This window comes from Periplaneta americana, chromosome 11 (genome assembly GCF_040183065.1).
Source record: "Periplaneta americana isolate PAMFEO1 chromosome 11, P.americana_PAMFEO1_priV1, whole genome shotgun sequence".
Classification (NCBI taxonomy): domain Eukaryota; kingdom Metazoa; phylum Arthropoda; class Insecta; order Blattodea; family Blattidae; genus Periplaneta; species Periplaneta americana.
Window position 1 is genome coordinate 38,921,187 of NC_091127.1, and position 144,179 is coordinate 39,065,365.

Here is a 144,179-nt window from a genome sequence, read left to right on the forward strand (position 1 = left end):
CCTGTGTTTTCAATGAACACGGCTTTAGACGTAAATTTCTGTGTGGTATGAACGTCTGCGGTTATGCTGTAAATGGTGGCAGGAGGGATCTACAGCGATCGATAAGTGTCCCCCCTCCATATTTACTCAACGCTTCCAACAATATTGTATATTATTGTGCGAACCATGATGGTAGCTCAGTTGGAAGACTTACGACGACTGCGGACCCCAGTTCAAAACTCGACGATGGTGCAATTATATTTGTAGTGCAGAATGTCAAGGTTCCGAAAGGGTTTTTCTAAGTTCTCCCGCTTTTCTATCGTCGTCCCACCAATAACTTCCATAGTAATTCTTCTTTCATTATCATTTCCGTGTCCAAAAATAGGGTACCACTTGTATTTTCTCGGGGTTCTCTCGTTTTTCCCTCGTCAATCTCTAAAGCTCCTCGTTCGTTATAATTTGTATGTATGTATTTATTCACACTGCAATGGGTATATACCCGGTGGCAGTGGTAACTACTTACACTCAATAATGACAATAATAAACTTATTAATTAAAATACAATTAATAATAATACTAATAATTAATACTAACAATACTTTATGATAATAATAATAATAATAATAATAATAATAACAGGGAACATCCTAAAGTAAATGAAGCACGATCACTTAAAATGACATTTAAAGTAAATCTAATTTGTATCTTAAACCTAATTTCGAACTAAAACCCACGAGTATGACATGTTCATATCTGCACAAGTACCTTTCAAAACTACACTCATTTCGCTGTCAACTCACTCACTGCACTGGAACTACGACACATTTCACTGATTCTATCCTGATTTCACTAACACTTCAAAAACATTTCACTGTTCAAATACTTTGCACTGCCACTATAAACTATAAAGCTTCACTGACAGGAACACGTTTCACTTACACAACACACTTCACTGACACAACATAATTCTTCACTGATACAATACTTCAATAACAAAATATCATTTACACTCTTTAAATACTGTGTATAATTACTTCTATTAGTAAAGTCCTTAAGCGTCTTCAAATGTAGGACACCACATATGTTTGCGGTTTTCTCGAAGATCTCCCGTTTTTCCCTCGTCATTCCACCAACACTCTCCACGATTATCCTTTCACTATCTTCAGCTTAAAAAAATACTATACTTAAGGTATGTGTTCTCATGAGACCGAATCGATCATCCGCCATAGTGGGTGTTCATCGCAGTTTGTCCAAAGCCTTGCAGATAACAATGTTGGTGTTACATTCCAAACGACTCATTAGGTCTCAGTGAAAAAAAAAGGTATTCATTCATTCATTACCAGTGTTCTACCCAAAGTCAGATCTTTCACTGTAAACTTAACCTTCTCCAATCTGTCCTATTTTCTGCCTTTCTCTTTGTCTCTGCATATGATCCATATATCTTAATGTCATCTATCATCTGATATCTTCTACTGCCCGAACTCCTCTCTCGTTCACCATTCCTTCTAGTGCATCCTTCAATAGGCAGTTTCTTCTCAGCCAGTGACCCAACAAATTCCTTTTCCTCTTTCTGATCAGTTTCAGCATCATTCTTTCTTTACCCACTCTTTCCAACACAGCTTCATTTCTTATTCTGTCTGTCCACTTTACACGTTTCATTCTTCTCGATATCCACATTTCAAATGCTTCTAGTCACTTCTCTTCACTTTGTCATAATGTCCACGTTTCTGTCCAAAACAATGCCACACTCCACACAAAGCACTTTACTAATCTCCTCAGTTCTTTTTGTAGATATCCACTAAAAAGGTAGTAAATGCTATTATTGTTAGTTTTTAACTATAGTCCCGTCGCTCTAATTTCCGGCAGTCAATCGCGTTGCAGGTCGGCTACATTTAAACGTGTGCGTCTTGTGATTCGCTGATGAAGATGTTGAACAGTTCTTAAGGTTCGATAAATACTTAATATAATCGCCCGCCATTTTGGCTCTTTCGTTGGCGTTCGTAGAAAGTACACGAAGACGTTATTTGCCGCTCAATTATTTGCTGAATTACAGTGCGTTTGATTAATTATCATAGGAGCTACGACATGATCATGTTTAACGGTGTGGCAAATAGATTCCTCATATGGTAGCTCGGCAACGAAAGAACAAAAATGGCGAACGATACTACCTACTAGATTTTATAGAGCCTTCACTTCCTAAGACGTAAGCAAAGAGGAGGAGTCACGCCGGAAATAACAACGTCGCGACCATAATACTTGTGTTCTAGTAATAAAAATATTTCAGTATGTACTACTATTCACACTTTTAGCATCCCACCACAACCGTGATACACGTTCACAGCATAACCATGTTCTATCAATTCCATTCCATCAAACATCTCTCTACTCTGCTTCCTTCACAATACACACAGCCCGTTCCTGGAATTCCTTGTCACAGTAAATCAGGAGCAGTCGGAGTCTAAAATCTTTTAAGTACACTCTACTTAGAAATGTCTTTAATGAACAGAACTAGACTCTTGCGGAAGTTTCTAAATAGTCTTAAATGACCAAGTTATTTTTTTTCCTCTCTCTTCTTTTTTTTCTCGTTTCTTTTTTTATTATCTTCATATATTACTTAATCATTTGTGTTTGTATGCCATTTAGTAGGACTTTGCTAATCAACATTTTATGTCTTGTTACCCATATGTATTCTCCAATTAGTATATTAACTGAATAATATATCTCAAGTAAACTAATCGTCCAATTTGTCTCGGGCATTTTAGGTCTTATAAATTGTGTGTGTGTGTATGCGTGTGTGTGTGTGTGTGTGTGTGTGTATGTGTGTGTATTCCCCTTACGTTATGTAACTGATTTTGATTATGTGTAATTTTCTACTTTATTTTATATATTATGTAACTGACCTTGACTATTTGTAATTTTATATTACGCAACTGATCTTGTCTATTGTAATTTCCTACTATATTTTATGTAATTTCTAAGGTATTTTCTTATTGTCTTGTTTTGTAATCAAATTTTGTATCTCATGTATATTATTGAAACCTGGTTGAGTGGAAGAGAAGGCCTCATGGCCTTAACTCTGCCAGGCAAAATAAACCTACTACTACTACTACTACTACTACTACTACTACTACTACTACTACTACTACTACTTTTTATTAGTAAGTACTGTAACTTTAAGAAAATACTGCTAAAATTAGTGCTTACTTAAAATATGAGAATAAAGGTATTTACTTGTTTATTCCAGTAGTATTATGAAATTTACAAGCATGTATAGGTCATGCTTATATTTTTAATTAATTGTAATACCTTTTCCATTATTGTTTAGTCAACTGTTAGACATGTTTGAACCTCATAAGTGACACCAATAAAGCAACATCCATAACTAAGCCAGGAGATTATAATGTAGGGTGGCAGTTCCTTTCCCCCTCCATTGCATACATCGCTGACCAGTAACATATTTCACTAATCAGACTTCAGGTATATTAACAGTTCTTCCTTTGACACATATCGTCAAGTGAGATGTAGGCTACTGCCTGATAATAGATGTATATATCAGCCAGAATATATGGCTAAATTTCCCACAGATAATTACAACAATGCTGCTATCGGCAGGTTGGTTTTGGGGCATCATTATAACTTTATTGTGATTCGTGCTGTTGGTATCATCTGACTGCTCTCGTATTAAAAAGTGAAGCCATCTGAACATGGAGACATGGAGATAAGTACATCGATCGAAAGTTGGAAACAAGCACGCCGAAACACAATGCCCTTGCAACTTTATTGAAGGCAGAATTTTGTCTGAAGCCAATACATCCTGTAGAAATTTTTTCACAAGTTTTGGATCGTATTCTTTCCTTTCCGGTAGCCTTCCTATCAGTTTTTTTCTTCATCTTATTTTTAAAGTTGTTCATTTTCTTCTTCAACCGTTTCACAGTTACAGTTTTACCAAACATTTTTCCATATTCTATTACCAAACCACAACAAAACTTTTGTGCGAGATCGTGCGTATTTGCTTGTTTTCCGCACAGAACCAATACGCGGTAAGTGTGAAATACCACATTCAGTATTCCCAACGTAACACACATAACAATTTCCCTCTTCTTACCGTTTAAGCGCGATATTCATTTTACTGCTTTAGGCCTTTAACATATTTTTAGAGATGTTTAACATAGTAATATTTATAAATTGGAAACTTACCACTGCAATTTCACCTAAATTGCAATGTTAATTATTGTTTTTAAATATTTGCAAAAATTAAGTAAAGTCTACTACTCCACGAAACTTATTGCATTCTTGATACAAGTAACATTAAGGAAGCCGTGAAAAAATCAACGAGATTCCAGATGCCGATGTTATTACTGCAATATGTTATATAAATAATATTGTTAAAATATTAAAATCAAAAATAAATCATTACATAACCTTACCGTTTGTTTTAAGTTCGCATTTATAGACTGGGGGAAAAAAACAGACGTATATCACGGCCTGCTGGAGTATAGTAAACACAAAAAACATTTTACAGCAACAATGTTGAAGATAGATAGTTTGGTGTTCCGAAGTTGGCGTCATTAAACAGAAACCAACATGGAGATTTCATTGCAACTAATTAGAAATTCGTCTTTCAGTTATGTAATAAACGATCTTCGCACAAAATAATGTACGATACACGAGCGGTATGTTTGTTTCCATGTTCTCAGAAATTAAAAAAGCTCAACTACGTTTCGCTTTTTCAATCTTTTCCTCGACCATGAAAACGTCAACATACCGCTCTTGTAACGTATATTACTAATCTTCGGCGCTTTTAAAGCCAGGAAGCTGAGTTTTTTTTTAGTTTCTTTAGTATTTGAACATATCCAAGTTGAGTATAATTTCCATTACTTAGGCCTACACTCTTTTCTGAGTCAGAACTCATATTAAATAATTAGAATTCATTAACTTATAATTCTGGTACTAAATTATGTTACTATGTTAAAATATCTTACATGAAGCAAATCAAGCTTTCGGTATAACTTCCTGTAAAGTTGATTTGAATACACATGTACAAAATTTAAGTCACACAGAGTTAAGGCTGGTTCATAATAAACCGGGAACGAGAACCAGAATGAAAACGAGAAGCAGAGAACGTGAATATAAAATTTTTTGATTCACAATAAACCGAGAACGTAGACGACTATGCATATCGATATGGATGTCAATAACCATAATATAAAGTCGATATTACGCATTCTGATGTTATTTGTGTGTAATTGACCAATGGCGTTCTCTCATGAGTACAAGGCAGCCAACATAAACACAGGTTAACCAACTTCGAAATTTCAACTGAAACATTTCATTACGTAGGGTACTATAAATATACCCATGCATCATTATCATCAAAATCTGTTTTAAGTCTATCATAACGTAAAATAATTAGATAAGAAACATTTGTAATAGAAGAAAAATTAACACAACAGTAGTTATTGAATTGAAGCATGAATATGTAGTGTGTAATATAACCAATACAGTAATAAAATATGATTCGCTTCCGGTGTTCAAAGATGCAGCTATTGAAAGCCACGTATTCTCCTTCATTTTCTCATCTTTATACGAGGCGCGCGGCTCATCGTAAACGTGAGGAATTTCCTCAACACTCAATATTAGATTTTCATCAAATAAAACTTGCTCCATGATGCACAGCACGAAACAAAATAATGCATAGGTTATGTCACGGTCTTCTTGCTACAAAATATATGACGACAAAATAGCTTTTAAATGGCAATAGAATGAATCTAGTGGCCTGTGATCGGAAACGTGAACGCCAAAGTTGAAACTTGGGCAACTCTCCGTTGCCGATCCCGGGCTCCGGCAAGCTTTTCGTTAATTGTGAATGCTCACATTTAAATGTATACATTTTAACAATTTTACCGTTTTCGTTTTTGTTCCGATTCTCGTTTCCGGTTTATTGTGAACCAGCCTTTAATGTGCACTCAGTGTTGGTTGCTTGATGGTTGTCAGCCCAATTTGAGGTCTGTGGATGTAGAGGGAAAAATTGGACCGGTGTCTGGTAGAGTTCCTGGGTAGCTGTTGGTAGAGCGTTGGTACGTTTAACTAAAGGTCCCGGGTTCGATGGCCGGCCCCGGAACAATTTTTTCCTCGAAATTATTCATATTTTACATGAACATTGAGGTTATATAAATCTCAAATTGTATAATGTTGATTGTTTTAAAACATTATAGTCAATTTTAAATAATCAATGTTGATAATTGTAAAAAAAAAGCATGGCCTACTGTATGTAGTTTACATAATTGAATAGGAAGTAGTTATCGAATTTAACCAGTTTTGACGTGTTATAAATAGGGTCTAATAGTAAAAGATTATTACACAAAATTAAGAAAAACTTGTAAGTATGAACTAGCAGTAATTTCTAGTGCTAGTTCTTAATACTACTAGTACCTACTTAAACTTTATTCACTCTACCCACAGACCTGCATAATAGGTATTGGAACCCCCACAAGGATCTCACCCTGTAGGAGACATGACGACTCATGTAGATCTGTGAGGTACAGCAGACTACCGCCAGAGATACAGTAGACTGATTTAATGGCTGAAAGGAGTGCGTAGTGTGAAAGATCGTGAAGCCAGCTTAGCCTGACCATATGACCGGCATGCAACTTATTCCATCACGGGCGAACAAAAGCGTAAGTAAGCTTCAGTGCTTGAGACGCTGCATGTCCCAACCTATAATCACCTTTACAACCTCTATATAATAACTAAACTGTATCTGTGAAATCAATCAATATATTAATATTCACTTCTGTCGTTTCATAATATCACGTAACAATTAGGGACTCAGTTTTTGGTACCAAGGATAAACGTGAAAACATTCCAAATGTCGTTTTTAGAAGTATTCCGCCTATTAGACACCCACATATCGTCCATTTACAATCAAAACACATTAAATTAAAATTATTACTTCTGAGAAAAAGCCGTTTTTCTTCTCACAAAACGGAATCCTCAAAATAGTATTATTTTTAGTAAGTTCTTTCTGTTTAAGTGCATTTAATTTTCCATACTTAAATCTTCATTCCCGCTCTCACATAACCCCGCCATTGACCCTTATCCTGAGCAAGATTAATCCAGTGTCTACCATCATATCCCATCACATTCAAATCCATTTTAATATCACTCTCCCATCTACGTCTCCGCCTGCCAAAAGTTATTTTTCCCTGCGGCCTCCCAACTAACACTCTATGTTCATTTCCGGATCCCCCCATACGTGCTACATGCCCTGCTCAACTCAAACGTCTGGATTTAATGTTCCTAATTATGTTAGGTGAAGAATATAATGCATGCAGTTCTGCGTTGTGTAACTTTCTTCATTCTCCTGTAACTTCATCCCTCTCAGCTCCAAATATTTTCCAAAGCACTTTATTCTCAAACACCCTTAGCCTCTGTTTCTCTCTCAAAGTGAGAGTCTAAGTTTCACAACCATACAGAACAACCGGTAATATAACTGTTTTATAAATCTAACTTTCAGTTTATTTGATAGCAGGCTGGATCACAAAAGCTTCTCAACCAAATAATAACAGCCATTTCTCATATTTATTCTGCGTTTAATTTCCTCCCGAGTGTCATTTATATTTGTTACTGTTGGTCAAAGATATCTGAGTTTTCCACTTCTTTAAAGAATAAATTTCCAATATTTATATTCCCATTTCGTACAATATTCTGGTCACGAGACATAATCATATACTTTGTCTTTTCGGGATTTACTTCCAAACCTATCTATTTACTTGCTTCAAGTAAAATTCCCGTGTTTTTCCTAATAGTCTGTGGATTTTCTCTTAACATATTCACGTCATCCACAGAGACAAGCAGCTGATGTAACCCGTTCAATTCCAAACCCTCTCTGTTATCCTGAACTTTCCTAATGTAATATTCTAGAGCAAAGTTAAAAAGTAATGGTGATAGTGCATCTCCCTGCTTTAGCCCGCAGTGAATTGGAAAAGCATCCGACAGAATGTGGCCTATACGGACACTGCTGTACGTTTCACTGAGACGTATTTTACCTTGCTGATAAGTGAACCTTGGATTTATGTCGCTTGTAGTATGAGCACGTAATATTGGCATTTTGACATCCCTGTCCTAGATGCTATGTTTCAAATTTCCATTCATAATTCTTGTACTTCACGGATTCTGTGATAGTTAATTTTTGTACCTCTTGGTAGCCTTCGTACCTCTCGGTTTTCTCTGTGTTTCATATCCCCATTCTACAACCTGCTTATACTAAAATACTTACCGACTGTCACACAGCCCTTCGTGTAGATAATGTTGAAACCATAGGCCTATTAGATGTATGTTTTGGGGATATATCTGAATGATGAGAACGTTTCTTATATTCATTGTGTCTAAATTTTTAAGCAAATAAGCATAATAAATAAAATTGTATAGTGACTATTACACTTTTACTACGTCACACTACTTTTGACCAATACGAAAGGATGTCTTTCAACCAATCATGGCTGCTTATCGCACAATTTTATCGCGTCCCTGGCATTTGTTTAATTTTATCGCGTCCCTAGCATTTGTTTATTTTTATCACTACCCTAGCATTTGTTTCTTTCTTTGCCAACATTTCAAACTGCACTGGTCTGGACGTCAAAAAACAGAAAATTACAAACCACTCCAGTCGATGCACAGCACTTTCAAATATGACTCGGATTGGCATTCAAGAACAAGAATTAATGAAGATCACTAGCTATGCATCTTCCCTGAAACCCTATTTACAAATAAATGAAGAGCACCATTCGGAAATCCTGAATAAGTTGAGGAATACACCATGTACATCAACGAGTTAATTTTTTTACGCACACGTCCAATATAACATCAACTGAACCACCAACCACTGAAACATTCAAATTTGAAATTGTACTTTCAATAATTGTTTCTTTTAAAATTATTCATGTTTTTTTTTATTTCATCATCGTTAATTAAAACGTTTTTGTTTATTTCATCATCCCTAATTAAAACTTTTCTAACACTCGTTTATATTATTTAGGTTATGTTTGTTATAGCTTCTGCTATATGATATTATGAATAGTCACGTATCAGAGATTGTTTAATACTAAGATTTATTGAAAATCATCTGTCAAGTGACGTTGATTACTGGGAACGGCATAACTGAAGTAGAATGCAACTGTTTTAATAAAAATGAAACTGAATCAACAAAGCCTTCTTGATCAGTAACCTTCCACAGAGTTCACTGAAGATTCCATAGTTGGCACAACTGATAACAAGAAAATAACTAATAATAACACAATACTGCCATCAACTAGCGTAATATTTATAATGTTGAGATGGTACAAATTTCAAGACAGTTTTGTATTTTCGTAAGTCAATTAATATTTTATTGTATTGGAGTACTTAGTTACTCCTAGTCTTTATATACTTTCTTCTAATCGTGTAATAGTCAATTAAATCCCACTCGAGTTTTGATTTTCTCTAGATAAATCAAAATCTCTAGTGAGATTACTGTTGATAAATATGCGCTGAATGGTCATTTATTTGACGAAATACCCTCCGAAATAGAAGTGAAACACCGAAATCACGAATTTCATTTCACCAAAAATTTAGGTCCCTAGTAATAATGTGTGTAAATCACAGAGAATATATCGATGGTCTTGAACAGTAACCTTGTATGTCAAAATATTCAATTTTACACGATAGCAAAAAATGATATAGCAATAAGGAAGTATTAGTTTAATGACCAACAGTAAAGGAAACAGATGTGTTCAGAAGGAAGGTTTTCCAATGTAGCTGTTCCATATACTATACCATCTGCCCGAGTTAGAATGTAATTTTCAATTGTGAGAAACAGTTGACTGAAATGCAGTTGTTTCATAAATCTCTATTTTCCAACCTCTTTCCATTTGTTACTTCAGTACCTTTCATGTTTATGAAAGAGGATATCAACATGTTGGCAACAGCGTGAAGTGCGTCAGACATCTCATCATATTACATGATATATAACCGCTTTATGGATGGTTTTAGATAAGGGATACAATCCATGCGCACTGAAAAAATGAGAAAAACCATCTGCTGATGGTAACATAAACTGACAATATTTTAGAATCATTCAACTGATATGATAAAATCACTTGCACATAACACGTTACGAGTAATATGGAATCACACAAAATCGATAGCTTGGTGTCAAATAATAATAATAATAATAATAATAATAATAATAATAATACGAAGCTCAAGCTTAATCGCTTCTAGCAACAAATCCAGAGAACTAGGGGTCAATCCCTGGGAAAGAAGTGAAAATTTAACTTTTCATTAAGACTAGTAGTGTATTCCTCATCCTGTGTTATTTTTTTTCTTGTCTTTAACCAATGGCCTTGCGCAATACTGATCACATGACCAGAGTTTTCCAATACTTGTGACCATATAATTTCAGTTTAAAATTCTTACAAAAGTGAGAACCACATGGAAAAATGGAAGCTAATCCTCGATTTACTCATTCATAGTTTTGTGCCCAAGGGCAGGTCTTTCACTGCAAACCCAGCATTCTACAAACCTTCCTATTTTCTGCTTTCCTCCATATGATCTATGCAGTTCTCGATAAGGAAAGTAATACACGTATAATATTCCAAAGACATCAATAGTACTTAGCAATGACATCTCGAGTTAAACACATGAATTAATAATTAACTTGTATTACGCGCCGCCACGGTGGTCTAGTGGCTAGAACGCTGGACTTATAATACTGTGGACCCGGATCCAATCCCCGATTTACCCCCGATTCATAATTTGTGTTGTGCAAGCCCGTGGCCCAGATAACAGCGGTTTTCTCCGGGGACTCCGGTTCCCTTGTGACATCCTAACAAGTCTCTATCTTTATTTTCAACGTACCATGCGCCAAAATTGATCACTTACTTAAGCCATCGTTATGCATCTTTAGCACCTGTTCTAGCCACTGATTACTGCATAGAAACTTTCTGACGCTTTCAACTTCAGCGTCAGTTTCTTCAATTTCAGATTTAATGAAGTTAATCAGCTTACTTCTGAATACATCAAATGTGTTTGTAATATAAAGTTTGAAACTAACACACAGTTTTAAGCAATAACTTCTTGTTTTCCATAGCATGATGTTCCACTTTTCTTAGTGTCCTCTGTAGGACGCCGTATCTTAGAATCAACAGTAGTGAGGTCAAAGAGTCGTCTGTGAAGTTCAACAGAACCCTAATTACATAGAAAGCTTAGAATAGAATCGAGACCGCACTGTAAAGTTGTGACAGCACAGGCACAGTTATTGTTTCGACCCAACTTTCGTGATATTCCTTCCCTGAACTGAAGGAGGTTAGAGCTGCGAACACGTTGGCGTATGAAGTGCGCTCGTGTATGTTAGAGAAGGAAATAATTATGCACACGTTCACACATCCACGCATGTCAATTACTTGTCAATAAGTTTATTACGTACAATATATTTAACTTTATTTCAATCGGTAATTGAGGCGCTGACATGGGAAAGGTAGTAACTGCCAAAAACAAAATTTTTCAGGGGAAGCAAAAAACAAATTTATGAACATTTTCTCACTTACATTACTACAGAAACTGATTTAAATGAAAGGCATACACTCATGTTTGTGTTACATATGAAATTTGAAAAGTCTGGCAGAGATTTATCTGTGAAATCCTAGTTTATGAAAATACAACATTGAAATCACTCCTTAGCCAAACTGAGAATTAACGTTATTTTTACATTATGCACAATTTTCGGTAAAATGCATGATACTTTTCATCGAGGAAGTCTAACATAGATAACAAGTCTCTCTTTTTGCCATCAGGGACGACTGGTCTTCTTTGAAGGCGTTGCAAGCGCTGCAAGTTAGTGATTGACGTTAATGACTGTCCTTTCTTAAAAATCCTTTGCTCTGTCCACATTTCAAGGTCATTAAATGACTGTCTTGTTTTTATTAGAGGAAAATCAGCTCTTGAGAGTCTAATCTCGTTGAGGATGCTGATTTTGATAGGAGTTGTATTCAAAAACTTGTCACATTCTGCAGAAAAGTCGAAGAAATCCTCATCCTTCATCATTATTACATTATTAGGCCTTACCTCTGCTGGAACCATGGTCTTGCATCTTTTTTTTTTCTTCTTTTCTCTATGATGCCAAATTCCCTATCACATGGCATGTAGGAATGTTCTGAAACCAGGAATTTCAAGTCCACTGAATCAAAATGTTTCTTGGCAATAATGTAAATCAGCACCATTAGAATCATCCGATTCTTATTCTGCCCTGCACAGTTATCAGCCATATTTGTCTAGACACACTCTGATGTTGTAAAAGGAGTTACTACCTTCTCCGCGCCAACAGCTGTGCACATACAACTTACAACATCTAGTGACTACGTTTCCAACTTCGTTTCATTACATAAGGACATACTACCTACTCTGTGCCATTGGCATGGCCATTTACTACTTTCTCAATGAAAAACCTAAAAATTCGAATTTTTGGCAGTTACGACCTTTCCCATGTCAATGCCTCAATTATGTATGGAATTATAGGATGGGACAGTTCATTTAAATCCAATTTTAATCCACTTTATTTATTACAGAAGAAAATAATTAAAATATGTCTTCATAAACCTATTGATTTTCCATCTCAAAATTTGTTTATAGACTTTAATGTACTTAACGTAAGACAAATTTATTATATTGTATTAATAAAATTCATACATAAAAATCGAAATAATTTTGAATTGTATTCTCATAGTTATGAAACAAAAGGTAAGAATGCTTTGAACCAAAATGCAACACTGTTACAGTATTTAATCATAGTAGTAATTTAGGCCTAAGAATATATAACAAATTTATATTTAAATATCCTAATCTTGTCAATTCTAATAGTTCCAGTATTAAATTAAAAAAGTTATGTATGGATTTTATAAAAATTGAAAAATTGTAAATTTAAATTTATATACTATAATTGCAAATTGTATTGTATAATTATTAATTATAATCGTATCGTATAATTATTAATTTCAATTCAGGAATCCGCCCCTGAGCACGAGTTCTACTCTTTCAGGGGTGAGCTAAAGTTTCTCTGTATATTTAATAATTTATGTTACAATTATTAGCAAAATAATAAATAAATAAATAATTTGATAAAAATTCTCTGTTGCGATAGGCATCCACATTTACATTTATGTAAGAGGGTTTGCCTACATTGCAGGTACTATATGTTAATGGCAAATGCTGTATAATGGGTTTTAAATCGCAACGGGCGTGTTTCTGGGTATGAGTTACTAACTCAAATGTTTCTCATCACCTTCCACCAGCCATTAAAGTTTGTAGCATGATTGGAAATACTCTTTATAAATAGACTATAGGATAAGTTGTGTTTATATACCTATTATTTTCGCAGATTTTATCTGGAAAACCTAAATGTGTGCTCGACTTCACACTATATTTCCTCGACTGTATTAGATTGATAGAAAAGTTCGTAGGGTTTTTTTTTTTTTCGCTGTGAGAAAGGTTTTATTTGAGAGGAATATAATATAGAAATTAATCAGTAATATATTTTCCTACATTAACTCTGCCAACGGATCGTCTGAAAAAATCTTCTGGTTTGGAGTTAAAGAAGTCGTAAAGCCAAGTTTGTAAAGCATTTTTGTGCGAGATCGTGCGTATTTGCTTGTTTTCCGCACAGAACCAATACGCGGTAAGTGTGAAATACCACATTCAGTATTCCCAACGTAACACACATAACAATTTCCCTCTTCTTACCGCTTAAGCGCGACATTCATTTTACTGCTTTAGGCTTTTAACATATTATTTTTAGAGACGTTTAACATAGTAATAATTATAAATTGGAAACTTACCACTGCAATTTCATCTAAACTGCAATGTTAATTATTGTTTTTAAATATTTGCAAAAATTAAGTAAAGTCTACTACTCCACGAAACTTATTGCATTCCTGATACAAGTAACATTAATGAAGCCGTGAAAAAATCAACAAGATTCCAGATGCGGATGTTATTACTGCAATATGTTATATAAATAATATTGTTAAAATATTAAAATGAAAAATAAATCATTAAATAACCTTACAGTTTGTTTTAAGTTCGCATTTATAGACTGGGGAGGAAAAAGACAGACGTATATCACGGCCTGCTGGGGTATAGTAAACACAGAAAACATTTTATAGCAACAATGTTGAAGAAAGATATTTTGGTTTTCCGAAGTTGCCGTCATTAAACAGAAACCAACATGGAGATTCCATTGCAACTAATTAGAAATTCGTCTTTCAGGCATGTAATAAACGATCTTCGCACAAAATAATGTACGATACACGAGCGGTATGTTTGTTTTCATGTTCTCGGAAATTAAAAAAGCTCAACTACGTTTCGCTTTTTCAATCTTTTCCTCGACCATGAAAACGTCAACATACCGCTCTTGTAACGTATATTACTATTATTATCAAAAGAGATTCCTTTGAAGATTGTTGAATAGAGGACGGAAGAAGTAGAAATCTGAGGACGCAAGACCGGGAAAATATAGGGGATGTGGAAACATTTCCCGATCAAGCTCCTGGATAGCTGCTTTCATCGTGTTAGCGGAGTGCGGGCGTGAATTATCTTGTTGTAGCAGAACTTATGCAGTATTCCCGATCAATTCAATTGCGGCCGCAAGACGTCTTAATTGTTGGCAATGTATAGTGCCAGCAGTCTTGGTTACATCCCTGGGAAGCAATTCGTAGTACAAAGTGCCTTCTTTATTCCACCAGACGCAAAACACCACCTTCTGTGGATGGTCACTAACTTTTATATGTTGAAATTACGGAACCACCTTCTTGCAGTGCTTTCTCCGGCGGCATTCTTCCCGTACACGAAAATATTTTTCGAGCCGCCTCCGCTGCCTTTGCTTCTCTATTGAACACAATCGGAAGAATATGTCAGAAGTGCTGCTTTCTTTCCACTAGGCTCTACATCTTCTTTAACCCACAAATACCACAATTTGTTTAAATCTTCAAAATTCAAGGCGTACTCGTAAATGTAGAAACATAACACTCCAGATTTAATAATAAATCACAAACGATAAATAATGTCCTAACAACGGAGTTAACAAAGTAACAAATTTCTGTTACAGGGAAAGTTTCCTAGCAACCTAAAGAATGTGTGTCAAATATCATGTATGTAACATTAATAGTTCCGAAGATGGACCTATACAAATTTCTGTATAGACTACAGCAAAAAATTAAAGTTAAGGGAGATTGCAATCAAAGTTTAGAGTCATTTAAAAACCCTGTGCACCAGAGCTTTAAAAATGAAGTCACAATAGCTGATAAGGCCATAAATGCGCTTTAAATTTTATGCAATGTATTTTACACATATCGAAGAGTGTTTTAAAGACAAACAGGTTAAATTTATCATTCTGTCCCCTTAAGAAGGATGTGATATTATACGTAAATAACTTTCCTATCGTGAATTTCTTTTATCCCTCGCAGTATTTACCTCAAGCATAAATTTGGACTTTTTAAATACATTACAGCACTTCAGTAAAGCGTGGCCAACACAACACAAGACTCCATTTAAAATAATATCTTTTACGAATATAATAAACAAATAATTTTATTCTCATTTGTTTTCATATCTTTCAGCAGGCTATATTTACTTCTCAATACTTTACCAACACGTCATCTTATCCTACTGAGTCCTGAGAGTATAGTATACTATACTTCATACATGATTATGATATAAAAATGTGCAGAGGCCCGAAGTATACTATAATATACCTGTATTTGTTCCTAACTGTAACCTTCGGAATGTTTTCAGTATTTTTCTTCATGTCGGTGACTTTTTTTTGAAGTGTAGCATTATATTGAATTTGAAAAATAAAACAACAAATGTCTCAGGACTCGGGAGGTTATAAATTCTCTCATGGGTGAATAAGTGAAGAATCAGGTTCAGTGCGCAATGTAAAAAGAACTGGATCAATGAAAACTGTGCGCAATCTTGAAAATATTGAAAGGGTCAGAACTGCTTACAGCAAAGTCAAACACGTTCAGCACGAAGACACCTACTCACTCTAAACTTATCGAATTTCATCCTACGCCGCATACTGCATCTTGACTTTTCTGCAAAATGCAAGTTGTTCATCAACTAAATGCTAACGACAAATTGAATTGCTTACATTTTTGTCGACAAATGCAGGAATTAATACAACATGACCCGTTGCTACTGAACGTATTACTGATGTCTGATGAGGTTCATTTTCATGTTTCTAGATTGAAAATGATAATCCAAGAGTGAGAGCTGTCTTGTAATATGCATAATTAATGTTCTGTTCTTTTGAAAGAAAATTATTTGACTTTTAAAACAGATAGTCTCCCATGCTCCACTCTATATTTCATAGATATGTTTTGTGTTTGATATTTATTTATAACTACATATGTCCTTGGATATTAACTTGATTGGAATTACAATCATCACTAAATTCGTTTACTTACTTACTTACTTACTTACTTACTTACTTACTTACTTACTTACTTACTTACTTACTGGCTTTTAAGGAACCCGGAGGTTCATTGCCGCACTCACATAAGCCCGCCATTGGTCCCTATCCTGAGCAAGATTAATCCAGTCTCTATCATCATATCCCACCTCCTCAAATCCATTTTAATATTATCCTCCCATCTACGTCTCGGCTTCCCTAAAGGTCTTTTTCCTCCGGCCTCCCAACTAACACTCTATATGCATTTCTGGATTCGCCCATACGTGCTACATGTCCTGCCCATCTCAAACGTCTCGATTTAATGTTCCTAATTATGTCAGGTGAAGAATACAATGCGTGCAGATCTGTGTTGTGTAACGTTCTCCATTCTCCTGTAACTTCATCCCTCTTAGCCCTAAATATTTTCCTACGCACCTTATTCTCAAACACCCTTAACCTATGTTCCTTTCTCAAAGTGAGAGTCCAAGTTTCACAACCATACAGAACAATCGGTAATATAACTGTTTTATAATTTTTAACTTTCAGATTTTTTGACAGCAGACTAGATGATAAAAGCTTCTCAACAGAATAATAACAGGCATTTCCCATATTTATTCTGTGTTTAATTTCCTCCCGAGTATCATTTATATTTTTTAATATTGCTCCAAGATATTTGAACTTCTCCACCTCTTCAAAAGATAAATTTCCAAGTTTTATATTTCCATTTCGTACAATATTCTCGTCACTAAATTCGTTTAGCAGATATAAATATTTCAGTTGTCACTTCCATGTTATCCGCTTGTGAACTGCACGTATAGAGATTGGGCTTAGCCTACTCGACTTTAGCTGCAATGCTTAAAATCAAGAGGAAAAGAAATATCCTGGACGCCACTGCAACGTTTCTTACAGTCTACAGTGACAAGAAAATTACTTTTGGTAGGGAATGGTAGTAGATGGGATAGGAAAGAGAAACTTTCCTGCTGTCACATATGGTTTCGCAATAGCAAGAAAGTCACTGTGTGTTTCTGTGGCAGGATCTTGTAAGCATTTGTATAAGAATAAGACTGGTTGCAAGAACGCATTTATTCTTTCGTTAGCTGCTAACGGACCAATAAGTTCGAAAGACGCGTTGCAAGAAACATCTTTAGTGTTATTGATCCGTTAAAGTATTCACTATAATAAAATTTATTCCTCCGTTAGACAGCCATCTTACTATGTACATTTTGTGTATTGGCGAGTAGTTTATATAATTTGATCCCTCGTAATGTTACCTGTATGAGATTCAGATATGCGATATTTTGTATATAGGCCTATATACACGATAGTAAAATAATATTGCATATCGATGGCTAAAAAGTGATACCTCGTATCTGTACACTTCAGGTAAATATAAAAAAGTGTGTCCACACCTGTGGAGTAACGGTCAGCGCGTCTGGCCGCGAAACCAGGTTGCCCGGGTTCGATTCCCGGTCGGGACAAGTTACCTGGTTGAGGTTTTTTCTGGGGTTTTCCCTCAACCCAATACGAGAAAATGCTGGGTAACTTTCGGTGCTAGAACCCGGACTCATATATATATATATATATATATATATATATATATATATATATATATGTTTTCGCTTTGCAAGATCTTCTATTCGAGAACAAAATATTAGTACACTGTCCAATTTTGTGATAATAATAATAATAATAATAATAATAATAATAATAATAATAATGTAGTTAATCTGAATAGTAATAGTTTAGATAAACTGAATTACTAATTTTGTAGATACGAGGTATCTCTCCTTAGTCGCGATATACGGTAATTTGATTACTTATTTATTAATTAATTCTTCGAATATCGAATTTATTATTTATTTCTTTATTACAGACTCTAGTTCATCGTCTGATGACGAGGTTATGTGCTCTGTAGTCTGTCTTTTTAATTGCTATAAAACTAATGCATTCATGCGCTATTTCTAATTAAAAAAAGGCAATTTTATCTTTCTCACTGAAACTTCTGTTCCTGATTTCTTTCTGGTTCGTATTAGTCTAAATTTATTGCAAATTTTGACAACAATAAAAGTAATTTCTCACATCAGTCAAGCAGTCGATGTTCACTTTTTATTCATTCACGTCTTATTGCGTCACTTTTGAAATCCAAAGATGCTTAGTTAACGATCCAATAACTAGTGGTCGGTTAAATTGCTCTTCTGCAACCGGACAATCCACTAACTCTAAAAGTCCACTAACTAATGGAGGAACACATTATTTATAGGTATGTTTTCTTGCAACCCAACACTAAGTTATTTGGTTAACTTTGATTTAGAATAAATTATTATTTCACTTTCTCTGTGTTATATTCAGTGACAAAGTACGTGTCATTCAATCTCATTCATTTAATCATTTTCATTAAAATAGTGTTTTGTAGAAGGAGACCGTTAAAAATATTAAAGGGCGTTGTGAAACAAGCTTGCCAACAGTGACGTAATGTAAGAATGAAAGTCGATACTTAATTTATCATTAGATGTAACCGTACCTCTCTCATTCTGCTCTCTGTCTCAAGTCTTTATCCCTAGCAGAGAAAAGAGGAAAATAAAGACGAAGCTGGCGAGGAATTCTTCTTAAAGACAAAGTGATTTCCTTGATAGGGGGATTCTGCTCGAAATTTTACAAAAATACTGCAACGCCTGTTCTGGTTGTGTTCAATGGAACTCGTCGCTGTCTCTTACAGCAGGGGAAGGGACGTTTATAAATGAGCCATCAAGGATAAAGACAGAGTCGTTACTTTCTCTCGGATTAACAACTCTTTTCTCATTTGGGTTTAGAGCGGATTAAAGCGTTTTCTACTTAAATTAAAGAATTACAGCCTACCTGTTTCAACGAAAATTGAACACCAGAAATAACTGACCATTGTGTACGAAGCGGTTTATTTGCTAACTCGACGCGTGTCATTCACTGTCGTGTATTCGAATCTCGGCCACACAACACACAAATTCCACAATTTGGGACATCTGGCCGAAATCTACTGCTGACCACTGGGATCCAGAATACAAAGCAGAGGTTAAATTAAAAATACAATAAGATATACGGAACAATGATAAATTTAAAAATAAAGTACAATTTGATTTCGGAGAAACATGAGATGAAAATACATTGACGAGTAATGAAATGAAGTAAAAAAAAATTACATGGTATTATACAAGTGATTGTGTAAAATGGATAATGAATCTCTCAATACCATTAGACAAATTTTGTTAATGTCCTCATTAGAAAATTTAAGAGAAAGGAGAATGGTTTTGGTTAAATTAAATGAAGTTCCCCTAGCGCCAAAAAGAAGTCCTTTCACTTCCCATGTATTAATATTCATTTTGTATTTCTCACTGAAGTGAGGAATACATGGGGTGTAAATAGACTTCTTTTCATCGTTAACGTTATTGGCTTGTTGATCATTCTCAAAACGGACAGTGGGGTCAAGAATGAGGCTTCTTTGATTCCGGCGATCGATGCCTATAATGTCTGCTCTTCTCGTTGACCCATCCCCAGCCAAGCAGTGCACTTCTTCGTAAACTTCCCACTTTGCCTTCCGAAGAGTGGTTGCGATGGAGCTTCTCACTTTATGGTGGCGATTGTTCCTCAGTAGTTCTCCTTTAGGGCAATAACCCAAAACATGCCCAAGGGTTTCTACTTCGCTGCATCCTGGATGACGACAGTTTTGATCTTGAGAGGAACGACCTGGCACCGATCGTACTGGCTTGTTCACTCTCAATGACACTTATTGCATCTTGTCAGGTGAAAGTCCAGTACGTGCTGACCACACGAAGCGAGGGTCAAACAGTAGGGATGGATTTTTAGGTGCTAAAAATCGAGAAAACATTTATTTTTATGTGCTAAAAATGGGGAAAATATCACAAGTTCGTAATGGGAGTGATATGCTCAAGGATTATGATAAACAATCATAACTTTGTTATGACCATAAGCAATATATTTTCACTTTATTTTAAAGTAATAAAATCGTACTTATTAAAAGATTCAAACATGCCTTTGACATACGATAGAGATCGCTTCCTGTTTCGACAGATTAAAGAGCACAACTTAGCCAACTCAGCAGAGTCCAGTCCTTGAACATGCAGAAATGCGTACGCTTGCATTTTTTATCACGAACTCAGTCTTAGCAACAGCTGACGTATAACGAAAGAGACATATTTTATGCAGCGTCTCTCGCGAGACATCAATTTCTATTGGTTACTGGTAAATCAGAAACAGAGATACAGTCGTGAGAGTTCCTTAAATCTGTATTGTTCTAAGTGACGATCGGAAACGCCGATTTGAAAGAATGGTTAAGAATCAGAAGCGTGATGTTTAGTGAATGCAATACCGTCTTTTTAGAAGATTCGCGGGTAAAATAGCGTCATTCTGTTACGTCACAAAGGACGCGGTTCGAGAATTTATAAAAGGACATGAAACGTCTAACGCGCGGTCATTAGTTATTGGTCAAGACAGCGGTCATACAGTAGCGGTCGTAACTTCCCGACGTCCAGGAAGAAGTTCTGAAAATGGCATCACCCTTGAACAGCATCAGGGTTCACCCTACTATCTACTGTAAGTAAAATCATCAGTTCAATCTTTAGACTTTTCATTTAACTAGTTAATCTTGGTACTTCAGAATTAACAGAAAATTTCATACTTTCTAAATCATTCAATCTCAATATTTAATCATTTATTTGTAGTAACTTGGTATTTTATTAATAAACTTAGTAATAGTGAATTTCTACACTTGTGATTATTGCGAAAGCCTGCGATCACATTCTAAGTAGGAATCCCTCCTAGATCCATAAGCAAGAACAGTTTATAAAGTATAACGCAGTGTCTGATTCGTTTGTGTTATCTTGATAGAGATTATAACTCGCGATTATCTCAAAGATAAGCCATCCGCCCTTGTCGTGGCAAGTGGCACCACAAATTACTGGTGTCAGATATGATAGAGCTCAACAATAAGTTTTGGTGTCAGATATGGTATAATAAATACTGGTGTCAGAATTAATATAACAAAAATTGGTGTCAGAAATGGGCACAACAGGAGGAAAGAATGAAGTGGAAAGTTGGCATGAAATAAAAGTTTTAAAATTGAGAAATGTGAAAAAAAAAATCCCTTATTCATCCATATTGTATACCACAAGTATAATATCAGTCAACGCCAGGAACAGATCCCGAGTTAGCTAATCATCTCTATTTAGTAATGTTGCTGGACGATGGTGGTAGTAGTAGTAGTAATAATAATAATAATAATAATAATAATAATAATAATAATAATAATAATAAACTTTCAAGATTTTGAGCTCATACATCCTCACTACTATGGGAATTACAAAGCAACTTCAGACGTTTACCACAGTAGGTATTTTAGCGACGTAATCAGAATGGCTCAAGACTGCCGCTTAAGATAGCATACAATAAAAACTGCATGGAGGACACATCCTGCTCCTATGGGAGGAAGATAAATCTCCGCTTCTGACTTGAGAATGAAATCTTTGGCCACGGAATTTATAGTCGGTTACGCCGTCACTTCGGCCATTTCAGAAAACGGTTTAATAACGGAGAAAAACTTTCTATGCTCTCTTTATTAAATTTAATAAATGTAAGAAGTACTTTCGTTGTCTCTAAGATTTTGAAGGGAGAAATAATATTTTTTGCATTTTCTTTCATGAGATTTAAAGCAAGGACAGGTTCTGTACTGCCTTAATGCGAACTAAAAACTAATATGTAGACCTATATTTAATAATTTTATTCACTTTTCTTGCAAAATTTCAAAGCTGATGACATTTATAATGATGTTGTAATGAGATACTTTACCACATTAGTGCGATAAAATGAAGCATACGTTGAAATGGAAGAAATGTAATTTATTTATTATGCACAGTAACTAAAAATAGTTTGTCAAAGCGAGTCCCGATGTCGAAGCTGTATCGTTCATCGACATTTCAAATATTTTTATTTAGATTGATGCAAAAATTATGACAACAAACTGAAAATAATATTTTATGTCCCACTAATTTACTTTTATCTCTGAATGAGGAACTGGGCGATAATCTATTAACAGGTAGTAGCTACATATCACTTGATGATATGTGTCAGAGAAGGAACAAAATTGTTGCATACATTTTAAGTCCGATTAGTGAAGTATGTTGGAATGGAATGGAATTTCTGGAGGAAGGGAACTATGACCAAGGACTACGATCTTTCACGATCTACTGCGATAACCCTCAAGCTAGGCGCTTTTCCAAACCCACACCGGCTGACTACACTGTGATTTAGTAAATAAAAGCGCGAGCAGCCTTCGAAGTTTAGTTAGATAGTCAGCTGCGCGAAAGCTAGTTAGCGGAGACGTATTCAGTGGATCTGAGTTCGAGGTGCAGTGAACTTGAGTAACTGTGGCAGCGTCCAGGCGAGTGCGGCGTATCTGGAAGTCTTGGGTTCGAAGTGCAGTGAACAGTATCTGAAAGTCTTCGGTTCGAAGTGCAGTGAACTGTTAACTGGAAGGCTTCGAGTTCGACGTACCGTGAACTTGAGTGAGTGAGCTAGAAGAACTAGCCAAGGCGAGCGATCTGAGAACTGACAGTTTTGTTTTGTAAATAGTGCTTTGTGAACATTAGTTGAAATTAGAAGTGCATTGTTGTTCTTCTCAATAATACATGTGAATTGTCATTGTCGTGCTGTGGAGTGCAGTAACGACTACTGTGTTGCTATGTTGAGTGGAATACCCATTGTTGACGGGTGTGTGGTTGTTATTGAAATAAAAGTCACAACATTATTGTTGAATTAAAAGTTACAATACTTTAGTATCAATTTATTGTGAATTTTTAAGACTGCCTAGAAAACGAAAAAAATATGAGCAATTAATGTTGCACGTTACTTTTGAAAAACCCCATACTTGCAATAGGGAGAAAAATCATGTTGTTTTGATAAGTTAACACTACAATCTTGTCAACTCAGAATTATTTTAAGATAACTTCTTTCTCAAACTCTTGATTATGTATATTAATCTTAAATGCACTTTTCGCCGTTATTTTCAGTTTCCAGGATCTAGCTGATTCTCGATGTAATAGCAGAAGCGATTTAGCTTGTGTTATAATGCAACTCGAGTTATGGTTTCATATTTAATAGCCACATTAACCTCGTGAAGTAATTTATGTCAGAGTTAATGTTAGGGCGTTAGATGCGGCGCAGCGTTGTGGAGAGCGAGCGTTGTAGATTTATATCAGATTGCTGTTTCATCGGCAGTGGCGCAAAATAAATGTTTAACACATTAAACTTTAGGCGTATATACACATATATCTAGACCCTAGAGTGCGTTATCGATTGCAAGAACTTCATAATGTGTGCTGTGTAGAAATTAGCAAATTATTCACTCACTCACTCACTCAACTCATATTCTCAGGAAAATATAGACGTGGTGTATATTTTGATTAACTATTTGAATTGAAACCTAGATCATTATATACCCAGATTGCCCGGTCTTATAGACTTTGACGGTGACAACAGCGAATAGGGATTATAAAGAATGGACACTAAGCGAATTTTCATGTGTTTTGTTTCTCTGTGCGCCGGCGTTTAGTTCCATTTTCAAGCGCTAGAGGTTAGTGTAATCGAGCACACGCTAAGATAATAATTTAGTATAGAGTTGAGACACAGGATCCAAACATCGCCTACCTTATTGCATAATCCAGTAACGCTTTGCTTCAAATAAATTCAAGTTAACAGCTTTTCCTTATTTCTCAGTAACAAACTAGTTGTAATAATACTTTTTTATATTTCAGATATAATAAATTATATTATAAAATAATATAATACATTATAAAATTATGTATCAAATTCGTTGAATATTAGTATACAATATAATACAGGTATATGGTTTTACTACTCATAAGAGTTTTGTTTTTCCATTTTCAGTGCTCTCAAATCATTACATATTTTAATTGTTGTTGGGGTCAACGTCTCAACTCTCATTATAAAGGAACTCTAGAGTCTAGACATTACAGTTAATGACGGATTTATTATTTTATGGATCCAATTGATTTTATTTGAGTACATAATGTACCTAGATGTATTAATTATATGTGTTATATTTCCGCTGTGTCGACTGCTAGCTGGTGTGATGTCAGCGCCAACTCTAGGGAGAAAGCAGAATCTCACGCTCTAACTGGCTTGAAGGTCATTGAAATCAGTCCGGCTACATCAAAGGTACCGACGCGAAGTGTCCATACTTATAGTTACCTATACGCTGGTGACAACTTTTGTCAGGTTTACTATGCTGCCATCTAGTTGTTATAAGGAGTCACGTCATAACTCCCATTTAAATTGCATTAGCGACTGTACTGCCATCTCGTGTTCGTTTATGGCGGACAGGTGGCGATCCTGGTGGTTCTCTTCAAAGTTCTACCGATTTTAACATAGGGATGAGCTATCTGTTATATAATGATCTAGGATTGAACTCACGAATTAATCTGAGTTTGCATTGTTTTTTGTGGAGAAAGTCGCTTTGATGTGAGAGTGTTTTGGATTAAGGGCGCGTTTTCGAAACGAATTATGCTCGTAATCCAAGGTTTTACTGTATGTGCTTCTGCATATATGACATAGGCCTATATGTCTTAACTGCAGGTAGTAGGCCATTACGATACAAAAGGAGAAGAGTTCGGCCGGCGCTATGGATCGGGTTCCACCATAGCCCAGATGGGAAGAGCACTCAGCGCACCAAGCTGAGGTCCTGGGTTCGATTTCCGGTGCCGGAATGAATTTTTCTCCGCTAATAAGTAATAAGCATGAAAAGCTCTCTGAGGTTTCGATAGCGCCATTTTCTAATAATGACATTTCACAACAGTAGCCAGTGTATATGCTCGATAAATTAGGAGATATAAGTTGTCCAGTGAGACTAAATGCGTTCCCACAGCTTACACATTTTCCGAAATAAACCATATTAAAGTCGGAGTAACCAGTAACATATGAGTATCTTACCACATGGTCTTCTGCAGTACATCACATTTCCAACAATTTAGATTCTTACCCATTACTATGACTGTACACAATGTCAAATTTGCATTAGACATTAAGAACTGCTTTACTGAGTGGCTGGCTTAAACTTAATTTCTTGAATACGTTAAAATGTTTTGTTGATAATCTTACTGTGGTTGCATTTCGAGCTTCTATAGAGATTACTACTCTAGTGATTTGTGAGAGAAGTTATGCAATCATTCTTGCCGATTCAAGTTAATCAGTTTTCCAATCTAGTCAACGCGTTGCAATTGTCCTAGTTTTGGTTCAGAATTAATCTCTTTCGGCTTATCACAGGAAGGTCCCTTAAGAGGTTTCTATAATGTGTGACTTACACAACTGGGGTAAACAAATCCGAAAGTTTTCTTCATCTTTTTCCATCCCTGCTCTATCCTTTTCTTTCCATCTCCTCCTGTCTTTTCTCTCTTCTGTTCCTCTTCTTCCTACCTTTCCTCTCACCCACTCGCCTCCACCTACATACACATACACGTACATGGACTCTTCCTCACACAGAACCGTTGCTAGTATCGCCAGATTATAGTTCTGACTTCTATCTGAAAAAGCGACAGTTAAATAATGAATTTCCATGAATCCTCTCTCTCTCGTGATATGTAGAATAGCTGGATCTAGCCTACGAGTTACAACTGGTTCTCTGCCTCGGTTATCTCCAAATCGTCGTGGAAAAGACCGCTGCACATCCACCACACACTCATGTTTCGTGTAACTATCAACTGCAAACACACGATGTTGAATACTAAAATTAGCCAGAGAGAGAGAATATGAGAGGAGAAGATCATCGAAATTATAGCCGTCCAAATCTTGGATTTAAAATATCGGCATTCTAATCAATTCAAATGAACAAAAAAGAAATGTAAATTAATGTTAAAAAAATACATAATGCAAATTTTAAAAAAGAATATTCTGCGACAAGATGTGGTGGCTATCAAAACGATAAAAATTTATTGAAAATAAATAATATGCATTGCATATTATAAAGATGAATAGAGATGGTGTCTGATGAAGATTTTAAAATGGTTTATGCAATTGTCTAAAGAGTCTTATCAGGAACCTTTAATTTTCTGAGGATCTCCAATGTAAATTTGTGAATTGTTCCTCGTGCACCAAACATAAGTCCAATGACATTCCAATCTTGAATATTATATTTATAACTGAGATCATCACAGCATTTGTATATTAAATCCAAAGCATGTACCAATGCAACAATAACGATAACGTTATGTATACTGTTCTGGTTAACTTTGGCACCAACTTAAAAATAGGTAATATACCATGCCCCACATTATATATTTAATAATGAGATTAATGACTAAATAAACATAGAACTAATATGCAGGGCAATTACAAATGATTCATCAGATTTTAAGTCAAATATTTGCGAAAAATATATGTTTGTTCTAATCATGAATCGAAAGAAAAACTCTGCAGGGCCGTATTCATAGACATTCTTAGCGCGGGGTTCCGGTGGATGATCAGCGAACTAACGTTTTTCGTATTCATAAACCAGTGTTAGCGATATGATATGATATGAATCCCGTACAAGTAAGTCGATAGCCGGGGCTAGTTTAGCACGCTCATAGCGCGGACTAGCGAAATGTCTATGAATAGCACCCTGAAAGTTTACTTTTTTTACTTTTCCATCTCAATTGATGGTCTTTACTAAACGTTTTCCCAGGATTATAGACCAACTGAGTATTCAAAACCAAATAATACCTTTTACCACATCAGTTAAATATCTTGGAGTACTTTTAGACAAACGTTTATCTTACAGGCATCACATTCAAAACATAAGAGACAAAGCATTTCAAAGACACATGGCACTCTATCCACTTTTCAAAAGTCTGACTTCAAGGAAAGCAAAAGTCCTGCTGTATACATCAATCGTCAGATCATACATCCACTACTGCTGTGAGATATGGGGCCAAGCTCATCCTCGCCACCTGAAGAGTCTGGAAGGAATTCAAAGAGCTGTCTGCAGAACAATCACTGGTGCACACTACCTCACGAACAATGTCAAACTCTACAGTGAACTTCATATACCCTTCCTGGTTGCTCATATTCAAGACCTACAGACTACATACAGGAATAAGCTACTTCATCATGCCAACCCTTTACTAAGAGACATAACATAAATTCAAGCAAATACTTCCGTCTTTGACGGTCTTAGTAATCAATTTTCTTTAACAAAACCTATTTACATTTCAATTTATAAAATCATACTTTTGTAAAAGGCACGGGTTCAAGAGACCTGGTACTTTTAATAAAAACATCTAAAAAAATCCATTATTGTAACTCTGAAGCGTGTAGACAGACGGCAGCACAAGGATAGTTTTCAAAATGTTGTCTTCGCAACAGAAAGCGTTCGCAGTTTTGGAATACGAGAAGTCATTTTCCTTTGTTACCGTAGAGCGTGCGTTCCAGAGGCAATACCCTGGAATTTCACCGCCAGATCACCAAAGCATTCTGCGATGACATCGTCAATTTAAGGCAACTGATACCGTGAGTAAAGGTAAAAGCAGTGGACGCCCAAGCGTTTCTAATGAAACAGTGGAGCGAGTGAGGGCGAGTTTCATTCGCAGCCCTCAGAAATCAACATACCGCGCCAGTCGGCAATTTTATATTCCGCAGCCGACTGTATGGAAAATTTTACGAACCCGATTGCGAATGAAACCGTACCGCATACAGTTACTGCAATCCTACTTACCTCACAAACACCAGTTCCGGACAATTGGCCACAGAAATTTGGGAACTGGGACAATTGGCCACAAAAAATTGGTAACAGGGACAATTCGCCACAAATAGACAATTCGCCACAAATAGACAATTCGCCACAAATAGACAATTCGCCATAGATAGACAATTTGCCACAGATAGACAATTTGCCACACTGAGATACAAAGATAAATCTATGACTTACAGAAGCTCTATATTGTGCGAACGGATACAGAGATTAAGTATGTGAATTGCTATGTACATCTAAACTTGGCTTCAAAAATGTCCTGCTAGGTTGTGGCCTACAGCTCTGAAGTACCGGATGACGGTGCCTTCTCCTTGTACCGCGGGTATTCTTCAACTATACGTGATATTCGTCTATCCATGACGATGTACTTCCGCTTCTTTTTGGTATGAGAATGACCACCTTCCAATCTCTCTATGTATCTGTCGGCTATAACGTTCAGTTCGTGAATATTCCTTGGTTCAGGTGGTAGGTGCAGCTTCCTGGCACGGCGCACAGTTTTTTTAATAGATGTTTTCTTCGGTAGATTCACATTGGCTTCACTTGCAATACGCTGTAATTCATTTTGAATAATGACAGACGTTGGTTCTCGGGAAGTCCCCGCCCTTGCCTTCATGTTCTCCACACATTCCTTTGCCTTAATCCTTCCCCAGTCTGCAGAATGATTCTTGTGTTCAGACTGTTCTTTGACGACACTGCTTCCACCTTCTGATAACGTGACTGTTGCATTACACCGCCACGTATGTCACAGCGCCAAACAACTCCATTCTTATTTTCTCTAAGTCTCGTGTACATGTAAGTTTACCCAAGATATATTAATTTGTCAGAGCCTCTTTCTGATTTTGTGAAGCGAATTTCTTCCGCCATAGTTCCGAATTAGTTTACAGCTTCTGGATTTGTCTTGTGTTATCATAGAAATATATTATAAATTGTTGCGAATTTGAGTATTGCCTTGACTTTTATTGTGTGGCTGATTGTCTTTGATACGAATTTAAATTATGTGGCTAATTGTCTTTGATACGAATTTAAATTATGTAGCTAATTGTCTTTGATAGGAATTTCAATTATGTGGCGAGTTGCCTCTGTGGCCAATTTTCTGTGGCCAGTTGCCCCCAACCCCACAAACACGCATACATGCACACACGTATTTTTACATTTTTATATAGTAGGCTTCGCTGAGCCTTCTGGCTGTATTACAATGAATAATTAAATTCAATTCCGGTGCTGGATTGTCAACAAAGCACTCTTGCCACAATAATTGCTGTCTTCTATTGCACCCAAGTCAGTTTTACGCTGCATTTATGTTGCCAAACTTTTTCAATTTGCATAAAAGGTACAGCGAGGCACACTTAAGGAATATTTCATGTCGTTTCATAAACTGAATTGCATTGCTTGTCACATCACTATGCAACTGGGAACAGAGTTGACTAATTTTCAATTCAGATTAAACCTCGTTTATGGCGGTACACTAGTGAAAATTGTCGAATTTTAACAAATTTTATCATTTTTTTTTTATTTTCGAGCTGTCGTAGAAGTAACGCTAATTACGGGAAAGTAGTTATTGGCATCTCTAAACGAAAATTGTCTTTCCAGATAAGAAACAATTAAATACTGGACCTATGTTGTCACTTATACGAGCAAAAATGTTTTTCCTGGGAAGAAAATTCTCCCTGGGTTACCCTTGAATTGTTCACTGAAAGAAATATTTAGTTAAACCACGTAAGATTTAACGATTTTATCATTATCAACATAATCTTAAAATTATCCTAGTTATAAATCCAGTGTACTGGACATTCATCTTTCTCCCATTGACATTATTTTGTAGTGACTCTGTGATGTCTTAACAAGAGCTCCTCAGCCACATGATTTGAGCCGTTCAGAGCAGAAGTGGTGTAAGTCAAATTTGGGTAATGAGGTTTAAAGTAAAAATTCTGTAAAATAGAGCACAAAGTAGCAATTAATATGTCCTTCGTGCTATCCACTGACTACTAATAGTTTAAATAAATTCAATATTAATTGCTACTTTGCGCTGTATTTTACAGAATATTTAGTTTAACCCTCATTACCCATTTTTGACTTACACCACTTCTGCTCTCAACGGCTCATTTATTGCTGTGACAAGTATTGGTTGGACAATCCTAACAAGAGGCACTATACTGCCATTAGGGGTGAGATGATATTATCTAAATAACAGAAGTAATTTTGAAAGAAAGAAAAATTACCAGCGTCTAATGACAAAAGTGCTCTAGCCAAAAAAAAAAAAAAAAAAAAAACGTCACACAGCATAACGCTTAACTTTTATTTTCTTCCGCATGTAATGTATAAAATAATGAACCTTTCACATCCATTTCTACTCCTTAACAAAATAATGTAAGCTTTCAAGAAGAAATGGAAGAATTTCTTATTATACTTTTTCACTTTAAAGAATAGTGAAACAAAATAAGCCTCACGCTGCTTTGTGAACTCTTCTCAAAGAGTAACATTCCCTGCTTTTAAAATAAAAAATATTGAATTTCTTTTTCCCCATGTATGAAAAAGTTCTTAGCTTTACACGAGTATTAAACTTTCTTTCATCTACAAATACAATTCCAGAAGGCAAAAAAGCCCTTTTATTTAAGACATTTTAATTTTCATACTAACATTATATGTTTATTGCTACGAGACTACAACACAAAATTAATACACAGAATAAGCATAGCGCACACCCGCCTGAGGAAGCTCGAGTTATTCATTCAAATCTATATTATGTTCTTGATTTGATTATCTGGTTTTTAAGTTAATAATTCCTCCTTCGTAATTATTAGGCCTACATTAAATTTTGTAATTTTATTGTATTATTATATTATATTTTAGATAGAAACTACCCTCGAACTGTGGAATAACGACTAGCATGCCTGACCGTAAAACGAGCGGGCCCAGGTTGAAAGGCTGGTTGGGGTTTTTCCGGGGTTTTCCCTCAACCCAATAAGAGCAAATACTGGGTAATTTTACGCTTTGGACCTTGGACTCAATTCGCTGGCATTATCGCCTTCGTCTCATTCAGACACTATATAAGACTACTATGACTGTATATGCGGTCTTGGATCTGTGTGGAGGACGGTTGAGCTTCTTTAGTAGAAGGGGTGGGAGTGAAGTACATTCAAAAACTCAGGCACAATAAAAATTGAAGTAAAAATAAAATGATGTCCCTGTAGAAAATGTTAAAATTCCTAATATATCTAATTTTTTAATCCCTTTATGTTTATTGTAGTATAGAATTCTTTAGTTGGCAGAGAAATTTAGACAGAGAAAGATATAGTTCTTACCTCTCACTCACTCCGTGGCTGACCGGTCTTCTGCGGGGGGGATGGTGGCAAGAGACAGAAACCCTCCATGAAATTATCTGTATATGCAGTGGCGGATTCTTCTACTTTCATGTTGTCACTATCAGAGTCCAAACTTATTACGAAACGATCTACCGCCTTGTCAATCATTCCATCCCTTTCCCAATAAAAATTCTCTTCCCTTTTAACATGTTCACACGCATTTTTCCAATTCTCTGGCGTGATCTTGGACAACGCTTCTTAACTAATTTTAGAACTTCACTGGATTTGAAAGATACATTGTGTTTAGCGGCATCATTTTTCACTTGTGCCCAGATGAACTCAATGACACTAAAGTTGCAGTGGTATGATGGCAGTCGTACTACGGTATGCCGGTATGGTTCACTTTGAGCTAAGGTATCCAGTTCGTACCTTACCATTTAATTTTATTATGTCGTACAGTACGATTTTTGTCGCCTTTGGGTCATACTCTATGTTGTTCTGACGTAACCAAGACTGCATGTCTGATTTAGAAGATGCAGAAGTGGGAGCTTTATTTAACTGTACAGAATGGTAAGAGGCGTTGTCCATTACTATAATGCTGTTTTGTGGAATGTTCGCAAGGAGGTTGTTTTCGAACCAATGTTTGGAATTAACGGCGTTCATTTCCTCATAGGGATCGTTGGTAGATTTTGACTTAAAACTGTGATAGGCTCCTGGTATAAATTCAGAGGAAGATCCAGCACGCACAATAATAAGTAGTCCCCCTTTTCCTGAGGGCACGTTCACTATCGTCACATACCCCAAATTTTGCTCTTCGTGTAATTAATGTTTATCCATGTTTCGGCTAGGTAAACGATAGGGCGGCCGGTTATTCTTAAGTCGCGCATCCTCCTTAAGAAATGGAATCGCTTAGCAATTATGTTGGGTTTCTCTAGCAGAAGCTTCCATCCGAAGTTATTCTTAGCGTAACGGAAATTAAGTTTTTTTGTAATTCCCATACCGACCATTTGCTGCCAGAAAATAACCCAGACTTATCGAGAGCATCACGAATATCTTCCACACTCGGAATGAAATCAGCTTTATACAAGGAGTAAATCTGCCTCTTGATGGCGGCCGCAGTGAACGAGTCTGTATTGGTTTTCGTGGGAGTTCTTTGCGGCCACATTTTGCCCGGAGTTGACACTTTTCATTCTGATTCATCTGCTTCTCTCTTTTCAATTAGAATACGGTAAACAGTGCGTTCAGATACTCCACATGCAGCAGCAGTTCGCTTCGCTACTTCGACTATTCTTATTGTAGGATTTCCGACTTTCAAGGCATCGTACTCCTCTACGAAAAACTTATGTACATTGCACACTATATCCCTGGCGTCAGACTGCAGTTTCTTTCCTCTTATTCCTAAACCAAGAATCACGAACACTAGGACAAGTAGACCTAATATAAAGCACAACACTTCTAACATTTTAATAATTATAAAATGATTATAGGCACCTTCTCAAATTACACTGAAAAATGTCGCTAACGCATAGTTGTAATAACATCCACCACTGACAACCTTTCCAGATGTGCTGATGAGGGAGAGGGACGAAAGAAAGAGGAAGTGCTGTTATACAAGTGTTTGTGTCATAGGATTAGTTCAACTCACCCTCCCTGACCCTTCCCAAGACATCAGGTAGCTCTGCCAACATAGACCTTCTCAAGTATAGGTAATTCTTGATGAATAATTCAGTCATTAATATTTCTTTTATGTTTTTTATTTATATTTTCTATACCTGGTTTATTTTGTTGGGGTAATTTGAGTTACTTGTTTGGTAGAGATTTAATTTCCTTTGGTCTGATTTTGTTAAGATTATGAATTTGTGTATTAATAATTATAGCGAGAGAATCTATTTTTCGTTATAATTATTATAGAAACTTTTTTTTATTCCCCCGCCTCAACAGTTTAGCAGAAATATTTGTAGCCTCCACAAATGTATAGAGAGAAAAACTGCACTTCTACGTATCTAAGGTCCTGAAAACGTGTATTTCCTTGAAGATATCAATATCGATTTTTAAGCACGACAACACTCTCTCTTTATATTCCGTAAAATGAGAAAGTAAAAAAAGTTTGAGCGTATGAATCTCCTTGCTTCGCTCATGCGGGGTCAGAAAAGACAACTCGTGAGTTTCATAAAGTATTTAATTACAGAAACAATAATAAAATTGCTGAATCAAAGAATGAGCGGAAAGAGAAATTCTAAACAGATTCTTACATAAAGCCCAAACTGAAGAAACAAGAGCCTTTCAAAGAAGAGATAACTGGAAGAACTGGAGCTGCGATGAACTTCAGTGTTCAATGCTTAAAAAAAAAAAGCAAATTATGACACCTATAATGATAGCCACTACCATAAAAAAGGAGTTTGAGTAAAATATCATACATCTCAAGTCTCTCCATTTCACGGTTGTATCATGTCATTATAGCACTAAATCACTTTTATTGCATAGGAGGGTACTGGCATTAAATAAGATCCTCCTTCTCGCATGTAGAAATATGGTTATCACAAGTTTATGGCTCGATGCATATAGTCAGAATCCGGTCTCGGACCTCTCGAGATAAATCGCGTCTTTCTGACCTCTTGCTTCCTTTCCAGTGCCTTTGTGGTATTGGTGACTGAGGTCAATCGATTTTAAACTCCCACTTCAAACCTCACCCCACTTTACCCGCATTTATACGCACAGGGTATTTCGTAATCTCCAAACAGAACGAGACTGTTTTGGCAAGATAGAATATGTTCACGACATTTACGTAATACAAGGCTTTCAGTGTTTTCCATCGCCTCATTGGTGTAAAATCATTTCAAATCTACTATCAATAAATTATCAACAAGAAAGGCAAGGATATAAAATAACATATCCGTTAGGTCCTCCTCACTAGCACTCTAGATCATATATAACCAGATTAGTCCACACCTGTGGGGTAACGGTTAGCGCGTCTGGCCGCGAAACCAGATGGCCCGCGTTCGCTTACCGGTCGGGACAAGTTATCTGGTTCAGGTTTTTTCCGGGGTTTTTCCTCAACCCAATATGAGCAAATGCTGGACCCCGGACTCATTTCATCGTAATTATCACCATTTCATTCAGACGCTAAATAACGTAAGATGTTGATAAAGCGTCGTGAAATAACCTACTAAAATAATAATAATAATAATAATAATAATAATAATAATAATAATAATAATAATAATATATATATAGCCTTATAGTCTTTGTCGGTAACGACTTTTGTCATGTAGGGCTCTGAGTTCTGCAGTCACAACTGGTCTTAGTCTATGTTCATGATACAACGGAGTGGGCTATGGAAATTCAGCTCTCCTTGGCAACGGTTTTGTTGTTAATTAATTTGTATCTTTCTGACGAGAAATAAAACTGTTCTTGAGTTTCATTTACTCAGTATATTGTATTCTAGCTACAGTCAGGTTTACTATGCTGCCATCTAGTTGTTGCATAAGGAGTCCCGTCATAACTCCCATTTGAATTGCATTAGCGGCTGTACTGCCATCTCGTGTTAGGTTACGGCGGACGGGTGGCGATCCTGGCGGTTGTTCTCTTCAAAGTGCTACCTATCTTAACATAGGGATGAGCAATCGGGTAATTTGTGCTCCTGTCTTTGTCTTTCCTGCTGATTGAGACGACACTTAGCTCTATGTTAGGTTAGGTTAGATAACGGTGGCTAGGGGCGGGCCATACTGAGGTCTATTGTGCACTCCGAATTTATGGGATGAATGAGGATGAGGTGTACCATCCCACCGGCCGCATGTGACCTCTCACCCGCTCACCCAAAGGGGACCCTCTACCCCCAGCCTCAAGTTCATACCGCCAAGCTGACCAAGCAGCACAGGATCCATTCCGACAGCCCTTCTGAGGTGTCGAAGCGCCCTTGGAAGTGCTCTTAAGGAATGAATCCTGGCAGAGATATTGCGGAAGGTTGGGAACCCAGGAACAGTTGCAAAGTGGACGAAGACATGCGTCTTGACCTGAATATATCTATGGAATGAGATGAAGATGAATTATATGAAATATAAATTCTTTTTCTACACGGGAAGGGAATGGAAATAGATCGTGACAATGAAAATTCTAACCTGGCATTTGCCTTAAGTAACTGTGGAAAACCACGGAAAAACACAGTCAGGTTGGTCGGACCGGGAATAGAACCGCGGACCTCCTGAATGCGAGTTCCAAGCGGAACGCATGAATCACCTCGCTCGGTCAACATGTAGTTCTAACACGATGAATACTTCTCAACTATGATATAAAACAAAAATCCAAAAGTACAGCTCAGAAAATGACTTTTATCTTCTTAAACTTGCAGTTCTTTGGAATTTTAATTCTAATTTTTGTCGGTTTACAAGCAAATCACATTAACTCAAAAATATTACTTCTGAGAAAAGATATGTGTATAAATTTAGAATTGGAAAACGAGGTCTTTTGTTAGTGAAAAGCCTTTATTCTCGAAAATGGCTTATTATTATGTCGTTCAGTCGATTATATAAATAAATAAAGAGAACGATTATTGAATAAACCAATAGAATATAGACTTTGCTTTTTGGTGCCCGCGGACCGGCGTATAAATATATTAAGTCTACTGACATTTTACATCCATATGATATGACATTCAAAGATATTAAAAATATTTGTTTAAATATCTTGAAGATATCCATAGGCTTTTTACATAATCATTTATATAATGTTTAATTTTTAAACTCTGTAAATTGCGTATTGTACTATGATTACTACCTATTGTATTGATATATTTCTTATTTCTCTCTATCCCATATTATGTATTTTTCTGAAATTGTTTTCCGGACCTATATGGTCATCTGTTATGGCAGGCGGATGTATTAATAAACGAATAATATTATCCTACGAAATAAACACCTAAATAAATATACTAGTATATAATAAATAAGTACCCAACAAAGAATAAACATTAAGTAAATGTACAGGGACATCATTTTATTTTTACTAACATTTTTAATATTAACCTGGCTATACCTTTGGATTAATGGTTCATAGCCGGAAACACCGTTTGCTAATCCCTTCCAAGATTGAAGTTCGATGATAATAGTGTAAAATATAAACAAATCACTTTACTAAGTATAGGAGGGAAGAAAAGTAGTTCATCCATTTACGTAAACTAGGAGATATCGTAATTCTGAGTTTGATAATTTTCATTAGGTTTTTGTTTAATCAAAATACAGTACTGTATTAATAAGTGTTTTTACTCACGAACTGAGTTATCCATGCGAACGTATTCATTATGCAGTGTATATTATACTTTCTACAGCACATTAGTGTACAATATAGAGAATGAAGTTAAATTGAAAAATAATCATAATATGAATATTTAAACACATTTTTGAAAATGGTGGCCGTTTATTTAGATACAGGCTTCAGTTCTTTGTGCATATTATCGCACTATAGACTATTGCATCTAATTCCAATTACCAGTTTCGTCCTTGGTACTAGTAACTCATGTTGAAATAATTCTGTACCTACTCTATAAAAGAGTACCTTATGTACTGTAAATTCAATCTTCACTTCTGTCCGACCCGCACAGATAACATTACTCAGACATGCTATCTACTTTCCGTGGAAGTGGTTATGTAGCAGGATCGTAGAAAGGGGGGGAGAAATCACGTGACAGTTAATTACTTTTATTTAAGTTATTTTAAACAGTTGCGGGTGAGGGAAATCGGGATGCGACGTAGGCAAACGGACGACAGTACCTGTCCGAAAATATGGTTCAATATTGAAAACTTTTTCGCCACTGGAAAATGCGAACATATTTCTGGAACGTACTATAAGCCTACTCACTAACTCAATACTGTTCGTGTTTACTACGACCTTAAGGCGACTTTGACTGTATACGCTTGGTTCTGTGAGGAGAACAGTTGGAAGTTTACTAGTAGAGGGGGTGGGAGTGAAGTACATTCAAAAACTCAGGTACAATAAAAATTGAAGTAAAAATAAAATAATGTCCCTGTATAAAAATATATGAAGAGTCCACTGCAAGAATGATGGATGTCACTTTCTTTTCGAAAATGAACCAAGACTGTCAATGCATAGCTTAAGACATATAGAATGTACAGAGTTATATGGCATTAACACTGATAGTCATTGTCCAGTAATGATCGGAAAATCACAGTTAAGCTTTGAGCGCTAAGCATTTCAAACCTTCAATTGCTTCTCCTGCAAAATGTATTCCAAATGACATCCATCATTCTTGCAGTGGTCTCTTCATATACAACCAACAATAAAATACAATACAGCGGTGGGGATTAAGAAACTATGTCCTTTGGAAAAGTTCGCTTCTGAGCACATCTGCACGTTACGTCAGAGAGTTGACACAGTTTTGAAACTGCGTCTGCTTCAGATGAGAGGAAGGAATGGGACACGTTTTGGAGAAGAGACTTTAGTTCTTAAGTCCACACGAAAAGAAAAAGTGGGAGAGAGAACTGAAAGAAGAAAGTTATTAGGTTGTGACATCACATTTCACGGGAAAACAATCGTGGGACCTACATACTGACAGATCTTCCTGCATTAACAGCAGCAATTCTGCAACTTAATCATCGAGGAAATCTTTATCTGTGCGAGAAATTGTTTTCTTGATTCTTTAATTGGTTTTCACTCTAATGACGCGCTATTCGTGGAATCAATATTGTCTTCTCCAAAGATTTAAAATAGTCCATAAATTACTTCCGATTTCTAGAGACGCTTCACTCTTTCAATTACGAGAGGACTGTAATAGAACATTTCAACTTCAAGGAAGCTGCAGATAGAGAATAAGTAAAAAAGCAAATAATCAAAAAGAAGTAAGTAAAGAAATAACTTAATGGTTAAACATAACCTCAAAGAAACGGAGAAACGAACAATCAAAGAAACAAAGGAACCAAGAAAGAAAAGACACAAACGAGAAAATGCCTAAACTTAAATGTAAGAGTAAATAAGAGAATAAAAAATGTAAAATACACAACATAATAATGAATTAATTCTACAGGGACGTCATATTATTTTTACTAACATTTCTAATATTAACCTGGCTATACCTTTGGATTAACGGTTGAGAACCGGAAACACCGTTTGCTACCCCCTTCCACAACTGTAAATTCGATGATACTGGCGTAAAATACAAACAAATCACTTTACTATGTATAGGAGGGAAGAAAAATTTCTCGTCCATTTACGTAAACTAAGAAAGATCGCGATTTTCAGTTTGATAATTACCATCAGGTGTTTGTTTAATCAAAATACGGTACAGTATTAACAATAAGTATTTTTACTCACGAACTGAGCTATCCATTCGAACGTATTTACTATGCAGTGTATATTATACTGTCTACAGCAAATTAGTATACAATATAGAGAATGAAGTTAAATTGAAAAATAATCATAATATGGATATTTAAACACATTTTTTTTTAATGATGGCCGTTCATTTCGATACAGGCTTAAGTTCTTTTGTGCATATTATCGCACTATAGACTATTGTACCTAATTCCAATTACCAGTTTCGTCCTTCGTACTAGTAACTCATGTTGAAATAATTCTGTACCTACTGTATAAAAGAATACCTTATTTTATTTCAAGGAGTGCAGTTCGGTGTTCAAAGGAGCCACTGAACTGCACTCCTTGAAATAAAATAAGGTATACCTTACGTACTGTAAATTCAATCTTCACTTCTGACCGATCCGAAAAGATAAAATTACTCAAACATGCTATCTACTGTCCGTCCAAGTGGTTTTGTCGCAGGGTCGTAGAAAGCGGGGAAATCACGTGACAGTTAATTACTTAACGAGGCCCTTTTATTTCAGTTATTTTAAACAGTAGTAACTCATGTTGAAATAATTCTGTACCTACTGTAAAAAAGAGTAGGTTACCTTACGTACTGTAAATTCAATCTTCACTTCTGCCCTATCTGAAAAGATAAAATTACTCAAACATGCTATCTACTGTCCGTCCAATTGGTTTTGTCGCAGGGTCGTAGAAAGCGGGGAAATCACGTGACAGTTAATTACCTAACGAGGACCTTTTATTTCAGTTATTTTAAACAGTTGTATAATATTACGTAGACGTCCAATTCCTAACAGAAGTTAATGGTTTCAGAAAAGAGCTAAGACAGCCCAGCCACTAGCCTTTACAGAGGGGCGAGCAGAAGCGGGTGGGGGAAACCGGGATGCGACGTAGGCAAACGGACGACAGCATCTATGCGAAAATATGATTCAATATTGAAAGCTCTTTCGTCACTGGACAACGCGAACATATTTCTGGAACGTACTATACTCACTAATTCAGTACTGTTTACTATGACCGTAAGGCGGCTTTGACTGCATACGCGGCCTTGGTTCTGTGTGGAGAACGGTTGGGAGTGAAGTACATTCAAAAACTCAGGTACAATAAAAATTGAAGTAAAAATAAAATGATGTCCCTGTACTTATGTAGGGCCTATATCATAGAATTAGGCTGTCATGAAATAATATAGCGTGTCTCATTCTTCGATTTTACCCTAGTGGACTAGTTGATATAACATTCATACACATACAGTATGTTTATTTTACGTTAAATGCATTAAACCATAACATAATGTGCAAACGATAGAAACTGTAAACACATTCCGGTGGTACAGCAGAGTAAACTGAACAAAAAAAGTCTAATGTTTTGTTATAACCGTTTGACCAGAATGGCGTAGCTTTTGTAAATGCTATGCTTATGAAGAACTGACCCGAGTAACGTCACAGAGCACGAAGCTATGAACAACAGAGGCTACAGCGTTAAACAAATGCTAGTGAGTAAAAGTGGCTTGCAGTTATATGACATAGGCCTACGTATATGAAAGGTATTGATTGATTTTCTGTTCACGAACTTTAATATTGTGTGAAGTGAGATGTGTAATACGAGCAGCGTTATAACTTCATCACAACGTTTTCCGCAGAGTTGGATTCCTATACAGTCAACGTTAGTGTGGCAAAAAAAATTATGAAGATTAAAATATGGAGTTTATGATTTATCAGTAGCGACTCTCTACAAATACAGTGTGAACAATCTTTCGCGCGCCCGAGCTTTCACGGATTACGGCTACTCGGCGTAATTGCTAAGCCTCCCGTCTCCACAGCGATTAAGGGCGCGTCAGGCGTCAGTGTGAGTTATACCACAGTCTAGTATATACAGTCACGAAGTACGTAGTAAATATGCATCCATAGATAGTTACTAATCACTAGGATCCCTAATATCGCCTCATTACAGACAATGCGAAATAGTACCGGCATAGTCTATTGTTTCTAGCATCCTCACAACTCAAGCTTCGTGACTGTATATACTAGAATGTGGTTATATCCTTGCAAGATAACCGATTGTTCTTTAGGCGACGTAATACAGTGTGTTAATTAGGTTAATATAGCTCAATTCAGGTATTCTATTCCCCCAAAGAGTATTCATGTACGATTCATACGTGCGTACAGAATCGGCTCTTGCTGTAAGGAGATTATTTCCAAGTTCGATTAAAAATGTATTAGTGTATATTTTAAGAGTTTATTAGTATTACGCGACAAATTGTAGGAGATTGATTGCGGACTTCCCGACACCCGTTCGCCTCGGTTGTCGGCTTGACTGGCCCAAGACCCGTAAGCAGTGGAAGCGGGCGCGCGGCTGATTGTTCACCCTGTATACCCTAACTTGTCGTTTTTTTTTTTATTTTATTGGGTTATTTTACGACGCTGTATCAACATCTAGGTTATTTAGCGTCTGAATGAAATGAAGGTGATAATGCCGGTGAAATGAGTCCGGGGTCCAGCACCAAAAGTTACCCAGCATTTTCTCGTATTGGGTTGAGGGAAAACCCCGGAAAAAAACCTCAACCAGGTAACTTGCCCCGACCGGGATTCGAACCCGGGCCACCCGGTTTCGTGGCCAGACGCGCTGACCGTTACTCCACAGGTGTGGACAACTTGTTGTTTAGTCAACTATCCGGAGACAGGTTTGAATCTCGTGACACCAATAAGGCATCACTCATGAGGCAACTAAGCCAGGAGTAACGAGTTAGGATGGCCAGTTCCTTTCCCCCTTCATTGCATATATCGCTAACTAGTAACATATTACACTAATCAGACTTCAGATGTATCCAGTATAACTTATTACATTAAAATGAAATTACAAGATAGAAGAAATCTCATCGAAAATTTTCTGACTATTTGGACTGTGCTAATCTGACAATTCCAAGTACTAACTCGCTCTTTTCCTTCTATAAATACGATCACGTAAGATTCGTAAAACTAGTACACTCAATTAATATTTGAGGAGAAAAATTCGCTTCGGCGTCGGGGATCGAACCCGAGTGCTTGGTTCTACGTACCAAGCGCTCTGACCACTGAGCTACGCCGAATTCAATCCACAACACCGGACCGAACCCCTCTTCTTCAATGTTTCCCGGCGCCGAAGCGAATTTTTCTCCTCAAATATTAGCTGTCAATATTACAGATATTATTCTGTATGATAAATTAATAAATCTATAATATAATAGTACACTCAAGTTTAAACGCAGTCATTATATCGGTGCCTGTTAGATTCAACATGTCCAGCGAACGAGTAAAATCTCTCGGGGCTCAAGCTGAACGATGGCGTTTAATACCATTAAGTACTGAAACAGTTAAAAGGAAAGCATTATAATATCAATCGACAAAGCCACAGAACGTGCTTGTATGATGCTGCATTTGTGAAATTAGTAAACGGCACGAAGCTGAAACGAAGGGATGCAGATAGCTATAATCATCAAAGAAGATAGCTCACAAGCATCATGTATGTTTTTTATAACAAGCATTTTATCCACTATACTACATATTATGCTTAATAAGACGTCAATTTCTTACATATTACTAAAGTGAGAGATTTGTGCGGTTTATCATCAGGTTGCGTGTGCATAGACGTTATACAGCTGTATGCACAGTGCCAGTGTTGACTTCCGACGTAAACAAACCACGCGAAGAGTACAGCCTAGATATAACAAATGCAACTCTCCGTTAAGGTCTATCAGATGACAATATACAAATATGAGGAAAATGCTGAAACATTACTATAGTTAGAAGAAGAAACTTGCCTTTATGATTCATCCGTAGCTTCAGAGCCATCACAAGCCAAATTGCACTGCACTAATACAGACATTCTTATTAAATTATCGAATGTCAAACGTCGTCGTCGTCGATCAGTCAAACAGTTTTTGAACTGCGAAAAGCTTCTTTCAACGTCACAGGACGTTAACGGTGCATTATATCAAGTATACTGTCCTATCGTCTGATGATTTTGCATTCTTCAGCATGGTACAAATTGTTAAATGGCCCTTATTTTTCTGTAGAATGGTTTGCCATTTATTCTTTATTCTCTGTGTGCAAGGTCCTGGAGGTCCTTTCTTGATTTTTTCTGACACCTCTTTTATTATTGCTACGCCCTTGGATATTTCCAAACCAGATGTTTCTGTGTTATGCTTTCCGGTATCGTTCCGTGATTTTGGTGTATGAACTTTATATCTTCAATTTACATTTAATTTCACATCCTTTGTTCGCTTAGTTTCCTTCATTGTAGGTAACTACTGCTCACTACGCCTGTTCACCACTGCAGTGCATTGCACTATGAAGGCCTGTGTTCGTTTCATATTGTTATAAGTCGGTAAGTAGGCAAAAGGATAGTGTGTAATTGCATTTCTTTTTGGTTGCACTGGTCGCAGTTATTCACCTGTCTGTCCACCTATGCTCCCTGTCGAGTCAACGTCTTTTTGTGCCGCGCACAAACCCCTCATCTTTACATATTACGAATAATACAAAGCTATATTCACTCTTAGAAAATTGTATAAATTTAAAGCCGATGAGATGAAACTCTGAAAACAAGTCCATGAGTTTATTTTCTTAATTGCAAAAATAATAATCGATTTCCATTTAAGATCGTAACAGAATAATTGGACAACAAGCTGCTTATGTTTGATTTATGAAGCCACGAAAAAGAGACCTATAGTTTGCGTAGGTGAGACTAGTGTCAAAAAATGTTGGCAAAGCGAAAATGTGCCTGGATTATATGCATAGGCGGAGTTATGAGGAGGAATGGGGGGCACTGCCCCCCAAACTTGTCTGAACTCTTTTTTTTTCTATTAACATTAGAAAATACTGAATGCAAAAGACTTTTCTTGCTTTTGTTTATGATTAAGTTTCTGTGCTTAAATTGACGAATTAATGTCTTCAGATCATGTGTCTGGACTATAGGCCTAATATTTATTTTAAATTTCTGAATGTATAAGAATTTCTATACCTCGTTTGAGGAATGGACGCACTGTAATGTTTCTTTTGTAACAGCCTGTACTCCTGTGTCAAAAGTCTGCAGGGGCCATCTAATAAATAGGTGTTAGTGAAAAAAAAGACCACAGTCCCATGTTAAAGAGTGGAAATTTTCAGTAGTTTTCATGAAACAACCATAATCCAAAGATTTTTTGTGAAAACAGCCATTTTCCAGGAAGATGGTACGATGGTAGCATTTACAAATAATATCCCATTCATAAACAAAAACAAGAAAAGTCTTTTGTAATGTTAATAGAAAAAAAAGAGTTCAGACAAATTGGGGGGGGGGGCAGTGCCCCACATACCCTCCCATATTTTTTCCTATGGTTATGCCCTATTATAATTTGTAGTAGACCTACAGTTTAAGCCCTATACAACTCGGTCCGAAACATCGCGGATATGGATGTAACACTGTAAGAAACATGCCCTCGAAAATACTTTTATTAAATTATCATATTCCGTTACACTGTACCACGGTTAAGCTATAACGGGGGAGGAAGTAAATGATATCCCCCGTAACGTCGTTATATCGGGATTCTATGGTTTTGCTTTGCCCCCCCCCTCCAAGGAAATGGTTCTTTCTCCGCCTATGATTATATGTTAATGTTAATATTCTGCTAGATACCACAGCCCGTTTTAAGAACAGCGAGGAACAACCTGAAATACGCTATGGAAGAAGAATGGAGAAATATCCCTGCTTCAGTAACTTCAAATTTAGTCGAGTCGATGCCACGCTGTTCGGAAGCCATCTTGAAATCCAAAGGGTTCCCAATCAAGTATTGAACTCCGAATGTAAAGACAAAAAAAAACAGCCATAATATGGGACTGTATCAATATGTTTTGTTCGTTGATTTTTATGTTAATGTAAAAATTCTTTTTACGTGTTATTTTTTGTATTAAAGCAGAGGAAACTGTGATTATTTGACTTTATAGAGTGCAAATTATAGGTGCATATTTTTGTTACTGTATATATTGAATAACTGTTTATATTAATTACTTCTGTCTGTAATATTGTTAAGTGTATCAATATTTTTTACACTCACTGTACATATCTGACGACTCAACATTCCTTCCCTCTTACAATATGGGCCGAGCAGTCGTCTGAAATCACTCACGCAACCAATGCATATGAGGCATTTCATAGAAAAAGCAACGCATTATTTTACAGCTCACACAGTTCATTTTTAAGATAATTTCAGTTTCAAAAACATTCAAACAGAAATTTAATTGAAAATTAATGGAATGCATATACAGGACCATAAAAGAAAAAAATGTAAAAAAAAACACAACCGAAGATTGAAAATTACATACAAAAATATAAAGAAAGCAAAATTTCTCGTACTTTTGTGAAGGTACTAATCCTATTTAAACAGACCTCCTTAGATGACTCCCTTTTGTTTTTGACATGTTTTAAGACATTAAACTATAACAGCATAATTTTTAACTACACCATGCTTTCATTCATATGCCAGTTCGAAGTATGGAAAAGTGGGTCGGAAAATTGTGTCCTAACATCGTAACGTGGTATCAACCAAAACAAAAATATTCTTGAATTTATATATGATTTAGTGGCGCAAACACGTTAAGGAGCTACAGCAAATGGCGCAAGAACATTATGGCGCAGCGCAAGTGGCGCAAACATGGTCCCGACCTCCTCATCCCTAGGCCAGCCAGCCTCTTCCGTGCGTCGCCAGCCGGCGTTCGGGGAATGCTATGGAATGACGACGAAATGGAGAAATATTGATGTACGGAATGATGTACATGAGTAATATAGGGAAACGGAAGAATCCCGAGAAAACCCCAACTGCGATCTTGTCCGCCACAAGTATCACTGCGTGACAGGCTGAACATTTGACCGCTCAGCCACAACCAGGGAGAAGTCTTGTACAGAAAATGCTGGCAATATGGAATGAGTAATTTTTTTTATCCTGTCATTTGACTTTTCTGGTCTCTCCTGGGAATGGCTTATTTGTAACCCACTTCCGAGGTTGGGACGCCTGCCCCGATGACGGTGATATGAATTGCCAAAAGAGATTTTAAACCTAAGCCTAACCTAATTTCCAGACCATGGACAAACACAGGAACATTCCCCTTTAAGGAAAAATTCCTGTGTTCTAACCGGGACTCGAACCCTGGACATTATGAACTGTAGTCAGAAGCTCTGACCACTAGCCCGTGAGGCTGGTCAAGCAACGAGTACAGTAAAACCTGTCTGAATGACCACCCCTATTGAGAGACCACTCCTCCTAAAGACCGATTTTTTTAAGAACCGAATTAAACATCCATAAAATCAATGTAAATCACACCCCTATTAAGAGACCACCTCTCTCCCCTACCACCGACCAGTGATTGAACAGACATTTTCTTAATTTTATTTTTTTTTTAAAGACCATACTGTATTTTAAAAATTTACAATTCAGTATTTTATTACATTACTGTAGCCTAAATAAATTCCAAGAAACCCATTACAGTACTAGAAGTTAAAATGATGTTTGGCAAAGTTGTTAAGTGATACCGTATTCACGTTGAATGACCATCTCTGCCCTTAATCCCTTAAGGAATACTGGGTATTGTTAAGAAAAAGGTACAATGAACGCTTGCTAACGGCTTCCGAGGTATGACAAAGGGTTATTTGCACCGCTGTTTAACAGTTTCTTGGAAGGTAAGATTTCTCATGCCATATGACGGTTTTACTTTTCGTTTTACAGAAAAATCAAATCGTTACTTGTTAATTACAGTAAAGTAATTTATTTTTTCTTCCTCCTACCTATTAGAAAAATTCGGTGATCAACCCACCGATGCGAGGTTAAAGTCAAGAGAGAAATTCAAGCCGAAAAAATGTTTCTAGAAGAAGCCTTATGTAATATTCAGCTAATTCAACATTTGGCACCACTGAAAATTTTATGAGTGAAGAACATATAAATGAACTTTTTTAACATGTTAAAGGATAGTTTTGAAAATTAGGTTGTAAAAACTAAATCTAAAAAAAAATAATAATAATAATAATAATAATAATAATAATAATAATAATAATAATAATAATAATAATAATAAGCAGAGTTCAATTTATGATTTTGTGAAGCGGAGTATGTAATGAATCAAAGGAGAAAATTGTAAAAATAATGTAAAATAAGAAATAAAGCTCTTATCTCAAGCTTTTATTATTAGCAATATTCCCCGTGTTTTTTTATTTGATTAACATAGAAACGTTTTAACCAATTATTCGTGTAAAAGATCTCTCCCTATTGAGAGACCACCCCTCAGAAAGACCAATTTTTCATGGAACCAGCAGTGGTCGTTTAATACAGGTTTCACTGTAATTGTAACATATTGTATTTTATAAATTGTTATATAAATATGTAAAATCTTGTTATTATAGTTACTTATGCAATAGTTAACTTTACTTTTCCAATTAGGCCTAGGTTCGGTGTTCAGTTGCAGGAATACCCATAGGCTACTTTTATACACGGAGACTATCTCTGTCACACTCAGGTCAGACAAAAACAGTATGTTTATAAATGCTGCAGTCCTGGCCACATACTGGTGGAGGCCAAGCCCTTAGGCAGTCTTTGATACTTCAAGCATAACACGAAGAGTCTGGTAGGATGGATAATGTGATAATGGGAAAGGGGAGTAAATACAACCTCTATGGCGTCCAGTGACCGATCGTTATAATATGATGATCGTTCACTCATATAATATGAGCACATATTGGCTCATAAATGTACTATACAAGTGAACCGTAAGTAATGCCATTAATTTCAAGTGGTTATCCTTTGAGATATTCAAAACAAAAATGTTCAATATTATTAATTTCCATGTTGAATCTTTCGTACACTACTTTTAATACTGGAATATAAATAATTCATTAAATGGCGATCTTACTCGTGTTAATTATGTAAGCATGTGCGGCTTACAGCTGTTTCGGTGCTACTTCACACCATCCTCAGAGCCTTCTGTGTCTCAGCGTCATCTCAACTTCGCTGCCTGTTGTGTGGGTGCGTTCGTGTGATGAAAGTTGTGTCACACATACAACCTAAAACCCAAAAACTGAACACACTAGAACAATATGAAATAAACAGACACACTAAAACACACCCTAATCAAATACTCAACACACAGATCAATTTCAGAACACACACACTATGACACAACTCTTCATCACACGAACGCACCCACACAACAGGCAGCGAAGTTGAGATGACGCCGAGACACAGAAGGCTCTGAGGATGGTGTGAAGTAGCACCGAAACAGCTGTAAGCCGCACATGCTTACATAATTAACACGAGTAAGATCGCCATTTAATCAATTATTATAATTATTTTGCTCGTTTTTCTGCCTTTTCGAGAAAAAAAATGTTTTATGTCAAACTTTGCATAATGTGTTTTGGGAAAGTCATTGATTTAATTCCCAATATCCTCAGTCTATTTAAGAGAACAGTATAATATTATGATAATAAGTGATTGAAAGAATTTTAGTTTTGTCCTTTAAATGTGCAGAAATTTGATCCGGGCAAATGTAATATTTTAAAATTCCTTTGCAGAACGAAAAGTTACATTTGTTCGGATCAAATTTCTGAACATTTAAAAGACAAAACTAAAATTCTTTGAATCATTTATTATCATAATACACTGCTCTGAGCATATTGGGAATTCAATCAATGGCTTTCCCAAAATAAGCAATGAAATGTTTCACATGAAACGGAAGCAAAAACGATCAAAATTGTATTAAACTTTTTTGTTTAAAATATCTCAAAGAATAATCCCCTGAAATTAATGATATTACTTACGGTTCACCCTGTATATTCCGTATAGACATTATATTGAAGCAAAGAAGCACAAAAAATATTTGCAAAATGTAAAATATATGGTAACGTAATTCAACTGCTAATAGATTTCAAACAGAAAACAAATTTTGGTTAAATGGCATTCCTTCAATTAATATGCAAGAGAATCTTAAAATCGAACCATTTTTTGTATCTAAATTAACTCCTCTACGTCTTCTACAGCAGACCATTCCAAGTTCCAACACAGCGTTTGAGCGCTAGGGCGCCCTGACGCTGCCCTGTGTCTGCCCAGGGCGGACCCCCACTCCTCTCTGTCGCTGAGGCTGTGGTGGTATAACCCGTCTGAAGAATCATTGCAGACGGCAGGTAGAGTAAGCTTGGACATAAACATGCGATCGATACTGCATTACGTCACTCTGTTCTGACGTACTATGCACAGTGCTGCAGTAAAGAAATGCCTCAGTTCAGTTCGTTCAGTCTGCTAGTCGGTATCGGAAGTGTGTGTGTACACAAGAGCGAATGGAAACTCCGCCGAGACACTCGTCACGCGAAGTCTTACACTGGCAAAAAAAGAAATATTATATACAGTGTGCTAAAATTTTGTAAAGAAGAGAAAAAGAAAGGTCTTATCATTCCATTAACGAACGCTGTGAAAAGAACAGCAACGGAGGTGGAGAAGAGTGAAAGAACAATACATATTATAGCTAAGGAGGTGAAGAAGCAAACAGCATTGGAGAACAATTTTCAACTCCTGGTAAAAGCCGCCCACATCCATGATTTTGAAAAATGTGTCACCCGCAGAACTTTTTTTTTGGAGTTTTATGAGAAGAGAAAAGAAATTCCGACCCTCGTAAGCTTCTGAATGCTGTTACGAAAAAGATACAGTTTAATGACGGAAAAGATACATTCTGGAGGCTGTCAGTTTTGAAACAAATGACCGCGCAATTAATAAGATAAATCAGCAAAGAAGTCAGGATAAAATACTGCCAATCTGTTAAACATATTGAGGACGGATATTGGCGTCGTGACGCGTTAATGGAAGAGGAATTAGAAAGGGTAGTAATAAACATAGGCATTGTGAGTAGTGATGAAGAGTGTGATGAAGATGAGATGGATTGTGATAGGCCAGGTAGCAGCACAGATACAGCAGACGAAGGCAGTTCAACTGATAGTGCAGATGAAATTGAGACCTCTGCCTCGGCATACAGCTACTTCTGGAATAAAGTACGTGCATATACCGTACATATGACAGAAAAAGTAAATTCAACTATGGTATTGGTAATTGTATTTGATTGTGTTCATAACAGCTGTTGTTGTTTTTATTGTCAGACTGTATCAACATTTCTCCAGCTGACTCGCCACGCATCGAGACTGAGCGGATCGCATTCGCGACACACGAGCGCCCAATGACGTTATAGTTACCTACCAGCGAGCGCCCTCATCTGAAAACTGCAATGTTTCGTCAGACGGGTTATATACGCATGCATCAACTCTTCTCGTCTGTTCGATGATATTCTGCAGGCATTGCTGGATTATGCGTTCCATCAGTCATTCATTCACCCATATGGTGTACTATCGTTTGTGCTTAAATGTTTTGAATAAGAATGAAGAGAAATACGTCTACAGTCGGTTCAGGATTTAATCCCTCTTGGGAAGGCTTGTATCTTGTCTACTCTAAAGACAACAATGTTCAATGTTTAATATGCCATATCTATGTACGGGCCAAAACGTACAACATTAAGCGTCACTTAAATGCAATTATAATTACAGCACATATTTGGAAACAAGTAATAATAACTTTGAATAGTGCACAATGTGCGTGTGTTCGGATCGTTGGGATTATCACCGTGATTTTACTCTTTCTCACAGTTCAGCGACAGTGATATATCTCTCGCAGCACTCGCCAATTTTTTTTCTTACACGCGCAAGTAGTGCGTATCTCTGCCACTAGATGTCGAATGTGAGAATGCAGCTTTCATACATGGCTACTGATGGCAGCATCATCCGTATGAAGTTTGAGTTGTGAAGGTATTAGAAACAATAGACTCTGCCGTTACTATTTCGTATTGTCTGTAATGAGGCGATAGTAGCGATTCTAGTGGTTAGCAACTATCTATGGATGCATATTCCCTACGTATTGAGCTTCATGACTGTATATACCAGACTGTGCCTATACCATTAATTTCCATTTCCTCCATGTAGTCGTTTTGAGTCATTATTGGTAGGTTCAAGTGTTGCCAAGTCAGCGGTTTTGTAGCTAAATCTGGTGTTTTCAGGACTATGGTCAGCTACAGAATTTTACCGTCAGCGGCTAGCTATTTATTTGGCGTTTTTTGATGATTCCGGCAAAGGCAGACGATATATTTTTTTCTATAAAGATGTTATATTGTTTTTATATGCATATGGTATTGGTATTATCACAATTTTTCATTGTGCGAGTATAAAATATCAATATTTTATAACTCGGTTTCGTACAACCATGTCCATTTCCTGCCTCATCCATTATTGTGCAAATAAGGTATGCCACTTTCGTTAAACTCTTAGTCTAATCATATAGGCATTGTTTTTTGTAAATGAATTGATATGTTTAATCATAGAGAGTAGATAATGAACTGAATTATTTTCATTTATGATAACTTATATTATGATTCATTCATTCATACATAGTGTTCTGTCCATGGGCAGGTCTTTCACTGCAAATCCAGTATTCTCCAGCCTTTCCTATTTTCTGGCTTCCTCTTTGTCTCCTCATATGATCCATATATCTTAATGTCGTCTTATATTATATATTATTTAATTTATCATTCCGCATTGTAGTTTATATAACACAGACATACTTAAAACCAAACTCACTGTTGGCAGGCACGTCTCCAACTCAGTGTGAAATCAGATTTCGAACGAACTGGTGTGATTGTGAATGTGATTGTTTCCGAAGTTTCCAATATATTATTCTTGATCTACTTCATTCAATTTTGAAGAAAAATGCAGCGTAAAACTCCATACGTAAAGAAAAGAAAAACATAATGTGTTGAAAGATTGGATGGAAGAAGTTGCCGGTGATAGTTCGAAAGCTCGATGTAAATGATGTAAGATGATATCGAATGCAAAATATTCAGATTTAATTGTCCATACGATTTTGCATAGAATATAGAGCCTACGAAGTGATACACACTTTCCATAATTTAGTCTACATTTTTATGAAATTCTCCAGTTCCTAAATATTTTAAATTTGGAAGTGATGTATTAAGAAAAATCTGGAGTTTTTCAAGTACAGTTTAGCGGTTTTTTTAAGCTTGTGCAGCGGTAAATGGAATTCTGAGTTGGCAACACTGGGTAGGTTGGCATCACTGATGATTAAATTTCAATTATCACTATCTTCTGTGTCTGGTTCGTAGTTGTAAATAATATTTTTATAACTGTTCCAACATGGCTCCTGTTGACAGCTCACCGGCAAGAGGAAGGAATGGAAGCTTTGAGTTAATTTGTTCACTGAAGGCAAACGATTTAGTACCCGTCCATAAATATAAGTCTAACGTAACAGGATTGACTGTTGTTATTGCTGAAGTAGAGGGCCCAGTCGTAAATGGATACTTCTGCTTGGGTACGTTTGATGTAAATTGAAGCGTTTTTGTGTAATTATCTGTTATGTAATATGGGAATTGTGTAAATGAAAGTGAATTATTGGTAGCCTCCGTCCAGGAACGTTCTAGCAAACACATCGCGCTTAGAAAACTCATCCGCTTCCTCTCATTGCATGCGTTTACACCTTTAATATCGTGTTTCTGGAATCATTTCGCCCTTTACACCGAGACATCGTCTCATGAATCTGTCACAGCAAACTCTGTATTTTGTGGTTCACTGGTACGTAGGAATGACAAAAGAATTAAAAATAAAGGCGAAAGAGGAGTTCAGTAACTCCACTAGTTATAGAATTCTTTCGGTATCTAATGAAAGGCACTTTCGGCATGGATATGGACTGGTGAAATTCCTAAAGCCCTTTTCCTTCACGCTAGTATACACTGTTTACACTAATTATTTTGTAAATACTGCTACTAGAAATTCTACCTAGTGAACACGCTATTTTAAACTAGGTCTATTTGGTAAACTATAAATACTACACTAACATGATGCATATTCTGTTACCAAATATATAATATTCCCCATAATCTAAAAGAAAGGAGTAGCGGCCGGATCCTGCATTCGACACCTCGTAGAGCTTGGTTGCACTAGTCTTTCAGATTTTCCCATAAAAATTATTGGAATGACTTCAGAATACCGCGTAAGGGCAGTAAGTACATAATTGAATTATTTATATTTGGTGCAGGGGACATCTTTTTATGTAAGATTTACCTATCCTTGTGCCATCAATAAAAAACATGTTTTAATTATTTTTAATTTGCACAGTTTTTGTACGTAAGTACTTACGCGGTATTCTGAAGTAGAGTGAAAATTATTTCAGAATGTTAACTTACATAGTTGTTGTCTAGTCAACTGTCCGAAGACAGGTCTGAACCTCATAAGTGACACCAATAAGGCATCACTCGTGAGACAACTAAGCCAGGAAATAATGGGGTAAGGTGGGCAATTCCTTTCCTCCTCCATTGCATATATCGCTGACTAGTTACATATTACACTACAGCAGGCCTGGGAAATAGCTGCTCTCAGAGTGCTTAGCTTCTCCCGCTACAGTTGCTTTTGTACGGATAGTCATATCACAGTCTACTATATACAGTCGCGAAGCTCAATATGTAGTAAAAATGCAAACATGGGTAGTTGCCCACCATTAGGATCGCTACTATTGCCTCATCATCGCAGATCTCTCTCCTAGTAGACGACAAAATATATTACACTTTCGTTGTGAATTTCATGTTGAAGATATACCGATAAGCTGTCACAATTTGACTATAATTATGTGTGTATATTCCGCCTTTGCTTATCATACAATATGAATGAATTAATTAGTCATATTTTCTCATTAACGTTTTCGGTACGTAAATTGTACCATCTTCAGATGTTTGTATATGATGCTAATTGTTAACCAAGCCTGTGGGTGCATGTATCTGGACTTAAATGGTCAGTGTTTTTGTGTATGCTGTGCGATGTCGGTGAAGTGTTGTCATGATTACACAAATGATCACCTTAACTCTTATATACTATTTGCTGGTACCACACTTTATCAAACTTAAATTAGAATGTTTCAGTCATTATTTAAAAAACACTATTTAAAAACACTGTTTAAAACTATTTAAAAGCACTTAGTTTTACATCACTTTAACTATGTGAAGTATGTGATCACTTATTGTGTGGTGTTTGCCGGTTTGAAGTTAAATGAGGCACTTGTGGTGAGAAAATATGACTAATTAATTCATTCATATTGTATGATAAGCAAAGGCGGAATATACACACATAATTATAGTCAAACTTTCGTTGTGTTCTTTTAGAAATATTAACACCTTCCTTCCATTATTGAAATATTAAATGCATAAAGTTAATTTATTATTTTAATGAATTATATTAAATTCCACCATAAACTCGAAGATACCTACAAGAAATAGGTTAATAACTTATTATTTTGTTTGTGCAAAACAAACTGAAATTCACTATAATCACTTCACTCATTCAAGATTATAGCGATAATTAACTATGAAACCAATAAATATTAATTTGCATTTCCCTTTACAACAATAATAATGGAAATATGAATTAATGGAGTAACTTACGTGTACCGGTACTTGTAGTGTAGGCTTACGTAGTTAACAAAGTGGGATGAGGTTAAGCAATAATAATTACACCAGAATTGGAAATAAAACGTGATCAATAAATTTTATTGTAACAGACTTTTTCTACGTCTCTAGTAAAGTAACAAATAAAAATAACAACAAAATTAACAGCTATAATTAAAAACATATCCTTTGAAAAAAAAGTAGGCCTAAGCAATAATAATCCCATCAGAATTGAAAATAAAACGTGATCAATAAATTTCATTAAAACAAACTTAATTTTTCTACGTCTCTAGTAAAATATTATTATTCCAATTATTGTATATTAGCCATTAACATTTTCATTACAACCAATAACGAACATTTCACAAGCATCAATGTGAAATACGCAACGAGCTAGCACTCGATGGAAATACGACACAGTCCAAAGTCGACTGTGGACAGTCTATTGTTTCTAGTTGCTAACCGCTTGGAGCGCTTTATCACGAGATTTGCAAAAAAATCACCTCAAGCTTCGCGACTGTATATAGTAGACTGTGGTCATATATCGACTGCTCTGGTCACTATACGAGTTTGCCACTCCTGCACTAGAGTAAATTAAATGGGCCTAATCTTATCTATTGGATCTGTAGCACAGGCAGCTCGAGTGATCTTATCAAGGAAATAAATTTACATGGAACCAGGTTGGCAAAATAATGTTTGCAGGAATTTGCAATACCGTTTTTAAAAGTCTCCTTGTAGGAGAAAAAATCACGCGATATTTTAGTTATCTGGCATAGTGTCAATGTGGACAGCGTGCATTTTCAAACCAGGCAGTCCGAGGTTCGATTCCCGATGTGGACAAGGAAAAAATTAACTCAAGTCGTCTACCAGGCTGAGTGTTCGTCTTATGATTGTCCTGTGAAGTCTCTGCAATGACACTGTGTCATGTCGATCCCATGACGAGGTAGGCCCGCATTTGTGAGATGTCTAGTGTAGATCAAATGAATCTCCCTCCCCTCCCCGCAGTGGTATGTAAATGAAAAAAGAGGAGGGCTATGCAGAATAAGAAAGAAAGAATGTTAAATTATATTTTACACAATCTTCTATGCTAATGTTAAAAGCCACAACGATAGAGCAATGCAGAAATGTTCCACAATTGCTTTGCAGTCATTGTCATCACAAAATACAGTAGTATAAATGCCAGTATGATCTGTGCCATGTTTAATTCCTGGTTCAGAGTGCAACAACCTGGAGCCTGCAGTTTAATCGTTTCATCTAGAGCAGCCATTTTCAACCAATGTGCCGCAAGAAAATGGAAATAGTAAAGGTTATCATAGCAAAAACTGGAGAAATAAAAGTGAAAGGGTAATAAAAAAGTGAGTCTACAAGCGTCAACATTGAATAAACACATTCCACCTAAAAACTCTCAAAATTCCTCCTGATTGGGAACCACTGGTTTAGATTGAGTGTGCCATGGGACTTTAAATTACACTTTTAGTATGCCACATGTTGAAAAAGATTGGAAAACGCTGACCTAGAGGGACATAATATAAACACAATTAATGAGATTATATTTCAAGTTAACTAAAGATTAAAAATTGGACAACAATCCAGGATAGGAAGGAATGGAGAAAACTTTTTGACAAGGTTACAATTTGTTCTACTAGATAGAAAGGTGTAGCACCTAATTTTTTTTTTTTTTTTTTATTTATTTTATTTATTTATTTAATAATAACATATACATAAAAACGTTACATTAAAATACCCCGAAAGAGCAAAGCTCGTGTTCGGGGACAGTTCCGTTACATAGATACACATACTTTGTAGACAAAATACTTAAGAAAAAAGCTCACATAAAGATTGTAATAAAATTAGTAAATAATAATACTAATAATAACTGAGTGAAAAAAGAGACGATGTTTAGATTGATGGATTAATATTAAATTATTATTAGTAGTATAATTAGTGCAGGTCATGTTGAGATAGTAACCAAGATAAAATAGAAAAATACACTTAGGATAGAAATAAACTTGTTTTACAATACATGGTACATAATATATATACAGGGAAGTCTGTCATATAAATTTTTTAATTCTGGATCTGAAAATTTCATTACTTAAAGTAGTCAATTCTGGATGAAATTTTATTATCGAATTATATAGCCGTGGACCATAATTTGTACTGTGTAGTAAAGCAGCAGATGTGAGATATTTAGGTTCAACTAATTTAAGAATTTCATTTCGTCTCGTATTATGAGCATGTGGCTGAGCTACAAATTTCGTTCTATTTTTATGATAGAATTTCATTAAAGAGTATTCATAAATTTGGTCAATTCTAAAAACATTCAATTCAGAATGGATCAAATTTGTTGGATAATCCAGTCGCCTTTTCAAACAAATTTTGATTATACGTTTTTGCAACATAATTAGAGGAAAAAGAGCAGTTTTTGTAATGCCTCCCCATCCAATTATACCATATTGGATAACAGATTCAACTAGAGCCAAATAAACCAAACGTAATACGTGAGTAGGCAAGTAATGGCGAAGGTTTACAAATTTGTAAATTGTTTTACGTATTCTGTTACATAAAAAGGTGATTTGTCTATCCCATTTCAAGTGCTGATCAACAATAATTCCCAGGTATTTCACATCTACAGATTCTTTCAGGCAAGGGCATTTACAGGTTGTAGAGAGTTTACAAAATGAGTTGTGGATTATTAATTTTAAATGAGAAAGTGATTTCAATTTGTTCAATCCAGAGACTGTTAAAGAAAATGGCACCAAAGTAGTTTTAGTTATATTTAGAGATAGCAAATTTGCATCAAGCCAGTTTTTGATAAAATTTATACCTACATTGGCATGTTTATAAGTGTCCTCCCAAGTTAAACCACTGAAAATCACCACCGTATCATCAGCGTAAGAATAACAGGAGCCATTATGTACTTTCAAATCAATGTTTAATAAATCATTAATATATATTAAAAATAGAATAGGACCTAAAATTGTTCCCTGAGGGACACCTATATCAATATTTACATTTTCACTGATATTATCATCAATTTTGGTTACCTGAGTTCTTTTGTTTAAGTATGATTGAAATAACTTATGCGCAATACCCCTGACTCCTATATCAAATAATTTGTCCAGAAGTAAACGATGGTTCACCGTGTCAAAAGCTTTCCTTAAATCTAAGAAAATCCCTAAACATTTAGAACCGTTATCCAACTCCTGCATAATTTTACCAGTGACTTCAATAATTGCGTCATCCGTAGATAATTTATTTCTGAAGCCATACTGATGTTTGGAGAGAATTTCATTTTTCTCTAAGTAATTTACTAATCTGTTTTTTAAACATTTTTCTAATATCTTTGAGAAGCTAGAGAGCAAGGATATAGGTCTATATTTATTCAGACTTTTTCTTTCCCCTGACTTACGGACCGGTACAACTACAGCATTTTTCAGAGATTCTGGGAAAACTCCTTGGGTGAGACATAGATTGAATACATAAACAAGCGGTTTTAATATATGTTTAATGATAATCTTTAATGTGTTATTTGTAATTTTGTCGATTCCCGGTGAGACATTATTTTTTAAGGATTTAACAATATTATAAATTTCTTCTTCGGTTACTGGTGATAAAAACATGGAGGAAGATGCGTGCTTATTATGGCCACTGCAATAATTTTTCGTGTTAAATGCCGATTTGTTGATGTTCGATGCAATGCTATGTCCTACTTTTGAGAAATATTTATTAAATTCATTAGCTATGTCTTTTTTGTTTTTAAATATTTCTCCCTCTTCATTTAAAATCTCTGATATGATACTATTTTGGTTCACATTTACGTCTGTGGCTTCATTAATAGTTTGCCAAAATTTCCTAGGATTATTTCGATACTTCTGAAATTGAGATTGATAATACTGAGTTTTCATGTTTCTTATAATAAGAGTTAAAGTATTTCTGTATTTTTTGTAATAATTTATTAGATTTATATTATCAGGTTCTTTTCTAATATTTCTGGCTAATTTGTCTCTTATACGGATTGACTTAATGATACCTGTGGTGATCCAGGGTTTTATTTTTCTTAATTTAGAAGATACTTTAAAGTAAGATACATCTGTGCTTATGTCTATATAATTAGATATTAAATTTTGGAATACTTGAAAGCACAATTCAGCATTTTCACAGTTAAGCACGGAATCCCAATTTTCTTTTTCTATAAGCGAAATTAGCTTATTGTAATTTATGTTTCTTTTTGTATGGAGAGGATACTGAGATGTATTAGAGTTTTTAATTCCAATTTCGAATAATGCAATAACTGCATAGTGGTCGGTAATAGCACTACACAAAACAGCAGGTACAAATTTCCAGTTACTCTTTGTTTTAAAAAATATGTGATCAAGGCAAGACTTAGAATCAGGCCGAGTGATAGAGTGTAAAAATTTGACAAAACCATATTCGTGTAAGATATTCATGTACCTATTGCCAGTACTGTCTAATTTGTCTTCTAGAATTTGTATGTTAATGTCTCCAACAATGATTTGATTGCTTGTGTCTTTAGAATTAAACAAAAATAGTTCAAAATTGTCTAAAAATTAATTTATACAATTGTTTGGGGATCTATATATCGCCACAATGGAGAATGGAGTATTATTACATATAAAATTAAGATGAATAGAATTACATTGTGGGATATCTACATGTGAAGACGATATTTAAAGTTATATTATCAGCATAGCCAATAGAATATGGTACCGTACTAGAGATTGCAGAATCATTTTTTGTGTGTAGACATACCATTTTTTCGCTACCATGGAACAATATTCATCAAACCACGGTTTCTTTTTCTTAGTTTCATAATAACCTAATCTGGTGGATGCTTTCGGTTGAGGAGCTTTTGTCATCTAGTCTGCTGTCAAAAAATCTCAAAGTTAGAATTTATGAAACAGTTGTATTACCTATCATTCTGTATGGTTGTAAAACTTGGACTCTCACTTTGATAGAGAAACAGAGATTAAGTTAAGGGTGTTTGAAATAAGGTTCTTAGGAAAATATTTGGGGCTAACAGGGATGAAGTTAGGCTACAGGAGAATGGAGTTACACAACGCAGAACTACACACATTGTATTCTTCACCTGACATAAGACATAAATAGGAATATTAAATCCAGATGTTTGAGATGGGCAGGGCATGTAGCACATATGGGCGAATCCAGAAATGCATAAAGAGTGTTGGTTTGGAGGCCAGAGGGAAAAAGACCTTTGGGGAGGCCGAGATGTAGATGGGAGGATAATATTAAGAGGGAGGTGGGATATGATGATAGAGACTGGATTAATTTTGCACAGGATAGGGACCGATGGTGGGCTTATGTGAGGGTGACAATGAACTTCTGGGTTCCTTAAAAACCATAAGTAAGACATACCATTAAAAATTTAGGCCTACTAGGTACGTGTAACATAAACTTGGCCGAAATAATCTAAATATTAAATGTCTCCTTGAGAATGATTTTGCACCTTTAAACCAATACTTTTTATGGATTACTGTAAGCTGAAATAAAAGTAGTAGTGTTTAAGATTTTTTCCCGGGATGAGCTTTTAAAATGTATTTTCAACTAACACTTCAAGTATTGTGCCACGAAATGTTATTTATGACAGTTAAATTTATGTTAATAATCTCTAAAACAGTGCATGCTGCTTATTGTAATCACAATCACGGATAAATGTTATCAGTCAGTTAATGTTATCATTATTATGAAATCCCATTTGGAGAGATACAAAAACATTGGAAAAAATTTGTTTATTGTTATCAGTGATCCGTTTTGTGTTATCACTTTTCTGCCTATTTATGAATTTATTCCTTGAGTAGACCTACTTACCGGTATTGAAGATACGGTCAATGTTACAATCTGTCAAGGACAGTCACCAGTTGAGGAGAGTAGTTTTCCCTCGCAAGCACCAAAACACACATTGTTTGGGTTGCATAAAGTTTCAAGAAAGACATGAAGATTGAGGTGATTGAAACACAATCCAGTGGCATTCGCCCCCGTCCTTATGACTTGAAGGGGGATATGATAGCTTTCTATTTTTAAAATTGTGTGCTGACAATAAAATAAACATAGGCTACAAACAGTTTAGGTTCAGCTTTTGATTTATGATGGTCATATTCTTGCAATGGAACTATGACAAGTGTGCAAAATGAATGTAAAAACTTACACATTAAAAATAAACTTTCAATTATTGAACACTACGACAAATAATCGAAAATGAGTCAACGAAATACAGGAGTGCAAGTATAAAATTCAGAGCTACTTTTGTCCTGACTGTTAAAAGCCGAGTTAGGCCTAGTATACTTTAAGTTGGCAAAGGAAAACATAAACTTAGAACTGTAACCAGTGTTCGTGAAAAAGATACTCATTTTTATGGACCCTTGCAAGACAAAAGCTGACGACTTGCTAAGAAAATGGGAAAATACGATTTTGTTGCAATAGAAAGATAGCAATACCAATGAAAGAGATGAGAAACGTCTTGTATAAGTGAATGCATGGTGAGAAATGGATATAGGAGAAGTGGCTGAAAATTATTTCAGAAACTCCTCCAAATTGTGTTTGCAGTGCAGATGAGACTGGACATTATTATCGTTCCTTTCCTGAGCACAGTTAATTGTTCAAGAATGAAAATGATAAAGGACGTAAAACTGCGAAAGACTGATTGACAGTCTTGTGTGGTGAAAGAGAAAGGCAACACAACAATAGACGATTTTTGTAAGTAGGGTCTATTGGTAGTATAATATTGTCTTGCAGTTTTACATTGAAAATTGAAAACTTTTTTCGGTTATAGTTATCATTTGCTTACAGATTAATAGCATTCGAAAATGAACATAATAAGCTGCGTGCACTGTGTACTTCTACAGAAAAAGCTACTAAAGTTTTAAAATGCTATATTCGGACTTACGTTAAAAGTGCACTGCTTGCAGAAGTTCTCTTCATGATTATCTTATTATTATTGTTGTCCATTTTGCACGAATGTAGCCCATCAGATGTGAAGTGCAGCATTTACGGCAACACTGTTGATCTTTCTTCATGTTCATTCTTATTCGAAGAGTAGAGCTGAAGAGTTTTTTAAGACCCATATGGTTCCTCAAATTTGTTTTAGTTGTTGCCACACGCAAAAGCACTCGTTCCACAATTACACTGCTGATAGGCAAACTATACAAATGCAATGCAAATAAAGACTTTTTTCCCTATACAGTTTTTCACTGTCGATACTTCAGTCTAGAGTGCACAACCCTCGGTAGGTGTATCACCGTTGAATACTGGTTTCCAATCATACCTTAACATCATTCTCTACCAATTTTCTAATTCTCCTTATCTTATAATAAGGGAAACTCAGTAAAACCTGGACAAGTTTGGCTAAAGTAGATCCTTGGAAATAAATTTATCATCATACCCAAAATTGTTATATTTTCTGGAATCCGTTTCAGCACCACCTGAGTCACCTTTTTAAGAAAGCTCAGTCACCTTTTACGAATAATGTGAGCACTCAGCTCAGAAACCTATGTACATTTTAAGTTTAGCTTGAATGGATGTAAATTCATAGCCAAAATCCACTTTTCCAATTGGGAGATAGGCTATATTGAAACAAAGCCTATAGGCCTCTGTAATTTACATCAAATTTAGCCTGACAAGATCTGTGATGAGTATCCATATGAAAAGTGAAAGAGTAAAGTCTTGTAACTCTTAAACTTCTGGCATGGCTCATTTCTTCCTTCTATCTAGAAGATTAGTTATTTACTCTTTCTAAATCTGCTAGCGTTGGCTTTAAAATGTCAAATACAGCTCATTGACACTGTCTCAGAGTACATGTTACCAGTTCTCTTGAAACATAACATACTTGTCACAATTGCAAACTATGAATTCAGAATGAAGTTTTAGTGCTTCATATTGGTCCAGAATGCTTTTACCCTATTGCTTCCTACAAGCTATCGTGTTCCTGATAAATTCATTAAATGAATCGCTATTTGTTAAAACAACGTCATTGACAATAATTTTTGAGATGTTCAAGTTTGTCTTTATTTCGCAATATTTATAGTTCAACATATCGTTTGATGTTAAAATTAAGTGATTTATGTATTCATAATGAATCTACAGAGAACTAAAATACTTCAATTTTGCTTAAACAACAATTTTTTTTTTTAAGTTTCCTGTTGGCCTAAGTCTGGATTTCATGACTAACGTTGTTTCAACAAAACCGATTCAACTGTTGGCTATTTTCAGTCATAAATTAATAGCTTTTCTGGAAAAATACCTAAGTTAATTTTTTCTGTTGTAATACCTATAACAGGTGCAAATATGTTCAATACATGCAATGTCCGTCGACTTATCAATGATTATTGAAAATGAAACTTATTTTTGTCTTCCACTTGCGCCTAAAGGATATAAGGGACTATGAGCTTGTTAATTATTGCAGTACAGTTGGAGTTGTAAAATTCTCACTTGAGAAACCTGTACTTCGACAGTTTGTTTAAATTATCAACAGGTTTTATTGCGGTGTGGCACACCATACTTTTATTGAATTTTTACTGTACTTCCATTTTTCGATTGCAGTTATAGGTAATCGCAGGAAGCTAATTTACCGTTATATTACTGCACGGAATGTGTAGCCTAATATTCAATGATGTACCGGTACTGAAGCCTACTATTCATGGCAATATTTTGTGAATTACAAACACCCGGAGACTTATCATTAAAAATAATACACATTTGGATCACACGCAAAAACAAAAAACAACTTAGTCACTTTTTCTGTAATTAACACTGTCATTCAGTAATATTATTCTAAGCGCCCCAACATCGACACTACAGACGACGTAAATACAAATATAATTCGCTAATATTCCACACTAGACTAACCAATAACAATTTAGGCGGGAAAGTGTAGTACGTACGGTAAAAAAAACCAGTATGGTAAACCTCGGAAATAATGAAAGATTAAAAAATTCATCCGTCCTCTAATGAGGATGACCATAAGAATTCCAGAATTATTAACGCGAAGTTTACAAATTTGAAAACAATTAGAGTAAATATAAAGTCAAATTAATTTGACAATAATTAATATTTAAATATTGGCTTATTTAAAATTTTATTGATGAATTTGTAGAATTTAAAGTGAGTCCTTTAAAGTGCTAATTAAGGTCTTTAGAATAATAAAACAATTGAAACCTAAATATTTCAATATGTCGTTGGTATATCTTGATAGAGAGACTCTTGCAGAGTTAAAAAAAATTCTCTACTGAACAAACGCGAGAGAAAAAGGCATAGGATTTTCGAAGACAAAAGTTATCCGCCCAGAGCTTGCTCGGCAAAATTTTATTTCTAGTAGCCCGAAACTTCACAAATCGCTTACAACTATTTGCAAACAGGAGTTCAAAGTAGTGCAATCCGCGACTTTTCACCCAATATGGCAAGCCTGTTTGGAATAAACAAAGGAATTTTTAACCTCAGGGAAGACTGAGTGACATCAAGAGCCAGAAGGGTGAGTGTCCGAAGAAAGGATGGATTTTATTCGTATTCATGTCAAGTCAATTAGTTCTAGAAAAATCACGTAAAATAGATCGTTTTCGGTAACAGCCTGATGCCTCTGATAGGTAAAATTACATAACGTCGATTTACTATAAATCGTGATTGTTTCATTAGGCCTACGTGAAATACTGACAAACATATTGGCATACTCCATGATTTCTTGAGAGAAATTATTATAGCTAGATCGAAACATTTCTACACTTTGTTTTTTATACTTCGGCTGCTTAGTGTGCCCTTTGTCTCTACCATCGCCAGGGCAGAAGAATCAACACAAAACGTCGCTAAATTCTAAAATATAGGTAAGCAAACTGTTCCATATCGAGTCCCGAACCAAAAGAGAGGAAACAAGCGATGATGAATAAAGATGGCTCTGCAATCCATTCCAAATAATTATCCCTGGACCAAAGAATTTGTCCAGCTTAACAAATGTTGCAAAATGGTGCACGACCAATAGGAGATCGTTATATTATTACTGGACAAATTTTGAGTTAAAATGAATGATGTGTTTCATCAGCAAATAAAGGGTAGGCTATTTTTCTTGGACAAAGAAGTTTGCTTTTACTTAAACAAAATAAAATCAGCCAATGAAAGGCAAGTATTATCCCTGGAATTATTATTTTACAAACTTTCATGGCCTTTATCTCGCAACTTTACGGCGCTGTTTTTAGGATATTAATCTGTAGCCTATCGTAGAGTTCCGAAAACCTCACGACACACAAAGGAAAGACAGCTTTCTTCTTGGGTAGGGCAAGTAATCCATAATCATGATAAGTCTTCAATGTTCAGAACTATAGCATAGTTACGGGAGTTAGTGAGCTCAAATTGTCCTTTGAGACTATGCTTGGACTTGAGTTCAAATCCTGCTTCGGTTGATTCCCGGTTAAGGGTTTATTTGATGTTTTCCCCAACTATAAGGATAGTATCAGTTAATTCCAATGGTAATTCTCAGATTCGTCTCGCCAAATATAATTTCATATCACCAATTCGAGAGATACTACATAGCTGCACAGTAAATACAGCTAATATGTTAAATCATTATACATTATGGCAGACTTGTGAAAATTATCTGTTAGTGATTGCGCACAATTCGATATAAGGTTATGTAAAATATGAGGGTTTTTTTTTGTTACTTACTATGTAAAATTTATAATTAGAAAATAAGTATTATTTAAGTTACATGGTTATATTGTACGTTTTGGTGTTGGGTGGGAGCCCACCACCTTACATATGCTATAATCTTTGGGTAGGGCAGTGTAGTGTTCTTTGTGTAGCCTATAGTTTAATTTCTGTTTGAATTGATTTGACAGCAACTGAAGCACATGATGATGATGGCTTACCTCACACCTTGGAACATCTCATCTTTCTGGGCAGTGAAAGTTACCCTTACAAAGGTGTGCTTGACTTGCTGGCCAACAGATGTCTTGCGTCTGGGACAAATGCGTGGACTGGTAATTTCATATTTATTTAAAATAAGCTAAATATTTGACAATATTATTTAAATTAGCTAGTGATTTGTTGGTGATTTTGGTTGGAGAAAATGTAGCATGGTTTATTATTTACTTATTTATTTATTCGTAATTAGTTAGCGAGTACAAAACTTTTCACATTAAATACAGTTATAACAAAGTTAAGCATAATACAAACTGTATCAATTAATTTTTTGTTCTTAATTTCAAGATTTTCCTAACACATTTTAAGATGTATTTGTGATTTTATAGTACCGTCAAATGGGGTGATATCGAAAATTAGTGGCTTTTTGTGTTTCAGTGTTCCTTGATGTAAATTTACTGTGTTTTTTGCAGATGATTGTTGAATTAATTTTCTTAGATGTGAGAACATTTTTTGATTCTTTCGTGACTCAGAATATCCATTGTTGAGCGGCAAAACAAAACCATAAAAACCAGTTGGGCTATTTCTATTCTAAGAATACTTTCATATAAAACTGGTGAAGTTTATTCTTTATGATATGAAACACACAAAAACAACAGCTGTACTAACAAACACAGAACATCAAAAATCATAATTACAGATTAAAGTTATGCCTGAAACACTTTATTCATGTTTACATTAAAATTTATTTAAGAACATAACAAAACACGAAGAATGGCAATGTTCATCTGGCATCCTTCATTCTTCCAACTCCAACTTTCACAATTTGAACTTCTTTTTTTTTCTAATTTAAGAAAATACCATTTATCAACAATGGATTCCAAGGTTGCACTGGTCCAGGCTGTGGACTCTTTGCAATGATATCTTCTGCATCTTTTTGCTCTATCTTAAATGGACTGTCTGTATTTGTCACATTGGCACATGAAATGCCACCCGCTTCTGCTTTTTTTTTAACCAGACTCGTCCAGTATTTATGCACATCATCAATGACTGGTGAGCAAACTTTCCATTCTTTGCTTCATTATTAAATGCAAATTGATTTTCCATCTGGAATCTTATAGATTTTGAACCATTCAATTGTTGTCTTCAGAAGATCAGGGAAATGCTTCTCTACATCAGAAATATCTGTTACCTGGTCAGCTATGTTGATTAAGATCCAATTAATTTAACATCTGTTTCTGCTATTTCTTGCAAAACATCTCAATTCTTGCTTGTATGAAGTGAGATAATTTTATTGTATTTCGAGTCAGTTGTGTAAAAAACCAGCATAGTAAGCGGTGTTATCGGACGAAGTACATAATGCCACTTAGGCACAAAACTAAGCTAGGTGTGAAGCACAGGTGCTATAATAATACTGGAAATATGAAGAAGGCTGTTGTCGCTGTAAAAACAGGCAAATTGTCGTATCGGAAAACTTCAGAGAGTTTGTAATAGACATGTTGAGCAAGTATTTTTGTCAGGTTGATTATTTAATTTATTTTGTAACATTTAATAACCTTGTATGTTTATGTAATTAAGGCTGTATTTGTTGTAAACTTTTAAAATAAAGCAGCAATAATGTCTGTATTTTTTTAAAAACATAAAAATGTGTCCGAAATCACCCTGACTGCGGGGTGACATCAGACAGTTTTGAAATTATTGTATTACTTTCATTTCTGAACGCCAGCACATCACTTGTTGTTGTTTTCTAATGCGAGGCGTTTGACAATAAAGTCATTTGACCTCTTGCACTCCAATATTTTTCAAAGATATTATCATGGTCAGCCACTGAAGCACAGATTTTGAGGTGTTCCGAATCCATTTCTTGGTTTGAGTTGCACAATGGGCAGTTAGGGGACTGATATATTCCAATTCTATGCAGATGCTTGGCCAAACAATTATGGCCTGTTGCCAATCTAAATGCAGCTACAGACGATTTTTGTGGTAAATCGGGAATTAACTGTGGATTATTATGCAGAGAGTTCCATTTTTTCCCTTGAGATTGTGTTACCAAATTTTGTTTGTTGAAGTCTAAGTATGTAGATTTAATAAATCTTTTCACAGAGTAATACGTAGATTTAGTAACAGGTCTGTAAGTAGCAGTGCTGCCCTTCTTTGCTAAAGCATCCGCATTCTCGTTTCCCAGGATTCCACAATGGGAAGCACATCACTTGTAGATTGTCACATTCTAGAGATACATACTAATGTATTTTATCACAAAAAACCGCAAATTATCAATCATTACACAAGTGGTATCTTAAAAAATATAAAAAACTATCTGATATCATTCCATTTGATGGTACCAGTAAGTGTTATAAAGTGAATATCTCCTTCAGGTACTTAGTAAATTAATTTTTTAACATAAAATGTCGTTGTCTTTCTATAAAGAAAGGAAATCTAATTTTGAAATTAATTTTCATATTAAGGAATGTAGTGGTACTTCCTAAAGAATGATTGGCACCTCATTATACTGTACATAGATTTTTGCATAGGATTATCAGAAATGTGAAATCGGTGTAGGTACAATTGAGTGACAATGTGACCTGTTCTGGCTCTTGTTAAAAATGTTTGAACATGCCTGGCCAGTTTTTGTACATTTCCAGGTCATTTGGTTTCTTTTGTACAGATTGTAAAATTTTTCCTTTGTCAGAAGAGAACCAATTGTTAATCCATAGGTTTGTAAAATGAGACTTTACTGAGGTAAAAGCATTGGATAGAGATATCACTTGAAGAGGTCGTGGTTGCAAGTATGTTGCCTATTTTGCAATATTATCGACTTTCTCGTTTCTCATACAGGCATCTATAATGAACACCGATCAAAATACCCCTCGTTTCTTGTGAAAAATAACTGAATAGACTATAGTGGACTTTATGTTGTCAGCAAACAGCTGGATACATTAAGAAGATTGATAGATTTTTGCATTGTTAACCTCAGTTTCTTTTTTCAGACACTGATCACACCTGTTACACGATGACAACTGCAGGAAGTGAAGGATTTCTTGCACTGATGCCTATTTATTTGGACCATATCTTATACCCAACATTAACAGTAAGTTCCATTATTTTGTGCACAGATACCATGAACTTGACAGTAGTCAGATTCCGTCTTTATGACAAGGTAACAAATTTCAAGATGTTTTACTTGGTTATTAGATGAAACATAAACACACAATAGCCTATTATGATGTTGCAAAAAGGCTGATTCCGGGTTTTTACGGTAATTACTGTTTTTTTACCACTCGTATACCCCTTTCCATGCAACTTACTTCATGAACCTCGCTGCTTTTTAGCTGCTCAGAACAACATGAGCCATTCACACTTAAGCATTGTTGCCTAGTTGTAATGTTAAGCCTCAGTTTCTGTTATGGTAATGCAATTATTGCGTATCATTTTATCTCACATTGAACTTGTTTACAGGATTCTGGATTCATCACAGAAGTGCACCATGTGACTGGGGAAGGGGAGGACGCAGGCGTGGTATACTGTGAAATGCAAGGCCGGGAGAACATGGGTGAATCTAGATCATATATCGCTATGACGAGAGCCATGTACCCTGGTGTCTGTGGTTACAAGTCTGAAACTGGCGGTATTATGAAAAACTTGAGAGAGAGCACAAACAATGTCAAGGTAAGTGACAGATACGAAAGGAGAGTTATATTCATTGATGTATAGTGAGGATCACACAAGAGTAGTTCCGAAAAGGCTAATTTGGCCGTCCCTTCAATGTTGCCAACTAATACCAAATATCACCAAAGAGGGTAAAATCACAGTGCCATGTACTATTGTTATTATTATTATTATTATTATTATTATTATTATTATTATTATTATGTAATAGAAAGTTATGTATCATAGCATAAACACTCTTATGATATACTTACTTACTGACTTTTAAGGAACCCGGAGGTTCATTGCTGCCCTCACATAAGCCCGCCATCGGTCCCTATCCTGAACAAGATTAATCCATTCTCTATCATATCCCACCTCCCTCAAATCCATTTTAATATTATCTTCTCATCTATGTCTCGGCCTCCCTAAAGGTCTTTTTCCCTCCGTCCTCCCAACTAACTCTATATGCATTGCTCGATTCGCTCATACGTGCTACATGCCCTGCCCATCTCAAACGTCTGGATTTAATGTTCCTAATTATGTCAGGTGAAGAATACAATGCGTGCAGTTCTATGTTGTGTAACCTTCTCCATTCTCCTGTAACTTCATCCCTCTTACCCCCAAATATTTTCCTTAGTACCTTATTCTCAAACACCCTTAACCTATGTTCCTCTCTCAAAGTGAGAGTCCAAGTTTCACAACCATAAAGAACAACCGGTAATATAACTGTTTTATAAATTCTAACTTTCAGATTTTTTGACAGCAGACTGGATGATAAAAGCTTCTCAACCGAATAATAACAGGCATTTCCCATATTTATTCTGTGTCTAATTTCGTCCCAACTATCATTTATATTTGTTACTGACTCTTATGATGTTGGTAGTAAAAATGAACATGCATTTGGTATAAGACTGCCATTCTTCAAAATATAATTTCAGGTCCGTGACTACCACAAGAAGTTCTACAGGCCAGAGAATTTAACATTAATAATTGCTGGACAAGTGAAGCCTGATGATGTTTTCAATGCATTGTCAACTGTGGAGGACAAAATTGTTACTAAGGTATGAAGTAGACATGTGTGTATATATATTTTGTGTGTGTGTGTGTGTGTGCGTATGTTTTTTTTTTTTTTTCTCTTTAAACAACTATTTTATGAAAATACAAGTAATAATTGTTCTTGTATACTGGTGAACTTGACAACTTCACCGCTGGAATTACCTCTTTTGATTAGGGTAGCCGTGGCCTATTTACTCGACCCTGGCAGTCTCCAGTGCCTCCCCTTACAGAGTGTGTGGATCTTAGAGTTCCATATCCTTGTGATGAAGAAGACAACGGAATGGTGTACATTGCCTGGCGTGGACCATCAGCTGTTAAAGAACTTTATAGGTACAGTACTATATATTTCTTTTCTTATTTGCTTCTAATGACAGATAATTCATATTACTATGCTTGGAAATTGGTTTCTAATGCCAAGGACTTCACATCTTTTGTATTTATGTGGATATAATTCTTGTTTCAAATATAGTAGGCCTACCTGCCCCATATTTTTTTTTGGTAAAAGTTTGTTTTGCATTTCTTATTGGAGTTAGCTGTCCAATCCAAAAATAACTTCTTACACTTGAATTTCAAACAGATCAGTGCATTAAATTTTCACCGTTATTTTTTTTTTTATTTATTTATTTTTTTTGTTATGTGCATGGAGTAGAAGTAGGTAAAAATCAATAGATTGGAGACAGTGACTTCCAAAAGGCTAAGTTGTGTGGAGAATTGTATAATTGTTGTTGTCGCTGTTGATTGTCATTGTCCTTCTTAGACCATATCCAAGAGATTTTCCTCTTAAACTGTTCATACGATGATATGTACTTTAGACCAGCTTCTTACAGCTGACAGAACTTATTGGTTGCTCTGATGTTGCCTCTGTTTTACACCTTTTGCACTTTATGAGAAGAGACCTGAAGAGTAGTTCCACAGCCTCTAAAGGGTTGATTGTGCTCAATCGCTCCTTTAATGGGAATGATATTTGAAGTCGAAATTGTCACTGTCTTGTAGATAAGATAACTCAAATGTGTGGTGCCATCTGTCGATTCAGCTTGCACATCTTAAGGTTCTGATGGAGTCGCACTAGAGCAGCGTTTTTCAACCTTTTCCAACATGTGGCACCCTAAATTTGTAATTTAAAACCCTGCTGCACAGTTTATACAGGATGTAACAGGATCCCATCGACAAACTGATACAGATAATAGGCCATGCAGAGAGGATCATTTTTTGTTAAGGAACATATACTCCCAAACACGTTGTTTATGAGTTATGTGCATTTATCAAGGTGTGCACACCACACACCGTAACCAACCCGTATGTTGTTCATCTGCGTCGTAAGCTCTCACTCTGTCGTAACATTACATACCTGTAGGTTTGGTTTGTTGTTGTGATGATTCAATCAATTAGCTACTAAGGTGCATAGGAAATATTTTTCTCCTTTTGACTACAGTATTGTTAATATTTTATGGTGACCAGATTTCTATCAAGAAATCACTATATTTTGAATTAAATGCGTTCTTTACCATTGTACACACACCATATTTTGAATTGAATACGTTCTATACCATTGTTATGAATTAAATTTTGTCTGCAGATTGACGTGATTTATATTTTGAATGTATTGTAGTTAATTTGTGTAGATATTTTTCTATTGAATCTTGTGATTCAGTTCGTCATCTTCATCTCATTTTCCATGAATTTTCAGTGGCATGGGGATTTAATTAACCAGCCACTGTCTCATCTTTAAAGTGTGTACTGTATCCAAGAGGGTTGCCTTCTGTACTTTAAATAGGTTTTTCATTGGTAATTGCTGATATTTCATAGCAGTTTTTGTGCTTTATGATAATATCATAATATTACAGTGAAACTTCCCTTAACGGACACTTCCCAATAGCGGACATTTTAAAATTCCCCTGCAAAATAACATTGGCCCTTATGATAAAATTCTTCCAAATAGCGGACATTCTCATTAACGGCGGCGGACACTCAGATGTATCTCCCAACAACAATTAAAACTTCCAAATAACAGACAGCGTGAAAGAAAAAAAAAGAAAAAGACGGTTGTAAATTAAATGGAATTCTAGTGGAATTCCTTGCAACAATCATTATCGTGCATTTGAACGTTCTTGTACTTTGTTGAAGGTAAGCAGCACAGTTGTTAGTTGTGATACTGTACGTGAGCAGTCCGTACTTTCTTAATTTGTCAAGTTGAGTGTTCGGAAGTACAGTCACATTAAAAATGTCAGAAAAACGTAAACGTTTGTCACTAAAAGAGAAAGTGGATATTGTAAAGAAGGAGAAATTAAGTGTTTGTGAGCTGGCCACAAAGTTTAATGTGGGAAAAACTCAGGTTAGTGAAATTTTGGAACAAAAGGATGTTATTTTAAAGTCATACACTGAGAATGCAAATGAGAATACAAAAAGAGCTTTCCTAAAACTGAGGGGCTTGCCATTGACAATTTAACATATGAATGATTCTGCCGTCCTAGAGCAAATATCTGGGACTTTGATTAGAGAGAAAGCCTTAGAAATTGCAAAAGAGTTGGGTTATTCGGCTTCGGGTGGTTGGCTAGTAAGTTTCAGTCACGACACGATACTGTATTTGTGCATACTAAGGATTTTCTAAATAGCAGACACTTCTCGATAACGGGCATTTAATTTTTCCCTGGCAGTGTCCGCTATTGGGAAGTTTCACTGTATGAGTATTTGCAGAATTTACTGTTGTCAGTTTCTTATTGTTATTGTTAATTATTATTGTTCTTTTGTAATCTTATACTTTATGTATTATATGCCATACAGTTACCCATATGTTCAATATGAACATACAGCATCAACAATCTTTTGTACGATATGATACATTATATCAGTAGCGGCCGGTGATCGAAATCCACGGTGAGGCCAGATGCAACTAGTTTAAGTGCCTCCGATAGGAAATGTTTATGATATTAATTATTATTGTTATTATATTATTATTATTATTATTATTATTATTATTATTATTATTATTATTAGTCTTATTATCATTATTATTGTTATTATTATTATTATTATTATTATTATTATTATTATTATTATTATTAGTCTATTATTATTAGCCTACTATTGATGAAAAATAATGTCACTCACCAAATAAGCTGTTATGCTGTGAGTTTCAGTGATTGTTTCAGTGTGATGAAGCATCCCATATTATGTGTTGAAAATCCCCTCCTTTCTGGTTTTTTTTATTTTTTTCCCTTGACAGCAACGAACAAGGCCAACAGAGAAGTTTATTTTGCACCACATTACCACTTAACCATTAATGTTGCCCATACCAGGATGCAATAGAAACTCGCGTTTTAAGATTATCTGTAAGAAAAATTGTCAGCGATGTCGTAGGTATCTCAGTAGTCTCTCTCTTTATTTAAAACTTCCTTTCTTTCAATATTATTTCTTCTCGAAAAAGGACACTCTAACAGTGAATTAACTACACCAGCATTATTTCTTGCATTTGTTTCTGTTTATATTTTCCCGAAATACATAACAACATTGGCCCAGATTCACTACTGTACTACGAATTACAATAGTACAACACCCTCGCTTAAGTCATAAACTGAGACATAAGGGGAGAGAATAGTGTGCGTCTCTGCCTGCCAAAGAGCTGGAATTTGTGTTATTTATGGCCTATTTAGGAAGACAAGTCACCATTGCTATTCCCACCCCACTCTACCCTTGAGGCCGGCCCATGGATGGGAGGGGTGAAACCTGACCAGGCCACGAGGCCGGACGAATTGTGCCTCGGCTACAATGTTTTAAGCGCAAGCTCAAACCCAGCGAAAATACAGAAAATTCAGAAGACAGACCCGGCACGAACGAGTCTGGCCTCAGGAACAAATTTTACTGCAAAACAGGTCTATATACATCACAAGCCAGACCCGGCACGAGCGATTCTGGCCTCAGGAGTAAATTTTACTGCAAAACAGGTCTATATACATCACAAAGTTTTAAAATGCTTCTACAGGGATGCTTCATTCAAATAACTAATACATTATATAAAACCACAAAATTTTATTTCTGTTAAGCCAAGTGACTGAGGCCCGGCCTCACTTGCCTCAGTCAATCAGCCGCCACTGCATTATATAGATGTTGTTGGCTGTTAGTAGCACTGTTTGTTATGTAGTCTACTAATCGTGTCTGCCTGATGATGTAAGCTTCTGTTTGTCACAAGAGAACTCTTGACACAATCTCTCACTCCTTGCTAGGGGAAGTCATGATAGAACTTATGATTTTGTTGTTGATGTTGATTATTATCACCATCATCATCATGAATACTATTTACTAATAATAGACTGCCATTGCTGTCAGCACTATTATTTTCTTATCTCTATAGTTTGAATCTATTTATGATTCCTATTACTTGTTCCCAGGATGGGTGCGTGTTTGATCTTACTGAAGTACCTGACAGACACTTCAGTGAGCCCTCTTCAGAAGGAGTTTGTTGAAATTGACGACCCTTATGCCAGCAAGGTAATTAATGTCTTATTTAAAGTTAGTGATGTGTTGAGCTTTATATTCAACCCTTAACTCATAAATCTAATTTGAAGATCATACCACAACATGCTCTAGTTACATTATCTCTCCCATACATTCAAAGTTTACAATAATCTTTACAGCACATCTAGTTTGAAGTAGTAAGTTTAACTACCAATACATGGGTTATGGACTATCGTTTGTTTTTAGTTGCAAATTCACTACATTTTATCACTGAAATTATCTATCGCAAGACATAAATGCGTCAGTGCAAATTTGTCTGGATTCTAGTCATTAAATAGTAAAACTTAGACTAGGCCTATTCATTGTGAGGAAGGGTAAACAGTAAGTAGAAATAATTAGATTATCTGTGCTGTACGTGATTTTCATATAGCCTATGAAGTATAGCCTACACTATATACTGTATTTTCTCGAATATCCCACGCCCCAAAATAAGCTGTGCACCCCATTTCGGAAAGGCCCCCCAAAAAAAAATTCAACTAATATATTCACGACAAATTAAAAACAATCAATTACAAATGCAATTCAGTTAACAAATTTTATCCTGGAACAGAATCCTCCAGTCTCTAATACAACTTTCACTTCAATCAAATTTACTAGTCTCTTAGTTCATTTTCACAGGTCCATAGAAGATATTCCATTTTTTATTATTGCTATCCTTCTTTTGACTTTTTGACAGCAGTTAATGTTACTACTACTTATAATTCACTCCAAGTATTTGATGCTGTCCTCTTGTTCCACTGCTTTGTTTATCTTGTTTGCATTTATCTTCATCTCAAGTCTTATGCAATTTATTCCTCTTCCTCTACTGTCACCCTTCTCATGTTTCGAAAACAGTTGTTCACCAAATCCTCCAAGTAGATGTTCAGCAGAGTAGGTGATAAGGAGCATCATTTAGGCTTGAATTACTGACACTATTTTTAAATTACTTTCATGTTTAGATAGGAAATATTTTTTTTTTTATCCAATGCCACCAGGATGTCTTTTCGACATTTCTGGTCTTCTCTCCTGGCTGTGGCTTAATTGTAACCCACTTCTGAGGTTGGGGCGCCTGGAAGGCGGAGTTACATTACCCCGATGATATTATATAATGATTATGATAATGTAGTGCCAGGAGAGGTCTTAAATCTAAACTTAACCTAAATTCCAGACCATGGACGAACACAGGAATAATCCCCTTTAAGGAAAAATTCCTGTGCTCTAACCGGGAATCGAACCCGGGACCTCATGAACTATAGCCAGAAGCTCTGACCACTAGACCATGAGGCTGGTTCAGATAGGAAATATTTAATTTTGTATTTTCTTTTTTCACTTGTGAGATGATATAAAATAGACTTAATTAACAAAAATTGGTTTTTCCCTCGGTTCTTTTGGATGAGGGGATTGTCCATTCCAACATTCTTGAAGTGGTGCCTTGGTGATACAGTCTTTCATTTTGTCCATTGTGTGAACTCAGTATTCAAGTCCTCAGGAACCAGGCTTCTTATCAATCTGTGAGTCATTATCATTCCTATTCAGAACACCTCACCATACTGTATATCAGGGCTGGGTACTGGCAGCGAATCCAGACTCTAAACGGGGATGCGTAATATTCATCCGTCACTGCATCAATGCTGCGCAGTGTTCGGCGGAGAAGAAAGGGGTTGAAGAGAAGTCATATGGCTCCCTGTGAGAGAGTAGAATCCGCTCTTGGTGCCCAGCCCTTCTGTATATGGTGGAATCCCTCATCTTCCACCTGGAAAATAGACCTAAATGGCTACAATTCTGTTGAATGCTGTTTGCTCATAACAATTGCTGTTATTTTATTTATTTTTTTTCAGATTTCATATTCTCTGGCTGAGAATTCAGAGTCCATGCTGTACCTCATGTTCGAGAATGTACCCACGGAGAAGATAGAATTGGTAAAAGATAGGCTACATGAGGTTCTGGGTGCAATTATCAATGGCACTGAGAAGCTGGATATGAAGAGAATGCACACAGTCATACACAGACACATCTTGGAGTCTCTGAGTCACCTAGAGAATAACCCACATGAGACAGTGGCCTTCATGATCATTGGAGACATGCTCTATGGCAACACCAAGGAAGATGTGAGTCATGTATTTGAAAAATAATGCTTAATTTCATATCTACCTAATAAAAATACGCTCACACCTCATTACTTTTGCAGTGCTTCAGTAGAACAAACTGTCACGGTGTCTTCTGGTAATGAAAGTAACGAAAATAACAAAAAAAAAAGTGACTAATTTAGCGATCCAGTAACAAAAGTAACGAAATGTAATGAATTTAAAAGACTCAAATGTTACAGAGTAACAGAATTTCGCGTATTGTTCTGCTTCACTTAATCTTTATTTAATCTTGGCTACGGTGGAGCTAAAACAGCTGCAGTTGCAAAACAGGTGTTATTGGAATAAAAAAACTGTGGAGTTGAAGTCCAATGAAATGAAGATCAGAGAACTTAAACCAGTGGCGAAGCTCTTAAGAACCTTTAGAAGTTTAGCCTACCCAAAATATTCGACTTATTATTCTTAGTAACATTAGGCCTTAAAGTTTGTAAAAACGATGTATCGTAACACTTGGTTTAACTCTGATCATTCCATATATTAACTTCACTGTTGGCAGTCATTTCAGGATCTGAGAGTTCAGTGCGAGATGAGGCTTGTAACCACAAGCCTCTAAAAGACATGGCTACGACCAGAGAGGGGATATCAATTCGCTACATCTCCATGCTAAACGAGGCTAGCCTTGTAGCCTACCATCACACTAATATGTCACGCTATATTGATGTTCTATGAATGGGCTGTGTTGTTGAGCATTAGTTTAATCAAAAGTGCATATCTCTGTGTGTGTGCGTGCGTGCGTGCGTGCGGTTTTTTTTTTATGACTTATACTGAGAGAACATTGAGGTCATTATTATTTATTTGTAGAATTGAAAGAGAAGCTGTTTTAGTTGGACGTATTAAACAAAATGTGCGTACAAAGATAGAATATCGACACTACATTTACATATTAAAATAGTGGACGAAGGAAGACAAAATAGAAATTTTCAATTTTCGTGGTATGAGAAATACCCTTGGCTAACAGGGTGCTCTGAGACAAATAAGTTATATTGTTTTACCTGTATTGTGTTTGTGGGTGAAAATGAGTGGTCATTGTCTTCTTGTGGGGTCTTGTCACAGAAAAATTTTTGTGATAGAAAAGCTGATAAACATCTGCGGTATAAAAAGATACTGTATAAGGTAAGCAGATTTTTCAGCCTACCCAGTATTTACACCTTAGCTTCGCCACTGCTGATGACAGATCGTAAGATGACTGAAATGTGCGAGCCATGTAAAACTAAAGACAATCGAAATGGTGGTAGTAAAATTCGCGTCTATATTCTCAAATAATTCACTCCATTAGTCAAGTGCTAGGTTTATGCAGTACAATGGTGGTGTTTTGAATGCACCATAAGAAAATGCAGATGTAGAAGATCTTAAAATAGATTATCAACAAAGTAAAGAGAATATCATTCAAATGAAGGAAAATAAATTTCCAGTTCTTGTTCACCAAAGTGTTAAGTTTGTAATTTTATTTGTGGTCTAGAGGAAATACCTCGTCTTTTACGAAGAAAACTTTTAGCGGCCATGAAATTATTCACTGCTTTCATCATATTATTGTTTATGAATATTACGAAACAAAAATTATCATAAGGGCTATGACCGACAGGATCATCTTGGCTGTTTGCGCATGCGTGGACTTGGTTAATAAAAACCTAAACTAACCAAACCTAACCTTCGTTTATGCAAGATGTGTAACCAGAGCAAGAAGGAATCTTCTTGATTTGATCTGGAATGTACACATGAAAATAAATTCAAGTGAGGATCATGTTGCCACTGCATGAGAGTCTGCACATGCGCCACAGCAAAACTGTTCCTGTCGCGAGCCCCTCACCTAATCCACATAATCTACTCGCAATATCTAAGCAAATACATCTTGTCGTTAAAAGTGATGCTAGCTCTTAGTAATGTTCAGAATGAAGGAGGTAGAGAAAAAAAAAAAAAGCAAATTTCTTCTAACAATGCCACTGACCAACATCATGTCCTTATGTTGGCAACATTGTGTATTTAGTTGAATTTGGTCGTAACCGTAACAGGATGGTTCAAAGCTACCGTAGCAAATTCTCCAGTTTAGCAGAAAAAAACCAGTGATTCCAAAAATGTTTCCATTTCATATCATTGCGAAAAATTTAATGTAATTGTGGGGGTAAAGAAAACATTATGAACATACAAAAACTGAAAGGAGTGAAACAAAATAATTGTCTAAAAGGCAGGATAATTTAACTTGTTGGAATGTTGTTGTTGTTGTTTTCTAATGCCAGGCGTTTGACAATAAAGTCATTTGACCTCTTGCACTCCAATATTTTTCAAAGATATTATCATGACCAGCCACTGAAGCACAGATTTTGAGGTGTTCCGAATCCATTTCTTGGTTTGAGTTGCACAATGGGCAGTTAGGGGACAGATATATTCCAATTCTATGCAGGTGTTTGGCCAAACAATCATGGCCTGTTTCCAATCTAAATGCAGCTACAGACGATTTTCGTGGTAAATCGGGAATTAACTGTGGATTTTGATGCAGAGAGTTCCATTTTTTCCCTTGGGATTGTGTTATCAAATTTTGTTTGTTGAAGTCTAAGTATGTAGATTTAATAAATCTCTTCACAGAGTAATACGTAGATTTAGTAACAGGTCTGTAAGTAGCAGTGCTGCCCTTCTTTGCTAAAGCATCTGCATTCTTGTTTCCCAGGATTCCACAATGGGATGGTATCCATTGGAATACAATTCTTTTATTGAGTGATATTCATAAATATGTATGCACTATCATTTATGATAATTTTCCTGAAATTGCAGTTGGATCATCGGTTGAATCAAGTGGAAGATCTACGACAAATGGAGAAGGAGCCAGAGGACTTCTGGCTGCAGCTTCTGAAGAGGTATTTGGTGGATGGCCCAAGTGTGACAGTGAGAGGCTATCCCAGTGTAGAGGACCAACGTATGATGACTGAGAACGAGAAACAACGAATTGCAGGGCAGAGGGAGAAGTATGGATCAGAGGGGCTGAAGAAACTTTCTGAACAGCTGCAGAAGGCCACAGTTGAAAATGAAGTTAGTAAGGACTGCAAATTGAAAAAAATGAAAACTAGATAAGGCTCTATTTTGTATAATTTCTTGAAAGTAGTTTTATCATGAGGTTGGTGTGTTCAGATGTTCATTGAAACCTACCCATGAAAGAACATTATCACTTATCATCTTTCTTATTTCAACTGACTTAGCTGTTTCTTTGTCTTCATCATCGTCTTCTTCTCCTTAATTATTATGAATACCGGTATTGTTATTTTTCTGATAATAACAGAGAAGTCGATGGTGAAAATCAGTTGAATGAAATGAGCAAATGGAAGTTTGAGAAGAAATGCATCAATCAGAGGTAATATTATAAAGTTACATATTACAATGACATATGCCAATACTTCTACATATCGTTGAATTGTGTTATTAGATACCTCCACCACAAGAAATGCTAACTTCAGTGCCAATCCCGAGCACTTCTTCTATCAACTTTCACCCTGTGCAATGCTTCACAAGTGATTCCGAGGAGCAGCATCCCAAGTTCGACTTAAAGCAAGTGCCAGTGCAGATGCATCTGGACAATGTACACACCAATTTTGTATATGTGAGTTAATATTATTATTTAAATTACTCATAAAACAGCGCACATATTCTATAAGTAATACATCACCGTATAAAGTCTATTGTTTGGTTACATTTAACACAAGGTAGTGACTATGCTCAAGGCTCTGAAAAGGAGCAAATGGTGCATCTAGATAATTCCATTTCATAGTGTAGGTACACTCCATGTATTATGGGTCCCTATCACCACGGCACATATGGAGGGTAGCTGTGAATATATTGAATAAGCAGTCGCGGACAACCTATGAGGGGTGGTCCTCCAGCTTGGGGGTTGGGCGAAGGGCTAACAACCTATCACCGTAAAAACAGCTTGTTACAAATCCTTCAAATAAGCCTCAGAATGAGACTGATTCTCTGGCACAACCATAGCAAAGGAATAATCTTGCTCAGGATAGGGACCAATGGCGGGCTTATGTGAGGGTGGCAATGAACCTCCGGGTTCCTTAAAAGTCAGTAAGTAAGTAAGTAAGTGTAGGTACACTCAGTTGACAATAAATTATATACAACTGTAAACAGTGCTTTCTGTAAATGTTTAACATACAAAATAATTTTTTATAACAGAAAATTATTACAATATATTGTTGTGCGTGCTTCTTATGCCATACATGTTAAGTTTTAGCTTAACTTACGTCAGATGACTTGTAGAATGGTTGGCTACTGTGTTCTGACCATACTCAAACTTTGACCAGAATTTTCTGACAGCACCATTATAATATAATGGAAAAGAAGGTTGGCCTTGCTGAATGAGCTTGTTCTGCTCAGGAGATACAGGAAAAGTACTTGATTCTTGATTTAGATTAAAGATTAAATTGATTTTACACAAAACTAAACATGATTAATTTTTTTAAACAAAGGGGTTAGATATTACTTACATAAAATAACTGCTGAGGGAGCTGACGCCATCTTGTTACCGTGCTTCTTCTCTCAGTTGGTGCGATCCTCACCTTATTTCTGTTTCAGTTCTCCTTGACTCTGACTGTCGTCTTAATCCATCAACAAAGTGCTATTTATGTTCTATTACCGGCTATCCAGCTGTGAGTCATTTATGTTACTGACCAGATGAGATGAGCTTTAGGATTTTTTTGTTTAAGGGGACACGCTACTGAGTTTTCGTCAATTTTGGTCAATGTTAAAAGTTAATTTTTTTTTTTTACTGATGAACTGTATTGACTAGAAACAAACCCATGTACCATTTCATTGTAGGTAGTCTTAGCATCATTTTAAAAGTTTAAGAAACAAATTATCTTTATATGAGACACAGATATTTGTTTACTAAAATTATAAACACTTTTTTATATTTTATTTTTTTCCGAGTACATTTTTCAACATAAAATTTTGAAAATAATTGTGCACATGTAACTCATCAACATCTATTCGATTTTGAAATTTCAAAAACTTACAATCAAAATTGTGGAGATTAGAAATCTCAGTAGCGAGTGCCCTTAAGACATCATCTTAATCAACTATTACAATGAAATCTATTCTATGCAATGCAGGAATTAAGTCACTTTGTTGTGATGTGCGTAAGAAAAGAGTCTGCACAATGTTTGTTTTAATTTAACCAATTAGAATGCATGATTAATTTCACTGGGCCAATGTGATCAGTCCAACTGTGATTCATGGCGCAAGGATATTTTATCGAAGGCGGTTATTGAAGATTCATGCATGTCAGACATCATGTTAGATATTTGCAACAGCGCTCTTACATACACAGTGGAGATCGCTTTATTTGCAAATTTTTCACAAGCTATGTACATTTTGTATTTCCTGGTTGACATAGATGCAATTCATTCACCTTGTCTTAAAACTCTTCCTGGATAGTTTCGAAATCAATGCCCAAATGGAAAATGTGCTACATGGCTTGCTTAAGTCCGGGGGCATAACAGTATAAAATGCTCTAAGAAAATTACATAATGAATCCAAAACAAAATTAAATTAAAAATAAGCAGAAAAACATATAAATGTAAATTACATAGAAATGAAATTACCGGTAGCATATTTGTTGGTGTATAAGACCCATTCTATCATCCAAACATTTTAATGCATAATATGTATTTGCGTGCTGGACGTGTATATTTTTGATGGGCAAGCATAATAAAATAGCTAATAAATTTTACAAAATCGGTCCAGATAAACTGGAAATCTAGATTAATGAATAAACAGGATAATGTATTATTCATTCATTTGTTTATTTCGTTATTTATTCATTTATTCACTTAGTCATTTATTTATTTACTTCACTTAGTTATTGACTATTTATTTATTTAGTTATTTATTTATTCTATACTTCATTGTAAGAAGGGAAAGACATTGTCACTAAATACAACTGATTGCATTTTATTGTTACATTAACCTGTTACATTCATTGTTTTGGGTATTTGTGCTTGAAGTGCTTGCTCATGTTGCAGATGTTTGTCCTCATGGACACAGCCAAAATATCGCGTGAACAGCGCCCATATCTGCCTCTTCTTCTAGAATCTCTACTGGAGCTACCTGTGAATCGTGAGGGAATTATTATTCCATATGAAGATGTTGTTGCCCAATTAGAAACAGATACTATAGCGACCTGCACACACATTGGACTGGAAGCTTCCTCGAGGTTTCAGTGTGGTCCTTATTCTCACACAGCATCTCTTATGCTTCAGGTAATTTTCATTTATCAAGCAAACAATCAGGACTTTTTATTTTACATCGATAAAGATCAGACATCTCTTCACTTAAAGCATGTCGTGCTACTCAGAGAAAAGATGTAAAAAAAAAATTTAAAAAAAATAGTGTTTACAAGTTATGCAAGGTTCTTGCAACAAACTTCATAATGTTACACCAGTTTTGTGTATTTAAACAAGTCTTTCTATTATGAACTTTCAATATTTTTAAAATACTCTCCAAATTGTAAAATAATCGTAATTATAGATGTCTTAATGATCTTCCAGCTGGCAATTCTTCAGTCACTGTTTTAGTCAATCTCTCCAGCATAAATCTCGTGACATCCAATTCATTCAATGCTGCTGGTTTTAATCTGTGATATTATGTCTAACTTTTCAAATAAGTTAAATCTTTTTCTTTTAGTGTTACCCATTACTTTACTACATCATATAATTTATAAATAGCTGCAAAAGGGTATCTGTCAGATACAGGGGGGAGAGCCATTAATCCTTCCCATTGAAGGCTTTAAGGAACCAACCTGGACAAATACCCAATGTCCCATCCCTACCTTCCCGTGGTGCAGCTGTTAGTAAGCATAATTTTACAAGCTGAACTAAAGGGAGGGGCTACTCATCAATTGGCACTGGTCAGCTTGATGAGTTAATGACTGAATTTGGTATAATTTTCCTCTATTCAATACCTAATTCTCTCTTTACCCTTTCCTATCCAGTCCTCTGACTGAACTCTTGCTTTCTTCGACCCCGACGGCATTAGAGCATTCGAGGCCTAGGGGTTCATTTCCCTTTCCTTCCTCCTCTTTCTACTTTTCTGTTCCTAGTGCTGACCTGCTGTGGCACTAAAATCGTCCTCCAGTGGCTTAAGGAGGGAAAGCTGGTGATCAACAAGATCTCCCAGCTAGGTCCAATGGACCCGTCAACCAACAGCAGGTGTGGTCCTCCAGACATTCTGAGGGTTGTGTGTGAATGAAGTAGCCACCAAAACGTTAAAATATGGTGTTCACTTAAATCGGCTACAACTTGCCATTTAACAAATCTGTGCTTCAGTGGCTAGTCATGATAATATCTTTGAAAAATATTGGAGTGCAAGAGGTCAAATGACTTTATTGTCAAACGCCTGGCATTCGAAAACAACAACAACATAATTTATAAATTAACTCGAAAGCTTACTTTTTAGGATTGAAAAAAGAAATAAAAAAAATATTTTTCATATAATCCGAATCTTATTTGAGTGCCATAAAAACTGCTTCATTTACATACATTTTTAATAATAGTTAAAAAAATTACCTAGGTAAAGTATAAACAAATGTTGGCAGCATGATAATAGAGCATAATTGTTGCAAAAATGTAAATCCTATGATGAAGACGTGTCAACTTCATGACATCGATTTTGTTTTATTCCCATAACATTATTGTTTTATTTATCGCAGGAGAAGTTCATGAAAGAAATGAGCAGTTATTTTTATTTAATACTGAAAATTATATATTATAAAAGCATTAGGACTAGAGTGTACCGTCTTGTTTGGTTATACTCGTATTTCTTGACATTTGCCTTTACTTCAACAGCTAGAACCTGCCAAATACGACTGCTGCATCAACTGGATCAGAGAACTGCTGTATCAGACTGTGTTCACAGCTGAGAGACTCAAGATCATTGCTGCCAAAATTGCAAATGATGTTGCTCAGGCTAAGAGGAAGGGGAACAAAGTTGTAGGAGATCTCATGAAAGGGCTCTGCTATACTAAAGGTACATTGATATTGATACCATCGTCACGTTGTTATTCTCGATGATTGGTAGTTTTTATGCTTGTGTTAGACACAGTTATTCCTGGTTAAAATCCAGCCGAGAATGATAGAACTTCCAGATAAAATATTCAAATTACAGCTTCCTACAGGAGTAAAGTAATGTTGGAATATTTTGTTACAGTAAGCTCGTGGCATAGCAAAATTCTCACACTATTCATTGTATCTTCTGCCTATAGTTCATAGATTTTTGTAAGTAGCCCTGGACAGTGCACTCTGTTATCTAAAAGTAGATTTTGGGCGATGTTCCTCAGTGGTGTAGAGGTTATCATGCTTGTTGCTGGACCCAAAGTATGTATTATGATCCATTTGAAGCTGATGGACTTGGACAGAAAAATTTCGAAGTGTGGAAAGTGTGGCTCCAATTGGATGAGGAAGTGAAGCTTTTGGTCCCATGTATTAAATTTATTGTATACATAGAAAAAAACCTGTTCACAGAAATCAAGATGAATTCTACTGTATATCCATTCTGCTATTATATTACTATGATGTACCGAAATACATATATTTCCGTGCAGGAATTCTGTGTTGTCATATGATGAAGGATGGGTGGAACGGAGAAATATTTTCTCTGGCACCAGGACTCAAACCCAGGTTTTCAGCTCTAAGTGCTGACATTTTATCCACTAAACCACACCGGACTCTAGCTCCGATGCCAGATTGAATCCTCTCAGTTTAAGTTCCACCTCTCAATTTCCCTTTGGTGGCCAATCCTCTTGCACTGTGTTACAGATGTGTGACAGTGTCTCAATGTCCAACACACTATGTACAGAAGTGCACTCATTACGAGCGACTAGGTGGCCGGGATCCGATGGAATGAGTGCCATCTTCAATCATTAACTGATTACTTATGCATATCATATTACTATGAGGAAAACTGAGAGGTGGAACTTAAACTGAGAGGATTCAATCCAGCATCAGAGCTAGAATCCAGTGTGGTTTAGTGGATAAAGCATCAGAACGTAGAGCTGAAAACTCGGATTCGAGTCCCGGTGCTGGAGAGAATATTTCTTCATTCCATCCATCCTTCATCATATTCCACTATTACATCGATTCCATCTCTTGATAATATACTGTATATATGCGAATACTCCGCGCATATTTTTTCGAAATTTAGCAAAGAAAACTTGGGGTGCGCGCATTATTTGAAATAAGGTTGGTACTGCTTCACCTCAAACACCTGATCCCATTACATTATAGCATTGTCCAGCCTCACGCCTTGGTCTGTGTGGCATAGAATTGGGCAACACAATTCTTTTTCAGAAATCTATTCCAACGATTCAGTCATACATTACAAATTGATTCTAATGATTCGTTCACGATTCTTCCCAGCCTGCGATTCCAATTATTCTTTTGAATATTTAACAAATGACTTGCAGGAATCGTCCCTTTGCAAATCATAGGTAGAACAAAAAGTTCTACATCTCTCACATAGATGGCATGAGAGGTGAGACTTAGGATTGCCTGGAACCATTCATCATGACCTCCATTAGTCTACAAAATTATCCAAGACAGTGTTTCCTAATTTGCTATGTAGGTAGAGTCCCAGATGTTTCTACAACAGCATGTGAAGATTATGATGCGTTTCTTAAACACATTGATATTTTATTTAGTTTTTGAGTACATCATTATGTAAGATTAAAATCATCAGTACCGGTTGCAGAAGACACAGCCCTGCAGTATATATTGACTATACCCCAACTCTGGCTACTAGCAACAAGCATCTATAATGAACACCGATCAAAATATCCCTCATTTCTCGTAAAAAACAACTGAATAGACCACAGTGGACTATAGTGGACTTTGTTATCAGCAAACAGCTGGATACAGTAAGAAGATTGATTGATTAATTAATTTATTTATTTATTATGTAACATTAATTTCTTGTAAATAAAACACAAATGTAAGCCATTTTTTCTCTCCTAAAATTAGAGTGCGCGGATTATTCGATGGCATATTTGTGTATATATCAGTGGTGGACAAAATGAACGCAACCCACAAGACAGGATTTAAATGGCAACTACATACTGTGGGAGGGGTTGCACTCTACAGTGCAGTGACGGATTTACAGACAGTTGCGCCACTACACTCCTACCTACCATATGTAATTAGAATAGTGCATTCACGTGATATTTAATTAATCATTTTTCAAAGCAATTTCTTCGAAATTGGGATTTATACCTGTGCATGCTATTTTCAGTTGCACAAGGAGATGAGCATCACTTAAGTGGGATCTGTGTTGGACTTTATAAATTTCATTTTAGAAAACAGCTGTTCGCACTGGTAGGTTGATGAATACATACCGTCATTTCCCATAACTATGGTCCTGGAACACAACTATGGTCCACGATACAACCATTCAAAGTTCATTGTAGAAGTAACATAGACCGTTCGTAGATAGCTGCAGTGACTTGAATTCAAACTACAGTACAGCAAAAATATAGGTAAACGAGGTACTACGTTATGGAGTACAAATTGAATGGTTGTATCGTGGACAAAAGTTATGGGAAATGACGGTACTCATTATTTTTTAAGCAAACTGTCTAAGCAGTGGATATGTAATACTGGACATCTTTCAAAAAAAATTTTACCCCCCAGTAGACCTTCACATTCTGCTTTCAAGAAGCCATCATTTTGCAAATCCAGTACCTCTAACTGCAATTCTGGGATAACATTTTCAATTTAAACATGAAAAGGAGTGGCAGAAATATTGAAATCTTTCTCCATCCTTTGAAAATCACTGAATCTGTGTTCTTTCTTTGAAAATCACTGAATCTGTGTTCTTTGAACTCGTATAACAGGTGATCTATTATAAGAATGTACATATTTAAGTTTGCGTCCTGAATATTTGTAACTAATCCTAAACATGAGAAATGAAAGAACCGCCTTTCTTGTAAGTGTGATATCCTCTCGATTCATATGATTCTGCGAAAGACATTGTATCACTAATGAAGCTCCGAAGTACAGCAGTCCAGTATAATCCGCCACGTACACGCACAGTATTTTCATGGAGTGGGGGAAGGGGAAGGTAGGGGGTAAGTTTGATGCTTCGCTGAGGTCTGACGTCACTGCAGCAATGCCGCAGGAATGCCGACCATTGGTATATATGAGGGGTTTAGAACAAAAAGCAGGTAAGTGACATTATTAAAAAAAATGAGGTAAGTGCGTGTTGTGATAGCCCTAAAGGATGTTTCTTTGGGATAAAATCAGGTAAGTGATCACACTGTGCAGTGCTGCTATATGGGCATCATTTCACCAAACTAGTGTATAATATTCCATTGCATGTAGAACTTTAACTGTAATTTCCTCAAAACTAGGTTTCCGTCACTTACCTGCTTTTTGTTCTAAGCCCCTCATATGGTATGTAATCTTGCTAATTATTATTGGGGAAGCATCTGATAGAGAATGGAAACTTATATTTACATCATTGTTATGAACTAATTAGATTATTCTTAAATATAATTTTTCCTGAGTAAATCGTAGAGGAAACCCCATGGTTATAGAAGTTCGCGAGAAATAAATTGATGGTCCGTGTTGATCATAGATAGCAACCACTATTCATCCAGCATGCTGAGGCAGCACAAATTCCTCTCTGCGCTGATGGAGAGGCTGGAGCAGGGAGAGCAAGTTCTGTGTGAGATCGAGGCAGTGCGGCAGATCATCACCGACCCCTGCAACATTGTGATCCACCTGGCTGCTAATGTGGATCAACTGGTGAGCAAGTTAGGTGACCCAGTGGAGCCATGGAAGAAGGTTCTACCAGTTGGCAAGACTGCAGTCAAGAAGAAGTAAGTTGTTTTGACATACTGATTCACAATATTATACCATTGTACCATTTTGGCTTGATTTGGCTTTTTAAGGGCCAGATTCACGATGGATCCATGTGCTTAGGCTTAATTGGTCCTTTGTGCACCCTATAAATGCGTTTCTTGTCAAAGTCCGACAGGTGGCCTGAATGGCAATAGCGAATCCGATGCTGAAAGGTGGGCCATGTCAATTTCACCTCAGTCAGCCAGGTTTCATTTAGTTTTTGTTACGATTTAATACTAATTTATTGGCTGAGAACCGATCCAACAGAATTGCCTGTGTTGAAGATTGGAATTTTTTGGAGTTATTGACTGTAATTACTATACTTGTGTCAGCTGCAAGTAATATGGAATGAACTACATCTTTTATTAGAGAGGCAAGATCGTTTATGAACACTAGAAAGAATAGGGAACCTAATATTGATCCTTGAGGAATTCCATTATTAATAGTTACCCATGTTGAGGCAGATTGTATTACCAAAATATTTGAACGTATTAACTTGTATTCTTATATGCCCTTTTGTTATAATTTTCACACTGGTAATCTATTCCCTTCATTGCTTTATATTGTGTGTTATGAACTAATCATTTATAACGTTCTGCTTGTGTTTCTAGGTTATCTGTGACGAATGACTGGACACTGACACTGACCCCCAGTGAGAACAATCATGGCAGTTGCGTTGTAGGGCTGGGGTGTGTGGACTCGTCCTTTCTCTGTCAGACTACTCCATGTATAAAGGATTTCCAAGACGAAAATTTAGCTCCAGTTTTAGTATTTCTTCAGTACCTCACACAGCTTGAGGTAAGTGGTGAATATTTTGCTTATGGTCTCTTTAAAATTGTTTCAGGAAACTAGATCCTAAAAATTTAGCCGTTTAAAAAGGTGTTCATGTTGCCCATTTTTCTTATCAAGGTGAAGTCCAGAAATCTGTTGTGAAGCTAAATTGCATACCAATAATTTTGTTGCACCTAAAAAAAAAAAAGGAACATTGTAATTCATTGTATCTCAATAAACCTCTCAGACGTTTTCTGTGTAGAAATGTGATTGTATCAACCAATGTACACAGCTCCTGACTTTCATATATTAAGAACAGAACATCTTAATATGTTGTCTTCTTGAAATAGGACACAATTGGGAGAGTTATGAAAATTCCATACATTTTTTGTATTAAATGCTTCATATTTAAAAAATGTTTCTAATTATCATTTTTACGAACATATTTATCAGTTTTTACATTATGTTAATTATAATATGAGAAAGGTTTGTTCTATTCATGAAAAGAGAAAAAATATTTCACTGGTTATATAAAATTTACAAAAAAAAATGTAAAAGTTCTGGACTATGTATATGTACAGACTTGAAAACTCTATTATTTCATGGGTTATACTTAGGAACCTGAATTTTTAGCATCTATTTTCATCAAAATTAGCTTCTCTTTTTTTCCAAAGGAAACATTGTGCTTTCTATCTTTCATTTCTCAAAAGATGACTTTGTGCACAGTTCAGCATTTTACTCCTTCAAACTATATCGTCTGTCTGAAACAACAGCACCATTACTGTAATAAAACACATTCACTGTGAACATTGTTTGTTGGTATCCACAATACTTGCAAACAACATTCTGAAAATGCTTTATTCTCTGTTCTTAAAGCATTAAACACTTTCATTATGTTACATTTTTCACCTGCTGTTCAAATAAACTTCTTAAATGAATTGTATGCACTTCGAATTTCTTATTTTGGTATACTCGAAAATTCTGGAAACATGTCAATATTTTATTCCTCAACATTGTTTAATAGAACTACATTCTTCGGGTAGACTGCCTTTGCTATAGTCTCAAAGTTCTTTCGGCCAGGGTCCTTTTTCTTCAAAATTGACACTTTATTCTTTGCTGACTGAGCAGCTTTGAAAAACACACCTTTGCATGTGCCTTTAATTATTATATATTTATATAGTATAATGAGCTTTTTGCTTGAAAAATAGCATTTTACTGATAAATTACTATTAAATAGCATTTTTCTCGTGATTTCGCAATTTGATAGGAAATTGGCATTTTTTCGCACTTTCAATTCTGCTAGAAAGTCATGCTAAATCACCTTACAGATGAAGAAAAATACTTTCTACCCCACAATTTAAGAATTCACGGATTTCGCAAATGCGAAATTTTCAGGTCCCTAGTTATGCTACAAAGGACAGTGCATTGATTTATAAAGAAAAGTAACTTTTCTGTATAGGGTCCAATGTGGCGTCAAATCCGAGGACTTGGTCTCTCATATGGATACAATATAGTGCCTCGACCCCATGAAGCTCTGCTATACCTGTCCTTCAACCGCTCAACCAATTGTGTGTCAGCTTACAAGGAAGCCAAGAACATTGTGGTGAGTTCACTGGAATGAGGTACCGTACTTAGTTCATGCATTGAAGAATCATATCTGCTATATTCAGCATATTGTTTCAGAATGCTCAGCTGACTGAAGGAGCAAAATGGGACCAAACACTGTTCGAGTCTGCAAAAAGTTCTCTTATCTTCGAAATCATTGAACGAGAAAAGAGCATAGGGGATGTTGTAACACAGTCTCTTCTGTCCTACTTCAAAGGAGTTGATCACGACTATAACAGGTAATAATAAGGAAATTGTAATATTTGCAAGAACTTCACCCAGAGATTTGGAAGTTGAGATTAGTTTATAAAGAGAAAGTCTTTAACTCTGTATCCCTGACTTATCTTGAACAACCTAGCAGCTTTAGCAAGGATTACTACATCTATTAATTGCGACTTAACAGAGCTGACCATCATCATCATCATCATCATCATCATCATCATCATCAACAGGAAACGGATTTATATGGACTAAAAATGTATGAAATTAATATGTACCTATTTTTTATCAAAATATGGGCTTAAGATGATAAAAAATGACCATCTACTTTAAATATTAGTACAGTTTAATCAACCTAAACAAAGAATATAATCAACGTACCTTATCTTTCATTGTACTATTTTGTTATGTGAACGTCAAACAATACACAATTTTTATTGCCTTTTACCATAACAATACTTTGTAGAGAGGAATGTCAGCAGAGATGAGAGAATGCCACAGGTCGATGTTGAACTCGGACCTTACATTCAATGTTGGTTCCGTTAAAAACAATCATCTCTGCTTGGAATTTCGTTATTTGTTACCCTGATGTTTACTGGTTTGATTTTTGAATGTGTTGTTGCACCAGGAACTTTTGCATAGACGATACTACACACACACAAATTACAAAATAATATTTTATTGTCAGTTGATAAACCATTATCTTTAAATGCTGAAATGTAACTTCTTAATTTTAAGAATATCAAACGCATACCTATACTGTAGTGTTTTTTCACTGTACACATAGGAGAGATTACTAGATATTTTTGTCCCAAATGACTAGTTCTTGCTTTTACAACAATGGTAGCTAAGAGTTCGGGTGTCCTGTAGAAAAGATTACAATCTATAAAATATTCAATTATTTTCTTTTTCAGACGTTTGGTGCAGTTAATTTCTAAAGTGACAACAGACGACCTAAATAGAGTTGGTGCGAAATATATTGCACCATTGTTCGATCCACAGAAATCTAAAACCACTATTGTGTGTCATCCTTCAAAGGCAGAAGAGATAGCAGCAGGATTTAAAGTGTAAGTAGTGTATATAAACACTAAAAATGAGAGGGCATTTTATCTGATATTAGAAGGACTTGAAAAATATCTCTCTATCAGTCTCCCAATCACTGTTCCATTCTAATCAGCTATCACATCAGTATTATTATAAACCAATTATAAGCTATACAATCTTCTTCCTGCTGACTTCAGAATTTTTTTATCACTCTCCAAATTGTCAAAGAATCGTAATTTTCATCATCCTAATGGTCTCCTAAGTACTCCTTATGGAGAAGTTATTTCAGAAAATCTTAAGCAATTTCCTGTCAGTGTAACAATTTACTAATTACAGTGAATGCTCAATAACTTGGACCCCGATATCTCGGATTTCGGATAACTTGCACAAAATTTTTCGAAAATAAAATATAAGAAAATATAAAAGAAGATTAACAACGTTCTGCTGGGAAAAACAACAAAGTGGCAGATCAATCACCAGCATGCACCTATAACAGACCAATCCAATTACAGTAGACTCTGATTAATGCACTTTGTCCACTGTTATTTTTGTTTCCATTTTACCTGATATGTATTGATAACCTTGTTGCATTAAAGTTCAGTGTAATATTGCTACTGTATAGCTATTTATAGTGTTAGTGTTCATTCCTAACGTACAACTTTATTTCCCTTCAATAAGATGGACTTTTCATAACTCAGAAAGATCTCCGCCCCCTTTAGTATGATTTATCGAGAGTTGACTGTAGTGGCAAATTTTTGTGTGTCTTTGTTAAATAAAAGAGTGAAACGAGAACAGCATGTCATGACTGAGGAAAAGTTGGACGAAATTTGCTCTCGAAAGCTATTGCATCTTTTAATACAATAGACAAAGGTGTCGAAAAATACAGCATGTAAAACCAAATAATTGCATAAAATAAATTAAACTTTTAACATCCTGCGTAAAAAACTTACTGGAATCCAAAAATATTAGGTGTGCATACATGCTACATCCATCAATTCGAGCACCTACTTCAAATAACAAGTAAAATATGTACACTTCTTCAATTTACTGACAGATAGCTCAGCATTATAGAAGAAAGCAGCCACAGCACAAGAAGTGGTGGCCAATGTTATTTGTGAAGAACTTGTATATAGTCGGCCTGTAGACCGGAACAAACATTATTACTTTTGCTATAATTACCTGTGGTAGTTTTTAAAGGCAGTAAAAATCTATGACATGACTTCTTTCAGACTGTAAATATCACTAGAAATCCCATTTTATAGAGAACAGCATTCATATATAGGTACCTTACCTGTGAAGAGTACAGTGTTAGAGAAACTTATTTTATTATTAGGGGCGTAGTATATGATATCATCCCGCGCCGTGGCGTCGCGGTCTAAGGCATCCTGCCTAGGACTCGCGTTACGGAATGCGCGCTGGTTCGAGTCCTCATGGGGGAAGAAATTTTCTCATGAAATTTCGGCCAGTGTATGGGACCAGTGCCCACCCAGCATAGTGATGCACTTGGGGAGCTATGATAGGTAGCGAAATCCGGTTGCAAATACCAGCTATAACGGCTGGGGGGATCATCGTGCTAACCACACGATATCTCCATTCTGGTTGGATGATCGTCCACCTCTGCTTCAGCATGTGGGCGTGAGGCCAGCAGCCGGCTGGTCAGTCTAGGCCCTTCACGGGCTGTAGCGCCACGGATTATTATTAGTATATGATATCATTTCTCTGTATATTATAAATGCTGGCTAATAAAATAAGTACAAACAGGAACAAATTGGCAACATAAAAAATGTAGTTGTTACAAAATATGTAATGAGAAAGTATTCTCTTCGTAACAATGTATGGTAGGTTATATAATTATTTGGAATCGAACAATATACTGTATATTATGGTGCATCGAAAAAGGTCGAAAACAATTTTTTTCCGAAATTAAAAATTTAAGGGTTTGCAAAAGTTGCGTTATGGTGCCAATTTTTTGCACAAAAAAAATTTGGACCTCCTGGAAGCACCGAGCCACAGGAGGTCTAAAGATTGTTGTAGGAATTCAGTGCATTCAATATCCTTCATGTGTCTATTGTTATTATTATTTTTGTGAGAAGTCCAAAGATATCACACTTAGAAAATGCGAAATTAAATTAATGTTATAGTAAAATTGAGAACTGGTACAAAGTTACACTGACCTGTACAAAGTTATCCCAAATGACTGTAACGAAATTTCTCCAAATCCATTTCTTCCACTCATCTGATTAACTGTTACGCTTGTAAATTGAATCAAGCTACTTTTTATGAATTCTATATAGTAGAATCTCTCATATCCGGCACCGAGATATCCGGGAATTTCAAAACAACGGCACTTTTCAATAAGGAAAATAAAACTATGAGGGAAAGTCAATAAGTAAATTACTAATAGATGTAGTAACTACATTTTGGAATGAGACATCTGAATCTGCCACCACTAGTTTACAGTATTATCAATGTTCACACAATCACTGCACAAACTGAACAAAGAAACACTCATCTAGTTTGCCGGAAACCTCCATTTTTAAAGTGGACAATTCACTCCACAGAATTCTGTTACATGCCATTATAAAATGTGCCTCTTTCGGGCACACAAATATATTCTGTTAGGTGAATAATATGTAGTTTCTTGCCTGCCCAACAAATGGCGGAACATTCACGACCTCAGCCCCTTTTTGAAATAGCCAGTTAAGTGATTTTAGGTAGGTTTGGGAACATTACTTGCAAGATGGCGGCATCTCTAAACAAGCATATCAATTAACCTATGTATTTAAATAACCTATAAAATATTTCCCAAAAATTCGGTTATCCGGCACTGGCTTTGTTACATAGTTGCCGGATACGAGGGATTTTACTGTACTGTATTTTCGTACAATTTTTGTTTTATTCCTTACCTCAAAACTAAAGCAGATGTAAGATCTTGAATACAGTAAGTAAAATGAAATGAAGGGATCAAATGAGTAAAATTGGATGGGTCTATTTACTGTCTGCAGATATCACATGGATGACTGAGGCAGATTATTAACAATCACTAGATCTAATTGGTCCTATTCATTGCTCTATTGGTCAACCTGGTCTCCCTAAGTGTTCATGGAAAATAACTTGCCTACATTATTGGCACAACTCTTTGTAGCAAGCATTGCAAAGCGAGCTGACCATCTTTGTCTGTCATCAACAGACTCTTATAACATATTTATGAAATGAGAGAGTCCACACCTGTGGAGTAATGGTCAGCGAGTCTGGCCGCAAAACCAGGTGGCACGGGTTCGAATCCCAGTCGGGGCAAGTTACCTGGTTGAGGTTTTTTCTGGGGTTTTCCCTCAACCCAATACGAGCAAATGCTGGGTAACTTTCGGTGCTGGACTCCGGAGTCATTTCACCGGCATTATCACCTTCATTTCATTCATATGCTAAATAACCTGAGATGTTGATACAGCGTCGTAAAATAACCCAAAAAAAATTAGAGAAAAGTTCAGATGAAATAGGATGCGTTGCTGAAATAAAATTTGTTGAATTTGAATTGGAAGAACCTTAGAACCCTCATCATCTGGTCTTTTTATCACAGGTATCTACCATTCCAGTCATTTCTGGGAATGGAACCGAAATTCGTAGAATGATAAACTTGATCTCTAGCACTATGTTACTTACTTACTTACTGGCTTTTAAGGAACCCAGAGGTTCATTGCCGCCCTCACATAAGCCCGCCATTGGTCCCTATCCTGAGCAAGATTAATCCAATCTCTATCATCATATCTCACCTCCCTCAAATCCATTTTAATATTATCTTCCCATCTACGTCTCGGCCTCCTAAAGGTCTTTTTCCCTCTGGCCTCCCAACTAACACTCTATATGCATTTCTGGATTCGCTCATACGTGCTACATGCCCTGCCCATCTCAAACATCTGGATTTAATGTTCCTAATTATGTCAGGTGAAGAATACAATGCGTGCAGTTCTGCGTTGTGTAACTTTCTCCATTCTCCTGTAACTTCATCTCTCTTAGCCCCAAATATTTTCCTAAGCACCTTATTCTCAAACACCCTTAACCTATGTTCCTCTCTCAAAGTGAGAGTCCAAGTTTCACAACCATAAAGAACAACCGATAATATAACTGTTTTATAAATTCTAACTTTCTGATTTTTTGACAGCAGACTGGATAATAAAAGTTTCTCAACCGAATAATAACAGGCATTTCCCATATTTATTCTGTGTTTAATTTCTTCCCGAGTATCATTTATATTTGTTACTGTTGCTCCCAGATATTTGAATTTCTCCACTTCTTCAAAAGATAAATTTCCAATTTTTATATTTCCATTTCGTACAATATTCTCGTCACGAGACATAATCATATACTTTGTCTTTTCGGGATTTACTTCCAAACCTATCGCTTTACTTGCTTCAAGTAAAATTTCCGTGTTTTCCCTAATCATTTGTGGATTTTCTCCTAACATATTCACGTCATCCGCATAGACAAGCAGCTGATGTAACCCGTTCAATTCCAAACCCTCTCTGTTATCTTGGACTTTCCTAATGGCATACTCTAGAGCAAAGTTAAAAAGTAAAGGAGATAGTGCATCTCCTTGCTTCAGCCCACAGTGAATTGGAAACGCATCTGACAGAAACTGACCTATACGAACTCTGCTGTACGTTTCACTGAGACACATTTTAATTAATCGAACTAGTTTCTTGGGAATACCAAATTCCATAAGAATATCATATAAAACTTCTCTCTTAACCGAGTCATATGAGCACTAATGTTACCAGAAGGAATTTTTTCACAGTATTTGTTGGCCAAAAGAAATACCTAACGTTTCCATAATTGAAAAGACTGTTACATGTCAACTGAAGGAGTGTTTTATTGTAAATATATTTAAGTAATAATATTACTTACTTATGGCTTTTAAGAAACCCAGAGGTTCATTGCCTCCCTTAAATAAGCCCACCATAAGAGTAATAATCATAAGAGTAATAATATTAAGTTCTTAAATAAAGAAACTTGATTTTGTTTACCTGCAGGTTGAATCACGAGATGAAGGTGTACCAGACACTAGAAGAAAGTTTCCTGAGCAGCTGGTAGTGGAAATAGCTTGTTCACTCACTTCGTTACATCAAGAAAGAGTACCTCATTTGCAGTGCTAATAAATATGCATTTTGAATTAGTTTACTATATTCAGAGCTTTGTTTTTCAAATTTTAATTGTTTTATATAACAATATATTAGACAGATCATTTGCAATTTTGAGTAAAACAATACCTAAAAGTGAAATTCTCTATTCAGTGCTTAGGTAAGAAGTTTCACATCTTGAGTAACATCTGAAAGACTCGTTTTTCTTTATTAATTTTTTTTTTTTTACAAAGATTCCATGTGTGATCGAGGTAACAATTGAACCTTCATGTGTGTTGAGAGTTTGTGAATGATTGTGATTGACTCATTTGAGTTCATGTCAATGTGTTGTGCATAAGAAGAAAGGACGTTGATGCTTATCAGTTGAAAAGAAAAGATTTGTTCATTGTTTATTGATGGGATTTCGGGTTGTTAGTTGAGTAAACATTATGAAGGTAATAAAGATATTATTTGCTGTAATGAGTGCAGCCTATTTTAATATCAGTCCTTACAAATGTACCACACACACAATCATAAAAGCTTTGTGTCTGATTGTAATGTGTAGTCCTCAAGAATTTATTCGTCTTTTTGCTTCCTTATATAAATCACTGATTTTATTTTATTATTTACGTCTTGGAGACGTTTTCTGTTCGTGACGCGGTTATTGAAAAAAAAAAAAAGTATCTCTTTCTGATCCAAAAAAGATAAAGAGATATACAGATAGTTTAATATAAAACAGATGCACTGCCAAATAATAATGTCTTGGTGTTTTAAGAAAATTTATGACATTTTTTTGTGAAAGTTGTCAATCTTCATGACATTGGTTACCACACTTGCCTCTGAATCCAAGTATCACAGGTTCAAACCTGGTGGAAAGCAATAAGTATCCTTAGTGTAGATTCCTTTGGAAGAGAAATACGTTTCATTTCGTAAATATAATAGCAAATAGTCCTAGACCATGCAAGTCTATTTTTCAGGTAAAGCTCTCTGTGAAGCAGACTTGAATAATATCAAGGGAAAAATTGTTCTTGGGCCGGGTATCGATCCCAGGACCTCTGGTTGAACGTACCAGCTCTCTACCAACTGAGCTACCCAGGAACTCTATCCAACACCATCTCAATTTTTCCCCTTATATCCACACAACTTGAGTAGGCTGACAAGGTGCCAGAAACCCACATCGAGTACACACAAACTCTGTGTGACTTGGAATTGTGGTTTTCTGTTAACATACCTACAGTAACGTATATTTTATGCAAGTCTATTTTTCAGGTAAAGCTCCCTGTGACGCAGACTTGAATAATTTCAAGGCTCCGGAACAATTTTTTCCTTATTATTTCATAATAATCAACCATATTGGACTTGATGCATTGTGTGCCACATGCATCATATTAAAAGCAGACCAAATCTTTTGTAATATTGTTATCGAAAAAGGAAATAGTTAAAATTTCTCTGTTAAATTCAATAATTTATTGTAATCATTTTACATGAAATATTTATATATTATCTCATTTTTCTTTAATTGTACTGTTAAACAATTCCTACATTAATTACTGCTCATTTGGAATGACATGGTCCTCATGAGGGGGTAGTCAACATCGAGTCTTCAGCTATTACTCATACTGTAAAATACTTCCTTTATTGCTGTTCTAATTTTTTTATCAACAGTAATCTCACTAGAGGTTTTGATTTATCAACCCAATACGAGCAAATGCTGGGTAACTTTGAGTGCTGGACCCCGGACTCATTTCACTGGCATTATCACCTTCATTTCATTCAGACGCTAAATAACCTAATGTTGATACAGCGTCGTAAAATAAACCAATAAAAATTAGAAGAAATAAAGTATTTTAATACAATAAAATATTAATTGACTTACTAAAATTCTATTTCACTAATGTTAGCTTCACGAAAACCTTTGAATGCAGTTGACTGTGCTGTAAACAAATGACGATCGCAAAGCATGTTTTATAGTGCCGTAAAGAATTTGCAGTTTGAAATGTTGGCAAACAAAGAAACAAATGGTAGAGAGATGATAAAAACAGAAGAAAAAATATAAAGATTAGAAGAAATGAAGTACTCTAATACAATAAAATTGATATTGACTTACTAAAATTCTGTTTCACTAATGTTACCTTCACCAAAATGTTTGAACGGAGCCATTTTCAGTCAACTATCTATGCAGGAAACAAATTATGATCACAAAGCATGTTTTATAGTACCGTAAAGAATGTGCAGTTTGAAATGTTGGCAAACAAAGAAACGCTAGGGTAGTGATAAAACTGTGCGACAAGCAGCCATCATTGATTGAAAGACGTCCTTTCGTACTGTTTTACTGGTCAAAAGTAGTATGACGTAGTAAAAGTATAATAGTCCTCATAAACTTCTGTTATTCATCTCACAACCAGCTGAGTAAAGTATAAAAATTTTACTCTCACTATAACTGACTGTTATGCTATGTTGCATCATGCCATTCCAAATCAGCTATTCATTTTACTATGCTTGGTACAATAACAAAGCAATAAAGATAGAACAGTACTTTACACCCCACTTCGACGTAACATTGTACATTAATGCATTCAATAGTTTTTTTTTATACTAATGGTGGACACTTTACTTCTATCATTCACCCAAGCATTCCGAACTTATGATTAATGGAGCAATGGTGGAATGCTGAAAGGGGAAATGGGAGTACCCCGCGAAAACCTACCACCAAAGACTGTCTTTGTCCACCATAAATTCCAGTTGGATCCACCAGGACTTGAACGTGGGTTACCAGCATGAAAAGCTGGTGCTTGAGCTGCTTAGCTAATGGTGCACAAATGTTTATATACATACATACACATTTCCTTCACAATATTTTCTATATAACATGAGTATTTCAATGACTGAATTCTCATTAGACATCATTCACAATATTTTCTATGTAACATGAGTATTTCAATGACTACATTCTCATTAGACATCCTTCACAATATTTTCTATATAACATGAGTATTTCAATGACTGAATTCTCATTAGACATCCTTCACAATATTTTCTATATAACATGAATATTTCAATGACTACATTCTCATTAGACATCCTTCACAATATTTTCTATATAACATGAGTATTTCAATGACTGAATTCACATTAGACATCATTCACAGCTGTTATAGCCAACCTAAAACCACTGACATTAAATCATTTGCTTGGGGTTACCACCATAATCTTATTCTATTGTAAATTTAATCCCTTTTTATGGTATTTTCTGTCCCAGACTTACATGACTAAATAAAATTACAGAATGTTTCAGCGGTAAGTACCGGTTTATTCATTGGCCGCTGGGCGGCACAGTGCTTGAGTGACTGCCAACAACTGGGTCAAACTCACGGCGCTTCACTGAATTAAAACTTATATGCATACTTTACCAACCATAAATTATTATATTTTATATTAATTACAGAATTTTGTACTCACCCTCATGACAATAGCTGCTGGAAGCATTTTGCATTACACAGATTTCACATCGCAATAAAAAACCATTGTTCACATTTTTGAGCTCCACTGCACTGATTTGTCTAATTGCGTCATGATGTGAACTCTGTATAGTGCAAAGTGGTCAACACTTCCAGCAGCTACTGTCATGAGGGTGAGTACAAAATTCTGTAATTAATATAACATATAATAATTAATGTTAAATACAACATATTATGGTTAATAAGTATGCATGTAAGTTTTAATTCAGTGAAACGCCATGAGTTTAAGGGCCCAGTTGCCGGCGGTTGCTCAAGCACCATGCCGTCCAGCAGCCGATGAATAAACTGGTACTTATCGCTGGAACACTCTGTAGTATCTTCTACAAAATTAATATCTTCTGAGGTTTAAGATCACATTCACAGATTACATGCCAATCTCTTCATCTAGCCTACAAAACCCACAACAGATTTCCAACAGAGTTTCCTAATCTCTGTAAGCGTAGTACATTGCGCCATCAATAAATCCTTTTCAGAGTGTTAAACCGATCTTCAAACACAAAATTATCTTCCATTGTAATCTGTAAACATAATTACAAAGTAACTTGCAATTGAAGGCACATTGCACGCATTTTTCCTATAGGCCTATCTAAACATTACTTGTATGTGGCTCAATCACTAATATATGCACGTCCATCACATTTGTTCCTGTGTGTCCAACAACTACTAAATCTTCCCCTTCATTTAGTTCTGAGTAGAAATTGTATGAATCGTTATTATTTTCATATTCTATTGGATTCAAGTTTTGTTTGCTTGCTGCCTTGAACTGATTTCCGTAGCCGAATGCACCAGCTGCATCAGTTGGTCCATCTATGCCATCAGTTCCCGCACTAAGCAGCACGACGTGGAATTGATTCAAAAATGGATGAGACTCAGCATTCTCGTTCATGCAACGGGCAAACACCATAGCCAACTCCTGATTCCTACCACCCAAACCGCTTCCCTTGACAATAACTGTAGTCTCTCCACCTGCTACCAGACATATTCCCTTCTTAGCCTTCATGTAATGCAAAGCATACAGCACTTCTTCCCCTGCCTTATTACGGATGGTGAACTGCCGGCTGATAGACTGGAAAACTGCATGTAAATCACACTGACTGCCGTGTAGTACTGAACAGATGCTTGTTGCAACTGTAGCATACATTTTTCCCACTTCAGTCACAAGACCCTCAATCTCAGTAGACATAATCACAGAATGATAATCACTATGGATCGCGGCATCTGCCACAGCCGACACTGCTGTTAAATTTGAGCCTATTATCACGTTTTGAGCGTTAAAGTTTTTTTCAATATTGTCCAAATCTACCTGGCCTTTTTGGACAGAATGTGCCGAATTTAAACATTGTTTTATTGAAGCCGGAATTTTGTCAAGGAGTGAATATTTTCTGAGTATATTAAGTGGAATATCTGGTGAGTCCTTATTTAGAACTGTAGGTCCACTGGCAATCAAGTCCAATGGATCGTGGACAATATCAGAAAGAATCAATGATATCACTTGAGCAGGATAAGCTAATCTTGCAAGGCCTCCACCTTTCAGCACCGACAGTTTCTTCCGCACACTATTCAGTTCATTTATATTAGCTCCTGCAGAAGCCAAGAGCTTAATTGCTCTACACTTTTCTTCTAGAGTGATTGGTGGTAATGGAAGAGGTAACAGAGCAGATCCACCACCCGATACTAAAACAATTAGAAGGTCATTTTGATTGAGACCCTCAACTAGCTTTTTAATCTGTCTCGCTGCTTCTTCAGAATTCTTATCTGGCAAATTGTTTCTTCCTCCTTCCAAGATTTTCACCTTGCTATTCAGAATGGAATGCACATTAGCATTATTCTTCATTGTTTCCTGGCTGCCTTCTGGTATGCTAATAATTCCCGTGCACAAGTTATCTCCGAGAATTCTCTCGGTTTCACGTGCCATCCCCAAAACTGCTTTACCAAAACCAATTATGTAACCATTCTTACGAAGTGGATACTGTCGATCTTGAACTATTAGTACATTGTCTTTGACAGTAATTGCATTCCTTATCAAACTATCAGGCTGCACTGCACTCACTGATTTTTCGAAGTAAGACTGCATATCCAATTTAATTTGCTGAACATGATGCTGCATTATTGAAAATCGTCTGACAAGATTCACGAGTTTTCGAAGTTTGGCAACTGTGTGAAATGTCATTAATATTGTCATCTTAATTAAAGATATGAAAAAATTGTGTGACGCGTTTAAACTGTATTATTTAAATTCTTCACAAAATTACCTCATGCTGAGCCCGAATTTATCTTTCGACGTCTGATAACTAAGTAAATAGGTTACTCTTTAGATTTATGTTTACATAAATATCAAGTCACGTGTAATAGTGGTCGATGGTCGAATGACTTCCATATTACAAGTCTTGATTTATTCTCTTTTAAGTACATAGTAATATTAATAAAGTAGTTGGTGATTTTTAGCGAAATCGGTTACTAATTATTACACAATTTATTTACCGAAAATTACAACATAACCTATACATTAAAACAGCAGACATACCTCAACCAGTGCAACCAACTGACCTTTTTGAATTTATGCACAATCTTACACAGAATAAAATGCTATATCATACCATACACGAGTCTTGTTAGAATTCTCGTAGTATTCTGAGCGATAGCGGCCAATCTGAAACTAAGTTCCAATTTTGTTTTGTGTTAATTGAATCAAGAAGTTGAGCTTTCGAAAATACATACTATTGGTAGTATTGCTGGTTACGTCTTGTCCTCTCTCCCGCCCAAGAATAGCCGTCTTGCTCCCGCCTTTCTATCGCATTGGCGGGCAATACAATTTCAGTATTCAACGAGATTGAAGAATACAAAATAGGCAAATCTACTCCACTGTTGGTAAGTACATTAATGAATTTATTTATTTTCTTATTCTATCACAGTGTTATTTAAATTTATGAATTAGTCACATGAAAATACATATAAATATGTTACAATCGTAATAATCCTAATGTTATGTTAGGTTCATGTATGAAACGAAACTTTCACTTTACATTTTTAAGTATACACATAGCATTTACCTGTACCTCATGAAATTCTTATTTTCTGAACACTACATCCGCAGGTGGGACCCATTTCGTTGCACACATTCTTCAAGTCTAAGTTGTATGTTTCAGAATAGAGTCAACTCTGGATATAGTGAACTCGGTTATAGTGAATATTCGGCTATAATAAACCTAAATCGTTGGTCCCGACCCGCACACATTAAAAAGTACATTAATATTTCCGTTTATAATGAACCCTCGCTTCGGTTATACTGAACTTCAAAAATTGAAGTTACAAGAGTTATATCTTGACAAATTCTTATTTGAAGTCAGACCTTGTATAAAATTGAAAGAATGAGTTGAGAACAACATTCTAAGTTTCTCACGCCTTTAGTCAAAGGACAAAAGTAGGATTAGTCAATGAGCTGTATTGTAAATCCAAGCAATGCGTGACAACCTTGCCTCACTCCACTGTCGAAGGGTTGTCATTCTGTTCTCAGGCTCACCAATGTACTGTTATTTCTAATCCTCCACCGTCAAAGAATTGCCTTTGTTCTCAGAAACATTTCCATTATGATGGATAGCATCGAAACGACGGAAAATGAAATTTCCTTCTTTTATTAAAAGGGGACGGACATTATGTCCAGAGCATAAATGCAGGTAAGATTCCGATGGCTTTCAAACTCCATCAACCCCCTCCCCGTTTCCAAAGTGACCCGGGAAATTCCAAGGCTGAGTACGCAGTCACACCATAACAGAGTTTGTCATTTCTACCTGATCAGTAGACACTTCGGATTTAGTGAACCTTGGCTATAGTGAACGAAATATGCAAGTCCGCAGAGGTTCACTATATCTGGAGTTGACTATATTTATTTTATTACTGAAGTACTGTTGTGGCACCATTTAAGAAACACAAAATATCGCAAAGTAAATAATTTTGGCTCATAGAGCTTTGTAAGTAAGTCAACTTGTCACTAATCTAACTCTTCATCAAACCCTGTCTAACTTCGACATTGACAGGGTGATCATGTGAAAATATTTTCAAATAGAGGACATTATACAAATAAATGGAGGACAAATTAAGTATTAAATAAACATAGCCATTTTATACTGTGCTGATACTTGTCAACAGCACTTACTGTATTTTTGAGAGAGCAGACGAATTGTTGCTGTTTTTTATTCCACTGGTTATTACTTAGAGAAAACACTCTTTCGGTTGCTGATTTTCTATCTTATCTTTCAGTGAGGTCAGAGCTGAAACTGAGGCAATCCACTGTCACGTGTGGGACAGTTGCTCACAATTTTATTTTGGATAATTGCTCTAATTACCAGTGAAATAGTTGTAAGAAAATTTGGCTTATTATGAAATTTAGTAGGACACTTCGTCAGATAAACATTACATTTAAATCCCTAATGTAGGACGTTACTTAATCAAGATTTTATTATCACATTATGAGATGCTCGAAGTCCACTATTTTCATTGTGAAGTTCGCTTATTGACTAGAGAATTCCTTTGCTTCAAAAGAGTAGAATTCACTTTTAACTATGTTATCGTGTGTGAAACATTGGTTGTTACATATGGGACTTGTGCACTAAATTATGTATAAAAAAAATAAGATTTCTTTGCATTCTCAAAGCATTTATTTAGATAAGGACACATAAAAAATATAACAGACAACTGTGTGACAACAATAACACGAAATATTACAGATTCTCAAATTTAAAACTTCCTCTCTTGTTCACCTGTCTGGGTGTAAGATTCTTTTTTACAATATCCCCAGAATCGTAGATGATGCTTTCTGGACCCTTTGTCCATTTATATTCCCCAATACAAAATTCGTTTATAACTAACACTTCAATTGTACTCGAATGAATCTTTTGACCCGGCCTGGGTATACTTGTTCTTCATTATTATGTAAGAGTTACCCAGTTTCCTACATTAAAATTCATTTTCATCTGTGGAGTGGACCATTTATTTGAATTTTTTCTGACGGAGCATGTACTTTTGAACTTACGTCTTATGTCATTGCATGTTAAGACATGAAATGCAGAAAAGCCAGGAACTGGGACCACTGTGTTCCACGGATTTACCTTTTTTATTTCAGTTCAGTCTTAGATACGTGGAAAATACAAGTTGACGGTACTAGCTATGTTGCCAAATTAACAAAATCTTTTGAACACTGCACAGTGTTGGAATTTCCTTTATTCAAAATTTGTTGCCTCAGCATTTCACACGACCACCCACACCACGTCACACTTTTCCCATGACACATGGTGAAGTATTTCCAACTGAATTGTTTGTTGCATTTTTCAGACAGGAACTGGATCAATCTAACCATGTACTTATTCTTAAATTCAGAAATTGGTCCATCACTCAAAATTACCTTTTCAGCAGGCTGCTGTGAAACCTTTTCCATTAAAATATTCTTCCATAAACTTAGTTGATCATGACAAATACCGTAAAGTGTCTTTATCCTTGTATGCAGTATCAGACTAGACTAGAAATGTGTTGCATTTACCCAGGAAAAATGTGGCAGCTGTAAATACAAGGATGGTTTCCTAAGACATAAAGCACTTTGCATTTCATTCTGATATTCACAGCTGAATGTTATTGAGAAATCCACCTGTAATATGCTAATATTATAATCAAATTTGTCATTTTCAAATGTAATGGCATGAATTCTCTTTAGATTTACATGTCGCATAATTTCTGATAAGTTTACTTACCACATCTCGAAGTTCAAGCCTTCTGAAGCCTTTCTCCAGATCTCCCATGTCACATTTTATTCCATTTCATCGGACAAACTATTTCTTTTCTTCCATTTGAGCAATCATCACAAGAGTTATGTCCACATGCAAAATTTGATGTAACATTACATAGCGTACTTTTTCAGAATTCTTCCGAATAATTTATTTTTATTGCTGTCATTTCAAAATGAAATGTATCCGCATCTGCATTGATCATATGATGTATCTTTCAATAATAGGACATTTTTAATCTCCAACTGCAAAACTTTGAAAAACCTAAACTGAAACCTGGGTTTTTCTCTCGAAAGATAGCAAAGACTCTTTTAAGACAAAATTTTGTAATAAAACTATATAGTTTTTTTGTCTTAATGTTTTTTCTTCCTGTCAGACTACTTTCCATATCTTCTTGAAACTTAATATCTACACCTTCTGATAATCCTTTGATCACTACAAAGTCTTTTTCTTGGAGAAACTGATAATGTCTTCATAGTTTTAATTATAGCTTTGCTGCAGGTTTGATTACAGTTGTATAGTAAGTGAAGTGAGGACAGGACAGAACTTAGACACAATAGGGTTGTAAGACTTGCTTCTCTGAATCTCTGTAGGCCTAATTTTTCCCTATCTCGTTCATATTTTAGCAAACATTTTTTTCGTTTTCACTTATTCTCTCCTTTTATAGTGCCTTATTTCCCTTAATTTTTTACTTTCTTCTTTCTGGAAATCAGGGTTTTCTGCTTTGCGTATCTTTCACCGTTTCTTCATGCAACTAGTAGGCCTACTAGTGGATTTTTTTAATATTTCAGCCATTCTGTAAATGTAATATAATTGCATACAATATATTATTGGTATCGGTATATTATTATACAGCAATGATACATAATATGCATTGATAAAAACTGTTCAGTAATACATTCCCATTCGCTGCTACAGGATTAATTTAAATTGGGTACTAACAATGCCATGTCACATATGAGACATAAAACAATTGCAAATATGTAAATAAAAATACGCATTAAATTCTGAAAACTGCAAATGATTATTAGCCATACTAATACGATTTAAAGATACAGTGTAAAAGCTTTATTTCTTCTATAATGTTGCTTTCAAAGAATATGAATAATATAACCCTTTAATGTCACGTATGGAAAATACAACAATAAAAAGTTTGAACCCCCTTTGTTGTATATGTATTTAGATTTTAATACTTGTTATAAATTTTAGATGCTTATCTTTCTGTCAATACTGGTACTCAGGAACCCTTCAATATCTTCTTAAAAATGCTGCTAGCCATTTTCAAACTTACATTACTTTTCTTTGCTTTCACATCTGCTCCAAAATTTCATTTTTAAACAGAAATACCACACACATAATATCAAATTAACCTAATTTTCATTTAAACATACAGTACTTAATTTATATGGTACCATTTTTTAACAACTTTAGGAAGAAAACATTTTTCTTCATTAACTTTCCCAAAATTGTGTTTGGGTTGAACTCGCTGTGGAATGCCCCTTAATAGATCTTGGATCCACTACTGTGGAGTAACGGTTAGCATGCTTGGCCGTGAAACGAGCGGCCCGTTTCAAATCCTGGTTGGGACAGCTTACCTGGTTGAGGTTTTTTTCCGGAATTTTCTCTCAACTCATGAAGAGCAAATACTGCCACTCTTTTTGCAGATGACACTAGTGTATTTTATATTACTGACTCCATTGAAGAACTATTTGAAAAATTTGAGACAGACATTATTACTCTTGAAAACTGGTTAAGCGCAAATAGGCTTTCTTTGAATTTGAAAAATACTGTGTATACCAGTAGCGGCTGGTGGTAAAAATAATGAGTGTGCTACAATCTCTATATTGGCCTACTGTATACACTTATATATATTTACCTTAATTTGAGACTCACCTAGTGACGAAATATGAAGCCCATACGACGTTCCTTCCTATTGCAGAACTTGTCATTAAACCCCTCCATCTTGGACATCATACTATTTTCTATTGACAGTATTGCAAGAGCAGTGAGCGATCCTGGGACATAGTGTTCCTTAAAAACGTTTTATGCGTTTTAAGCAAGAAAAACATCTTTCTGGCTCAGCAATCGACATTGGTGTTGTAACCAAAATATTTAACAACTTCGTTACTTCACAGAATGGATCCTGTGAATTGTTGGAGACTATGTATTGTAACAATTGAACAGCTCCATCTATATTCCGGAAGTCTGGTCTCAAAGTTGTGTCTTTAACACTCTTTTGTTCAGTACAGTATAAGTGTTGACAGCAACTTCAAGTTCGCTTTCAGGAAAATTACGCGAAAAATTGCCAAAAAATTTGCTGTTTAACAATTTTGTTGCGTCTAGGTAGCGTAGACTGGAAACGATAAGTAGTTCCCTGAATTATACGATCATATACTCCCTTGGCATCAATTTTCTGGGATTCCATTCTCCGTCGCTTGCTGACTGGTTCAGGAGGAACCTCAAAAACCAGGTAGACGGCAGCAGCAGTCGGACACTTGAATTACCAAATACATTGTAAATAGTTGCGAGTTCTTGCACAAACAAGCATTCTTTCATTACGCTTTACTTTTGCAATCTGCAAGCTGTGTTGTGCTGAAGCTGACTACAGCACTTCCCCGCGTAAAAATAGCCAATCAGAGCAGTGATTTCAGCTTTGCACATGCGCATTAATTGTCTACATTCTCTTGAAGAGTTTTGAGTAGCACAATGTACCCCCTGAGGCACCAAAGAACTAAGAGCGAAGACTAAACACTCTATCACGCGTCATGAACATAACCACGGGAAATTGTCAAATGGCAGATCAGATACTATAGTGGTATTGCAAATACATTATTTCAGAAAAAATTATCATTGTGCTGTAGCACTATAGCACATAAGGACGGGCCGCCCCTGGTGTATACGATTTTTACTAAATTATTCCGAAAGAATTAAAGTTTAATAATTCTGTAATACAAAAAGTTGCATCAGTTAAATTTTTAGGTTTGATTGTTGATGAACATTTAACATGGGATACCCATATTTTGGCTGTCTGTGAGAAAATTGCTCCAATGTCTGGTATTTTGAAAAGGCTTAAAAGATCTTTGCTTATATCTTGTCTCTTGAATGTATATTATGCTTTTATCCATTCTCATTTAATGTACCATATGTCATTTATTTGGGGACATAATACGAAAACTGTTTTGAGACCTTTACAAATTATTCAAAATAGAGCTTTAAGAAATTTATTGGGTTTTCATTATTTGACTCCAGTTAAATATCTGTATCAATTTTCTTTCGTTCTACCAGTTGAATCAATTATCAAATTAGGTACTGCTATTTTCTTGTACAAAGTTATTAACAATTTAATACATAGTAATATTACATTTCAGTTTAATAAAGATATACATACTTATTTAACAAGACAAAAAGACAATATATATTTTGCTCAGCATAGCTCTGTAACTTATGGAACGAAAGGACTTAACCATTTTTTAACAACAACTTTTAACCAACTTCCTTTAAAACATAGACTTTTACCAAATTGCCAGTGTTTTAAGAATTGTTTAAAAATACGTTTTTGGGAAGATTATTTATTTTAATTCTCAGTTGATTTATTTATTTCATGGTTTCGAACTTTTTCTTCTTTCTGCCCAAAACTTTATGTTACCTTACTATTTGTTCTTATTTTGCTTTCTTTCTTTCATAAATTCTTGGGTTATTGTTTGTTTTTCACAGACTGTAGTTTCATGACTTTTCAATTATATTGTATAACATAATTATGTATGTGTTCTTGTATAGCCCCTACATATGAGTTATACTCATTGAGACATACTCAATAAATTAAAAAAAAAAAAAAACTTTCAGCGCTGGACCCTGAACTCATTTTGCTGGCATTATCATCTACAACTCACTCAGATGTTAGATAACCATAGAAGTCGATAAAGTGTAGTAAAATAACCAATAAAAAAATAGATATTTGACTTCCACTTATATAATTATTTTCACTGATTAACTTTATATCTTCTTTACTGTGTTAACATTAGAAAATTATCTGGCTAATTAGTTTTGAAGTGATATTCTTCATTGTTCGAAGTCTGTGAAGGTCTCGCGCTATCTTCTGGTTTCATGTTGTGGTGGGATGTGTTCATGATTGTGTCGAAAAGGGTGTGTGTTTTGAAATTCAGTTGAGTGTTCAGGATGTGCTGTGCGTGTGTTTCTGTGTGTTTGTAAATTTCATATTGTTCTAGAGTGTCAAGTTTCTGGTTTTTTGGCTGGATGTGTAGTATTTTCATGTCAGTGTCTATGTTGCTGTATTTGTGATTGGAGTTTGTGATGTGTTCTGCATACATTGAATTGTGTGGTTGGTTATGGCTGTGATATGTTCCTTGTAACGTAACATAACAATTCATGGTAACATGTCACTCCAGACAAAAGAAATACTATAAGAATTTATTTGAATACGGTTTCAATTTTCTTTGCATAGAAAATTCCAGAATTATTCTGTTTTCTTTCGATGAATCAACTGTTTTCGTTACTTCCTAACACTAGTTCATAAAACTATTTCCTGTTTTAACAATTCAAAAATATTAAACCAGGATAACGGATTCGTGGCGCATGCGTAGGAGGGCTGTGAGAAGTTTAGAGCACATTACAGCATGCGCGACAAGGGTGAGATAACGGAAATAAATTCGTATAGCGGATAGATAAGTCAAGCTCTGGAACTTTCCCTTGTCCGTTATCACAGGAGCTGGCAGGGCCTTTCTTTCAGAAGTCTAGATTAGATAGGATTAAATTATATTTGGGTTAGGGGCAAGCCTCTATGTGTGCCAACCTGTTGGCCTCTTGTACATTTCAGGAAATCTAAGACTACTGACCCAGTCCTGTGTCTTCTGCGAATTTTTACTTTTGTTCTTTTCTATTAGACGTCTTTGAACATTGTGACGTTTGCTTGAATAATATATATATATATATATATATATATATATATATATATATAGCTTATTATATTGTATATAATTTTCGAAGTGATATTATGTTAATATTTTATTTTAAAACATGCTGACCACAGACACCTGGGATATGAATGCCCCTGGGGTTATGCGACTGTATCTTAGAGGGTATACAAATGTAAAAATGAATATATTATTTAATGATAAACACTGAAAAATGAGGACTAAATTAGGAGTTAGCCACAGAAGTCCCGAATATAATAATAATAATAATAATAATAATAATAATAATAATAATAATAATAATGATTTATTTTAACTGGCAGAGTTAAGGCCATTCGGCCTTCTCTTCCACCCAACCATATGATATAAAATTACTACATTGCTATAAATAAAACATAATTAATACAATACCAATACACAATTAATATAATGCAATGACAATTTTTTTATCTTCCCAACACATCAATAAAATAATTATGTAATAATAATAATAATAATAATAATAATAATAATAATAATAATAATAATAGTAATAATAATAATAGTAATAATAATAATAATAATAATAGTCATACCTAAATATAATTAAATTATATTAAACTCGATCATGATTATAATTATAACTTCAATTTGACTGCGTCTGTAAGAAATTGTTTAGCCTTTTCTTGAAAGTGGTTATTGTCTGGCAGCCCCTAATCTTGTAAGGTAGAGAATTCCATTCACGAGGGACTGAGACAGTAAAAGAGGATGAATATAGTGGAATGTTCTATGTGAAGGAATTGCTAGTATTTGACTCTCCTGTGACCTGGTGTTTAGATTGTGTTTAGATAAGGACAAACGATTTGGCGTTGTTTCTTTACACCCCCTCCTCTCTCTTTTTCCCATTTTTGGGCTCATTATCCGGACTGCTAGTTCTGCTAGTTTCATTTTATTCCATAGTACGTTGGAACATGATTGAACTCTATTGGCAGAATTATCGCTTTCCCAAGTTCTAGTTTCAGTTAAAAAAAAAAAAATGTTGGGGCAATAAACATACGCACTACTGCATTTCACCTTCTTTGATAATAATTGGCACTGCTGGCACAGTACTTTTAAGCTTTGTTGGCAATTTTTGGTAATACAGTAATAATAATAATAATATTTATTATGTAACAGCTTCATTATCCATTTTCTTATTTAAAGTTATTATTTATTTAATTATTTTGAAAGTAATTAATTTTTTTAATCGTGGCACTACAGCCCTTTAGGGGCCCAGATCGACCACCCGGGTGCTAGCCACGTCCACATGCCGGAGCAGAGGTCGAAGATCATCCAACCAAAATGGAGGTATCGTGTGGTTAACACAATGATCCTCCCAGCTGTTATAGCTGGCTTTCGTAACCAGATTTCGCTACCTATCGTAGCTCCCCAAGTGCATCACGATGATGCACTGGTCCCATACACTGGTCAAATTTCATGAGAAAATGTTCTCCCCCATGAGGACTCGAACCAGCAAACATCCTATAATGCGACTTCTAAGCAGGGTGCTTAGAACACGATGCCACAGTGTGGGACAAGTAATTTATTAGTTCAATTTATTTTGGATGCGGATTGTATACAGACTTGAATTATGAACTTAACACCTTTGGGAGTAGAAAGTTGAATAGAAATATATAGGGTTTTTCATAAGTAAGGAATACCAGTAATGCAAATAAAACAAAAATTAACCCATTTTTTTTTAATGCTCGAACATGTCAAATTTAATATTTTGGAAGGAAAATTTTACAATAAAGAAATAAAATTTTAAGCCATTATTGTACAGGGTGTGACATTACGGCAACATTTTTAAATTGCAACATACTATTTTTTTGTTCATTTTTTTTTCTGAAAGGTTCTGCTTGCTGGTTGAGGGAAAACCTCGGAGAAAACCTCAACCAGGTAACTTGCCCCAACCAGCAGTGGATGAGAGCAAGATTCACTGCACGTGTCTGCCCTGTTCCCGATGTCAAGCAAACATTGATGACGTTGTGATAAAGATAGAGTTATTTATTGTGAAGGAGGGATTTTTAACATGGCACATTCGCGTACTATAAGAATACTTTTATTAGGGCGTCATGTTTTGGACTAGCGTTACGGAATGAGAGCTAGGAGCTAGTGCAAGTCTTCATGAGACAAGAAATTTTCTCATGAAATTTCGGTCAGTTCCCGCTCAGCATCGTGATTTATTTGGGGAGCTAGAATGAGTAGCGAAATCCGGTTTCTCAAATCAGCTAAAACGGCTGGGAGAATCATCGTGCTAACCACACTTACCCCTGTTTTACGATCGTTCACCTCTGATGAGTCATGTGAATGTGAGGTCTGCAATCTTCTGGTAGGCCTTGGCCCTTCGTAAAAGTGTCCCGCAACGATATTTTTTAATTCATTGATCTAAATACATCCATTCTGGGGTAATTAATTTTTTTCCTACAAAAAAAAATGTAATAACAGAAAATCGTTATAATATAATCTACAGTTTGAAAGACAGAGAGATTGGGTTTGGAGTAACAAAAAAACTTCATTTTTCACAGATATTTGGTCCTTTTATAAACATCAGGGGATTTCACATAAGTATAAGGACAGTAGTGCAACATCTTTTTCGAAGGGGTGTCCTTAAGTAAATTTCTGATAGAACCTGTATTTGTATTAAATTAGTCTACATATTTAGATAGTAACCGTTGCTGGAGATGATGGATTTTTTCAGACAAAAGTTAACGAACTTGATAAGATATCTCAAGGGTCTACAGAAATAAAAGTACTTGAAGCAGGGAAGTAATTTGAAGAATTGTAGTAATTATGTCTGGCTCCCTTTTTATTCTGAGACAAGTTTACATGCTATACACAACAAACGGATCTTACACGCAAACATTCTGATGGGGACAGATAAAAGAAGTTTTTTTTCTTTCACCATATTTATAATGCCAAAAGAACTGTTTATACAAATTTTGGTCACTCGATCGCAATTACGAGGGCCGTAAAAATAACTTCGACAGAGAGGTGCAGACGGCTGTCAAACGCTAATTCCGATCCCAGGTGGCTGACTTCTGCGACACAAGGATACAAGAATTGATCCCATGGTATGTCAAATGTCTCAATTCCAGTGACGAATGTGTTAACAAATAACGCAACAATTGCTGTATCTGAATAATTTCAAGGAAAAATTGTTCCGGGGCCGGGTATCGATCCCGGGATCCTTCGCTTAGCGCACGAATGCTCTACCGACTGAGCTACCCCAGGAACTATACACGACACCGTCACAATTTTTCCTTTTATATCCACACAACTCACATGAGCTGACAAGACGCCAGAACTCAACTATGAGTGCACACAATACTGTGTGACTTAATTTGTGGCTTTCTGTTAACGTACCTCCAGTAACGAATGTATTATACAAATCTGGCTTTCAGGTAGTAGCTTCCTGTAAAGCAGTTTGAATAATTTCAAGGAAAAATTGTTCCGGGGCCGGTGACGGTGTCGTGTATAGTTCCTGGGGTAGCTCAGTCGGTAGAACGTTCGCGCGCTAACCGAAGGGTCCCAGGATCGATACCTGGCCCCGGAACAATTTTTTCTTGAAATTATTCAAACCTGCTTTACAGGGAGCTACTACCTGAAAGCCAGATTTGTATACTTGCTGTATCTATTTCAATAAATATTTCCATGCAATTGTGTTTTTTCTGAACACGGCCTTAGGGAAAATCACTTTCTGGACGGCCTCGTAATTGCGGTCGAGTGGCCAAAATTTGTGTAAGCACTTCTTTTGACATTATTAACATGGTGGAAGAAAAAAAATTAACTTTTTTATCTGTCCCCATTAGAACGTTTGTTTGTTAGCTCTATTTACCTTCTGAAAGGAATCCGCAAAGAATTTGTATCGCTCTCGGCGGGATCTGAAGCCGTGAACTTCGTGTCCAGTGCCAAGAATGGCAACCGCAAGTACAAAGAAACGTTGACTGTTTATGATCTGCCTCTGCACATGTTTTACAGCCACGTGCTCAGCGAACGTCAGTTAACCATTTCTGGCGGGCCTGCTCCAATTTAGAATAAAATGAAGAAGAAGGTTGTTTAATTCCTACTGTACAGGTGAAACTGTACGACAAAAAACAAAGGCTTGCCAACGCATACAAACTGATCAGGCTGCACCTGCCCCCACACCAGCTCGCGGATGTTCTAATCGTATCCAAGACCTGCTCAAAGGCGATGTCTTCTCTGTGCGAAGAGCGGGGTCACTCCGGCCTCTTGTGCAAGTGGCGCTATCGGAAAGGTCACACCTGCCGTACGTACGTGTGCGAGAGAAAGTCGTCCCAATAGCCAGGAATACGTGCCGCATTTCTGAGTTTATCAATTTTTAATGTATGCATTTGCCTACTATCTTCTCAATTTGCAAAGTACAGAGAAAGTAGTGTCGTATTCTGCATATTATGATACTGTAAATAATCGTTTTTACGAGTTTCACGAAAATACACGTTGTCAGTAGGGCTGCCAACCTTCCCGTATTTCCCAGGATTTCCTGTATTTGCCCCTAATTTTTAACAGTTTCCCAGCTCCCGTATTTTTTTTTTTCTCTTCGAGCATTTTTCTCCCTTATTTTTGCAATGTAAAAATCATTATCCTAAACATTTGATTTTGCCGTGAATGATTATTCTTTATGAGATGAATTTTGTTGTTCAAAAGATACATTGACCTATCACCACGGCATGGCGCGTCCTCAGGTTGCGGATAGAGACGGCCTCTAGATATGGAGGGTAGCTCCGAATATATTGAATAAGCAGTCGTGGACAGCTGATAAGGGGTGGTCCTCCAGCTTGGGGGTTGGACGAAGGGCTAACAACCCATCACCGTAAAAAACAACTTGTTACGAATCCATACAATAAGCCTCGGAATGGGAAAAGACAAAACATATGATTATGTCTCGTGACCAGAATTTTGTACGAAATGGAAACACAAAAATTGGAGATTTATCCTCGAAGAGGTTGAAAAATTCAAATACCTTGGAGCAACAGTAACAAATATAAATGACACTCGGGAGGAAATTAAAGGCAGAATAAATATGAGAAATGCCTGTTATTATTCGGTTGAGAAGCTTTTGTCATATGGTCTGCTGTCAAAGAATCTGAAAGTTAGAATTTATAAAACAGTTATATTACCGGTTGTTCTGTATGGTTGTGAAACTTTGATAGAGGAATAGAGATTAAGGGTGTTTGAGAATAAGGTTCTTAGGAAAATATTTGGGGCTAAGAGGGATGAAGCTACAGGAGAATGGAGAAAGTTACACAACACAGAACTGCACGCATTGTATTCCTCATCTGATATAATTAGGAACATTAAATCCAGACGTTTGAGATGGGCAGGGCATGTAGCACGTATGGGTGAATCCAGAAATGCATATAGAGTGTTAATTGGGAGACCGGAGGGAAAAAGACCTTTGGGGAGGCCGAGACGTAGATGGGAGGATAATATTAAAATGGGTTTGTGGGAGGTGCGATATGATGATAGAGACTGGATTAATCTTGCACAGGATAGAGACCGATGCCGGGCTTATGTGAGGGCGGCAATGAACCTTCGGGTTCCATAAAAGCCATTTGTAAGTAAGTAAGTAAGTAAAGATGCATTGTAATGTGCTGTCTTTTCGGAAGGTAGTGAGTGCCGGAAATGGGTTTTATTGGTGACCTGTTTAAAATCAAACAATATTAATATTATAATTTTGGAAAATCTGGCTAGTTTTTTTCTGTGCATAGGGTAAACATTGGTAATTTCGTGGCAGTGGTTATTTCGTGATACTTTTTCTTTGCTCTTTTGTGAACTAACCAATGGTGTTACGAGATCCAAATTTCCGCCAAGGGATTGCATGTGTTGTCCAGTTTCCAGAAACATACAGCTAAGCTTTGTGTGACTACTGTAGTTGCTTCAGTGAGCTTTTATGTTTGGAGAGAGCAAGTTTGCGTCGACTTCTGAGGCGTACAAATTTTGTGGATGTTTCTAATTACATTACAGGCTTATTACTAAAGGTAAGCATATGATATTTGGTACAAAGATTTATTGTATCTTCATGAAATTTTAGGAAACGTTTTTGGAATTTTAGATACATCTGTAATCGCCATATAGGCTTAGCTTTACTGATAGAAATCTTAGCTGTTTGAGGCGAAATTTTGTTGAGCATTAAGTGTTACAATTTTTAAAATAGTATAAAATGTATTACAATAGGAATTTTAGAAATCTGAAGACAAGATGTGATAACAAAAAAGAAAACGGAGACGCAATGGGTTCAGTGTAGCTTCTGTTTGATTTGTTATCATGCTAAGTGTTAATGATAAGTGCTAGATGACGTATTCGCAAGAATTGTGACAGAAGATGGAACATGGCTCCACCATTTTGGACCGGAGACAGAGGCAGACAATGGAGTGGCATCATGCAAATTCACCAAAGAAATAGAAATTCAAAAGTACACCTTCGGCAGGAAACGTTATGGCTACTGTGTTTTTTGATTCAGAAGGACTCTTGCTTGTGGACATCATGCCACACGGAACCACCATTAATTCTGACGGGTATGTTGCAACTCTCAAGAAACTTCAAGTTCGACTGAGTCATGTTCGACGACATCAGGAGAAGCAGGATGTTCTGCTATTGCACGACAACGCACAGCCATATGTCAGTCACAAGACCACACACCAGATCAGAAAATTCGAATAGACAACACTGAAACATCCGCCTTACAGTCCTGAACTGGCACCTTGCGATTATCATCTCTTTGGTAAACTGAAGGATCCCCTCGCGGAACGAGGTTAGAAGATGACTCCCTTGTGCACGCTGCTAAAGAGTGGCTCAGACGTGTTGGTCCAGACTTTTACAGTGCTGGTCTACAGGCCCTCGTTCCTAGGTTACGTAAGGCAGTTGAAAGGGACGGGGATTATGTGGAAAAGTGACATTTTGTTCCTTAAGGATGCATCTACATTCTGTAAAAATAGCAAAGCTGTAGGATAAAAATATAATTTTTAAACAATTGTTATGCATTACTTTTGGATTTGCTCTAGTAATATAGGCTATAGTAAAGTTCGTAATAAAAGTGTTCACCCTTTCAGGACAAAGAAGATCCCTTTTCAATTTTAATTTTTACTTTGATTTCATTCTTATTATGTGTTGATATGTATTTCTATGTTTTCTTGCTATGAATATTAGACGGAATTACTATGTTTGAAGTCTTGTAACAATAAATGAGAATTTCATTTGACTTTAATGAATTTTTCCGCAATTCTTCTACCTCTCACGAAATTATCAATGCAATATCACGAAATTACCAAGGTTATCACGAAATAACCAACCTTTCAGCTTAAGTTGTAAAAGTGGTTTTTGGCACATATTCAAGAACGTATCCAATCTTTTATGTCTCCAGATTTGTACAGCAAGTTATCGTCTTTTAGATGAAAAAATTGGAATAAGGATATATTTACACATTTCCATTTTAAATTAGTTTTCATGAAATTATCACGAAATTACCAATGTTTACCCTACCAAGTAGTAATGCTCATACAAAGAGGATGTTTTATCTCATGAACAATAATTGGACACTGTTCGAAAAAGGAGTACGACACATTTAATCAAATCGGAGCTGCAAGCTGCAATTGATTTCAACTATTACGCGAGACAAGATCTGTCTCAAAATACTCTTAATTTAAGCCTAGAAGTGTAGATGTTTAGAATAAAGTTGCTTTTTAGTAACTGAACTGAATAATTTGCCGATTTTCTATGTGAAATTTTGTAGATTTCTTAATCTCCTATATGTCCACACCTGTGGAGTAACGGTTAGCGAGTCTGGCCGCGAAACCAGGTGACTCGGGTTCGATCCCGGTCGGCAAGTTACCTGGTTGAAGTTTTTTCCGGGGTTTTCCCTCAACCCAATATGAGCAAATGCTGGGTAACTTTCGGTCCTGGACCCCGGACTCATTTCACCGGCATTATCACCTTCATCTCATTCAGACGCTAAATAACCTAAGCTGTTGATAAAGCGTCGTAAAATAATAAAATAACCTACTAAAAAAAATAAAAATTAATCTCCTGTATTTTCTTTAAAAAAAGAATTGGCAACCCTAGTTGTCAGTGACGGGCACGCGGTAGCGTATACTGAATTTCAGATAAGAAAAATATTGAGGTAAACAAATATATGATGCAAAATGTATTACGCCACTGTGATACGTAACATGGTTTGTCATCTTATTGTAGCGCGCGAACTCTTCACGTGCGTTCGGTAGTCCGTTAATATGGAAATTACGAAATTAGTTTTAGGTACTATGAAGACAAGCATTGAATTCTATGTAATGCAGTTTTATAATACCTTGTTGATTACTAGTCTGATTGTTTCACATAATAATGATATGAAAGTAAATAAACATTTGATAATTGTATGAAAATTGTATTACGCAGTCGTCTTAATGCTGCTGCCTGTGCGAAGTCCACCATGCTACAACACAGACTCCGATCTCCACAGATCTTATATTTTATCTCTACCTCTGTGCAACGTCACATTTGCGATGGGGAGAAAGGAGATGACAGAGAGGTTATGATGCTTTTTAATATGCTGACACCCACAACTATGATAAATCACTTGAAATTTAACAGTCACAGACCGGCAGAGATAAAATGTAAGATCTGTACAGTGTCAAGTGTTTCTGTACTCGTACATTGTTCATATTAAGTAAAATAATGTTTATATAGGCTACTTAGGCACATAGCGGACAGATATATTTGTAAGCTTACGAAAGAGCGATACAAGTCTCGGCATTATATGCGAAATGGTATAGGTTATGTTAGGTTGTGACGCAGGTTCTAGTTGTGTGAAATGCAACAGTACGGCATATAAGAAGTCCGCCTATTTCAGACAATAATGGTGATGAATTTTAATGCCAACAAACAACTTTATTAAATTCTGCTAAGTAAACAGTTAAATCTTGTCCTAACTTAAACATCCTTTATAAAGGTCTAGTATCAATCCCGTTGAAAATATTCCCACATTCCAACACTATACTAAAAGCCAGATTATGAACCGACGAAACAGGAAGTAGTTGGATGGGCGAGAGGAAAGTGCGGGTTAGAGGGGTAGCCTGTGCAGTGATGACTCGTTGAGTGTGGGGGATGGAGGGGAGAACGAGAACGGAGCTTTTCATTGGACCTCGCGTGAAAATGTCGTCTGCTAACGAAAATCTGGCAACGGAATCACGGAGACAGTGTAGCCAGTTCATTTGCAGTACCACGTGCATTACGAGTCGCATTTCGTACCAGCGTCATTAGCTCGTGCTTTCTTAAAAACAGTAATTTTAATTACTAATATTGTTGATAGTGTTATCGAGAACTATATACAGTAGTTATTTTAAACATATCGGTGACAAACGCTGAACACGCTTTGCATCTCTCCCCACTATGTGGCAACAGAGCTCAGAAAGAGACCAACAGAACGTTGCTTCCGGTTTAGTCGGTTCATAACCTGGCTTTTAGTATAGCTAAATTGCAGCCAGAAGGATTAGGCAAATTTGAAAAATCCATGACCCCAGCGGGAATCGAAACCGCAACCTCCGGCTTTTGAGAGGAGGCCTCAACCACTATACCGAATTCCAGATAAGAGAAATATTGAGGTAAACAAAAGGGTAAGGTTTTACCACCTCCTATACGACCTATACCATCGTACTAAATCACGCGTGATCTCCTACTGGCTAGTGTTGACGTAAGCGCTAGAAATTAGTTCGCAATTCCTTATCGAGATGTTGATCGTTATTTATGATTTATACAGAAGTGAAATATGTTTAAATCATGAATCGAGATTTGTGATACGTTCAGAATGAAGATATGAGTTATTATAAATCCATTCTCAAAAAATCCAGAATATCATAATAGTATACCACAAAGGTGCCAAGCTGTCATCGAATGTCTTGGAGGCCATACATGATTTCCTCTTGAGGTATATCCTCTCATTCACAACAATCGTACGGACCTCGTAATTGTTCCCCAGCGACTGAATGCTGTCCGGTATAGTAGTAGTAGTAGTAGTAGTAGTAGTAGTAGTAGTAGTAGTAGTAGTAGTAGTAGTAGTAGTAGTAGTAGGTTTATTTTGCCTGGCAGAGTTAAGGCCATGAGGCCTTCTCTTCCACTCAACCAGGTTTCAATAATATACATGAAATACAAAATTAGATTACAAAACAACACAAAAGAAAATAAACTTAGAAATTACATAAAATATAGTAGAAAATTACAATAGTCAAGATCAGTTCCATAATATAAAATTACAAATAGTCAAGATCGGTTACATAATACAGAGTGCGTCAGAAAGAACGGATGGATTTCAAACTATCGATACGCAGCGAGGGGAGGGATAGAGTGAGGGGGACCACGACTGTTGGGTCAGCCAGAGAATGCAGTTTCAGTTGAGAACATGGTGTTGGTTTGGTGTACAACGTGCTTTCATCGCAGAGACATTTTTGAAAAATGAAGAGTCTGTGATCGCCACTCAGGACTCATTTCGACATCGGACGTCACGGTAGGATTCCAACACGGAATACAATTTTGCGGTGGGTGGCTTCATTTCGTACCACAGGTTCAACATTAAAGAAGAAATCACCAGGACGAACACGGAGCGCGTGTACTCCTGCAAATGTGCAGACAGACAGTAGGTTGTCCGGCCACCTGAACGATCAGCCTGCAAACATGCTATTGCACTGAGATTGTCCGAGGTTACGGTAAGATCTCGCTCCCTGCGAGTTCTTTCTTTGGGGCCATTTGAAGGCCTAAGTAATCACATACACTGGATGAACTGAAGACGGCGATTCGTGAAGAAATTGCGGCAATCCCACGAACTATGACTGTGAAAGTTACGGCGAACTTCAGAAAACGCCTCGATGCCTGTACCGAAAGCCAAGGACATCATATGGATGGTGTTGTATACCATAAATAAACTGCATGTATTGGTGAATCTGTTGATAACAATAAATTTTTGATTTGATGAATCCTTACAATTTTCTTGCCTTGTGAAATCCATCCGTTCTTTCTGACGCACCCTTTATATAAAATAAAGTAGAAAATTACACATAATCAAAATCAGTTACATAACATAAGGGGAATATACACACTCACACACACACACACACACAATTTATAAGACCTAAAATGCTCGAGATAAATTCGACGATTAATTCACTTGAGATATATTATACAGTTAATATACTAATAGGAGAATACATGTAGGTTACAAGACATAAAATGTTCATTAGCAAAGTCGTACTAAATGACATACAAATACAAATGATTAAGTAATATATCAAGATAAAAAAAAGAAAAGAAAAAAAAAAGAAGAGAGAGGAGAAAAAAATAACAACTTGATAATTTAAGACTATTTAGAAACTTCCGCAAGAGTCTAGTTCTGTTCATTAAAAACATTTCTAAGTAGAGTGTGCTTAAAAGATTTTAGACTCCGACTGCTCCTGATTTCCTGTGACAAGGAATTCCAGGAACGAGCTGTGTGTATTGTGAAGGAAGCAGAGTAGAGAGATGTTTGATGGAATGGAATTGATAGAACAAGGTTATGCTGTGAACGTGTATCACGGTTGTGGTGGGATGCTAAAAGTGTGAAGCGAGGAACTAGGTAAATAGGTGTGGAATTATTTAAAATCTGATACAGCAAACAGAGTGAATAAACTGAACGTCTTTCCCGTAAACGAAGCCAAGATAATTGTAAGAAATACTCGGAGACATGATCATAGCGACGGCTGTTAAAAATAAAATGAACACAAGCATTATGAACACGCTGAAGCCTCAATGACAATTCAACACTAAGATCACTATACAAAACGTCGCAATAGTCAAAGTAAGGCATCACCAGGGTCTGTATCAAGATCCGTTTCAGTTTAGAAGGAAAGAAAATTTTCAGTCTTTTCAGTGAATGCAAGATTGAGAAAGTTTTCTTACAGACATATTTTACCTGTGCATTCCAGCTGAGATTCGAGTCGAAATGGAAACCTAATTTTTTAACCGTAATACTGAATAGTATTATAGTATTATTTAAAGTCGCTGGCAAAAGTGTATTAATGCTGATGGAAGTATACTGGAAGAACATGTGGTGACTCCTGCCATTGGAGTAGGCCCTGGATTTCTGTTTGTTCAGGATAATGCCACAGTACATCCTGCGGCTGTCACCAGGAATTTCCTAAGAGAGAATGAAAATGAGGTATTGGAGTGGCCAGCTATCAGCCCAGACCTTAACCCAATTGAACACTTGTGGGCATTCTAGATAGGAATGTCAGAAACCGACCTGCAGCTCCACAAACACTGCAGGAACTTGGAGATGCTCTAAAGATAATACCGGTCCATGAAATCCTTACCAAATTTATCAACTTTCTTCACACATGCTGCAGACAATCTTTCCCTATGCCGCACTCACATCCTTAAACGACCATCACAACGTGTAAGACGATACCTGGATTCGTCCTAGAAGAGCAGTCACTGGTTCAGGTTCCAATCAGCATGGTTTTCAGCAAACATAAGTCTTGATGCCTTATATCGATTTGTTAAGAATGATTTTTAACAGGCCTTTTTGAACTATATTCTCTTTTCTCTTAATCTATTCCTTATGATTTGATCTGAAACCCGGACTCCGGAAGCCATATGGAGGTCATTTAGCAGTTTTTGTACGCTGTCAAAGAGCAGATGTGACAATGTATCTGTCTTGGCGGATGTTTGTTTTACGTGTACGGTCTTGGCCAGGTCTTCTACAATACTGACCTCTCTCTCTCTCTCTGTGCCTATTGCGTAAAGGCTGGTTCACAATAAACTGGGAACTGAAACGGCAACGAAAACGGAAATATTGTTAAAATAAATGTATTTAAATGTCAGCATTCACAATTAACTATTATGAATCCTCACATTTAAATACATTCATTTTAACAATATTTCCGTTCTCGTTCTCGTTGTCGTTTCCGTTCCCGGTTTATTGTGAACCAGCCTTAACCTGGTCACCACAGAAGGAGAAACATCAAACTCTATAGCCACTTGTCGCAGAGATTGATCTTCTCGTAAGAGAAGTAGAGTATGATACACTTCAAACTCATTTAAATGTCTCATTTTGTCAGAAGATTTAATAACCAAGGCAATAATCAGCATTCTTTACTATAGCAATGTCAGAAAGCTGACCAATTAGAAGTTGTCAGTGCCTTCCATAAATCAAAGATTTTTTTTTTATTTCAGGTACTTACTCTTAATTCAGACCATGAATCTTTAAAATTCTTATCCATAGATTAAATTTATGTTTCAATTTATATACATACCAATTTTCACCATCACAGCTCCAATAACATATACAATTTATTATAAGTGTTCTAATTGTTATGAGCAGTGTACTATTCCTTTACAACGAAACCATATCATTTAAACAACACTTCATCCTATGTGAAGTGGACTCATTCACACTCTCTTCCTAAGAAATATGAATCCGTCGCGAATGGACTCTTCGAGATTCCTCCCGGGCTTACTCCTACAGTGTCAGAGGAAGGTTGAGGTGACCATGTCCGTTGTCATGGTAACGTCATGCTTAATAGCGCAGCAGAGCTGAGGAGCACCGAGTCCGTGTTGGTATTGCGTGTTGCCTAGCGCAACGAAGCAGTCGTCGATATGCGATACGTGGAAGTGTTTTGAATATTATATATAATGTAATTCAACCATTAAGCGAAATCTGTAGAGAAAGAAAGCAAAAGAAGCTATATATTTTCTGTTACATTATCAACTCATGTTTTTCCTTGCTTCAGTAACATTTTACATAATTCATTAGATCATTACTGTTATTTATTTTATTTTAGTAGGTTATTTTACGACGCTTTATCAATATCTTAGGTTATTTAGCGTCTGAATCAGATGAAGGTGATAATGCCGGTGAAATGAGTCCGGGGTTCAACACCGAAAGTTACCCAGCATTTGCTCATGTTGGACTGAGGGAAAATTCCGGAAAAAACCTCAACCAGGTAACTTGCCCCGACCGGGAATCGAACCCAGGCCACCTGGTTTCGCGGCCCGACGCGCTAACCGTTACTCCACAGGTGCGGACTCATTACTGTTATTTCGTCAGTAACTAATATATAATAATAATAATAATAATAATAATAATAATAATAATAATAATAATAATAATAATAATAATAACTTACAAATGGCTTTTAAGGAACCCGGAGAATCATTGCCGCCCACACATAAGACCGTTCCTACTCTGAGCAAGATTAATTCAGTCCCTAGCATTATATTCCGCCACCCTCAAATCCATTTTAATATTATCCTCCCATCTAAATCTCGGCCTCCCCAAAGGTCTCCCTCTCTCAGGTTCAAACACTATACGCATTTCTCAATTCACTCATACGTAATAGTAGTAGTAGTAGTAATAGTAATAGTGTAGCCACCGGTGTAGCTCAGTCAGCTAAGGTGCTTGCCTGCCGATCCGGAATTGCGCTCAGGCTCGATTTCCGCTTGGGCTTATTACCTGGTTGGGTTTTTTTCCGAGGTTTTCCCCAACCGTAAGGCAAATTTCAGATAATAATCTATGGCGAATCCTCTGCCTCATCTCGCTACCGCCACCGGCGTGGCTCAGTCGGTTAAGGCGCTTGCCTACCGGTCTGAAGTTGCGCTGGGCGCGGGTTCGATTCCCGCTCGGGCTGATTACGTGGTTGGGTTTTTTCCGAGGTTTTTCCCAACCGTAAGGTGAAGGCCAGGTAATCTATGGCGAATCCTCGACCTCATCTCGCCAAATACCATCTCGCTATCACTAATATCATCGACGCTAAATAACCTAGTAGTTTATACAGCGTCGTTAAATAACCAACTAAAAAAATCTCGCTATCACCAATTCTATCGACGCTAAGTAACCTCGTAGTTTACATACATACTGGTATGCAAAAGAACTCCTGCGGGACAAAATTCCGGCACACTGGCGACGCTGATATAACCTCTGCAGTTGCGAGCGTCGTTAAATAAACCATAATTTGAAGTTTGAATTTTTCGATGCTACTGCTACCTACAGGCAAATTACTTTAAAAGGGCGTCAAATCAGATAATTTCAAAATATCAGGCATACAAGTTACGAAAAGGAGGACATTTCTTGATTTTTTTAAAACCGCCCGGACCCCGGACAGAGGCCTAAGAAGGAGGACATGTCTGGACAAAAGAGGACGTCTGATCACCCTAGGTGTATACAGTACTCACGCGGGAACTTTGTACCCATCCGTGGTGTAGACCTACTTATCCAATAATTTCTTGTGCCAGATAAATTAGTATCTGTAACACTGATATTGTTCCTGGTAGCAGATTCAGGTTTAGCCATGAAAGCCAAGAACATGCGATTTTGGAGTGCAGTTTCTTCCCTCTCCTTCTCTTTCCTTTCTGCGATTCTTAGTAGGTGGCTAGTTTCATTTTATTCCACAGCGCTTTGGAGCGTGACTTAAGAGTATTGGGCAGGATTATTTTCCCCCAATACTGTGATTTGACTTTTTTTAACAATGCAATGATCCGACTTCATGATATGTTGGGAAAATAAACAAATGTTTGCACTTCTTCATATTTGTCGGTCGACAAGATGTAGACCTTAAGACATATCTGATCGTGAAACGAGCGGTCGCGGGTCCAAATCTTTGTTGAGACAAGTTACCTTATTGAGTTTCTTTCCGAGTTTTTCCCTCACCCAATTGAAGCTTTCGGCGTTAGACCTCGGACTCATTTCGGCATCATAATTAGTAGAGACGAGAATTTCATGATATGAGAAAATGCTGGGTAACTTTCGGTGCTGGACCCCGGACTCATTTCACCGGCATTATCACCTTCATCTCATTCACGCTAAATAACCTAAGATGTTGATAAAGCGTCATAAAATAACATGCTAAAAAAAGAATTTCATGCAAATGCATGTTTTTATAGGAACATAAGACATAGTTCAAACGTAGTACTTATCCATTTCATTACTTTCCGGTTCCAAATATATGTAGGCCTACTTTTCCCGTGTATATTTGCATGTTTTGGTCCTTTTGAGGATAAAAACATGCATAATGTATATTTAAGCAATTTATTAGCTTTATCATTTCTGTATTGCGCCTGATGTAGAATTGGCTGCGGGCCGCTACCGAGCTTGGACCCTGTAATATGTGGTCATTAGTTGCTGGTGGTAGTGCTACTGTACCGTGAATTCTCTCCTGTGCTCATGGTAGCTTGTGGGATCGGGATTGAGGGACCGCGGTGATGCCTACGCGGAAAGATAAAAGGGATTCTGTAAGCATAAGTGCGAGGGCAATTCCCAGCCCGTGCCCCTGCCTTCAAAGGGGGCTGTTAAATGAACGGAACCTTTCGATTTTTACTTGTTTTTTCTTAGTTTTATTTCTTATTATTGGTCCGTTGTAACTTAATAATTTAAGCATAACTTTAATAGAAAATTATTTTTTTTTCTTAATACACTTGTATACTGAGAATCACGTAAGAGTATTCTTAAGGGGACACTCAACTTAAAAATTGGAGAAAAAAAGTGTCATAGAAATGAAAAATTAAATTTCTACACTAATTTACGTGACAGAACTAAATCAATACGCAGAATTCTTCCTCTATTCTTTGAGAAGTCACAGTCAAATGCACAAAGCCAAAAAATAAAAAATGATAATTAAAAGTGATATTTCAATTAATGATTGATTAAAAATTGAAATATATATATATATATATATATATATTTTTTTTTTTTTTTAAGTATTGGATCTAATGAGCTGAGATTTTGCATGTTACTTTCCATGTGTATATTAAACTTTTTCTCCAAATTTGAAAAAGATTCGTCAAATAGGAAAAAAGTTCCAAAATATAGTTCAGTGTCCCCTTAAAAGACTAATTTGGCCATCTCTTCAGTGTTGCCAACTAATACTAGATATCACCAAAAGGGGATAAAATCACACAATGCCATGTACTACTATAGTAATAATAATAATAATAATAATAATAATAATAATAATAATAATAATAATAATAATAATGTAGTATTCTTCTTGTCAAGTAATGTAGAAAAAATCAATAAATCCTTTGATTTTATGTCTGGCTGTTATTATGTTAAGATCTTGGCCTTGCAAACTCATAGTATTCAAAGTGTTTAAGTGTTCGAAAATATTAGCAAAGTAGTCGTATAATATTTCATGCCATTGTAGTATTATATTTTTCTATTTTGGTCTTTCTTTGGGTGGTTTACACTAATTTTGAGTAAAATTATCGGTGTTATCGATTTTACAGTGAATAGTGAATTGTATTTTTCGAATGGGTTAAGTACTCTACCATTTCTTTAGAAGGCGGTCGCATACAGAAATGTCGCCCAAAAGTGGATCGCGCCTTCAAAAAGTTTGGGAACCACTGGCCTAGAGTAACTTATTTGAAAGGAATTTATTTCCGCTGATGTCTCCATATCCATATTTTGCAGCATTACAATTATTTCTCTCTAACATTGAACTAATCCAGCCAGTAGCGATGAAGCCTGAAAAAACTAACGGACAGGCAAATATGCTTTGAAATAAAGTATATCTCCCGGTTTCAAGGACGCTTAAAAGTCGAGTTCAATACAAATGTCGTCATCAATTTTTTTTGCAGCATCAGTATGTTACACTTCTTACAATATTGTATCGAGCAACCAGCCGCCTCAGACCCGTCGGCTTTGCGACAAAAGAAATCCGTTACCTTACTCGTGGAGGGGCAGAGTTCGTTTGAATGCAGCCGGTACAAATGAGTTTAAATAAAACCTGGCTGTAATAATAAATACCCCAGAACAACTACTACATATACGAATAGGCGCAACATCACCATTATCATCATAATAATCATCATACTATTATTATGATTCAACATTAGAATTAACAAAGATCAAGCCACCAGCGTAACTGTCGGTTAAGGCGCTTGCCTGCCGACCCGGGCGTGGGTTCGATTCTCGCTTGGGCTGATTACCTGGTTAGGTTTTTTCGAGGTTTTCCCCAACCGCAAGGCAAATGTCAGGTAATTTATGGCGAATCTTCGGCCTCATCTCGCCAAATACCATCTCGCTAGCATCAATAGCATCGACGCTAAATAACCTAGTAGTTGATACAGTGTCGTTAAACAACCAACTAAAAAAACTATCATAAAAATTCTCACCATTATGATTACTTTCACTATTGCATCTACCATCATCGTCACCATTATCACCACTTCCACCTTCACTTTACCGTAATTGAATCACCAGTTTGAAGAAGGGAGTAACTCCAAAAAGATAACTTCTGAGAAATGATATAAAACTTCCTAACTTCCTTGTTTACTTCTATATGAAATTTCATCTCAAATATAAAACGCAGACTTTTATGTTTTGAATCACATGAAGCTATTACAAAAATAAGAAATACATAATTTAACCAGCCACAATTGTCATAAACTGGTGGATTTACAGTAAAACCTGTCTAAAAGACCACCCCTATTGAGAGACTACTCCTCCTAAAAATTGATTTTTTAAAGAACCGAATTAAAAATTCATAAAAGCAATATAAATCACACCCCTTTTAGGAGACCACCTCTCTCCCCGACCACCGACCAGTGATTGAATACCCATTTTCTTAATTTTACCATTTTTAAAAGACCATATTGTATTTAAAAATATATATAATTTGGTATTTTATTGCATTTCTGTAGCCTAAATAAATTCCAAGTAATTCGTGCAGTAGCTACCAGAAGTTAAAATGATGTTTAGCAACGTTGTTAAGTGGTATCGTACCGTATTCACGTTGAATGCCCAGCTCTGTCCTTAATCCCTTAAGGAATGTTGGGGATTGCTAGAAAAAAGGTATAGGGAAGAGTCGGGTAGTATCGGACATCGGGTAATATCGGACAGAGAGTTTCTTTCATCTACCACACGATGATAGTACCTGATTGACATGGTTACGTTTCTGTGATGTCGCATAGAGAAACGTAACCATGTCATTCAGGTACTACCATATGGTGGTAGATGAAAGAAACGCACTGTCCGATACTACCCGATGTCCGATACTACCCGACTCTCCCCTAATGATCAACTCACCGATGTATGACGGGGATGAATTCGAGAGGGAATTTCAACCCGAAAAAAATTTCACTATAATAAGCCTTATGTAATATTGAGTTAATTGAACAATCGGCACCACTGAAAGACTATGAATGGAGAACATATAAATGAACTTTTTAACATGTTAAAGGATAGTTTTGAAAATGAGATTGTGAAAAAGAAATGTAAAAAATTTGAGCAGAGTTCAGTTTATGATTTTGTGGAGCGAAGTACGTATGTAATGAATCAAAGGAGAAAATTGTAAAACTAACATAAAATAAGAAATGAAGTTCTGATTTCAAGCTTTTATTGTTAGTAATACTCTCCACGTTTTTATTTGATTAACATAGAAACGTTTTAACCCATTATTTGTGTAAAATGACTCCCTCTATTGAGAGACCACACCTCTGAAAGACCATTTTTTCATGGAACCAGAAATAGTCGCTTAATACAGATTTTACTGTATGTCCTTCTTCAAACTGTCGGACAATCTATTATGTAATGCAACATAAAAATTAAGCACAACAAAGACAAATTACATTTCAACTGTTTTAAACCTTATTTGAATGAAATAATGTGTCTAATTAATACAAAAGAATAATAAACAAAAACGGACAAGGTACTTCAGAAACATTAACACTAACACTGATTCCCATCCTCATCATCATTATGACCTATATTTAGAATAACAAATCCTTTATATTTGTGCTGACGAGTTGTTTTAAATTGACTGATAATAATAATAATAATAATAATAATAATAATAATAATAATAATAATAATAATAATAATATTTTATTTTCGCTGGCAGAGTTAAGGCCATAAGGCCTTCTCTTCCACTCAACCAGCCTTAATCAATACAATACATATTTAAATTACGAATATTTACACTACACTTAAAAGGTTCTCCAGCAATATTATTCAGTTAAGTTAACGACTAGTAGACTACATATTTATTTAAATTTAGATAAACCTATAAGGTAAAGTAGTAACTTAATTTATGAGCTAATTTAATTCAATCAATTATAATTAATTTGAGGTTTGAGATAGCTAGTAAAATGATGAAAATTAATTTAATATAAGCTTACTAGAACTATGTTACAGGAAGAAGGAATATATATATATATATATATATATATATATATATATATATATATATATATATATATATATCTGAAATATATTTCTATAATGAGAATATTAATGTAATTGCTATTAGAGGTTTTGTAAATCTATTTAGAGAAATTAATGATAATAATAGGAATGGACAGATGTTAGTTTCATTATAATATGTAATAAATATTAATCAGCAATTAATCTGTTAAGTAAGAATTTATGTAATTTTGACCTAAATGAAGTTATTGTCCAACAACCCCTTACATCACTCGGAAGCGAGTTCCAATTTCTAGCAACTGAAACTGTATAAGATGAAGAATATGAAGATGTCTTGTGGTAGAGTATAATGAGTAAATTGTTCTGATGAGATCTTGTACTTAGCTGATGATATGCGGATAAATTTTGAAAACGAGAAGCCAAATAGATTGGGATAGCGGTGCGCAGAATTTGAAATAAGAGAACAAGAGAATGCTGGGCTCGTCGATCGCTTAGCCTTAGCCAAGACAGACTTTGGAAAGACAGGGAAACATGATCATACTTACGAATATTACAAATATAACGGACACACGCATTATGCACACGTTGTAGCCTGCTGCTCAAATTTGCATTTAGGTTACTTAATATAATATCGCAGTATTCGACGTGTGGCATCACGATGGTTTTGAAAGGAATTATGAAGCTACCGTTCACAATAAAATATAACAAGTTTAAGTAATTTATTTAGGATCGCTGTCTGTTGATTCACTCTACAACGACAGAGAATTGATTTTGCTTTATTACAACTTTTGGAGAGTCTAAATTGATTTTAAACTTCATAGTAGTAAACAATAATTATTATTATCTTTTAAATATGTTGCATGTAAGTTATGAGCAAATTTACCAAGTGATGTTTCTCAAAACTTTCCCCCTCCATCTTAAATTCTTGGCTATGTCACCGAAAGATTTTTTTGTGAGCATACATGTGCATAAAAAGTTCTTGTTTCTTCCTTTCTGAAGACTTCGTCACAATATTCCTCTCTCGATGGAAAGTCTTCATTTAAAGCTCTGTTTCAGCCTGCATTTGTTTTAAAATATCTATCACTAGAAACACGGAACGGTTCACTGTATACAAATGAGAGTTAAATACTGTAGTTTATGAGGACTTTCTGCAATGTTTGTGATTCTGTGTGCTTCTCTATGGCCAATATTGACAGCGGAAATGGAAAACTTATATCATTTATATAATTAGATAAAATGTAGTCACTTACAAATATGACTGCATTCCCATAACGTGATAGTTTGTTCATTTCTTATAACACGCAGCTATCTGCGGTCATTGGCATGGACATTTGTCGATACTATGAGCTGCTTTCTCATTGGTGTAGGTCGGGTGTAAGTAGTGCTTATGTTGCTGTGCCCCACTTATTTCCATGTCTAATTTCATCTCGACAAATCTCGAAAAGGGTTTGAGATAATTTTTTTTTAGGAATATTAAAATCCGAAAGTAAATGTATTTATTGATTATTTGTTTTTTCTGACCTGACTCAAGCAGTTGTATTCCAAATAAGGAAGTGGACATTCATCTCCCCTATTGCGATTGTGTATGTATACATTATCTTGTGTTTTTTTTTATAGAGGTGAGGTGTGATAGCGTTTTGCCGTCACAGCTCCGGAAAAATCGCTGTGACAGATAAAAGCGATTTTGTCAATATTTATGTTTATCGTCCTTCTGAGAATTGATATACCGGTGTCATATCTTACTGTATATATTCCTGATCACATATATAACAGTTTGCTCAGTATTATAGGCTTTTATCGATTTCATTATGCTGCCATCTTTATTCTCGAACACCTTTAGCCTCTCTCAAAACGAGAGTCCAAGTTTCACAACCATACAGAACAATCGGTAAAAAAACTCTGTTATAAATTCCAACTTTCAGGTTTTTTTGTGAGAAGATTGAATGACAAAAGCTTTTCAACCGAATAATAACAGACATTTCCCATATTTATTGTATAAGTAGAAAATAATAACCACAAGATAAATGCACACTATGTTGTAGTATTAACTTGTTAACGTAGTTGCTTTATTAAGCATACCAAATTGTTGCCATCAATTTTGATCACGGTGTATTACTGTACATGTAGTTTTTCTCTTTTCATATTTTCAATAGGCAGCCGTGTATTACAGTAGAATGTCAACAATCCGAATCAATTGGGACCGGGAGTTGTTCGGCTGATTTTGAATTTATTCGGTTTATCGAATGTAGACAAAATATGGCAATAGAATTTATTGCAAAGTTCCGATTTAACCAAAGAAGACCTGTTTCCTAATTTTGAAAGTTATTTTAAAATTTTCATCTTTTCTTCGATTGTTAAGAATTAAGGATGAAGAGAACACTATACCTACAATGTCTTATAGATTTATGCTGTAAGTTAAAATGAAGTTAAAATCGAATTCGTAATTGTCGCTTTCTCATATTAAACTCTTGCTCTATTAATAAATCCTTACTAACTCCGACTGTGAGCTGGTCAGTACAATTTGTTTTATTTATTGTGATTTCCTTATTGAAAACTCTGAAACATAATCGCATGCCGAACTCCAACACCTGCAAGTGAGTTCAGAAACAACCACAGATTAATCTTAATTCTTAACGACAAGGAAGCTAATTCAAAGTCAAATGATTTTGAAATAGGCTACGTATGTGCTGTAATAAATACAGTGCAGTACTGTTAACTAATCTATAGAGCCCGGAATTTTAGGTGCTAATAGTTAATATTGTTCCTCGGTATAGTTTATAAAATAGAAGCCATGCCCCCACTTTTTCACACGTGTATTACAGTAGAATGTCAACAATCCGAATCAATTGGGACCGGGAGTTGTTCGGATGATTTTGAATTTATTCGGTTTATCGGATGTAGACAAAATATGGCAATAGAATTTATTACAAAGTTCCGATTTAACCAAAGAAGACCCGTTTCCTAATTTTGAAAGTCATTTTAAAATTTTCATCTTTTCTTCGATTGTTAAGAATTAAGGAGGAAGAGAACACTGTACCTACAATGTCTTATAGATTTATACTGTAAGTTAAAATGAAGTTAAAATCGAATTCGTAATTGTCGCTTTCGCATATTAAACTCTTGCTCTATTAATAAATCCTTACTAACTCCGACTGCGAGCTGGACGTACAATTTGTTTTATTTATTGTGATTTCCTTATTGAAAACTCTGAAACATATTCGTATGCCGAACTCCAACACCTGCAAGTGAGTTCAGAAACAACCACAGATTATACTCAATTCTTAACGACATGGAAGCTAATTCAAAGTCAAATGATTTTGAAATAGGCTACGTATGTGCTGTAATAAATACAATGCAGTACTGTTAACTAATCTATAGAGCCCGGAATTTTAGATGCTAAAAGTTAATATTGTTCCTCGGTATAGTTTATAAAATAGAAGCCATGCCCCCACTTCTTTGACACGTCATTCTTGTCCTTTTTGTATCGTTAAAGGTTTCTGATCCTCTTAACTACCACTTACAAATTAGCGCACTGTTTACAAGATTCATTACCCAGTCCTTGTGACTATGTTGTCTATTATTACATATCGGACTCCTGTGAACTAGGCTTAAAACTATCCTCACGGGCACCACATCTATTCATCTACACTCAGTGTCATTCTTAACTTTTAGCACCTAAAATTCCGGACTCTACTAATCTATAACATGCAGGTACTTACTGGCCTACAGTAATACAAATTTACATAACCAAGTTTCATTTCTATACTGAAGATACAATAAAACATCTCGTTGGGATAAATTGTTGATGCTTAGGATTATCGACGTCCTGCTCTACTTTGCAATATGAAGCAAGCGAACCAAGGAAGTCAAACCCTTGCATTTCTCTCGCCCTCTGGTGCTTTCTCTTTGTTCCGACCGCAGGTATAAAATTACTATTGAGAAGGAAGGTACACTTGAAGGTATCGGGGAAATTTGCAAAGGCTTTACAATGTTGCTATGTCTATCGATTGCTTCCCCTTCTCTTAGGCTTGGTGGGAAAGGCTTTCTTTGATCTTGATAATTGAAGTACTCAGTTTCCTACTCTATACGCATGTAGAAACATTCTCAGAGCTTCAATGATCCGGTCCATCTTCAGAAATTATTAAATTATATTAGCATTAATAATAATAATAATAATAATAATAATAATAATAATAATAATAATAATAATAATAATAATAAAGGAATTAGACAAGAGGGCTATAATAGGAGAGGGGCTCAAAAACCGGATTAAGTGTAATCTGTCAAGAACCAGGTTTAAGCTAGAAAATAAATAATTGTCACAAAAATGCACAAATAAAAAGTTATATGTGTGCAAATTGCCAATACGGAGAGTACAGTTTCTTCTGTCCGCTCAGACAAGCGGCGCAGCGTCGTTCGCTTCAGTTCCGAGTTTCTACTACAACTTCGCAACAATCCATGGAGCCTCACGTGATGTGACGCATTTACATTCTGTTCGATCGTTGGCCGCTGCAGGGATAGCAAGACGCAAAATGCTAGCTCGTACAAAGAGGGAGCTCAGTGACTGTTTACTGTATGATAGCATTATATTTCTCTGAATTGCTCCCTTTTGTTGTAATACGTTCTACATATTGTGAGTTTCAAAATAATTGTTTCGTAAAACAACTGTTTCAAGAGTGGTTCCTACACTTCCGCGATGGTCCCCTTCTCCATCTTCCAAAATCCATTTACCCTTCATTGTTTCACGGCATAGTTTTTTGTTGTTTAGTCAACTGTCTGAAGACAGGTCTGAACGTCACAAGTGATACCACTTATGAGGCGACTAGGCAAGGAGATAATGGGGTAGAGTGGCCAGTTCCTTTCCCCCTCCATTGCATACACCTCGAACTAGCTACATATTACACTAGTCACACTACAGATGCACACAAACAATTCTTCTTTCTCTGATACATATCGTCAAGTGAGATGTACTGTCTGATAATTAGAGCCCTGATGTTTAGGCATTTATTTTGGTTGAACTAGGCAGGCATATAGGCACTAAATTAGTAAAAATAGCAGTGAAATAGGCATTTATTATTCATGGAAACAGACAAAAAATAGACAAATACTTAATAAACTATCCCATGTGGTACTCACTTTCCTTGGTTACATGTTACAACAAGATGCTTTTTTAAGTTGTCAACTGTCATAGTGAGCCTCCTGTCAGAGAGAACGTTTTTCATAATGGGAAAAGAACTTTCTACTTCTACTGAAGTGATTGGAGCAAACTTAAAACAACTTATTTCAGAAGGACTGTCTCTACTTTCTTTCAGAGATCGGGAAAAACCGACTGTGTATTGTCTCAAAAAGAGGGGTGTGAGAAGGGATTAGAGACTTCAAAGTACTCGTGACTTATGCGTGCAAGCGACAACAGTAACGGGACCTGGAGACTTGCTTTTAATACTTCTCTCAGCCCTTTTTTTCCGCTGGTAAACCCCGAAGTGACCTGAGCGCTGAGGGTTATACTGTTGAAATATCTTTAAGTGACATAAAAGATGGAGTCCAGACCTGTGGAGTAACGGTCAGCGCGTCTGGCCGCGAAACTAGGTGGCCCGGGTTCGAATCCCGGTCGGGGCAAGGTACCTGGTTGAGGTTTTTTTCCGGGGTTTTCCCTCAACCCAATACGAACAAATGCTGGGTAACTTTCGGTGCTGGACCCCGGACTCATTTCACCGGCATTATCACCTTCATTTCATTCAGACGCTAAATAACCTAGATATTGATACAGCATCGTAAAATAACCCAATAATAATAAAAGATGGAATCGGTAGGAAGAAAAGTTTACGACTTCTTGGAAACATATGTATTGCTGGAGAATGAGATTCTCAGCAAATATTTGTGTGAGGTGAATATATATTTTTAATTTGTATAACCTTTTTTTTATTTTAATTTATGTGCTGTTTATTTTAAATGCATTAAAGTATATAAAATATACAATAGCAACGTAAAAAGGCTAAAAAAAAGGCATTTAACCTTAAAATAGGCAACGGGAGCTAAAACAGGCAAAAAAGGCAAAATAAAAATTGGGCCTATCGTCCCCAAATGTGTGGAAACGTATTTATCTCTATTTAAAACAGGGGCGTATTTTGCGGGCTACCGGGGCTACCGGCGGTAGCGTAAGGAAATTACAAAAGAAAAAGTTTATAATATAACATAATGTAATAATTTTGTATTATTAGTTTTACCATAGTAATTAAAATTAAAGTAATTGTTAGATATATTTTGTGTATTTAAAATAAGGCATTTTGCCTAACATCCGGGCTCTACTGATAATAGATGTAAATATCAGAGGATCGACATATTTTATGGTCATGGAAATACTACCAGAAGCGCGACCTATGTGTTTCATTCCGTGATATGGATATAAAAATTAAACCAATCACAGTCATTCTGACACTAAAGATTGTTACAACGTTAAGTCTGTTAAGGCATCTGGCTTCAAGAGTATATTACACAATCTCCTGTTGTTGGCCTGTCACGCAAGCGGCCCGGGTTCGAGTCCCAGTCAGGTCTGGGATTTTTCATTGAAAATTTCATAGTGACACTTGTGGCGGACAAGGTCGTAGTTGGGGTTTCTCTCGGGGTTCTCCAGTTGTTCCCCATATTAGGCATCTACATGATTCCGCCATTTCGCCATTTCATCATTATTCCATGACATTCCCCGATCGCCGACTGACGACGCACGGAGGAGGCTGGCCTAGGGACCGGGCCTGCTCGAAACCTGAGTACGCAGTGCACCTTAGTGTAGTCAGCCGGTGTGGGTTTGGGAATGTGCCTAGCTTGAGGGTTAGCGTAATAGATCCTGAAAGGTCGCAGTGATGGGTTGTAGTGCCCTCCTCCCGAAATTCCATTCCATCCTGACATTGAATATTGTAAAAACGCAAAGGCATCTGGCGTCAAGAGTATATTATACATTCTTCAGTTCTTCTGATTGTTCAGTGATTCCATTGTTAATATTAGATGTCAATCTGGTTAAGTTATTTTGTATATTTTCAGTTATAATTTTTACAACGAATCTTTTCTTAAAATAGTTTCACCTATATCACTTGTTCCGTTATGATGAATGACATTGAAAGAACACAGTACAGTAATTCAATGATTATTGCAAGTTGCAAATGTTCTTTGCACAAATTCTCATGACTTAGGTCTTCTTGTATTGTACCGGTAGTTACTTGTTCGACATTACATTACTTCGTTGTTTGCCAAAGCAAGTATTAAAAAAATAGAGATTTTAAAATACACTAGTCATTGATAATGGCTGAGATTCAAACTGTATTACTTGTAAATCAAGTGTATAAGATCGGTTTCCACCCAGTATCGTGAAGCATTTGTTGAGCTAAGATAGGTAGTGAAATTCGGTTAAGAAAACCAGCTATAACGGCTGGGGAGATCATCGTGCTAACCACATTTCCATTGTGGTTGGATGGTCGTTCAACTCTGCTTCGGCATGTGGACGTGAGGCCAGTAGCCGACTGGTCGGTCTGGGCCCTTAAAGGGCTGTAGCGCCACGGACTATTTTATTATTGAATAATTTCAAGGAAAAAAATGTTCCGGGGCCGGGTATCGATCCCGGGACCTTTGGTTGAACGTACCAGCGCTCTACCAACTGAGATACCCAAAAACTCCACCTGACACCGTCTCAATTTTTCCCTTTATATAGTTTATATCCACACAACTCGCGTGGGCTGACGAAACGCCAGAGACCCACATCGAGTGCACACAAACTGTGTGACTTGGAATTGTGGTATTTTGTTAACGTGCCTACAGCAATGTATATATTATGCAAATCTAGTTTTTCAGGTAACGCTCCCTGTAAAGCAGATTTGAATAATTTCAAGGAATTATTTCGAAGCCGAGTATCGATCCTGGGACCTCTGGTTAAACGTACCAGTGCTCTACCAACTGAGCTACCCAAGAATGGATACCCGGCCCAGGAACAATTTTTCCCTTGAAATTATTCAAATCTGCTTTACAAGGAGCTTTAACTAAAAAACTAGATTTGCATATTTTATTATTATTTTACCTGGACCACGGGATTGCCCAACACACATTATAAATTGGGGATACGCCGGGAATCGAACCCGGGTCCACAGAATTACAAGACCAGCGCTCTAGCCACTAGACCACCATGGCGGCTGTTGGATAGAAAACTATCTTTTCTTTGGCTTTTCACCCTGAGGATGTTGCCGTTTTTAGTTTCCACAGCCTTCGATTGTTCCAGTCTCCTACTTGTGGTCCCTTCTCGTCCATTACTTGGTGAATATTTGTTAATGACGGAGAAAAATTCGCTCCGACGCAGAGGATCTAACCCGGGACCCCCAGTTCTATGCACTAGGTGCTCTACCACTGGGCTACGTCGATGCCCAATCCGGCACCGAAGCGAATTTTTCTCTATCATTAACAAATATTAACCATAACATAATTCTGTAGGACTAAAAATTAATCCTTACATCGATTATTCGTGCAACAGTGCAAATAAACTGCGGAGACCCGGCCGCACAAGACACTCATTATAATGAGTGCGCTCCTTGTATGATGACACTGATGACATAATATATGTCGAACATGGAGTGAGGCCACAAAGGGAAAGAAACCAAAGAAGAAAGATTCGATCCGGTGCTGTGGATTGAGCCTCGGCGTAGCTCACTGTAGAGCACCTAGTGCGTACAAATGGGGGAACCGAGTTCGATCCTCGGCGCCGGAACGAATTTTTCTCCGTCATTAATAAAATATTAACCATAACAGATAATTCTATAGGATCAAAAATTAATAATTCTTACATACATTACTTGGTGAATACATTGTATGTTTCCCACATTAGGGAGACTCTACATCTTTCCCTCATTTCAGCTGTAGACCAATTCTTTGGCCATCTATACTCTGACATTCTTTGAACGTGTCCATACCACTGCAGTGCTTTATTGTCTAAAGTTTTGGTGTTTGATGAAGTAACGCCTGTAGAAAACTAATAAATGAAAAAATATATATACAGGGTGTTTAAAAAATACGGGGCATAATTTCAGGTATGTATTTCCCACAATAGACAATCAAAATAGTTCATTACAACATGTGTCCGGAAATGCTTCATTTCCGAGTTATAGCCTTCACAACATTGAAATTCACCGCAACGTTTTTCTTTCCGCAGGCCGTTGTCATTACAGAAGATGTTCAAAATGTCCACCTCCTACTTGAATACAGATCTCACATCGATGTCTCATTGACCTGCGAACACGATCCCAAACTCCAGGAGTATTGCGTATGTCCTCAGAACATGCCACAATTCGATTCCGAAGGGATTCCAAATCAGGCACCGGAGACGAATAAACCAATGATTTTAAATGGCCACACAAGTAGAAATCGAGAGGGTTCAGATCAGGTGAGCGTGGAGGCCAAGCAACTGGGCCACCTCTACCTATCCATCGATCAGGAAATCTTCGATCCAAGTACCGGCGAGCCGTACGACTGAAGTGTGCAGGAGCGCCATCATGCAAGAAGTGAATGTGTTGACGATTGATCAGTGGAGTGTCTTCTAAAACATGAGGTATGGTGTTTTCCAGGAAGTTTGTGTACGCCTGCCGCGTAAGTCTGTTTACAAGTACATGGGATCCAACTAATCGATCAATGATACCAGTCCACATCTGTGGAGTAACGGTCAGCGCGTCTGGCCGCGAAACCAGGTGGACCGGGTTCGATTCCCGGTTGGGGCAAGTTACCTGGTTGGGGTTTTTTCCGGGGTTTTCCCTCAATCCAAGATGAGCAAATGCGGGGGCAACTTTCGGTGCTGGACCCCGGACTCATTTCACCGGCATTATCACCTTCATCTCATTCAGACGCTAAATAACCTAAGCTGTTGATAAAGCGTCGTAAAATAACCCACTAAAATAAAAAAAATCAATGATACCGGCCCACATGTTGAGGGAGAACCGCACCTGGTGATGAGATGGAACAGTTGCACGTGGGTTTTCATACGCCCATACATGCTGATTGTGGAAATTTGTTATGCCATATCGTGTGAACTGTGCTTCATCTGTAAATAATACTAAGGCAGGAAAGTTCGGATTTACACCACACTGCTGCAAGAACCACTGACAGAACCTAACTCGTGCAGGGTAATCTGCTGCTGACAGGGCCTGTACACGTTGCAAATGATAAGGACACAATTGATACTCTTTCAACAGTCTCCAGACAGTCGTATGAGGAACATTGACTTGCAACGCTACCCTTCGTGTGCTGATAGAAGGAGTCATGTTCACAGCCTCTAGAATCTCCTCCTGTACTTCTGGAGTTGTAGATCTTGATCGTCCCCTTCCCAAACCAGGAGAGTTAAATTTTCCATACTAGCACAGACGGTAATGGAGACGTACAAATTTCTTCCGATCTGGACATTGTCTCTGTGGGTACCTCTCCTGGTACAAACGACGAGCCAGCGCAGCATTGCCGTCCGCCTTACCGTACATGAAGTGTATCTCTGCCAGCTCTTGATTTGAATGCATGTCGCACAGCCTAACGCCTACACAACACTGAATGTAACCTTCGCCTCGGAATGAACTGTCAGAGTGCCCTCTTAATGTCTCCTTTGACGGCAACGACCTGCGGAAAGAAAAACGTTCCGGTGAATTTCAATGTTGTGAAGGCCATAACTCGGAAATAAAGCATTTCCGGACACATGTTGTAATGAACTATTTTGATTGTCTACATGTGGGAAATACATACCTGAAATTATGCCCCGTATTTTTAAACACCCTATATATATATATATATATATATATATAATTTCTTGTAAAATTATAAATATTACATCTACTTAAACTTTAAATTCCATAATCGAGATTAAGTTTCACTAGTTAGGGCGTAAATATCTTATGAGTGGCACAGAAGATGCCTTAGATTAGTGATAAGGATGAGCGCTAGAGTACTCATGAGGGAAGAAATTTTCTCATGAAATTTCGGGGTTCCCACCAGAGCAGTGATGAATTTGGGGAGTTATATTGAGCAACTAAATCCGGTTTCGAAAGCCAGCTATACTATAAAACACTAAACTTTTGTATAATAAATGTATTTTATAACGACATTTTCACAATCACCGCCGAATAATAACAAATGAATAACGCCTATCGACAAATACAAAAAGTAAAAAATGAATAACACTATCGATAAGTAACAAACGACTTTTATATTGTTGTAAATGTTAGCGTCCAAAAACAAATTGTTTATTTAAACTAAAAATGATTAATAATAATTTATTTTGTGCGAGATCGTGCGTATTTGCTTGTTTTCCGCACAGAACCAATACGCGGTAAGTGTGAAATACCACATTCAGTATTCCCAACGTAACACACATAACAATTTCCCTCTTCTTACCGCTTAAGCGCGACATTCATTATTTTTACTGCTTTAGGCTTTTAACATATTATTTTTAGAGACGTTTAACATAGTAATAATTATAAATTGGAAACTTACCACTGCAATTTCACCTAAATTGCAATGTTAATTATTGTTTTTTAAATATTTGCAAAAATTAAGTAAAATCTACTACTCCACGAAACTTATTGCATTCCTGATACAAGTAACATGAAGGAAGCCGTGAAAAAATCAACAAGATTCCAGATGCCGATGTTATTACTGCAATATGTTATATAAATAATATTGTTAAAATATTAAAATGAAAAATAAATCATTACATAACCTTACCGTTTGTTTTAAGTTCGCATTTATAGACTTGGGAAAAAAAAGACAGACGTATATCACGGCCTGCTGGAGTATAGTAATCACAGAAAACATTTTATAGCAACAATGTTGAAGAAAGATATTTTGGTTTTCCGAAGTTGCCGTCATTAAACAGAAACCAAGATGGAGATTTCATTGCAACTAATTAGAAATTCGTCTTTCAGGTATGTAATAAACGATCTTCGCACAAAATAATGTACGATACACGAGCGGTATGTTTGTTTTCATGTTCTCGGAAATTAAAAAAGCTCAACTACGTTTCGCTTTTTCAATCTTTTCCTCGAACATGAAAACATCAACATACCGCTCTTGTAACGTATATTACTATTTTATTAAGATCGTCTCGTTTTCTCAACTTTTCCTCGATTCTGTTATAATGCACGTATCACGTTTGTATCCCAATATATTATAATAGTAGTTTACTGTCAGCACATGTGTTATAAGGAAACAAAATCTAATATAAACTGAATTGTTGCGAAATGCGTAAACTGAATGTTTGTGTCATCTGCATGTCACCGATTACTCCGTACGTAAATACAGTTTTGAAAAATGTAATATGACCATAATCCTCATGGATTTCTTCTTTGCTAGAATGTTCGACAAGTAGAACCTTTGTTCAGAAAATAGTTGTATGTCGTGAAAGATACACAAAGAAGTCCAACAAAAAAAAAATGATGGGAGGGGGGCTGTAGATCTCTGCTACTGGAATAATGAGAATTTCTATTAGGGAGCA

The 144,179-nt window shown here is 36.1% G+C and overlaps 2 protein-coding genes and 1 non-coding gene across 3 annotated transcripts; 1 reads left to right on the forward strand and 2 right to left on the reverse strand.

Moving 5' to 3' along the window:
• Positions 1–41,890: 41,890 nt before the first annotated feature.
• On the reverse strand, positions 41,891–41,963 carry TRNAT-CGU (transfer RNA threonine (anticodon CGU)). The gene has a single exon. It is a non-coding gene; the product is annotated as a tRNA-Thr (tRNA).
• Positions 41,964–52,062: 10,099 nt separating this feature from the next.
• Positions 52,063–97,740, forward strand: LOC138708951 (uncharacterized protein C05D11.1-like). The gene is made up of 18 exons (XM_069839340.1): positions 52,063–52,286; positions 65,268–65,408; positions 68,277–68,377; positions 68,746–68,955; positions 69,876–69,998; positions 70,169–70,323; positions 74,379–74,478; positions 76,323–76,592; positions 79,395–79,649; positions 80,041–80,214; positions 82,640–82,876; positions 84,461–84,641; positions 88,242–88,485; positions 89,119–89,305; positions 90,738–90,881; positions 90,962–91,122; positions 92,017–92,169; positions 97,174–97,740. The coding sequence occupies exons 1-18, from the start codon at positions 52,112–52,114 to the stop codon at positions 97,232–97,234; spliced, it is 3,072 nt and encodes a 1,023-aa protein (XP_069695441.1). The 5' UTR covers positions 52,063–52,111; the 3' UTR covers positions 97,235–97,740.
• A 3,192-nt stretch (positions 97,741–100,932) lies between these two features.
• LOC138708952 (glycerate kinase) lies at positions 100,933–103,206 on the reverse strand. Its single transcript, XM_069839341.1, has one exon. The coding sequence runs from the start codon at positions 102,958–102,960 to the stop codon at positions 101,365–101,367; it is 1,596 nt and encodes a 531-aa protein (XP_069695442.1). The 5' UTR covers positions 102,961–103,206; the 3' UTR covers positions 100,933–101,364.
• Positions 103,207–144,179: the final 40,973 nt, after the last annotated feature.

What these genes read in the sequence shown, in the direction of transcription:
- LOC138708951 (XM_069839340.1), top strand. Translation starts at nt 52,112, where the DNA reads ATGGCTCCTGTTGACAGCTCACCGGCAAGAGGAAGGAATGGAAGCTTT. An exon ending in AGGACAAAATTGTTACTAAG is followed by an intron (nt 69,999 to 70,168) that starts GTATGAAGTAGA and finishes TCTTTTGATTAG; the next exon opens with GGTAGCCGTGGCCTATTTAC. An exon ending in GTTGATCACGACTATAACAG is followed by an intron (nt 91,123 to 92,016) that starts GTAATAATAAGG and finishes TTTCTTTTTCAG; the next exon opens with ACGTTTGGTGCAGTTAATTT.
- LOC138708952 (XM_069839341.1), bottom strand. Translation starts at nt 102,960, where the DNA reads ATGACAATATTAATGACATTTCACACAGTTGCCAAACTTCGAAAACTC.